Here is a 144,179-nt window from a genome sequence, read left to right as displayed (position 1 = left end):
AAGGGATTTGGCTTGCGATCTAGCATGGAATTTGTCATGCGATCTAGCATGATATCTGGCATGCGATCTAACATCGGATCTGGCATGGAAGCTGGCAATTAGAACTGACATAATATCTAGCATGGTAGGTTACATGGAATCGCTGGCATGAGAGCTCGCATGACAACTTGCAAGGGATCTGGTAAGCTTCCTCCCAATATATCTGGCATAGGAACGGGCAATGGGACGTGGCATGGAATTAGGCATGGGAACAGCCTTGGAATCGCTAGCATGGGAACTGGCAATTGAAGGTAGTATAGGATCTGACGTGGGAGCTGATAAGCGCTCTTCCTTGGGATCACTGGCAAGAGAGACGGAAATGAGAGCTTGCATTGGAGATTGCAAGGAATCTGGCATGGGAACTGTCAAGGGTGTGCTGGCAAGGCATCTGGCAAGGGATTTGGCATGGGACCTCTCATGAGACCTTTTAAGGGATCTGGCATGGAAGCTATCATGCGAACTAGCATGATATCTGGCATAAGATATAGCATGGAATCTGTCATGCGATCTAACATCGGATCAGGCATAAAGGCTGGCAATTAGAACTGACATGAGATCTAGCATGGTAGGTGACATGGAATCGCTGGCATGAGAGCACGCATGACAACTTGCAAAGGAACTGGTAACGTTCCTCCCAATATATGTGGCATAGGATCGGGCAATGGGACGTGGCATTGAATCAGGCATGGGAAATGCCATGGGATCGCTGGCATGGGAACTGGCAATGGGAGGTAGTACAGGATCTGACATGGGAGATGATAAGGGATCTACCTTGAGATCACTGGCAAGAGAGCCGGAAATGAGAGCTTGCATGGGAGATTGCAACGAATCTGGAATGGGAGCTGTCAAGGAATCTGACATGGGAGCTGGCACGGGTGTGCTGGCATTGCATCTGGCAAGGGATTTCGCATGGGAGCTCGCATGAGACATTTTAGGGATATGGCATGGAAGCTGTCATGCTAACCGACATCGGTGACATGGGGGCTAGCATGGGACAATAGCAGTGAGAGCTTGCATGGGAGCTAATATTGGACCTGATATGGGAGTTGGCAAGCAATCTGGAATAGGATCTAACATGGGAGCGCAAGCGAAGAATATGGCAATGGGAGCACGCATGGGAGCAATGGCATGAGATCTGGAATGGAAGCTCGCAATGGGATCTGGCATGGTAGGTGTTATGCTATCTGGCATGGGAACTGGCGTAGGAGCTGGCATGGGGGCTGGTGTGGGACCTGGCAGGGTGGCTGGCATGGGAGCTGGCGTGCGACTTGTGATGGGTGTAGACATGGGGATTGTCATGGGAAATGGCGTGGGAGCTGGCATGGGGGATGGTGTAAGACCTGGCAGGGGGCTGTCATGGCAGCTGGCGTGGAAGTTGGCAGGCAGCCAGGATCGACGCAGGCATGTTAACTAGAACGGCAGCTGGTACGTCAGCTGGCATGTCATCCAACAATCCTGGTGGTTATTTATCTGGCACCGGAGCTGACATAGAGCTCGAATGGGGAATGGCAAGGAAGCTGGCGTGGGGGCTGGCATATCATTTGGAATGGGAGCAGAAAAGGGAAATAGCATGACATCTAAGGCACCCATACACGCACTTATTCTGGCACGAAGCATGGCAAATTGAATATCAACTGGCAAGGGGCATGGCATGAAACTTGGCAGGAGTGCTGCCATGGGGGTTGACATGGGAGCTGGCAGGGAGGCGGGCATGGGAGCTGGAAGTGGGGCTGGCTTGGGATCTCGCATGACTTCCAAGGCACATATACAGGCACTTATTCTGGCACGACGCATGGTAAATTGAATGTCAAGTGGCAGATTGGCTCGCATGGAACGTGGCATGGGGGCTGGTGTGGGACCTGGCAAGAGCGCTAGCATGGGAGCTGACATAATGGGCTGGCGTGGGAGCTGGCATGAGGTCTAGCATGGGAGCTGGCAAGGGGGCTAGCATGAGAGCTGCCACGGAAGATAAGATCGAGTCTGGCATTTTAAATAGAATAGCAGCTAGTATGTCAGCTGGCATGGCATACAGCATGGCTGGTGGTATGTTATCTAGCATGATTCCTAGTGTGGCAGGTGGCATGTCAGCTGGAATGGGAGCTGGCATGAGATCTACCATGGTAAATGTCATTGAATCGCTGGCATGAGAGCTCGCATGACAACTTGCAAGGGATCTGGCATGGATCCATTCTATATATCTGGCATAGGAACGGGTAATGGGACGTGGCATGGAATCAGCCATGGGAACTGCCATGGGATCGCTGGCATGGGATAAGGCATGGGAACCGGCAATGGGAGGTAGTATAGATCTGACGTGGGAGCTGATAAGGAATCTACCTTGGGATCACTGGCAAGAGAGAAGGGAAATGAGCGCTTGTATGGGAGATTGCAACGAATCTGTCATTAGAGCTATCAAGGAATCTGACATGGGAGCTGGCACGGGTGTGCTGGAATGGCGACTGCCAAGGGATTTCACATGGGAGCTAGCATAAGATTTGTAAGGTATCAGGCTTGGAAGCTGTAATACGAACTAACATCGGTGACATGGGGGCTGATATGAAATTTAGCTGTGAGAACCTGCATGGGAGTTAATATTGTATCTGGTATGGGAGCTGGCAAGGAGTCTGGAATGGGATCTAGCGTAAGAGCGCAAGCCAAGGATATGGCAATGGGAGCTAGTAAGGGAGCACTGTCATTGGATCTTGCAAAGAATCTAGCATGGGTGATAGCATGGGAGGTGGCAATGGAATCTGTTATGGCACCTCGGATGGAATGTATCATGGGAGTTCGCATGGGATAGCTGGCATGGCATCTGGCAAGGGACCTGCCTTGCGATCTGGCACGGGATCTGTCATGCGATCTAGCATGATATCTGGCATGCGATCTAACATCGGATCTGGCATGGAATTGGGATATTAGAACTGACATGAGTTCTAGCATGGTATGTGACATGAAATTGCTGGCATGAGAGCTCCCTTGACAACTTGCAAGGGATCTGGTAAGGTTCCTCCTAATATATCTGGCATAGGAACGTGTAATGGGCCGTGACATGGAATCATGCATGGGACCTGCCATGGAATCGCTAGCATGGAAACTGGCAATGTGAGGTAGTATAGGATCTGACGTGGGAGCTGATAAAGGATCTACCTTGGGATCACTGTCAAGAGAGCTGGAAATGAGAGCTTGCATGGGAGATTGCAAGCAATCTGTATTGGGAGTTGTCAATGGTGTGCAGGAGTACCATCTGGCAAAGGATTTCGCATGGGAGCTCGTATGAGACATTTAAGGGATCTGCAATGGAAGCTTTTATGGGAACTAGCATGATATCTGGCGTGCGATTTAGCATGTTATCTGTCATGCGATCTAACATCGGATCTGTCATGAATGCTGGCAATTAGAACTGACATGAGATCTAGCATGGTGGATGACATGGAATCGCTGGCATGAGAGCTCGCATGACAAATTGCAAGGGATCTGGTAAGGTTTCTCCCAATATATCTGGCATAGGAACGGGCATTGTGAATTGGCATGGAATCAGGCATGGGAAATGCCCTGGGATCGCTGCCATGGGAACTGGCAATGGGAGGTAGTATAGGATCTGAATTGGGACCTGATAAGGGTTCTACCTTGGGATCACTGGCAAGAGAGCCGGAAATGAGAGCTTGAATGGAATTTGCAAGGTATCTGGCATGGGAGAAGTCCAGGAATCTGACATGGGAGCTGGCACGGGTGTGATGGCATGGCGCCTGACAAGGGATTTCGCATGGTAGCTCGCATGAGACCTTTTAGGGTAACTGGCTTGGAAATTGTCATGTGAAATAACATTGGTGACGAGTGGGCTAGCATGGGACCTAGCAGTGAAAGCTTGCATGGGAGCTAATTTTGGACCTGTTATGTGAGCTGGCAAGGAATCTGAAATGGAAGCTGGCACGGGTGTGCTGGCATGGCGTCTGGCACGGGATTTCACATGGTATCTCGCATGAGACGTTGTAAGGGATCTGGCATGGAAGTTGTCATTCGAACTAACATCGGTGACATGTGGGCTAACATGAGATCTAGCAGTGAGAGCCTGCATGGGAGTTAATATTGGATCTGGTATGGCAGCTAGCAAGGAATCCGGAATGGGATCTAGCATCAGAGCGCAAGCAAAGGATATGACAATGGAACCTCGCATGGGGGACTGGCATGGGATCTTGCAAGGAAACTTGCATGGGTGCTAGCATGGGAGATGGCAATGGAAGCTGTTATGGCATCTCGGATGGAAGGTATCATGGGATTTCGCATGGGATCGCTGGCATGGCATCTTGCAAGAGAGCTGGCTTGCGATCTGGCATGGGATCTGTCATGCGATCTAGCATGATATATGGCATGCGATCTGACATCGGATCTGGCATGGAAGCTGGCAATTAGAACTAACATGAGTTCTGGCATGGTAGGTGACATGTAATCGCTGGCATGAGAGCTCCCTTCACAACTTGCAATGGATCTGGTAAAGATCCTCCTAATATATCTGGCTTAGGAACGGGCAGTGGGATAAGGCATGGAATGAGGCATGGGAACAGCAATGGAATAGCTGGCATGGGAACTGGCAATGGGAGGTAGTATTGGATCTGACGTGGGATCTGGTAAGGAATCTACATTGGGATCACTGGCAAGAGAGCCGGAAATGCGATCTTGCATTGGAGATTGCAAAGAATCTGGCATGGGAGCTGTCAAGGGTGTGCTGGCATGGCATCTGGCAAAGGATTTCGCAAGAGATCTGGCATGAGACTTTTAAGGGAACTGGCATGGAAGCTGTCATCCGAACTAGAATGATATCTGGCACGCGATTTAGCAAGGGATCTGTCATGCGATCTAACATCGGATCTGGCATGGAAACTGGCAATTAGAACTGACATGAGATCTACCATGGTAGGCGACATGGAATCGCAGGCATGAGAACTCGCATGACAACTTGCAAGGGATCTGGTAAGGTTTCTCCCAATAAATCTGGCATAGGAACGGGCATTGTGACGTGGCATGGAATCAGGCATGGGAACTGCCCTGGGATCGCTGGCATGGGAACTGGCAATGGGAGATAGTATAGGATCTGACGTGGGAGCTGATAAGGGATCTACCTTGGGATCACTGGCAAGAGAGGAAATGAGAGCTTGAATGGAAGATTGCAAGGTATCTGGCATGGGAGCAGTCAAGGAATCTGACATGGGAGCTGGCACGGGTGTGATGGCATGGCGTCTGGCAAGGGATTTCTAATGGTTGCTCGCATGAGACATTTTAGGGTATCTGGCTTGGAAACTGCCATGCGAAATAACATTGGTGACAATTGGGCAAACATGGGACTTAGCAGTGAGAGCTTGCATGGAAGCTAATTTTGGACCTGATATGGGAGCTGGCAAGTTATGTGGAATGTGAAGTAACATAGTAGCGCAAGCGAAGGTAATGGCACTGGGAGGACGCATGGGTGCAATGGCAAGGAGTCTGGAATGGTAGCTGGCAATGGGATCTGGCATGGCAGGTGGTATGTTATCTGGCATGGGAACTGGCGTGGGAGCTGGCAAGGGGGTTGTTGTGGGACCAGGCAGAGTTGCTGGCCTGCGACCTGTGATGGGGGCAGGCATTGGGTCTGTCATGGCAAGTGGCATGGTGTCTGGCGTGAGTGCTGGCATGGGGGCTGGTGTTGGTCCTGGCAGGGGGGCTGGCATGGCAGCTGGCGTGGAAGCTGGCACGGCAGCTAGGATCGACGCAGGCATGTTAACTAGAACGGCAGCTGTTGTGTCAGCTGGCATGTCATCCAGAATTGCTGGTGGTAATTTATCTGGCATGGGAGCCGACATAGGAGCTCGAATGTGGGCTGGCATGGAAGCTGGCGTGGGGGTTTACATATTAGATGGAATGGGAGCTGACATGGGACCTAGCATGACATCTAAGGCACCTATACACGCACTTATCCTAGCACGAAGCACTGCAAATTGATTTTCAAGTGGCAGGGGGCCAGGCATGGGACATAGCAAGTGGGCTTGCATGGGACTTGGCAGGAGTGCTGCCATGGGGGCTGGCAAGGGAGCTGGCAGGGAGGCTGGCGTTGGAGCTGAAAGGGGGGATGGCTTGGGACCACGCATGACATCTAAGGTACTGATACAGGCACTTATCCTGACACGAAACATGGCAAATTGAATGTCAAGTGGCAGATTGGCTGTCATTGGACGTGGCATGGGGGCTGGTTTGGGACCTGGAAGGAGGTCTAGCATTGGAGCTGGAATAGGGGCTGGCGTGGGAGCTGCCATGATAGCTGGAATGAGGGCTAACATGGAAGATGGCATGGGGGCTAGCATGGGAGCAGCCACGGCCTCTAGTTTCGAGGCTGGTATGTTAACTAGAATGGCAGCTAGTATGTCAGCTGGCATCGCATCCAGCATGGCTGGTGGTGTGTTATCTAGCATGATACATTGTGTGGCAGGTGGCATGTCCGCTGGAATGGGAGCTGGCATGAGATCTAGCATGGTAGGTGAAATAGAATCGCTGGCATAAGAGTTCGCATGACAACTTGCAAGAGATCTGGTAAGGTTCCTCCCAATATATCTGGCATAGGACCGGGTAATAGGACGTGCCATGGAATCAGGTATGGTATCTGCCATGGGATCGCTGGCATGGGAACTGGCAATGGGAGGTAGTATAGGATATGATGTGGGAGATGATAAAGGATCTACCTTGGGATCACTGGCACGAGAGCCGGAATTGAGAGCTTGCATGGGAGATTGCAAGGAATCTGGCATTGGTACTGTCAAGGAATCTGAAATGGGAGCTGGATCGGCTGTGCTGGCATGGCGTCTGGCAAGGGATTTCACATGGGATCTCGCATGAGACCTTGTAAGGGATCTGGCATGGAAGTTGTCATGCGAACTAACTTCGGTGACATGGGGGGTAACATGAGATCTAGCAGTGAGAGCCTGCATGTGAGTTAATTTTGGATCTCGTATGGCAGCTAGCAATGAATCCGGAATGGGATCTAGCACCAGAGCGCAAGCGAAATTTATGACAATGCGCCCTCGCATGGGGGCACTGGCATGGGATCTTGCAATGAATATGGCATGGGTGCTAGCATGGGAGGTGGCATTTGAAGCTGTTATGGCATCTCGGATGGAAGGTGTCATGGGATTTCGCATGGGACCTCTGGCATGGCATCTGGCAAGGGAACTGGCTTGCGATCTGGCATGGGATCTGGCAGGGCATCTGTCATGCGATCTAGCATGATATCTGGCGTGCGATCTAACATCGGATCTGGCATGGAAGCTGGCAATTAGAACTGACATGAGTTCTGGCATGGTAGGTGACATGGAATCGCTGGCATGAGAGCTCCCTTGACAACTTGCAAGTGATCTGGTAAGGTTCCTCCTTATATATCTGGCATAGGAACGGGCAATGGGACGTGGCATGGAATCAGGCATGGGAACAGCCATGGAATAGCTGGCATGGGAACTGGAAATTGGAGGTAGTATAGGATCTGACGTGGGAGCAGGTAAAGGATCTACATTGTGATCACTGGCAAGAGAGCCGGAAATGAGAGCTTGCATTGGAGATTGCAAGGAATCTGGCATGGGAGCTGTCAAGGGTGTGCTGGCAAGGCATCTGGCAATGGGTTTCGCATGGGAGCTGGCATGAGACATTTTAAGGGAACTGGCATGGAAGCTGTCATCCGAACTAGAATGATATCTGGCACGCGATCTAGCATGGGATCTGTCATGCGATCTAACATCGGATCTGGCATGGAAGCTGGCAATTAGAACTGACATGAGATCTACCATGGTAGGCAACATGGAATCGCTGGCATGAGAACTCGCATGACAACTTGCAAGGGATCTGGTAAGGTTTCTCCCAATATATCTGGCATAGGAACGGGCATTGCGACGTGGCATGGAATCAGGCATGGGAACTGCTCTGGGATCGCTGGCATGGGAACTGGCAATGGGAGGTAGTATAGGATCTGACGTGGGAGCTGATAAGGGATCTACCTTGGGATCACTGGCAAGAGAGCCGGAAATGAGAGCTTGCATGGAAGATTGCAAGGTATCTGGCATGGGAGCAGTCAAGGAAACTGACATGGCAGCTGGCACGGGTGTGATGGCATGGCGTCTGGCAAGGGATTTCGCATGGTAGCTCGCATGTGACCTTTTAGGGTATCTGGCTTGGAAACTGTCATGCGAAATAACATTGGTGAAAAGTGGGCTAGCATGGGAACTAGCAGTGAGTGCTTGCATGGGAGCTAATTTTGGACCTGATATGGGACCTGGCAAGGAATATGGAATGTGAAGTAACATAGTAGCGCAAGCGAAGGTAATGGCACTGGGAGGATGCATGGGAGCAATGGCAAGCTGTCTGGAATGGTAGCTGGCAATAGGATCTGGCATATCAGGTGGTATGTTATCTGGCATGCGAACTGGCGTGGGAGCTGGCAAGGGGGCTGTTGTGGGAAATGGCTGGGTTGCTGGCCTTCGACCTGTGATGGGGGCAGGCATGGGTTCTGTCATGGGAAGTGACATGGTGTCTGGCGTAGGAGCTGGCATGGGGGCTGGTGTGGGTCCTGGCAGGGGGGCTGGCATGGCAGCTGGCGTGGAAGCTGGCACGTCAGCTAGGATCGACGCAGGCATGTTAACTAGAACGGCAGCTGTTGTGCCAGCTGGCATGTCATCCAGCATTGCTGGTAGTAATTTATCAGGCATGGGAGCTGACACAGAAGCTCGAATGTGGGCTGGCATGGAACCTGGCGTGCGGGCTAGCATATCAGATGGATTGGGAGCTGACATGGGACCTAGCATGACATCTAAGGCACCTATACACTCACTTATCCTGGCACGAACTATGGCAAATTGAATTTCAAGTGGCAGGGGGCCAGGCATGGGACCTAGCGAGTGGGCTTGCATGGAACTTGGCAGGAGTGCTGCCTTGGGGGCTGGCATGGGAGCTCGCAGGGAGGCAGGCATTGGAGCTGAAAGGGGGGATGGCTTGGGACCACGCATGACATCTAAGGTACTGATACAGGCACTAATCCTGACACGAAACATTTCAAATTGAATGTCAAGTGGCAGATTAGCTGTCATTGAACGTGGCATGGGGGCTGTTGTGGGACCTGGCAGGAGGGCTAGCATTGGAGCTGGAATAGGGGCTGGCGTGGGAGCTGCCATTATAGCTGGCATGACGGCTAACATAGAAGGTGGCATGGGGGCTAGCATGGGATCAGCCACGGCATCTAGTTTCGAGGCTGGTATGTTAACAAGAATGGCAGCTAGTATGTCAGCTGGCATGGCATCCAGCATGGCTGGTGGTGTGTTATCTAGCATGACACATTGTGTGGCAGGTGGCATGTCAGCTGGAATGGGAGCTGGCATAAGATCTAGCATGGTAGGTGAAATAGAATCGCTGGCATGAGAGTTCGCATGACAACTTGCAAAGGATCTGGTAAGGTTCCTCCCAATATAACTGGCATAGGAACGGGTATTGGGACGTGGCATGGAATCAGGTATGGTATCTGCCATGGGATCGCTGGTATGGGAACTGGCAATGGGAGGTAGTATAGGATATGACGTGGGAGCTGATAAGGGATCTACCGTGGGATCACTGGCACGAGAGCCGGAAATGAGAGCTTGCATGGGAGATTTCAAGGAATCTGGCATGGGTACTGTCAAGGAATCTGAAATGGGAGCTGGATCGGCTGTGCTGGCATGGCGTCTGGCAAGGGATTTCACATGGGATCTCGCATGAGACCTTGTAAGGGATCTGGCATTGAAGTTGTCATGCGAACTAACATCGGTGACATGGGGGTAACATGAGATCTAGCAGTGAGAGCCTGCATGGGAGTTAATATTGGATCTGGTATGGCATCTAGCAATGAATCCGGAATGGGATCCAGCATCAGAGCGCAAGCGAAGGATATGACAATGGGACCTCGCATTGGGGCACTGGCAAGGGATCTTGCAATGAATCTTGCATGGGTGCTAGCATGGGAGGTGGCAATTGAAGCTGTTATGGCATCTCGGATGGAAGGTATCATGGAATTTCGCATGCGGCCGCTGGCATGGCATCTGTCAAGGGAGCTAGATTGCGATCTGGCAAGGGATCTGTCATGCGATCTAGCATTATGTCTGGCATGCGATCTAACATCGGATCTAGCATGGAAGCTGGCAATTAGAACTGACATGAGTTCTGGCATGGTAGGTGACATGGAGTCGCTGGCATGAGAGCTCCCTTGACAACTTGCAAGGGATCTGGTAAGGTTCCTCCTACTATATCTGGCATTAGAACGGGCAATGGGACGTGGCATTGAATCAGGCATGGGAACAGCCATGGAATAGCTGGCATGGGAACTGACAATGGGAGGTAGTATTGGATCTGACGTGGGAGCTGGTAAAGGATATACCTTGGGATCACTGGCAAGAGAGCCGGAAATGAGAGCTTGCATTGGAGATTGCAAGGAATCTGGCATGGGAGCTGTCAAGGGTGTGCTGGCATGGCATCTGGCAAAGGATTTATCATGGGAGCTGGCATGAGACATTTTAAGGGAACTGGCATGGAAGCTGTCATCCGAAGTAAAATGATATCTGGCACGCGATCTAGCATGGGATCTGTCATGCGATCTAATATCGGATCTGGCATGGAAGCTGGCAATTAGAACTGACATGATATCTACCATGGTAGGTGACGTGGAATCGCTGGCATGAGAACTCGCATGACAAATTGCAAGGGATCTGGTAAGATTTCTCCCAATATATCTGGCATAGGAACGGGCATTGTGACGTGGCATGGAATCAGGCATGGGAACTGCCCTGGGATCGCTGGTATGGGAACTGGCAATGGGAGGTAGTATAGGATCTGACGTGGGAGCTGATAAGGGATCTACCTTGGGATCACTCGCAAGAGAGCCGTAAATGAGAGCTTGCATGGAAGATTGCAAGGTATCTGGCATGGGAGCAGTCAAGGAATCTGACATGGCAGCCGGCACGGGTGTGATGGCATGGCGTCTGGCAAGGGATTTCGCATGGTAGCTCGCATGAGACCTTTTAGGGTATCTGGCTTGGAAACTGTCATGCGAAATAATATTGGTGACAAGTGGGCTAGCATGGGACATAGCAGTGAGAGCTTGCATGGGAGCTAATTTTGGACCTGATATGGGAGCTGGCAAGGAATGTGGAATGTGATGTAACATAGTAGCGCAAGTGAAGGTAATGGCACTGGGAGGACGCATGGAAGCAATGGCAAGGTGTCTGGAATGGTAGCTGGCAATGGGATCTGGCATGGCAGGTGGTATGTTATCTGGCATGGGAACTGGCGTGGGAGCTGCCATGTGGGCTGTTGTGGGACCTGGCAGGGTTGCTGGCCTGCGACCTGTAATGGGGGCAGGCATTGGGTCTGTCATGGCAAGTGGCATGGTGTCTGGCGTGGGTGCTGGCATGGGGGCTGGTGTTGGTCCTGGCAGGGGGGCTGTCATGGCAGCTGGCGTGGAAGCTGGCACGGCAGCTAGGATCGACGCAGGCATGTTAACTAGAACGGCAGCTGTTGTGTCAGCTGGCATGTCATCCACCTTTGCTGGTGGTAATTTATCTGGCATGGGAGCTGACATAGGAGCTCGAATGTGGGCTGGCATGGAAGCTGGCGTGCGGGCTTGCATATCAGATGGAATGGGAGCTGACATGGGACTTGGCATGACATCTAAGGCACCTATACACGCACTTATCCTGGCACGAAGCACGGCAAATTGAATTTCAAGTGGCAGGGGGCCAGGCATGGGACCTAGCAAGTGGGCTTGCATGGAACTTGGCATGAGTGCTGCCATGGGGGCCGGCATGGGAGCTGGCAGGGAGCTTGGCATGGGAGCTGCATGGGGGATGGCTTGGGACCACGCATGACATCTAAGTTACTGATACAGGCACTTATCCTGACACGAAAAATGGCAAATTGAATGTCAAGTGGCAGATTGGCTGTCATTGGACGTGGCACGGGGGCTGGTGTGGGACCTGGCAGGAGGGCTAGCATTGGAGCTGGAATAGGGGCTGGCGTGGGAGCTGCCATGATAGCTGGCATGAGGGCTAACATGGATGGTGGCATGGGGGCTAGCATGGGAGCAGCCACGGCATCTAATTTCGAGGATGGTATGTTAAATAGAATGGCAGCTAGTATGTCAGCTGGCATTGCATCCAGCATGGCTGGTGGTGTGTTTTTTAGCATGATACATTGTGTGGCAGGTGGCATGTCAGCTGGAATGGGAGCTGGCATGAGATCTAGCATGGTAGGTGACATAGAATCGCTGGCATGAGAGTTCGCATGACAACTTGCAAGGGATCTGGTAAGGTTCCTCCCAATATATCTGGCATAGGAACGGGTAATAGGACGTGCAATGGAATCAGGTATGGTATCTGCCATGGGATCGCTGGCATGGGAACTGGCAATGGGAGGTAGTATAGGATATGACGTGGGAGCTGATAAGGAATCTACCTTGGGATCACTGGCACGAGAGCCGGAAATGAGAGCTTGCATGGGAGATTGCAAGGAATCTGGCATGGGTACTGTCAAGGAATCTGAAATGGGAGTTCGCAAGAGTGTGCTGGCATGGCGTCTGGCAAGGGATTTCACATGGCATCTCGCATAAGACCTTGTAAGGGATCTGGCATGGAAGTTGTCATTCGAACTAACATCGGTGACATGGGGGCTAATATGAGATCTAGCAGTGAGAGCCTGCATGGGATTTAACATTGGATCTGGTATGGCAGCTAGCAAGGATTCAGGAATTGGATCTAGCATCAGAGCGCAAGCGAAGGATATGACAATGGGACCTCGCATGGGTGCACTGGCATGGGATCTTGCATGGGTGCTAGCATGGGAGGTGGCAATGGAAGCTGTTATGGCATCTCGGATGGAAGTTGTCATGGAATTTCGCATGGGACCGCTGGCATGGCATCTGGCAAGGTAGCTGGCTTGCGATCTGGCATATAATCTGTCATGCGATCTACCACGATATCTGGCATGCGATCTAACATTGGATCTGGTATGGAAGCTGGCAATTAGAACTGAAATGAGTTCTGGCATGTTAGGTGACATGGAATCGCTGGCATTAGAGCTCCCTTGACAACTTCCAAGGGATCTGGTATGGTTGTTCCTAATATATCTGGCATAGGAACGGGCAATGGGACGTGGCATGGATTCAGGAATGCGAACAGCCATGGAATAGCTGGCATGGGAACTGGCAATTGGAGCTAGTATAGGATCTGACGTGGGAGCAGGTAAGGGATCTACCTTGGGATCACTAGCAAGAGAGCCGGAAAAGAGAGCTTGCATTGGAGATTACAAGGAATCTGGCATGGGAGCTGTCAAGGGTGTGCTGGCATGGCATCTGGCAAAGGATTTATCATGGGAGCTGGCATGAGACCTTTTAAGGGAACTGGCATGGAAGCTGTCATCCGAACTAGAATGATATCTGGCACGCGATCTAGCATGGGATCTGTCATGCGATTTAACATCGGATCTGGCATGGAAGCTGGCAATTAGAACTGACATGAGATCTACCATGGTAGGTGACATGGAATCGCTGGCATGAGAACTCGCATGACAACTTGCAAGGGATCTGGTAAGGTTTCTCCCAATATACCTGGCATAGGAACGGGCATTGAGACGTGGCATGGAATCAGGCATGGGAACTGCCCTGGGATCGCTGGCATGGGAACTGGCAATGGGAGGTAGTATAGGATCTGACGTGGGAGCTGATAAAGGATCTACCTTGGGATCACTGGCACGAGGGCCGGAAATGAGAGCTTGCATGGGAGATTGCAAGGTATCTGGCATGGGAGCAGTCAAGGAATCTGACATGGCAGCCGGCACGGGTGTGATGGCATGGCGTCTGGCAAGGGATTTCGCATGGTAGCTCGCATGAGACCTTTTAGGGTATCTGGCTTGGAAACTGTCATGCGAAATAATATTGGTGACATGTGGGCTAGCATGGGACATAGCAGTGAGTGCTTGCATGGGAGCTAATTTTGGACCTGATATGGGAGCTGGCTAGGAATGTGGAATGTGATGTAACATAGTAGCGCAAGCGAAGGTTATGGCACTGGGAGGACGCATGGGAGCAATGGCAAGGTGTCTGGAATGGTAGCTGGCAATGGAATCTGGCATGGCAGGTGGTATGTTATCTGGCATGGGAACTGGCGTGGGAGCTGGCATGGGGGCTGTTGTGGGACCTGGCAGGGTTGCTGGCCTGCGACCTGTGATGGGGGCAGGCATTGGGTCTGTCATGGCAAGTGGCATGGTGTCTGGCGTGAGTGCTGGCATGGGGGCTGGTGTTGGTCCTGGCAGGGGGGCTGGCATGGCAGCTGGCGTGGAAGCTGGCACGGCAGCTAGGATCGACGCAGGCATATTAACTAGAACGGCAGCTGTTGTGTCAGCTGGCATGTCATCCACTTTTGCTGGTGGTAATTTATCTGGCATGGGAGCTGACATAGGAGCTCGAATGTGGGCTGGCATGGAAACTGGCGTGCGGGCTTGCATATCAGATGGAATGGGAGCTGACTTGGGACCTAGCATGACATCTAAGGCACCTATACACGCACTTATCCTGGCACGAAGCATGGCAAATTGAATTTCAAGTGGCAGGGGGCCAGGCATGGGACCTAGCAAGTGGGCTTACATGGGACTTGGCAGGAGTGCTGCCATGGGGGCCGGCATGGGAGCTGGCAGGGAGGCTGGCATGGGAGATGCATGGGGGGATGGCTTGGGACCACGCATGACATCTAAGGTACTGATACAGGCACTTATCCTGACACGAAACATGGCAAATTGAATGTCAAATGGCAGACTGGCTGTCATTGGACGTGGCACGGGGGCTGGTGTGGGACCTGGCAGGAGGGCTAGCATTGTAGCTGGAATAGGGGCTAGCGTGGGTGCTGCCATGATAGCTGGCATGAGGGCCAACATGGAAGGTGGCATGGGGGCTAGCATGGGAGCAGCCACGGCATCTAATTTCGAGGATGGTATGTTAACTAGAATGGCAGCTAGTATGTCAGATGGCATTGCACCCAGCATGGCTGGTGGTGTGTTATCTAGCATGAGACATTGTGTGGCAGGTGGCATGTCAGCTGGAATGGAAGCTGGCATGAGAACTAGCATGGTATGTGACATAGAATCGCTGGCATGAGAGTTCGCATGACAACTTGCAAGGGATCTGGTAAGGTTCCTCCCAATATATCTGGCATAGGAACGGGTAATAGGACGTGCAATGGAATCAGGTATGGTATCTGCCATGGGATCGCTGGCATGGGAACTGGCAATGGGAGGTAGTATAGGATATGACGTGGAAGCTGATAAGGAATCTACCTTGGGATCACTGGCACGAGAGCCGGAAATGAGAGCTTGCATGGGAGATTTCAAGGAATCTGGCATGGGTACTGTCAAGGAATCTGAAATGGGAGTTCGCAAGGGTGTGCTGGCATGGCGTCTGGCAAGGGATTTCACATGGCATCTCGCATGAGACTTTGTAAGGGATCTGGCATGGAAGTTGTCATTCGAACTAACATCGGTGACATGGGGGCTAATATGAGATCTAGCAGTGAGAGCCTGCATGGGAGTTAATATTGGATCTGGTATGGCAGCTAGCAAGGATTCCGGAATGGGATCTAGCATCAGAGCGCAAGCGAAGGATATGACAATGGGACCTCGCATGGGTGCACTGGCATGGGATCTTGCATGGGTGTTAGCATGGGAGGTGGCAATGGAAGCTGTTATGGCATCTCGGATGGAAGTTGTCATGGGATTTCGCATGGGACCGCTGGCATGGCATCTCGCAAGGTAGCTGGCTTGCGATCTGGCATGGAATCTGTCATGCGATCTACCATGATATCTGGCATGCGATCTAACTTCGGATCTGGCATGGAAGCTGGCAATTAGAACTGACATGAGTTCTGGCATGGTAGGTGACATGGAATCGCTGGCATGAGAGCTCCCTTGACAACTTGCAAGGGATCTGGTATGGTTGTTCCTAATATATCTGGCATAGGACCGGGCAATGGGACGTGGCATGGATTCAGGAATGGGAACTGCCATGGTATATCTGGCATGGGAACTGGCAATTGGAGCTAGTATAGGATCTGACGTGGGAGCAGGTAAAGGATCTACCGTGGGATCTCTGGCAAGAGAGCCGGAAATGAGAGCTTGCATTGGAGATTGCAAGGAATCTGGCATGGGAGCTGTCAAGGGTGTGCTGGCATGGCATCTGGCAAAGGATTTCGCATGGGAGCTGGCATGAGTCCTTTTAAAGGAACTGGCATGGAAGCTGTCATCCGAACTAGAATGATATCTGGCACGCGATCTAGCATGGGATCTGTCATGCGATCTAACATCGGATCTGGCATGGAAGCTGGCAATTAGAACTGACATGAGATCTACCATGGTAGGTGACATGGAATCGCTGGCATGAGAACTCGCATGACAACTTGCAAGGGATCTGGTAAGGTTTCTCCCAATATACCTGGCATAGGAACGGGCATTGAGACGTGGCATGGAATCAGGCATGGGAACTACCCTGGGATCGCTGGCATGGGAACTGGCAATGGGAGGTAGTATAGGATCTGACGTGGGAGCTGATAAGGGATCTACCTTGGGATCACTGGCAGGAGAGCCGCAAATGAGAGCTTGCATGGGAGATTGCAAGGAATCTGGCATTGGTACTGTCAAGGAATCTGAAACGGGAGCTGGCACGGGTGTGCTGTCATGGCGTCTGGAAAGGGATTTCACATGGGATCTCGCATGAGACCTTGTAAGGGATCTGGCATGAAAGTTGTCATGCGAAAAAACATCGGTGACATGGGGGGTAACATGAGATCTAGCAGTGAGAGGCTGCATGTGAGTTAATTTTGGATCTCGTATGGCAGCTAGCAATGAATCCGGAATGGGATCTAGCATCAGAGCGCAAGCGATGGATATGACAATGTGCCCTCGCATGGGGGCACTGGCATGGGATCTTGCAATGAATATTGCATGGGTGCTAGCATGGGAGGTGGCAATTGAAGCTGTTATGGCATCTCCGATGGAAGGTATCATGGGATTTCGCATGGGACCGCTGGCATGGCATCTGGCAAGGGAACTGGCTTGCGATCTGGCATGGGATCTGGCATGGTATCTGTCATGCGATCTAGCATGATATCTGGCATGCGATCTAACATCGGATCTGGCATGGAAGCTGGCAATTAGAAATGACATGAGTTCTGGCATGGTAGGTGACATGGAATCGCTGGCGTGAGAGCTCCCTTGACAACTTGCAAGTGATCTGGTAACGTTCCTCCATATATATCTGGCATAGGAACGGGCAATGGGACGTGGCATGGAATCAGGCATGGGAACAGCCATGGAATAGCTGGCATGTGAACTGGCAATGAGAGGTAGTATTGGATCTGACGTGGGAGCTGGTAAGGGATCTGCCTTGGGATCACTGGCAAGAGAGCCGGAAATGAGAGCTTGCATTGGAGATTGCACGGAATCTGGCATGGGAGCTGTCAAGGGTGTGCTGGCATGGCATCTGGCAAAGGATTTCGCATGGGAGCTGGCATGAGTCCTTTTAAGGGAACTGGCAAGGAAGCTGTCATCCGAACTAGAATGATATCTGGCACGCGATCTAGCATGGGATCTGTCATGCGATCTAACATCGGATCTGGCATGGAAGCTGGCAATTAGAACTGACATGAGATCTACCATGGTAGGTGACATGGAATCGCTGGCATGAGAACTCGCATGACAACTTGCAAGGGATCTGGTAAGGTTTCTCCCAATATACCTGGCGTAGGAACGGACATTGAGACGAGGCATGGAATCAGGCATGGGAACTGCCCTGGGATCGCTGGCATGAGAACTGCCAATGGGAGCTAGTATAGGATCTGACGTGGGAGCTGATAAGGGATCTACCTTGGGATCACTGGCAACAGAGCCGAAAATGAGAGCTTGCATGGAAGATTGCAAGGTATCTGGCATGGGAGCAGTCAAGGAATCTGACATGGCAGCTAGCACGGGTGCGATGGCATGGCGTCTGGCAAGGGATTTCGCATGGTAGCTCGCATGTGACCTTTTAGGGTATCTGGCTTGGAAACTGTCATGCGAAATAACATTGGTGACAAGTGGGCTAGCATGGGACCTAGCAGTGAGAGCTTGCATGGGACCTAATTTTGGACCTGATATGGGACCTGGCAAGGAATATGGAATGTGATGTAACATAATAGCGCAAGCGAAGGTAATGGCACTGGGAGGATGCATGGGAGCAATGGCAAGCTGTCTGGAATGGTAGCTGGCAATAGGATCTGGCATGGCAGGTGGCATGTTATCTGGCATGGGAACTGGCGTGGGAGCTGGCAAGGGGGCTGTTGTGGGACCTGGCTGGGTTCCTGGCCTGCGACCTGTGATGAGGGCAGGCATGGGTTCTGTCATGGGAAGTGGCATGGTGTCTGGCGTAGGAGCTGGCAGGGGGGCTGGTGTGGGTCCTGGCAGGGGGGCTTGCATGGCAGCTGGCGTGGAAGCTGGCACGTCAGCTAGGATCGACGCAGGAATGTTAACTAGAACGGCAGCTGTTGTGCCAGCTGGCATGTCATCCAGCATTGCTGGTAGTACTTTATCTGGCATGGGAGCTGACATAGGAGCTCGAATGTGGGCTGGCATGGAACCTGGCGTGCGGGCTAGCATATCAGATGGAATGGGAGCTGACATGAGACCTAGCATGACATCTAAGGCACCTATACACTCACTTATCCTGGCACGACGCATGGCAAATTGAATTTCAAGTGGCAGGGGGCCAGGCATGGGACCTAGCGTGTGGGCTTGCATGGGACTTGGCAGGAGTGCTGCCTTGGGGGCTGGCATGGGAGCTGGCAGGGAGGCAGGCATGGGAGCTGAAAGGGGGGATGGCTTGGGACCACGCATGACATCTAAGGTACTGATACAGGCACTAATCCTGACACGAAACATGGCAAATTGAATGTCAAGTGGCAGATTAGCTGTCATTGAACGTGGCATGGGGGCTGTTGTGGGACCTGGCAGGAGGGCTAGCATTGGAGTTGGAATAGGGACTGGCGTGGGAGCTGCCATGATAGCTGGCATGAGGGCTAACATAGAAGGTGGCATGGGAGCTAGCATGGGAGCAGCCACGGCATCTAGTTTCGAGGCTGGTATGTTAACAAGAATGGCAGCTAGTATGTCAACTGGCATGGCATCCAGCATGGCTGGTGGTGTGTTGTCTAGAATGACACATAGTGTGGCAGGTGGCATGTCAGCTGGAATGAGATCTAGCATGGTAGGTGACATAGAATCGCTGGACTGAGAGTTCGCAAGACAACTTGCAAGGGATCTGGTAAGGTTCCTCCCAATATAACTGGCATAGGAACGGGTATTGGGACGTGGCATGGAATCAGGTATGGTATTTGCCATGGGATCGCTGGCATGGGAACTGGCAATGGGAGGTAGTATAGGATATGACGTGGGAGCTGATAAGTGATCTACCGTGGGATCACTGGCACGAGAGCCGGAAATGAGAGCTTGCATGGGAGATTGGAAAGAATCTAGCATGTGTACTGTCAAGGAATCTGAAATGGGAGCTGGTACGGCTGTGCTGGCATGGCGTCTGGCAAGGGATTTCACATGGAATCTCGCATGAGACATTGCAAGGGATCTGACATTGAAGTTGTCATGCGAACTAACATCGGTGACATGGGGGCTAACATGAGATCTAGCAGTGAGAGCCTGCATGGGAGTTAATATTGGATCTGGTATGGCAGCTAGCAATGAATCCGGAATAGGATCTATCATCTGAGCGCAAGCGAAGGATATGACAATGGGACCTCGCATTGGGGCAGTGGCATGGGATCTTGCAATGAATCTTGCATGGGTGCTAGCATGGGAGGTGGCAATTGACGCTGTTATGGCATCTCGGATGGAAGGTATCATGGGATTTCGTATGCGACCGCTGGCATGGCATCTGGCAAGGGAGCTGGATTGCGATCTGGCATGGGATCTGTCATGCGATCTAGCATGATATCTGGCATGCGATCTAACGTCGAATCTGGCATGGAAGCTGGCAATTAGAACTGACATGAGTTCTGGCATGGTAGGTGACATGGAGTCGCTGGCATGAGAGCTCCCTTGACAACTTGCAAGGGATCTGGTAAAGTTCCTCCTAATATATCTGGCATAAGAACGGGCAATGGGACGTGGCATTGAATCAGGCATGGGAACAGCCATGGAATAGCTGGCATGGGAACTGACAATGGGAGGTAGTATTGGATCTGACGTGGGAGCTGGTAAAGGATATACCTTGGGATCACTGGCAAGAGAGCCGGAAATGAGAGCTTGCATTGGAGATTGCAAGGAATCTGGCATGGGAGCTGTCAAGAGTGTGCTGGCATGGCATCTGGCAAAGGATATATCATGGGAGCTGGCATGAGACCTTTTAAGGGAACTGGCATGGAAGCTGTCATCCGAACTAGAATGATATCTGGCACGCGATCTAGCATGGGATCTGTCATGCGATCTAACATCGGATCTGGCATGGAAGCTGGCAATTAGAACTGACATGAGATCTACCATGGTAGGTGACATGGAATCGCTGGCATGAGAACTCGCATGACAACTTGCAAGGGATCTGGTAAGGTTTCTCCGAATATATCTGGCATAGGAACGGGCATTGTGACGTGGCATGGAATCAGGAATGGGAACTGCCCTGGGATCGCTGGCATGGGAACTGCCAATGGGAGGTAGTATAGGATCTGACGTGGGAGCTGATAAGGGTTCTACCTTGGGATCACTCGCAAGAGAGCCGGAAGTGAGAGCTTGCATGGAAGATTGCAAGGTATCTGGCATGGGAGCAGTCAAGGAATCTGACATGGCAGCTGGCACGGGTGTGATGGAATGGCGTCTGGCAAGGGATTTCGCATGGTAGCTCGCATGAGACCTTTTAGGGTATCTGGCTTGGAAACTGTCTTGCGAAATAATATTGGTGACAAGTGGGCTAGCATGGGACATAGCAGTGAGAGCTTGCATGGGAGCTAATTTTGGACCTGATATGGGAGCTGGCAAGAAATGTGGAATGTGATGTAACATAGTAGCGCAAGCGAAGGTTATGGCACTGGGAGGGCGCATGGGAGCAATGGCAAGGTGTCTGGAATGGTAGCTGGCAATGGAATCTGGCATGGCAGGTGGTATGTTATCTGGCATGGGAACTGGCGTGGGAGCTGGCATGGGGGCTGTTGTGGGACCTGGCAGGGTTGCTGGCCTGCGACCTGTGATGGGGGCAGGCATTGGGTCTGTCATGGCAAGTGGCATGGTGTCTGGCGTGGGTGCTGGCATGGGGGCTGGTGTTGGTCCTGGCAGGGGGGCTGGCATGGCAGCTGGCGTGGAAGCTGGCTCGGCAGCTAGAATCGACGCAGGCATGTTAACTAGAACGGCAGCTGTTGTGTCAGCTGGCATGTCATCCACCATTGCTGGTGGTAATTTATCTGGCATGGGAGCTGACATAGGAGCTCGAATGTGGGCTGGCATGGAAGCTGGCGTGCGGGCTTGCATATCAGAAGGAATGGGAGCTGACATGGGTCCTAGCATGACATCTAAGGCACCTATACAGGCACTTATCCTGGCACGAAGCATGGCAAATTGAATTTCAAGTGGCAGGGGGCCAGGCATGGGACCTAGCAAGTGGGCTTGCATGGGACTTGGCAGGAGTGCTGCCATGGGGGCCGGCATGGGAGCTGGCAGGGAGGCTGGCATGGGAGCTGCATGGGGGGATGGCTTGGGACCACGCATGACATCTAAGGTACTGATACAGGCACTTATCCTGACACGAAACTTGGCAAATTGAATGTCAAGTGGCAGATTGGCTGTCATTGGACGTGGCACGGGGGCTAGTGTGGGTCCTGGCAGGAGGGCTAGCATTGGAGCTGGAATAGGGGCTGGCATGGGAGCTGCCATGATAGCTGGCATGAGGGCTAACATGGAAGGTGGCATGGGGGCTAGCATGGGAGAAGCCACGGCATCTAATTTCGAGGATAGTATGTTAACTAGAATGGCAGCTAGTATGTCAGCTGGCATTACATCCAGCATGGCTGGTGGTGTGTAATCTAGCATGAGACATTGTGTGGCAGGTGGCATGTCAGCCGGAATGGGAGCTGGCATGAGATCTAGCATGGTAGGTGACATAGAATCGCAGGCATGAGAGTTCGAATGACAACTTGCAAGCGATCTGGTAAGGTTCCTCCCAATATATCTGGCATAGGAACGGGTAATAGGACGTGCAATGGAATCAGGTATGGTATCTGCCATGGGATCGCTGGCATGGGAACTGGCAATGGGAGGTGATATAGGATATGACGTGGGAGCTGATAAAGGATCTACCTTGGGATCACTGGCACGAGAGCCGGCAATGAGAGCTTGCATGGGAGATTGCAAGGAATCTGGCACGGGTACTGTCAAGGAATCTGAAATGGGAGCTGGCACGGGGGTGCTGGCATGGCGTCTGGCAAGGGATTTCACATGGCATCTCGCATGAGACCTTGTAATGGATCTGGCATGGAAGTTGTCATGCGAACTAACATCGGTGACATGGGGGCTAATATGAGATCTAGCAGTGAGAGCCTGCATGGGAGTTAATATTGGATCTGGTATGGCAGCTAGCAAGGATTCCGGAATGGGATCTAGCATCAGAGCGCAAGCGAAGGATATGACAATGGGACCTCGCATGGAGGCACTGGCATGGGATCTTGCATGGGTTCTAGCATGGGAGGTGGCAATGGTAGCTGTTATGGCATCTCGGATGGAAGTTGTCATGGGATTTCGCATGGGACCGATGGCATGGCATCTGGCAAGGTAGCTGGCTTGCGATCTGGCATGGGATCTGTCATGCGATCTACCATGATATCTGGCATTCGATCTAACATCGGATCTGGCATGGAAGCTGGCAATTAGAACTGACATGAGTTCTGGCATGGTAGGTGACATGGAATCGCAGGCATGAGAGCTCCCTTGACTACTTGCAAGGGATCTGGTATGGTTGTACCTAATATATCTGGCATAGGAACGGGCAATGGGACGTGGCATGGATTCAGGAATGGGAACAGCCATGGAATAGCTGGCATGGGAACTGGCAATTGGAGGTAGTATAGGATCTGACGTGGGAGCAGGTAAAGGATCTACCTTGGGATCACTGGCAAGAGATCTGGAAATGAGAGCTTGCATTGGTGATTGCAAGGAATCTGGCATGGGATCTGTCAAGAGTGTGCAGGCAAGGCATCTGGCAATGGGTTTCGCATGGGAGCTGGCATGAGACCTTTTAAAGGAAATGGCATGAAAGCTGTCATCCGAACTAGAATGATATCTGGCACGCGATATAGCATGGCACCTGTCATGCGATCTAACATCGGATCTGGCATGGAAGCTGGCAATTAGAACTGACATGAGATCTACCATGGTAGGTGACATGGAATCGCTGGCATGAGAACTCGCATGACAACTTGCAAGGGATCTGGTAAGGTTTCTCCGAATATATCTGGCATAGGAACGGGCATTGTGACGTGGCATGGAATCAGGCATGGGAACTGCCCTGGGATCGCTGGCATGGGAATTGGTAATTGGAGGTAGTATGTGATCTGACGTGAGTGATGATAAGGGATCTACCTTGGGATCACTGGCACGAGAGCCGGAAATGAGAGCTTGCATGGGAGATTGCAAGGAATCTGGCATGGGTACTGTCAAGGAATCTGAAATGGGAGCTGGCACGGGTGTGATGGAATGGCGTCTGGCAAGGGATTTCACATTGGATCTCGCATGAGACCTTGTAAGGGATCTGGCATTGAAGTTGTAATGCGAACTAACATCGGTGACATGGGGGCTAACATGAGATCTAACAGTGAGAGCCTGCATGGGAGTTAATATTGGATCTGGTATGGCAGCTAGCAAGGAATCCGGAATGGGATCTAGCATCAGAGCGCAAGCGAAGGATATGACAATGGGACCGCGTATGGGGGCACTGGCATGGGATCTTGCAATGAATCTTGCATGGGTACTAGCATCGGAGGTGGCAATGGAAGCTGTTATGGCATCTCGGATGGAATGTATCATGGGATTTCTCATGGGACCGCTGGCATGGCATCTGGGAAGGGAGCTGGCTTGCGATCTGGCATGGGATCTGGCATGGTATCTGTCATGCGATCTAGCATGATATCTGGAATGCGATCTAACATCGGAACTGGCATGGAAGCTGGCAATTAGAACTGACATGAGTTCTGGCATGGTAGGTGACATGGAATCGCTGGCATGAGAGCTCCCTTGACAAGTTGCAAGGGATCTGGTAAGGTTCCTCCTAATATATCTGGCATAGGAACGGGCAGTGGGATGAGGCATGGAATGAGGCATGGGAACAGCAATGGAATAGCTGGCATGGGAACTGGCAATGGGAGGTAGTATTGGATCTGACGTGGGAGCTGGTAAGGGATCTACCTTGGGATCACTGGCAAGAGAGCCGGAAATGAGAGCTTGCATTGGAGATTGCAAGGAATCTGGCATGGGAGCTGTCAAGGGTGTGCTGGCATGGCATCTGGCAAAGGATTTCGCATGGTATCTGGCATGAGACATTTTAAGGGAACTGGCATGGAAGCTGTCATCCGAACTAGAATGATATCTGGCACGCGATCTAGCATGGGATCTGTCATGCGATCTAACATCGGATCTGGCATGGAAGCTGGCAATTAGAACTGACATGAGATGTACCATGGTAGGCGACATGGCATCGCTGGCATGAGAACTCGCATGACAACTTGCAAGGGATCTGGTAAGGTTTATCCCAATATATCTGGCATAGGAACGGGCATTGTGACGTGGCATGGAATCAGGCATGGGAACTGCCGTGTGATCGCTGGCATGGGAACTGGCAATGGGAGGTAGTATATGATCTGACGTGGGAGCTGATAAGGGATCTACCTTGGGATCACTGGCAAGAGAGCCGGAAATGAGAGCTTGCATGGAAGATTGCAAGGTATCTGGCATGGGAGCAGTCAAGGAATCTGACATGGCAGCTGGCACGGGTATGATGGCATGGCGTCTGGCATGGGATTTCGCATGGTAGCTCGCATGAGACCTTTTAGGGTATCTGGCTTGGAAACTGTCATGCGAAATAACATTGGTGACAAGTGGGCTAGCATGGGACCTAGCAGTGAGAGCTTGCATGGAAGCTAATTTTGGACCTGATATGGGAGCTGGCAAGGAATGTGGAATGTGAAGTAACATAGTAGCGCAAGCGAAGGTAATGGCACTGGGAGGACGCATGGGTGCAATGGCAAGGAGTCTGGAATGGTAGCTGGCAATAGGATCTGGCATGGCAGGTGGTATGTTATCTGGCATGGGAACTGGCGTGGGAGCTGGCAAGAGGGCTGTTGTGGGACCTGGCAGGGTTCCTGGCCTGCGACTTGTGATGGGGGCAGGCATGGGGTCTGTCATGGCAAGTGGCATGGTGTCTGGCGTGGGAGCTGGCATGGGAGCTGGTGTGGGTCCTGGCAGGGGGGCTGGCATGGCAGCTGGCGTGGAAGCTGGCACGGCAGCTAGGTTCGACGCAGGCATGTTAACTAGAACGGCAGCTGTTGTGTCAGCTGGCATGACATCCACCATTGCTGGTGGTAATTTATCTGGCATGGGAGCTGACATAGGAGCTCGAATGTGGGCTGGCATGGAAGCTGGTGTGGGGGCTTGGATATCAGATGGAATGGGAGCTGACATGGGACCTAGCATGACATCTAAGGCACCTATACAGGCACTTATCCTGGCACGAAGCATGGCAAATTGAATTTCAAGTGGCAGGGGGCCAGGCATGGGACCTAACAAGTGGGCTTGCATGGGACTTGGCAGGAGTGCTGCCATGGGGGCTGGCAATGGAGCTGGCAGGGTAGCTGGCATGGGAGCTGAAGGGTGGGATGGCTTGGGACCACGCATGACATCTAAGGTACTGATACAGGCACTTATCCTGACACCAAACATGGCAAATTGAATGTCAAGTGGCAGATTGGCTGTCATTGGACGTGGCATGGGGGCTGGTGTGGGACCTGGCAAGAGGGCTAGCATTAGAGCTGGAATAGGGGCTGGCGTGGGAGCTGCCATGATACCTGGCATGAGGGCTAACATGGAAGGGGGCATGGGGGCTAGCATGGGAGCAGCCACGGCATCTAGTTTCGAGGATGGTATGTTAACTAGAATGGCAGCTAGTATGTCAGCTGGCATTGCTTCCAGCATGGCTGGTGGTGTGTTATCTAGCATGATACATTGTGTGGCAGGTGGCATGTCAGCTGGAATGGGAGCTGGCATGAGATCTAGCATGGTAGGTGACATAGAATCGCTGGCATGAGAGTTCGCATGACAACTTGCAAGGGATCTGGTAATGTTCTTCCCAATATATCTGGCATAGGAACGGGTAATGGGACGTGGCATGGAATCAGGTATGGTATCTGCCATGGGATCGCTGGCATGGGAACTGGCAATGGGAGGTAGTATAGGATATGACGTGGGAGCTGATAAGGGATCTACCTTGGGATCACTGGCACGAGAGCCGGAAATGAGAGCTTGCATGGGAGATTGCAAGGAATCTGGCATGGGTACTGTCAAGGAATCTGAAATGGGATCTGGCACGGGTGTGCCGGCATGGCGTCTGGCAAGGGATTTCACATTGGATCTCGCGTGAGACCTTGTAAAGGATCTGGCATGGAAGTTGTCATGCGAACTAACATCGGTGACATGATGGCTAACATGAGATCTAGCAGTGAGAGCCTGCATGGGAGTTAATATTGGATCAGGTATGGCAGCTAGCAAGGAATCCGGAATGGGATCTAGCATCAGAGCGCAAGCGAAGGATATGACAATGGGACCTCGCATGGGAGCACTGGCATGAAATCTTGCAATGAATCTTGCATGGGTGCTAGCATGGGAGGTGGCATTGGAAGCTGTTATGGCATCTCGGATGGAAGGTATCATGGGATTTCGAATGGCACCGCTGGCATAGCATGTGGCAAGGGAGCTGGCTGGCGATGTAACATCGTATCTGGCATGGAAGCTGGCAATTAGAACTGACATGAGTTCTGGCATGGTAGGTGACATGGAATCGCTGGCATGAGAGCTCCCTTGACAACTTGCAAGGAATCTGGTAAGGTTCCGCCTAATATATCTGGCATAGGAACGGGCAATGGGAGGTAGTATAGGATCTGACGTGGGAGCTTGTAAGGGATCTGCCTTGGGATCACTGGCAAGAGAACCGGAAAGGAGAGCTTGCATTGGAGATTGCAAGGAATCTGGCATGGTAGCTGTCAAGGGTGTGCTGGCATAGCATCTGGCAAAGGATTTCGCATGGGAGCTGGCATGAGATCTTTTAAGGGAACTGGCATGGAAGCTGTCATCCGAACTAGAGTGATATCTGGCATGCGATCTAGCATGGGATCTGTAATGCGATCTAACATCGGATCTGGCATGGAAGCTGGCAATTAGAACTGACATGAGATCTACCATGGTAAGTGACATGGAACCGCTGGCATGAGAACTCGCATGACAACTTGCAAGGGATCTGGTAAGGTTCCTCCCAATATATCTGGCATAGGAAGGGGAAATGGGACGTGGCAAGGAATCAGAAATGGGAACTGCCATGGAATCGCTGGCAAGGGAACTGGCAATGGGAGGTAGTATAGGATCTGAAGTGGGACCTGATATGGGATCTACCTTGGGATCACTGGCATGAGAGCCGGAAATGAGAGCTTGCATGGGAGATTGCAAGGAATCTGGCATGGGAGCAGTCAAGGGTGTGCTGGCATGGCATCTATCAAGGTATTTCGCATGGGAATTCGCATGAGATTTTTTAAGAGATCTGGCATAGAAGCTGTCATCCGAACTAGCATGATATCTGGCAAGCGATCTAGCATGGGATCTGTCATGCGATCTAACAACGGATCTGGCATGGAAGCTGGCAATTAGGGCTGACATGAGATCTAGCATGGTAGGTGACATGGAATCGCTGGCATGAGAGCTCGCATGACAACTTGCAAGGGATCTGGCATGGTTCCTCCCAATATATCTGGCATAGGAAAGGGTAATGGGACGTGGCTTGGAATCAGGCATGGGAACTGGCATTGGATCGTTGGCATGGGATAAGGCATGGGAACTGGCAATGGGAGGTGGTATAGAATCTGATAAGCTATCTACTTTGGGATCACTGGCAAGAGAGCCGGAAATGAGAGCTTGCATGGGAGATTGCAAGGAATCTGGCATGGGAGCTGGCAAGGAATCTGACATGGGAGCTGGCACGGGTGTGCTGTCATGGCAGCTGGCAAGGGATTTCGCATGGGAGCTCGCTTGAGACTTTGAAAGTGATCTGGCATGGAAGCTGTCATGCGAACTTACATCGGTGACATGGGGGCTAACATGGGACCTAGCAGTGAGAGCTTGCATGGGAGCTAATATTGGATTTGATATGGGAGCAGGCAAGGAATCTGGAATGGGATCTAACATGGGAGCGCAAGCGAAGGATATGGCATTGGGAGCTCGCATGGGAGTAATGGCATGGGATCTGGAATGGGAGCTGGCAATGCGATCTGGTATGGGAGCTGAGGTGGGTTTTGCAATTGGGACTGACATTGGATCTGCACGCGACTGACATTGCACGCGATCTGGCACGGGAGGTGGAATGCGATCTGGCAAAGGATATGGCACGCGATCTGGCATGGGAGGTGGAATGCTATCTGGCATGATATAATGCTGGCCAGTTGGCATGGGAGAATTTTTGGGAAATAGATGGAATTTTTTTAATGTAATTCGTGGGTGTGGTGTGACAGGTGGCATGGGTGGTATGGAATCTGGTCTGGCTTTCGAGAACCCTGCAACATAAAAATAAACTTGATCGTTAAGCATGTGTCATTGCATTCACTGGCTTTCAGGAATAACATTAATACGGCCACGATTCGTATGCAATTACATAGTTTTACTGTCCATTTGGAAGTCATACAAAATCATTTTATACACATTTTGAACTACTGTAATGACGAATATTCCAAATTAATTGTGCATATTTTTGCATATTTCAGGCGTTGGTGTACACAATAGACTTATGAGCAAACAATATTTTTAGTATTTTGTGGCACAAAGCCCCAAATTCGCATATTTTGTAAAAAAAAATATTCTGAATTGTTTAACACATATTTTCATCTTAACTGTACTCGGTGGCGGGAAATTCCTTGAATATGCAATGTTGGTGTGGAAAAATCAAAACAACCGCACTGCTTTTTTACTGCACAACAAGAAGCATTCCCAAACACCTCTACTTACCTGAATTAATCATCATCAGCAGCTATACAAATAGCCGATTAGGCCATGTGTCCTATTACGATCTCACAATAAAGATGAATTCCCCCCTCCCCCTCTTTTTGGGTCGTCCCAGAGATCTCTTCCCATAGACTTGTAGTGAAGTGTATCTTTCAGGAGTCTGTGGGATCTCATACGTCGCAAATGGCTCTTCCAATTGTTCTGATGTTTCTGAATGAAATGGAATACTGATTCCAGATCAAGCTCTTTCATACTTCGTCGTTGTTTGTGGTTCCATTTTGTACAGCAACCTTTTCATCGCATAAATCTAATTTCGTTATTGTTATTCTGCTTTCATCCACCCGCCTTAATGTTCATGCCTCACTAGCATAACAGTGAACAAGGTTTATTAAAGGCGTGTTATAGGGACTTTCGTAAAATGGAAGTTTTCATTATCCTGTTGATTATTCCCATACTTTTGGAGTATTTTACAAATTTGCTCATATTCAAATGAAATATTAATTTCTAGCCAAGATATGTAAAATCATTAAGTCTTTCTAAAATTTTACCGTCTAAACATTTTACGAGAGATTTGTTGCGACGAAAGTGTCAAAAAATAAGAACAGAAGAATGAACATCCCTTTCCTGTTGCTTAGCAATAAAAATATGATTAATTCACAATATACAGCTCCAAATATTTCTAAGCATGATGTACTTGTTTGGAAACGAATGAATTAAATGAAAATTACAACCACACGTGCTTAATTGTCGCCACATTGAGTGAAATGAAGGGACCGAGTGTGAGATTCAGATATGAGTCATTCCACGTCAAATCGCACAAAATTATACAAATTTTGACCTTCATATTTCTGTTTGCGTTTATATTTTTTTACCACTCTATGGGTATAATAAACCAACAAGTGTATTTTTATTTCCTCCTAAGTCCACATTATTTTAAAATATTGCATGTTAAAATTCGTTAAAAATGTCGCACAATTCAACATTTAAAGCGTCATATATCCGAGGATATTTATGTTAAATTTAAAAAAAAAATGCATTTAAAAGCTTAAAGTACTGTCTTTTGTTAAATATTTACTAACTAATTTTAATATAATTATTACAAATATTTTTTTATGATTCAATTTTTAAAAGTTAGATATCAATGTGAAATAGCCGTATTAAAAATCTAAAAAAAAAAATGCCTACTAGGTGCACTGAAGTATTCTTAATAATTCCAGAAAAAATCACAATGGGATCTCCAATAGTTTAATGGAAATTTAATTACTTACGACGCAATGTGTAGCGGTCGGTGCAGCAGCAGTGGACGGGAAGCGTTGAAGCGCGCTGGGATGTTTATCGGCGCTGGATGATCGACTGAACGTTGCAAGATTACACACAGTACGGATCAAGTCACTCGAGAAAACACTGCTAATTTACTTATTATGATATCCTCAAATATTTGTACATTATGCTTTTTAAACGTTTGTTTTCATTCACACTACACTTTAAATTTTCATTCTCCTACCTTCTTTCTTGAAAGAAAATTGTTTTACTAGGCCTAAATCTTCAGTTTTTGACAACGGAATGAAAGAATGTAATTTTAATGTACCAGTTATTGGTTTAAGATTGTGGTACCTGGCCTGCAAATTTTCAGTGTGGTTTCTGTGCTTATTCAATGGACAAAATATAAATGACACGTTAGAAATGTTTTTTGTGACCAATCAAACATTTTTTTTTTGTTGATGTTGTTTTATAGGATCTTGTATAGACTGCTCTCGTTGCAAGTCTTTTAACAGTTCCTCCAATGCCACCACATGGACATGGAATTAGTGCTGAATGACAAGTGTCATTCAGCACTAATTCCATGATCGTCTTCATGTAAGCAATTATATTTTAAAAATTCTTTTTGTTTTTGTATTGTTAACTTGATCCTTCGGAAAAGTAAATGATTTTTTTCATATCGTTGAATTCTTGCTTTAAGAAGTTGATTGCTTCGGATTGAAAACAATTAAAGGAATCGGTGTCTTGTTTCATGCTTTCTGAGATGACAATATTTTTGTGACGAATTTCTGTATCTTCTTTTAAATATACTACGAAAGGATGTATTGTGTCTTGGCATTTTTTCCAATGCACACCTTGTACTCAATCTTGTATTACAAATGAATAATTTTCAGAAAAGTCTGCAATAGGCCTAACTATGTAATTTTCAGGTTGTACATTTTCTTTGCATTCCGTCAAAAATAAAATATGGCGACTTTTGAAGGGATGACGATGCTTCTTCTACATGAAAAACTTTACTTGCTTGGAAGCCTTTTATTTTTTTTTACTTTTCATGGGGGTATCGTTTTCGTTGTAGTTTTCTTTTCTTGATAGGGGATTCTATTGACATCAAACTCTTGTTTAATTCCTCAATATTGGTGATTTCTAGCGCTGTATCCATAGATCTGCTAGAATAAGAACTGGGATAATCACTCTCTCTACCCGCACTTTTATTTGATTCATGTTTAATAATATCACAAGAACTACCGGCTTCATATATAATTTCATCTGACCTATCTGGAAGTTGATAGATTTTTTACGGAACGAATCACATATTCGCACATTCAAAGACTCCTTTAAATTGAGCTTTATCAATAAATCGCGACTTATGCGTCTTAGTGTTTTCTTTTTAAAAGCGTGATTAGAAAGGTCAAATGGATTTAAACACTTGTTATATATTACGCATTCTTTACCGTCACTGATGTATAGAAGTCACGTTACTCCGTGAAATTCAAACCCTGACTGATTATTTTTCTCTTCTATATTTTGTCTCCTGCCATCTGCTTACTGCCATAAAGTTTACTGCCTTACCCAGCCTTGCTATCTTTAAACACTTCGCTATATTACAGTATAAACATACAGCATTGTGAAGGGCACCCCCTCTTATCTGTTCTGACAATAATAAGATAACTTTAGATATTTACTGTTCCTTAAAGGAGCAGTCCGCGATAAAATTCCATATTTCGATTATATTATAGGATGTTTACCAAAGTAATCCTTGGATTAACGGCGTTTGTCGCATCGCTCTACGCCTTTTAGTTTGCGAAATATTAAAGGTCTTACAGCAGGCTCTGACGTCATAACCACTGATCGCTTCATAAGACTGCGTTGTAGTTCAGTTTGATATACAGCGCAGAACGAGTAAATATATATTCATACGTTACAGTCAGTTATTACACACTTAGGACCTATCACATGCATATACTGTAACAATAATAACAATAATAATAATAATAATAATAATAATAATAATAATAATAATAACTTACCCATTTTGAATTTCGTACTCATAGTGATTAGAACAACTTGGGTCTGGCAAGGGTTCAAACTGAAAAGGTTTAATATGTCGATCCATTATAACCTAATTCAACGCCTTCACTGAGTGAGTGAATGTATGTGAGACGTGAAATATTCGTTATAAATGGACTGTAAATACGTGTTTATCTCACGTCAGCAATAAATTAGTACATGGTTTATATTATTCTATTGCGTCATAGTTGTTGAGTCACACGGTTTAGGCACGAAGCTATGTTTGGGGGAACCTCTAAAACATGTGGATCATCGAATTGCGGCAGTTGATAACCAGAACTACTTCCAAGATATTTTTCTGTATAGTATCTTCTCTCCACGCATTTTTCTTCCAGCTGTATGTTTTGTCTTCCACCCATCGTTTAGTGGCTCTAGAGTACTGGAGTCTGGAGCCAGTTACATCTCTTTTCACGTTGTAATTATGGTCCATTATCGCAATCATAGTTCTTGTTACCATTCCACCATATGGAAAGTGTTTTCTCTTAGGAGTGTAAAGCAATCTCTCGTTATGGTATGATCAAATTTGCTGGTGTGACAAAATTGATTAGTCTGATTTAGGTCTTTTAAAAGGGCAGGGTTACATACAACTTTTTTCAGAGCATTGTAATCGCTGGATCCAGGTTCGATCTATTCCCTCTCACTATTGCATGGGTGAATGTGTGCACATTTTGTATTATGTCTCTGTCTCTCCCCATTAGTGTATATTACAAACATGATTTAATACAGAAATGAATCTGTCTTCTAAGTCGTCAGAATCACCTTCACATGTAGCACAAGACCACATAGGTGATTTATGATGCTCTCTTTCCACATTTGTGCGGCGGCTTTAAGCTTTTTGCTATGTGCCAAATGTCAAATTGATAGCCCATCCATTCATATTTGGTCCTTATCAATTTCCTAATTCCTCTATGGCGGTCCGATAGAAAGAGGGTAATGTTAATTTTTTCTTTTAGGCGATCTAGAACTTTTTCGCATGCTGCTTCGCCTACAATTAGACCTTTTTGCAGAACTACGAAGTCTATAATCTTATCTGAATCGAGGTCCATTACACTGTAAGTCACATATTTTGCACTGTAATTGGTGAGTCAAATTGGCCATCACTGCGATTCGCACGTTTTTATCTTTTAGGGAATTGATAAGTTGTTCATGAATCTGAAAACAAGTACAGCTGACTGTTGGTTCTACGAATTTTGAAATTATTTTATAAAATGTTGTCTTGCCGATGAAACATAGTTGTAAAGTTTTTGAAAATTTTTCAAACAATTTGTATCTTATATCGCACAAGTATAACACAGAACTCACTGCTATGCTTCACGTCTGTTAGGACTTCCACTCCCAATTACGGGCATTCTGGCACACTGAATTAACTTTCAGCAATGATCCTATTGTTTCTACCAAATATTTGTAAAAGAGGAATGACAAATATTACAGAAGAAAAACAAAATTTGTAACGCTGACCAGGAAAAAAAAACTTTTTGACTTCCTATTTACTTTCTGTTTCATGTGCAGCGTCCTCGGAACCTGATGAATTAGAATTTGAAGTTTCTTCTTCTATTTGAAAATATGTCTCTAAGTCAGTTTCTGCTCCCCCACATCTGATTCACTACACACATTTCTTAGCGTCTCGCACCCTATCTCACACTGCACAGCTTTGTTTATATTAGGTTCCTGTGAATTTTCAGCCTCATCAAGAACTACACACGTCAATATTTTCAGCTATAGGTGCATCACTGCAACTTGCTATTGCTTCTTCAACGACCTTCTTTCATTTATAAGCAGAGGAGCGCGTAGATCAGAATTGTCTTGGGGAGATTCTCCTTTCAAAAATAGGAAAGGGACAGAAGTTTTCTCAATTTTCACAGGGGTTCTATTGTCTTTCATTAAACGTCTTTTTAGTAAAGACGATTCTTCAAAATCAGTTTCACGGAAATCACTGGAACACACAACAGTAGTTTTCGATAGTGTAAAACCTTTTCTGTTGATTTTCTTCACCCATATTTTAAATCTTTGCAGTAACTTTTCTCTGTTCGGAAATACATGAAATGATACCCCTTCTTCATGTTCTGTTTTTGTTGTTCCCTCTGAACACGAAAAATTACAACACCACGGCATTTTAAACTGTATTACGATACAATTTCTTCTGTTTAGTCTACTGTAGTTCAATATCGTTCATATAAAAGAAAATACGTCTACATAAAACTACAACATTGGTATGTGCTGGTTTTATGATTAAATGAAAAGCAAAACATGACTTCACACAATCATAATTAAGTCCGAAATTCTGTTCACGTTTACTACGGCGAGAGAAGATTATTTATTTTAATACAAAGCACTGCGCTGCACTCTCCGATGTTCTCGGTCTATTACGCAATCACACCAGATCAGTGGCTGTGACGTCATAAGTTTTTGTGCGGAGTCAGTAAGTCAAGAACCATGCCTCGCATTGACATACGGCAAATTACATTCTACTTAGATTGAAAAACGTGTTTGATTAAAGCCAACTTAATTTTATCGCGGACTGCTCCTTTAAGGTATTGATCATTTGATGAATGAATGCATTTCTTTTGTAGTGTTGCGAGATCAGATATTACATCCAACGGGGGATTTCGTAAAAATTTCCGCCAACAGCCTTCTAGTCTATCTATGGCTGCAAGTAGTACATTAGCTGGGAATCGCGAGCGCGTGCATGCTCGCGAAAATAAATTGTTACAAATGTATGTGTGGAGATCCCACATTTCTAAATGCAGTAGTTTACAGATAATACATCAGGGGAAAAGTCTATAATTTTTTCAGATTTTTAACTTGGCTATTTAATATAGTAATTATGCTTTGAAAAAGAAATGATTAAAAAAATACGCCAAATTTTAAATTTATTAGTGATAGGCCTAAAGTAATAAAAAGTGTTGTATTTAGTCTTTAAAATGCGCCAAACCGCAAATCTCAATTTTTTGTAGACACAGAGTTCCAAGTGAGTTTATGTAACAGTGCGCGCATAATTTGCGTAATTTCAGATAGTCATAACTACACAAATAATTAATAATTGTGAAAATAAAACAATACGGGTCTCTTTATTTGATGTCTGGAATTCATGAAAAAAAATTCGACCATTTCCGAGAAGGTAGTGTTTTATGGCTGTGCGATTTGACGTGGAATGACTCATATATTCAAACAAAATGAAAGTTTTAATTGTTGGTAACTTTAAGGAGTGCACATAATGTAAGTACTATTACTGTAACAGAATTGCTTCACTGTGAACAAGTGATAAGGGAAACAAAGGAAGACACCGAGGGCGATCAATCTGAAAATGGCTCTGAGACATAAAATTCATATTTACTTACGCCTAAAAAGACGAAGTCTCCGAAATACATTTCTTAAAAAGGACCAGCAGCCAATCTTCGTTTTTCCTTCCTCAGCTTCTACTTCTTCTTTTTCTTCTTCTGCTGGTAGGTGTTCCAATGATAGTGCTGGCATGCGAGCTGCCATGAGATTTGGCATGGATGGTATGGCCTTCAGGATGGAGATATTTCGATAGTCATCCGTGGCTTCCTTCATCTCTGCAAGAAGCAAAATAAATGTGATCGTTAAGCATGTGTCAATGTATTCACTGGCTTTCAGTGAATGGCTTATTAATAGGACGAGGATTCATATGCAACTGTATATTTTTGCTGTTCGTTTGGAAGTAATACAAAATCAATTTATACACATTTTGAACGATTGTAATGACGAATATTCCAAATTAATTGTACATATTTTTGCATATTTCAGGCGATCTTGTATATAATACACTAATGAGCATGCAATGTAACGTATTTTTAGATTTTTGTGGCATGAAGCCTCAAATTAGAATATTTTGTAAAAACAACAATATTCTAAATTATTTGTAATCAGTAATCACATAATATTTTTTCTCTTAACTGTACCCGATGACGGGAAATTCCTTGCATATGCAATGTGGGTGTGGAAAAACCGAAACAATCACACTATGCTTTTGTTCCATTTAGTTACTGTACAACAAGAAACATTCCCAAACACCACTACCTACCTGACTTCATCATCATCATCATATTCATCCAAAAATTTAGCCTATTAGGCCATGTGGCCTATTACGATCTCATAATAAACAGGAATTTCCTCTTCAACTCTTTGGGACGTCTCAGAGATCTCTTCCCATGGGACTGATAGTGAAGTATAGCTTTTCGCATTCTGTGGCTCTCATTCATCGCAAATGGCTCATCCAGCTCTGTTATTTCTGTATGAAATGGAATACTGATTCCAGACCGAGTTATTCCATACTTTGTCGTTGCGTTTATGGTTCCATTTTGTACATCAGGCTGTTCTTTGCATAAGCCTAATTTAGTTACTGTTATTCTGCTTTCAGCCACCCGCCTTAATACCCATGCCTCACTGCTATATCAGAGCACAAGGTTTATTAAAGGCGTATTCTAGTGATTTTCTGTGCCATGGAAGGTTTCATTACCCTGTTGATTATTCCCATACTTTTGGAGTATTTTACAAATTTGGTCATATTCAAACCAATATCAAATATTAATTTGTAGCCAAGATATGTAAAATCCTTAAGTCTTTCTAACATTTTGCCTTCTAAACGTATTTTACGTGGAAGAGAATCTTTTTCCCAGAAGGCCATAATTTTGTTGCTTTTCTTCTGTATTTATTTCCATGTTATATTGTTTTGCAATTATATTTAAATTATGCACTGAATACTGTAAATCATTTTCTGTAGGTGCTATTGAAACCAGGTCATCTGCAAATACTGCAAATATCAATGAACCTATTTTTAAATTCCTGTGTATCTGCAACTGATCATGTCGCATTTGTCTCCATTCCTGAATAATTTCATTCTTGTGCATTATAAACAGAAGGTGGGAAAGGCCGCAATCCTGTTTTACTCCTGTGTTAATTTCGTCATATCGCGTGTGTAGGATGTTTGGCTATATCAGTAGCTCGTGGATTTTTGTTCTGTGTCTGTTTTTATTGTCGTGTGTTATAGATGGCTTATGTTCATGTAACTGATTTACATTTTGTTTTAATGTTGATAATATTAGTGATTGAGGAGATCATGAATCATGGCAGGCCTATGTAAATTTCCAATCTGGCATGTGCCTTCGTGACGGAGGGAAAAGCATGAAAAACGATTGACTGAGCACGGGATTTGAACCCGGGGCCTTCCGAATACTAGTTTCAAACACTACCGTTTGAGTCAAGTCGCTCAGTTTTCTTTATTTCTTATCCATTTCTTGTAATTTTATTGTTTGCTAGTTGCAATTATAACAATAAACGTTACACTAACAATTATAACAATAAACGTTACACTAAAGTAGACTACTAAGACATGCTGTGTTGTGCAGTGTTGTTCAGTTGTGCAATTAAAAGTTCTTCGGAGAAAATTTTGTCACTATAACTCTTATAACTCTTTCATTCAATATTCACACGATGCATAATATGCGAAAATTTCGGGGCATTTTACTGGAATGTGACGCTTTTTAGATTTTAATAATGATGAGGGATATCTTGCTCCAAAACATGACGGCCTTTCTTCCTGAAATTGGTAAATTCCCATCTTCTCCTCAAGTCTTAGGCACGTGGCAGAAATGAAATATGACAATAACTTCAAGAATTGGCAACTGAGCTAAGTGTTTATCCCTTGATTGTTCCTTAGGGCCCTTACACACGAGCGACTTTTAGCCGCCAAGGTCGATTGCAAAAAGCAGTGGGTTTGCCGCCGACATGAGCTGTTCTTCGACGGCAGACACAGTTGACATGAGCAACTCTACAGTCGATACGGGCGTTGTGTGTCGTCGGTTCCGGCGGCAGTCGAACTGCAAAAGGTGTGTCATTTTCACTCGCATTATAATAATGCACGCCGAGGAAGAACTACTTTTATTATTTCTTATCCGTCCTAGAAAAATACCTGTTAAACATAGAAAATATAGGATACATCGGATTCTCATTCATTGTGCGCAGTATGGCCAATTTCACTGTATTTTTCACGAGCTTCGTGCCTATGGAGATAATTTTTTTCACTATTTCAGAATGTCAGGGTTATCATTCGATCATCTGTTGGAAAAAGTGACCAGGCGTCAGTCGACTGAGGTGCTCGCCTGTCGATCTGGAGTTGCACTTGGGCCTCGATTCGATTTCCGCTTGGACTGATTACCTGGTTGAATTTTTTCCGAGGTTTTCAACCGTAAGGCGAATGTTAGGTAATCTATGGCGAATCCTTGGTCTCATCTCGTGAAATAATATCTCGCTACCACCAATCCCATCGACGCTAAATTACTTCGTGGTTGATACAGCGTCGTTAAATTACCACATACACTGCAGTCCCAAAAACGGAGTAACTTCTCTTTCTTACACAGATAAGCTTGACAGATCAGAGAAAGAGAGATACTGCTAATTTTGTCAAGAAAATTACAATTACTACACCGAAACATGCCACAAAATAAAAAGAGCGTACATGTCAGCTGCCATAAAGTCTATTCCACTAACTTTTGCCTCTTGTTACAAAATAAATATTTTACCTCTAATTACTGTACAAAGTTTGATCATAATCTGATAGATAGAAGGAAACTTATTAAATTTATCTAATTTCACCCCTATAATGGGGTAGTTTGCTTTACACAAATATAATTAGAGCTTGTATACAAAACAAGTATGTTACCCTTAATTATAGTACAATTTTGATGAAAATCTGTTTCGTATGAGAAAAGGTACTAATTTTATCTAAATTCACCCCTACAATGTGACAGTTTCTTTTACACAAGTATAGTTAGAGTTTGCATATAAAACAAATATACTGCCTATATCTGCTGTGTAAATTTTAACGAAAATATGTTAGATAGAAGAAACGTTATTAATTTCCTCTAAATGCGCCCCTTATAAGGGGTAGTTTCCGTCAAACGTAACAAGAGTTGCTGTACAAAACAAATATACTACCTGTAACTACTGTACAAAGTTTCATGAAAATCTCTTAAATAGGAGAAAAATTAATAATACGAGTAGTTGTTAATTTTTCAATAAATTTAGCCCCTATAAAGGGTAGTTTCCTTTATACAAGCATAATCGGAGTCTGTATACAAAACCAATTGTACAGCCTATAACTACTGTACAACTTTTCATGAAAATCTGTTAGATAGAAGAAAAGTTATTTATTTTTCTCTAAATACACACCCTTAAGGTGTAGTTCCCCTTCTACCAACGTATTCAGTTTGTATATAAAACAAATATACTACTTACTTACTACTTACTGGCTTTTAAGGAACCCGGAGGTTCATTGCCGTCCCCACATAAGCCCGCCATTGGTCCCTATCCTGAGCAAGATTAATCCATTCTCTATCATCATATCCCACCTCCCTCAAATCCATTTTAATATTATCCTCCCATCTACATCTCGGTCTCCCTAAAGGTCTTTTTCCCTCCGGCCTCCCAACTAACACTCTATATGCATTTCTGGATTCACCCATACGTGCTACATGCCCTGCCCATCTCAAACGTCTGGATTTAATGTTCCTAATTATGTCACGTGAAGAATACAATGCGTGCAGTTCTGTGTTGTGTAACTTTCTCCATTCTCCTGTAACTTCATCCTTCTTAGCCCCAAATACTTTCCTAAGCACCTTATTGTCAAACACCCATAACCTATGTTCCTCTCTCGAAGTGAGAGTCCAAGTTTCACAACCATAAACAACAACCGGTTATAAAACTGTTTTATAAATTCTAACTTTCAGATTTTTCGACAGCATACTGGATGACAAGACCTTCTCAACCGAATAATAACAGCCATTTCCCATATTTATTCTGTGTTTAATTTCCTTCCGAGTATAATTTATATTTGTTACTGTCCAGCCAAATGGTTAAATCGCATCCCGGTTTGTAACACTCGTTCCTCCTGTCCCCTCTTAAGGGCTAGTTGCTGAGGTGTTGGGCTCTTCTCCACAAAATATTTGCTGTACGGAATTGGAAGTTTACGTAATATTATACAACTGTTTAAAATAATTTAAAGAAAAGGGCCCCGTTAAACAAGTAGGCCTGTCATATGATTTTCCTAGTTTTGACGACCGTGTGACATAACCAATCGGACGGACAGTAGCATGACAACATGTACGTCACCAAGCTATTAACAATAAAACTTAATCATAAGAGTAGAGTCTGAAAACGAATCAAAAGATGAAGCACATAGTAACGGTTACTTCTAATATAGGTATAACCTCAAAGAAAGATAAATTCAGGGAACTGAAATCAAGTTTAGACTTCTATTAAAGAATGAAATTGATTCGATTCTGGAATGTAGACTATGATTAGATCGTAAAAAAAGTCCGTTAAATAGAAGAAAATGGCACTAATGCAACAAAAAGTATAACATTTCGTAAATATGGCCAGTAAACATTTAAAGACCAAAAAATACAAATAAACGCAAGTAAAAGAAGAGTATATTGGTTTATGTTGACGTGAAACGAGTTTATATTGTATCCTGCATTGTTTGTGATGTCTAAGGAAAAATATGATGTTTCATAACTCCGAGCCCTATTGATCACTCATCAACTCACCACTATTTTCCCACCCCACTTCTGATATTCCCATCACATCCATTCTGATTCCTCTCATTGTTTCCTTCAAGTTTTCCAACTTACCTGGTACAGGCGGAGTCTTCACATGCCAGGTTGAAGTCGATCTTCTTGTCAATCTTCTTGTCCATCTTGTCCATCTTCTTGTCCATCTTCTTTTCTTCTCTCCGTTGGATTTCGTCATGACATGTCCTTCCCCAGTATCCCCCACCCGGACATCCGATTGGGGGGATAGTTTACGTCCGGAATTTTTTACCAGGGAAAGACTCATCATGGCATTTTTATCATATCATAAACTATCTTCTTGGGATATGTATAAATGCGGTAGCCTCCCATTGCTATCCGCACACCACTCTCTCTTTCGCATCTTAAAAGATCCCAGGGGGCCCCAGCGTGAAGGTGAGGAGAGTGGATTTGACTAATTAGGCCCTCCGGACTTCACCGAAATTCTCCACAAGGGTTAAATATCAGTTCCATCAGGGTTTTTGACCCGATCAGAGACCAGGAAATCCCAATTAGCCTTTGCCCCCCTTATTGAGTTTAAAGCGTTATAAATTTCATCCATGCAAAAGAATAACTAAGATACTTATCGAACATAATACCAAGAAAGTTAGTGTTCCAGGATTTAAGATTAAAGTTATGTCATTGAATGTAAAATTAACATTATTACAAGAAATAAATCTTAAATCTCAAATCTCTCTGCAGTGCATATGAAGAGAAGGCATATGTCACTGTTGTTAGGGATTCGTCTGTAGATTAGGGGCGTTAAGCTTGACGGCCCTCTTAGTGCTATTCGACAGGAGTAGGCTACGTGCTGGCACTGGGATTCTCCTTCTCTCTTTCTCATCTTCATCATCACTCATTCCATATACTATACTTACATATACACTCACCCTAGTACAAGACATAACTCTCAACAGATACACATCATGTACAGCGTGACCCGCCGAAGTGGTGTGCAACTAGAAAATGGGACACAGTTCTGCCATCTATCCGCAATATGTGAAACCCGAATCACGTAAAGTGAAGTGGGTAGACATTAAATACATACATACTAAGAAATAAACGTGAAGTTCTGTCTACACTAATAGGTAAGATTACTAGAACGGTCGACCTGCGTGGCGCAAGCGGTATAGGTATAGCGCTGGCCTTCTGTGCCCGAGGTTGCGGGTTTGATCCTGGCCCAGGTCGATGGCATTTAATGTGCTTAAATGCGACAGGCTCATGTCAGTAAATTTACTGGCATGTAAAAGAACTCCTGCGGGGCATAATTCCGGCACACCGGCGATGCTGATATAACCTCTGCAAGTGCGAGCGTCGTTAAATAAAACATAATTTATTTGTTATTAGAACGACACCATTTTTAAGTTCACAAATACTATTAATTAATTTTTAGTTTGCTCATTACCTAGATGCGAAGCAGAAACAAGATGAAGTCAAATGTCTATCAAGATTAAGCAAACTAACACTTCAATATTATTCATTTATGCAGTGATAAGAAAAGTTGTGAAACATACAAAGGAAAAATCGTGAACTGAATACAATTTATTAAATTAATAACTATAGGATTGATATAATTCTGAAAAAAAAGTTTTAATTTTAATTTTCATATTCTTGTGGAGTGGGGGACACACAGGTATGCATGAGATAATTTTTATTGTGCTACTAAAACCCCTTGAGTCTTGGTATTGCCTAAACCCCAAAAGACACAAAACGCTATAAGGAAGAACATACTCTTTTATCGTCGTTGAAATGGACATGTTTTCACACATTTGAACATAGAAGCTATCAAAAAATCTCTACAAACTAATTTCAAGAATTAAGAAGAATTGCCCGTTCAATACGTTATGAACATGCAATAATTTAACGTGTATATTTCTCAAAGCAAAAGCCTTACATTTCTAGAGGTAAATAATCTTAAACCCTCAGGTTCCTGCTACTGCAATGCGGACCAGGAATATTTCTTGAGCAATAGTTCATGCTAATTCAATTGTTTGACGTAATAAAGAAGATGAAAGTCGCAAGGCCTTACTTTGTTGGCGAAACGTTTAGTCCACCATCATTAATTCCATTGTCTGTTATCCTGATGTTCGACAGGGTTAGTTAAAGGGTCCCACTCCATGGGCTGCATGTCACTGTCGGCGTCGATGCCTTCCCACTGCATGGGCTCCTGTTGTTCCTAGAAAATTTCAGAAATGTGGAATAATAAATGTTAAAATTTTAATCGACGATGGTGAAGTTTTAAAGACTATAAACGGCGTAATTTGTCTCACTTTAGAACAAAAGTAAAGTGATGTGTCCCATGATTTAGATTGACGCAATTACATTAGACTAGTCTCACCTAAATGAGAGGATTCTATGGAAGATTTAGAGTTCACTTTGTCTGAAAATGTTCTCTGTCGCAAGCAGATATCTCTGTAAACCTACAATACTGCAAGTAACTTCGATAATAATCGAATCAGTGAATTACTTGAAAATTCCTGGAATTGTTTCGAAAGTTCTGAAAGACTTGTAAAAGCCGCCTAAAATTTTTAATTTAATGTAATACAGCTAGTGACAATCGGCATAGATGGACTAGGAAAGAGACTCGTGTACTGGGATGTGAGTTAGATTACACTCCGTCTGATTGATTATAATTATGTGCATAACCTATATTTTGTTTCCACGCTCTCAGAGGCAGTGCCTAAAATGCAGTACAGACAGTGCAACTTTCTACATTCGAACGTGGAAAGATAAAATGTATCCACTTTTTTTTTTCTTTCCGGCAGCTTGTAAGTCTGTTATTTAACGAGGTCACTCAGCATCGTCTCTTGATCCGTTAGAATTCCTAAGTCGTTCTGGATGGCACGTTCCGTGGAAAATCTCTGCAGGGAGTGGAGCATGACTGTCTATCTCGCAAGAAGAATAGCTTATCTGTTCACATACAACAGTCGCAGGTGCCGAATCTTAGTTTATGATATATAACTACAACGTCTTTGGTTTTATTGCTGTATGACGAACTCATCTTTCCAACGACTTGGGAAGTCGATGTCAGTCATTTGCTTAACGCGAGTCTTTAGTCAAGTGTGAACTTCTATCACATTAGAATTCTTTTGCCATGATTAAATTGACAGTATGTTCACTAAAGTCTAGCAGACACGGGTTCAATCCTCGTCAGGGAGTGGCTCTATTTGTGAATGTCTAATGTAAGTTTAGAATTATTATTATTATTATTATTATTATTATTATTATTATTATTATTATTATTATTATTATTATTATTATTATTATTATTATTATTATTATTGGCGGGCGATGTTATGAAAAGTCATCTTCTTATTTTCACATTAGGACGATACCTATTAATATAGAAATCCTTACTATGTTAATATCAACATAAAAAAGTAATTTCTTATATTACATTTTTTTTACATTTTTTTACCTTTTTAACTAACAGGTCATTTTTATATTTTTTCGGCATTTTTGGTCAATTTTAATACTTTGAAGAACTTTGAGATAATTTGGAATGCATTTTACTTTCTTCTTTACCGATAGGTCTGTTATATCATTTTCTAATCAAATAGATCAGTAGCAATTACCTACTGAATAAGTAAATAACAATGGAGTTTGAGTTTTATAGTTTGGAACAGACTCTAAAGTCCATCCCTCATTCCACTGAAGGCTTCACCTCACACCACGGAAGTAATATCAAATGCTTGATAGCAGCTTAGTTTAAGTGAGGACTTTGATCGCTACTGTTCTTTTGTCGGTACGAGGGTGTCTTTAGAATTTATGTTTGGAACGGGGGACACTTCCACCATGTCCTGAATAAGACGCTGTGTCTTCAACATGGTTCGGAAGGGATGTCTACTGTAGTAGACAGTATTTTTAAAACAAAGATTGCAAGAATGCACGCTGCGCCACAATTTGTTTCGTCATTCATACTCCCTCATCTGGAAGATCTGGTAACAAAAGTGAAGTGCAGAAGGAGGAGGAGACAGAATGAAGTCACTGGCATGGACCACCCCTGATTGAAACACAGTGTAAACCTTCATTAAAATCTATAGTTTTCCCTTGAAACTTTCATTTTGTTGCATGTTCTTTTCCTTTATCTTAGCCAAATTGCAGGAAGTTGCCTCCTCTCTCCGAGATTTTCAGGGCAGTCATTGAAACAAAGTGACTAATTTTTAAGAAGTTGTGGTGTGAGTACGGTGAATAATATTTAAATGTCATTTTCTTTTAATTTCATGTCATTTTTCCATTAGTTGAAGGGCATTTTAATGATCATTTTATGTAAATTTTGAGGTCATCGACATCCGCCCCCTAATTATTATTATTATTATTATCATTATTATTATTATTATTATTATTATTATTATTATTATTATTATTATTACGCCGAGCAAAGTCCTTTCGTTGCTTTGAATGCGGGACTAATGAAAATTTAAAGAAAACAATAATAAAGTAATTCTTAAACAAGTACTTGTGGCTTAAAGAATCCTTCTGCAGTTTTCGCTTTTAAGTGACAGAGCTATTCAGTACGTTCTAGTTTTTTCAAGTGGATTCGAACGATATGAACCGAGCTGATAGTAGATTCAACAATATTTTGACGAGAAAACCTCACAATACAAGTAACCTAAAAAAATAGGATTTAATTCAATTCTAATGCTGTTTGTAGTTCTTTAATCCCCCCAACTTTTAAAGTTCTATCGAGTTTCGTATATGGAAGCTCTAATATATATATATATATATATATATATATATATATATATATATATATATATATATATCGAGTTTCGAGAAATTGTGGTGCCGACCCATCTCTAATAATAATAATAATAATAATAATAATAATAATACTGTAATAAGCCTCACCCTGTATAGGACAGAGAGCTGGACGATGCTGAAGAAATATTTTGATGAGTCAATTACGGTTGAAATGGACTTCTGGAGAAAATCAGCAGGAAACCACTGCTAAAAATACATCAAGAATACTGAGATAAGGAGAAATATGAAAATGAAGAGGATATAATGGTGGAAATTGAAAGAGGACGATTTAAGTGGTAGGTATGGACATTTATGCAGAATGGATGAGACATGTACTCCTAAGATGGTGTATGAATGGAAGTGGGAGGGAAGAAGAAGACAACGACCACAGACTTACTGGAAACAGAATATGCAGCAACCTATGAGGAATATTGAGATCACAGAGGATCATGCTAAAGATAGAGATTGATGGAGGCAGTTAATAAATGGAAAAAAAAAGAGTGAAGCTTGTGTGGCTGTAATGTCATACTGTTCTGGCAGGAGAAGAACCTCTGTAGTGAGGGATATTCTCAATGCTTGCTCACTCGCTCGTTCGTTGGTTCCTTGGTTCGTTCGTTCGTCTGTTTTATTTATTTATTTACTTATTTACTTATTTACTTATTTATTTATTTGTTTATTTATTTATATTTATGTGCTGGTCAACACCCGTTGGCCAATTAAAATACAGTATATAGGTAATAATAATAATAATAATAATAATAATAATAATAATAGACTAATATTGAAATTATAAAAAAACGAGTGTTTTTCAAACCAGAACACTCAAACTACAACTGTGGAACACACGAGAATATTTTCGAAGATCATAAAATTCAGTACTTATATCGAGAAATAATGCAGTTAAATTTACAAACAACCGCATCATCAAAGGGATGCCATTAAATGTTGCTGCACAAACAGTATAGGCTTTCCAATTCTGTTAGGCCAGTGGTCGTCAGCACTCGCTGAAATGGGTAGAGTGCATGGAGGGTAAGGAACTCTGCTCTGTCGTGCACAAGGAATAGGGAGACAGCATACCCGCCAGCAGCGACGATTGCACGCTAGGGCAGTGTCTGTCCGCGGGTAAGAGACGCTAGCCAGAGAGTGCAGTGTTCTGATGATCGCTGTGTTAGGCTATGTACTAGGGCTATAGGTTGACGCGTTAACGTAATTTAATCAAGTAATTGTCTTGGAAGGAGGCAATTCAATTCAGATATTGCAAATCTCATATTATGTGGGATTGGAGCAGTGCCAATCCGATATTGTAAGAAATTAATGCAATCTGACATAACTGGGTTACAGAATCATATTAACAATGTGTGAAAGAACAACCTTCCTGATTCGTTTTCTTTATATCGTCGGTTTAGAAGCAAAACACATTAAACGATGAAAGAGTAATGGAACGGAGAAAAATTCTCTCCAGCGCCGGGATTTGAACCCGGGTTTTCAGCTCTATGTGTATCCGGTGTGGCTTAGTGGATAAAGCATCAGCACGTAGAGCTGAAAACCCAGGTTCAAATCCCGGCGCCGGAGAGAATTTTTCTCCGTTCCATTATTCTTTCATCGTATGATGACGCAGAATATCTGCATGGAAATATCATATGTACTTCGGTACATTGAAATAATATATGATATGCGTAAATCACGAAGTGATTTAAGACGGCGCTTATTCCGTCGGATCCCGGCCAACTAGTCACTCATAAAAAGTGCACCTCAGCACATGTGTGGACTTCGGTCCTATTTTCATAGACCTCTATGACGTAGTGCAGAGGGCGGCCACTAGAGGGAACCCAAGAGTTGGAACTCAATCAGAGACAATTCTGTCCGACGTCGGGGTTGTATCCGGTGTGGCTTAGTGGATAAAGCATCAGCACGTAGAGCTGAAAACCCGGGTTCAAATCCCGGTGCCGGAGAGAATTTTTCTCCGTTCCATTACTCTTTCATCGTATGATGACGCAGAATATCTGCATGGAAATATCATATGTACTTCGGTACATTGAAATAATAAAACACATTAAATAAAAAATATAACTTCTGAGAAAAAGGCGTATATAATGTGCACAATGCAGTCTGTGTGTATAAACTTAGAATTGAACAATCATATACACATAAAGAGAACAACTTACTAAAAATAATACTTTGAAGATTCAGTTTTTCCAAGAACATACAAACGCCGTTTCTCAAAATTAATAAATATTTTTTACTTAAATTGTTTTGCTTGTAATCCGACATTATCAAAGATTTATCCTAAATTACCCTATATTAAAAGAAATACATGAATATTAAAACAAGAGAATAATTTCATCTCAGTTTCACACTTATCGGTATTTGCGTGATGTCGAATTACAAAATACTTTCAATGAATTGAGGCAACATAGCCTTACTGATCCTAAATCTTTAGGTTTAAACCCTGATATAAGTGTTTTAGATTATTGGAAAATGTTTTTTTTTCTCTGCAAAATGCTGCAGACCATCAGGTGTTCCCGAATCTGAAGACTATTTTCTGTCTGCCATCGTCAAATGCATCAGTAGAGAGAGTTTTTAGCCAGCTAAAGCTAATAAAAACTCGTCACAGAAATCAGCTAAAAACAGACACGATGAGTGAAATTATGCTTACCAAAAATGGTGTTCAGGACTGTGTTAAATTTGAACCCTCAAAAACTGTTACAGCAGAACTGGAAATAAGACTGATATAGTTCAATATTAATAGTAAAATAATGTTTTAATAAGCAATTTCTTTTTCCATATCAAAGCTTCTAGTTTTTTCATTATTACCCTAAAATTACCCTAAGAGTAACCTTACCTTAGAATTACTCTATGTAGTACAGAATTACCCTAAAAGTGGCAACACTGCTGTATTTGTAGTATTTAAATCTAATTCCATCTAATAAAATACATATTTCGCATACATGGAACGAATTATACCATTATACAGGGTGGAAGGGAACCTATTGTACTAAATCACAGTGGTAATAGATGAAGTCAATGCGAACCAGTTTTGTCAAATAAGTTTTTGATACGTCCAATAGTTTTGAGAATAAGAAATGTGAGATGTTGCAACGCTCCTTGAGGTCATTGCTACGCAGTATGGGTGGGTGAGTGTAACTGCAGTCATCCACTCCGCAAGACTTGCGAGAGGAGAATGTAAACAAAAACGTCTCATCAAATACATTTCAATAAAATTACTGTAGATGAAAACAAAGTATTTAATCAATTAAGTATGCAAATCGTTTGGTTTTAGCATTCTTTATTACTTAATCACATGGTAACGCAGAATTCCTGCATGGAAATACCATTATGTACTTCAGTACATCATAATAATATGTTATGCGTAAGTAATCACTTAGTGATTCAAGATGGCGTTCATCCCATCGGATTCCAGCCACTTAGTCACTCGTAATGAGTGCACCTCTGTACACAGTGCGTTGGACATTATGTCAATGTCACATATTCTGTGACACAGTACATGAGGGTAGGCCACCAATGGAAAACTGAGAGGTAGAACTTATCTGAGATGGATTCGATCAGGCATCGGAACTATAATCCGGTGTGGCTTAGTAGATAAAGCGTCAGCACGTAGAACTGAAAACGCAGATTCGAGTCCTGGTGCCGGAGAGAATTTTTCTCTGTTCTATCCATCCTTTATCATGTGGTAACGCAGAATTTCTGCACGGAAATATCATACTGTTAGTGACTGGTAAATCCGACCCTAGAACTTGGAGAAGTTAGGGGTGAAAATTGCTCCCCACCCACCACACGCTTCAGTAGCAAGAGTTTGTCAGTCAGTTTATGGTTGACAGGTGGTCACATCCTGCCTGCCTGTGTGTTGTACGTATTGAAAACATTTGGTTTGATGATCTTTCGCTTTCGCGTTCTGTAATATATTACTAGTTCTTTAGTTTTTGTTATAACATTTTAGTTTAGTTAGTGTGTTCTTCTTTATAATTGTTTCAAGTTTTTAGTTATAATAAATGTCGCCTTGGACTTACTCATTCGGTGTTAACATCCGACTCCCTCTGCCTAGTTTGAAAGCGGGAATCTGATTTCAATGCCAAGCCTGATTTGATAATTACTTATGATGACGGGTAATGAACTTCTTCGTTACTTTAGCCCTTTGTCCACTTCTTAACGATTCGAGGGAGTCTCGCTGTCCTTTGGCAGGCCTTCGTACACAACTTCTTTCTTTGTCTTGTTTTATCTCCACCTTAACAAGCCAACGAGATGTAGGGGATGGCATATCTTTCACAATACAGGACCATAGTGGAGACATTACAGGACAAGTGCAAGACCTACCGAGTCCTGTGGCATAGAGATAAATTTCACCCCACGTCAGGAATGGAACCACGGACTGCCTAGTTGTGAAGCACACGCTGTCGTAACTGCGGATCCTACACTTCTTTCCTGTGAAAATTTATTGCTAGCTACTTTCACAACGCGACTTCTTAAAAGTATTATTTTATTCTATTTTTACAGCAAAGTGCTGGCTGGCACTTTCTCTTAATTTGCAGTTAGCTTATCGAAACAATTTTGAAATTACTGAAGAGTGTGATTAACTCGCAATTTATTAAAGGAGTATGTTAATTCATTTACAGCTGTTGAAAGGACTGCGACTGGATAGGCAAAACGTTTTCCCATTACTAATTAAACTACATAATAGCGAACTAGTATTTACTATTTAGATGTAGTTATAGTCATTTTCAGAATACCCTCAGATTGCTTTAATGTGTATTTGCTATTTGATGTATTACATTTAGGACACTGCAGTCCTAAGTTTCCAATAATGTTTTAATTACCATTGGTCACAAATGTTTGATGAAATAGTTAATTTCGGCGAACTAATGCACGTAGTAATTTACCAGAAATCTTCTCAAACTTATTTTCCTTCTGATTTTGTTGTCAGAAATATGCAATGCGAATTCATCCCTTTGTTGCAATATGTCGTTTTGGTTAATGTGTGAATTTCGGCATTTCTCGTGTGATTTATCTAAGTGTATCCAACCGTTCATATAGTGCTGTTTTTTTTTTAAACAGCGCCCTATTTTGTAACAGAAAATAAGCATGTAATATGTAATAGTAAATAATATTTGAACAGGTGAATGTGTTCAGTTTAATGGGATGGCTGTTATCAAATACAGCTAAAAGGGTTTCTGAGGCTAATGTAATTGAAGCAACAGCATTATGATTCACCAGTGAGTAATATGTTTTCCTTATCAATAGTAGCAGTAGCAGGGCAGTCTCTTCTCTACCTTCTACCTAGGTTTTGTCACGTGTTTGTTGACAGCTTGCGGACTGTTAGAAGTGGAGTGGATGAAATTCGTTACAGGGCCGGATTTACCAGTCACCAACAGCACGTACTTCGGTACATCAAAATAATATTCTTTATGACGCTATAACCACTTTAACTTTAAGTTTAGTGCCATGAAACTTAATTTAACATTCACTGTATCTATTTCCATTAAAGATTCCTTTGCATTAGATGTAAACTCAAAATAACATTATTACGAATACACATCCTATAGCTCAACCTTCATTGAAGTTATTATCTTTGAAGGAATTAAAAATAAATTAACGTAGAAAAGAAATTAAGTTTACAGTATTGTTAAATAATGTGTTAAGTGTTACGATAGCACAGTAATTTGATCGAAACGTATGTGATGAGAGGTTTTTGTTTACATTCTCCTCTCGCAAGTCTTGGAGTTACACTCGTCCCCACTGCGGAGCAATGACCTCAAGGAGCGTTACGTTTCGTACTCCCAAAACTGTTGACGTATCAAGAAAATTATCTGTCAAAACTGGTTCGCATGACTTGATTTATTATCTCTGTGAATATTGTAATAGGTTCCCTATGTATCTAGTTCCTTCTCATACATAGCACACAATTATTGTCCTTCTAAGAAGAGCATGTAGAAATTATCGTGAAAAATTAATTTACCAAAATTTTATTTAAAGAGCTACTTTTAGTTACTTCGCCAAATATTTAAGAAGAAAGTACGTACTATTTCACACATTCTTATTTATTTAACCGCAATTTTCTGCCAAAAGCAATGTTTGTAGGAAAGCCTGTAGCATTTCCCACGTATCAGGCCAATTAACTCTGAGCACCGAATAGAGGCATCAGCACTGCTACTATCCGTGTGAAAGTCTCTTGTCCGTACCACGAAACTTTGAGGAAATGCATTAGGTTTCATGAACATCACATTCGTGTATACTTCATAACGTGAAAAACTAGGAAACTTGGGAAGTTTACAGTCGCCAACGGAGCGACTGCCAGCTTCTCCTGTACAGCAACTCAGCGGAGGGCACAGCTGAATGAAATAACGAAATAGGTTTTTGATTCATTCATAAAACATCAGAGTGGACGCAAAACTGAACGGCACGCAGCATGCAGTTTGACAACCGGAACAAATCTGTCACTCGGTAAATAATTTGTACATATTAAAGTAAAAGCTGCTGCCAGGAAGTCAAAAGGAGGATAGCAATGTCCAAGGAAGCTTTTAATAGAAAAAGGAGCATCTTCTGCGGACCTCTGGAAAACGAACTAAGGAAGAGACCAGTGAAGTGCTTTGTGTGGAGTGTAGCATTGTTTGACGGCAGAAACATAGACGTTACGACGAAGTGAAGAGAAGTGAATAGAAGAATTTGAAATGTGGATATGGAAAAGAATGGAAGGTTGAAGTGGCCAGACAGAATAAGAAATGAAGCTGTGTTGGAAAGAGTGGGTGAAGAAAGAATGATGCTGAAACTGATCAGGAAGAGGAAAAGCAATTGGTTGGGTCACTTGCTAAGAAGAAACTGCCTACTGGATGATGCATTGGAATGAATGGTAAACGAGAAAAGAGTTCGGGGCAGAAGAAGATATCAGATGATTAAGATATATGGACATATGTGGAAACAAAGAGAAGGCAGAAAATAGAAAAGGTTAGGGAAAGCTAAGTCTGCAGTGAAAGACCTGTCCTTGGACAGAACACTATGAATGAATGAATGAATGAATGTACAATTTGAATATCGTAATTTTGTGATAGGCTATATTGTTGTAGTCATCTCTTGTCCCCAAGGTATCACATTTGCCATATTCAAAATAGTGTAAAATCTTCAATGCTTTATGTAACGTAACACAATGTAGACCTTACTGATGAGCCCTACACCTCTTAGCTGAGAAAAATAATTATCTCCACCTCGTACAAGTGCACTTATATATTTACTGGATGTACCTGCTCTACAAACCTACATATTTAAATTGATTTTTTTAATTTTTAGTAGGTCATTTTACGACGTTTTATCGACATCTTAGGTTATTTAGCTTCTGAATGAGATGAAAGTGATAATGCTAGTGAAATGAGTCCGGGGTCCAGCACCGATAGTCACCCAGCAAATGGTCATATTGGGTTGAGGGAAAATCCCGGATAAAACCTCAATCAGGTAACTTGCCCCGACCGGGAATCGAACCCGGGCCACCTGGTTTCGCGGCCAGACGCGCTAACCGTTACTCCACAGATGTGGACATATGGTCTTATATCGTTATATGGACACTGACACCGTTTATGAAAGAAATGTCCTGTAAATGATGTTTTTACACGATAGTGTGTTTTTTTCGTCGTTACTGCAAACGGCCGCACTTTCTTTTTATGAGAAGTTTTTCATTATTTCCACCTAATTTTCTTCTAATTTCATTCAAAATTCCTCAAAATTCCCCTTTTAGTCATCCATAATCTCTCCAATAAAACAACACTCTTTCTGAAAATGATTAATGTAACCAAAACAGCTTCCATTTTACCTACACTTTGAAAAGCTAAAAACCCAACAAAACAAATTTACAATTCTTGAACCAGGTGACAACCACGTAGATAAAGTGCAATTGTTTTTTGTAGGATTGATTTTCAAGTACCGAAAGTCAAGAGTTGGTTTGTTTCTTCTCCTCGAATATTGTTACAAGGCATTCATCTCTTACACATCACGTGCCGCTTGAAGGTACCTCTGCCTATCTTCCGATAGGACTGTGTAAGGTAGACAAATATTCTTTTAGATATATCAATTCTGCTTTATAGCACTAATATCATGTTAATTCAATATAGCATATTGCGCATCGGATAGCTCAGTGTAAAACAAAAAGTACATAAGCATATTAAAACATGATATCGTTCATATAAGGAGATTCCCTCAGATATAGAAAAATTGAACCAAGTTCAATTCTCAAAATTTCCCAATTCTATAACTTACAGAAAATCTTATTATAACCAAAATATAAATAGACTAAATTAGGATATTTTTAAACACACTTCCGTACAAATTTTTCTATGTTTTATGAGAGGAATATTGGTAAAGATTTCTTACTGAAATGAAACAAATATACAAAATATTTTAACTATTTATTGCACTATTTTTTTATTTAGGATCTACATGAAAACTCCTCCTTGAGGGACACTAGGACTGAATTTTTGGCCAAAATAGTAAAAATAAACATTTTTGTTTCTTTCCATAAATAATTATCTTATACAATTGTTTATATCCTCTGACTGAATTTTTTGCTGATATGTATAGCCTATCTATTACACTGGTCAACAATGATTTTGTTAAATAAATAATTTCGGTTGTTTCTTATGTATTGCCATCTGCTGATTCCAAAAATGAAGTCAGAAATTTTCCATCACCCACCATTTTTTTTTATTTTGAAAATAAAATTGTTCCTGTTTATTAGCATTTGTGGTATATAACATGCTGATTAGAAGGCGTATTTTACATTTATATTTCATTACATTGTGTCAAAAATTGACTTGTAACGTTTGATATTGTTGCCTGTGAATTCAAGAATAACAACAATAATATTTCCCTCACAACACTGTGATTGTAAGGTAAATTTTCCAGATGAATAGGCGCTTTCTTTAAAGAAATATGAGTAAACTTATTCTGTGCTCTCTTCCATTGTCAATTGAATTGTGATAGAAGTGTATAATACCATACCTAATAGTGCATTGTAAGGAGTAGTGTATAAGAGTATAATGTATAAGAAACATGTCTTGAAAGTGTCTTATTGATAGAAACAACTTCTGTTAAGTCTGTGGTGAGCTCACTTCAAAACCGCAGAGGCAAAATTTTACTCCTCTAGTTAGAAGAGCTTATGACTGTTATTTTAACAACAAAATAGACCAGAACAAGATATGGGCCCTGGAAATCTGTTGTGCTAAATGTGTAACACTATTAACTAGTTGGTTAAAAGGATCCTGTCATATGTCTTTTGCAGTCCCTATGATATGGCGCGAACCTAAGGATCATTTGACAGACTGCTACTTCTGATTGACAAATATATCTGGAATAAGTTTTGAAGTCCAGACACTGTTAAATATCAATCTTTAATTTCTGCAATTCGGCCGGTGCTTCATGAGCCAGGACTTCCCATACCAACTGCACCAGATGATATAACTTTGACTGAAGTAATTCAAAGTGTTCCTGACGTTCAGAATGAATTACAAAATGATTCAGATTTTGTGGAAGATGATACTATAAATGAACCTCACTTTCTAACACAGGAGGATTTAAATGATTTGGTTCGGGATCTTGATTTAAGTAAAAGCAAGGCAGAATTACTCGCCTCATGATTGAAAGGCTGGAAGCTGCTGCAGGTAACACCAAAGTATATTACTTTCGCCAATGCCAAAAGGAATTTGAGCATTTGTTTTCTAAAGAGGAAGACCTAGTTTTCTGCAATGATGTTGAGAATTTGTTCGAGTCACTGGGTGTTGAGCATAAACCTGAGGATTGGCGTTTATTCATAGACTTCTCAAAAACAAGTTTCAAAGGAGCGTTACTACATAATGAAAAAAATGTATATCTATCCATTCTTTTAGGTCATGCAGTTGGTATGAGAGAAAATTATGATAATATGAAGCTCTTACTATCCACTATCAAGTGTGACAATTTTTCTTGGCAGATATGTGGGGATTTGAAAGTAATAGCTATCTCATTTGGGTTACAGCTTGGCTATACTAAATTTTGCTGCTTCTTGTGCAAGTTGGATAGCAATCATAAAAGTAATCATTACATGAAAAAGAACTGGCCAAAGAGAGAGTCAATTTAATCCAGGACAAGTTAATGTTCTTCACCAACCACAACTTGTAAGTTCTAAAAAAAATCTTATTCCCTCCACTGCATATCAAACTAGGCTTGATTAAGAATTTTGTGATAAATTCCCAAGAATCACTGAAGCTGAACTAAAAGAAGGAATATTTGTTGGCCTCAAAAAGGAAACTGATGAAAGATACGCAATTTGAAAACCAGTTAAATATGCAATAAGCAGCTGCATGGTTGTATTTAAAAAATGTTGTCACGAACTTATTAGGAAACTTCAGGTCTGAGAACTATAGAGAACTTGTCAGTGAGATGATTGAGAACTACAAGATCATGCGACGTAATATATCTTAAAAATACACTTTCTGCATCCCATATCGAATTCTTCCCCTGAAAACCTAGGGCTGTGAGCGACGAACACGGGGAGCATTTCCACCAGGACATCATGGAAATGGAAAGGTGCTACCAGGGTAAATGATGTCCAAATATGTTGGCAGACTATTGTTGGATAATGGAGAGAGATTTTCCTCAAGCAAAGTACAGCCGAAAATATGCTTCACATACATTTTAGGTCAATAAATGTAATTTCAGCTAAGATATCGTAATACTATATTGTATAGATACGAAAAATGTTTTTCATGTGATTACTCTAAAACTCTGGGTGATGGAAAAGTTCTGTAAAAAGATTTGAAACCAGCACAAAAAAGTCACTTAGAATCACCCATGTTTCCCATTTAACAGACAAAAGTTTAAATTTTGTTGACCAGTGATCAGGCAGTACATCTCACTTGATATGTGTCAGAGGAAAAATAATTGTTTGTATGCATCTGAAGTCTGACTAGTGTAATATGTATGCAATGGAGGGGAAAAGTAACTGACCACTCTACCCCATTATCTCCTGGTCTAGTTGCCTCAGTGCCTTGAGGTTAAAACCTGTCTTCGAACAGTTGACTAAACAACAACATAATTTGTTTAACATTCTGTCCTATATTTAACCCCCACCTACAAATTTTAAAGCTCTGGCGACCATTTTTAAGATGCTACGCGCAGCTCTCTTAAACCTACCACACCCACTAAAAATAAAGTTTTCTCAAAACTAGGGCTTTGGTCAACATAGAATGGCTATTATTTCAGGAGTTGCATAACTTAATGCGATCATTTATGTTGAAGGTTTCCGTTTGCTCCGATCTACATGAAACTTTGCAAGAATACTCATCTTAGTCTAATACACAACGCTGTGTATGGAATGAGTTTTTTACCGAAAACTTTTCATAACATGAATTTTTAACTTTAAAAAAATTGAAGAAAATTATTAAGCAAAAATTATTATTTGTAAGAAAATGTTTATCTCGTGAACCAATTCTCAGATTTAAAAATCCATATGCAGTTTTCTTTATCATGGAATGTAAGTCCCTCACAGAAAATGTTTAAAAGCAAAAACAATTCTGAAGCCGTCAGCTAGGATTTACGCATAATTTAAAATTACTTACTTATTTACAAATATCTTTTAAGGAACCTGCAGGTTCATTGCCGCCCTCACATAAGCCCGCCATCGGTCTTTATTCTGTGCAAGATTAAGCCAGTCTCTATCTTCATATCCCACCTTCATCAAATCCATTTTTATATTATCCTTCCATCTACGTCTCCGCCTCCCCAAAAGTCTTATTCCCTCTGGCCTCCTAAATAACACTCTATATGCATTTCTGGATTCGCTCACACATGCTAAATGCTCTGCCCATCCCAAACGTCTGGATTTAATATTCCTAAATACGTCAAGTGAAGAATACAATGCGTTCAGTTCTGTGTTGTGTAACTTTCTCCATTTTCCTATAACTTCATTCCTCTTTGCCCCAAATATTTTCCTAAGAACCTTGTTCTCAAACACCCTTAATCTCTATTCCTCTCTCAAAGTGAGAGTCCTAGTTTCACAACCATACAGAACAACCGGTAATATAACTTTTATAAATACTAACTTTCTGATTTTTTGACAGCAGACTAGATGACAAAAGCCTTTCAACCGAATAATAACAGGCATTTCCCATATTTATTGAGCGTTTAATTTCCTCCCGAGTATCATTTATATTTGTTACTGTTGCTCCAAGATATTTGAATTTTTCCACCTCCAATTTTTATATTTCCATTTCGTACATAATCATATGCTTTTTTTTTTTTTCTGGAGTTACTTCCAAACCTGTCTCTTTACTTTCTCAAGTAAAATTTCCGTGTTTTCCCTAATAGTTTCTGGATTTTATCCTAACATATTCACGTCATCCGCATAGACAAGAAGCTGATGTATCCCGTTCAATTCCAAACCCTCTCTGTTATCCTGAACTTTTCTAATGGCATATTCTAAAGCGAAGTTAAAAAGTAAAGGTGACAGTGCTTTAGCCCGCAGTGAATTGAAAAAGCATCGGACAGAAGCTGGCCTATACGGACTCTGCTGTAAGTTTCACTGAGGCACATTTTAATTAATCGAAATAGTTTCTTGGGAATACCAAATTCAATACGAGTATCATATAAAACTTCTCTCTTAACCGAGTCATATTTAATATTAATTTAATATTATTAAAATAAATGAAAATTAATGTCTATGGGTCATATTCATAGACATTCTTAGCGCGGACTTCCGGTGTATGATCAGCGAACTAATGTTTTTCGTATTCATAAACCAGTGTTAGCGATAGGATATGATATGATATGAATCCTGTACAAGTAACCAGTCGATAGCCGGGGCTAGTTTAGCATGTTCATAGCGCGAGCTAGCGAAATGTCTGTGCATAGCACCCTTAGTAACTAATGAATAAAACTTGATGAAATTTGGTACTGTTATTTAAATGTACAGACACAACAAACCCGCCGAATTTGAAATAACTTAATCAAAAACATTAAAAGCTTCAAAACTCAGTCCCAGTGTCTCTCAAACCTCCGTATTACTGCAGAACCTCTGAACAAAAACTCCAGTTTTATTTTGACTGCATGAAATCATGTAAAATAGCGCAAGATTTTAACGTTGAAACTGATAAATAGAAAACAGATTTTTGAATAGATATGTGTCATCCTAATATCGCATTGGCGCACAATTACACAAATAATCGATTCGTGGTGCGAGCAGCTGCAGTGCCGTGATAACTCGAGACTGCAGCACTGCAGCGGAATAAAGCCAGTCCTGTGCAGTCGTCGACCCTTCGCCGCATTACGAAATTGTAAGAAATGTCGACACAAATGTATTTTCCACCCGAAAGTGCACGTCGTTGCACTACCGTCAATGTTAAACAGCATTACACGGGTTTAAATGTAAACTAGTGGCTTGTGCAGCAAATGCTGCTGCAAACTAAGTTCGTGAGACGTTCATATAAATTTTTTTCAGATTTATTTTCAGTGAAGAATACTTGACATTTTGAAAGTTATTTCCTTCCATAATAGTGAAACATTCTCCCTCTGAATGTTTCTTTTTATACCAAATACTTTTTCTTGAACTTATCCGTCTCCAGTTCATGAGTTTCAATGCGAAATCGCAAGTAACAATGTCAGGACGATCAGCGAGTTTTTCATGTGGGAGTAATGAAGTAGCTGTTTCAGGTCATTGTGGATTGTAGGTGAAACTTAAGAAAATGTAAGGTTTGTCATGCTTAGAACAAAAGACTTAGCATCTTGGTATAGCTACTGCATGTTTCGTGAACTACCCTGAAATGTAGAGGGCAGAATCACTTTTTCCCACTAAGAGATCTTGCTGAGGTGATCAAGAGACTATAAAATCTTGTAGGCCTCTTATTTTACCAGTAAGTAATACCTTTTGGTCTTTTCTTAGGAATTATAATTTTTGCGCTTCCTCCAGACAATACTGATCTACCAAATACTGCTGGATTAATTTGTGTAACAATGAATGTTATCCCGTATATTTTCTGTAAGATAGGCTGTTGTGAGGAATCTATTGCTGAGATGCGGAAAATGAGGCGAATGATATGTCAGACTTGTAGAATCTTATATGGGCCCTAAATAAAATTGTCCATCGTAAATCGTTAGCAGTTTCAGTGTTTCATTCGTTGCTGGTTGCGGGAAATAAACTTACTCATCACGGTAGCAAGAAGTGAAATGGCATTCTATTTTCCCTATAACAAAATATGCTTGGCAGCGATCACAAATCTAATCTATTAAACCAAAGAAATATTAAATTAATTTTTATGCAGTTTAAAGATGCAGCTACCAAGGAAAATGAATCAGACATCATAATTATACATATCTATACCACACTGCCATTAAACACTGTATATGAAAAAAACCCACACTACTTGATTAATAACTATAAAAGTATTTCATTTTTAATAACAATATAGTTACCTTACGTAAGTTTTATAGTTTTCAGTAACATATATAGCCGTTACTCTGTAAATTATAAAAATGAAGATCTAATATAAAATATTCTCTCTGCGTCTACTTACTTAAAGCCCCAAAAGGATTCACTTTCATATTATCAGTATATCATTATGTGTTGTATTAACTATAATAATATTTCATTTTAATGGTAATAATGTCATAAAACATTCTTAAGTTTTGTAGTTCTTAATATCCAATACACAGCTGTACTCAGAAAACTACAGACCAGAAAATCAGACCTGTAAATTATTTTTTATAGGTTATCAAAAAATTACACAAATGAAGATAGACATATTGAATTATGATGTGAAATAATCTGAGCCATCTGAACTCTATGTCAGCAATCCTGTAGGTCATGGCCTCCGTGTAATAGTCTATTGTTTATTGTAGTGTGTGTTTTGTTTCATTCTAATATGCAATTAATTAGTTCTCAAAACTGACGAAAGATTGATTTTTGAAAATAGGAAAACGATGTAGGAAAATTGAAATTTCACTGAAAACTAATATTTTTCTGAAAAACTTTGGGTTCCAAGCTTCAAAATGAGGGGTCATTCATTAAAATCCGTTCAGCCGTTTTCCCGTAATTTCCATTACCAGTTCAAATTATATATACAGATATATCATCTCCCTGTGCCTTATTGTTATACTACAATTGAAATTTTCTTCCTACATTCAATTTACCTTCCCAGTCATCATCCTGTAATCCTCTCGCTTCCATTACACCAATAAACACTCTTTAATCAAAGCTTGATTAACTTTGTGGTTCCGATAGCTTAAATAATTTTACTTACAAGTTTTTATTTCCTTCATAACTTATGTTTAATACAAATTTATATTTGAACTAACGTTTTCACTGATGTCATTATTATTAGGTCCTAACAGAGACGTACGCAAAGAGTGGAGAGGGTTCGAACCCCATTTAAACTAAAAAAAAGACATATTTAGGTCTGAGTATTTTTAATCCATAATCGTTTTCCCTCCAATTTTTCACGTCAGAGTAACAAAAACTACATCGACATAAGGTATAGTCCTCCTACCCCTCCTTCAATATAATCCCTGTGCTGATGCTTCGGCACGTTCGAATTATAACAATGCTATCCTTATTATACCGACTAGTACCGACCTTGTAATACAATGAATCTGACACAATATGAAATTTAACTCGTTAAACATACTGAAAAGGTTGTTTTGACAGTTCTGCAGTGCAGACGTTCAATATTGTGCATTGTCGATTTTAAAATCATTTTCAGAGCGGTATTCATCTGTTCCTTAGTTATTATAAAAAGTTCGTTTAACATTTTGTGCATTTGACAGTTCATATCTTTAATACAGTATAAACTTCTTATGTAAGTATAATAATGACACAAGTATATTTATTATACAAAATTAAACAGAAGTTAAAATTTGTTAACAATTGACTATGAAAAAATGACGTTACAGAGATTTTATAAAGATATTCATGAATATGTTCTATTAGAATAGTACAATATTAATAAATAATACCAACATAATAATAATAATAATAATAATAATAATAATAATAATAATAATAATAATAATAATAACAACAAAACACAAAATTTAAAATACCAATGAAGAAAAATAAAAAAGGTAAACTTTCAAATTCTAAATGAGGCAGTACAGTAAGTGAACAGCTTCAAATACTTGGAGTGTAGGCTACTATAAGTAGTAATATGAACTGCTGCCACGAGGTCAAAAGAAGGATAATAATGGCTCAGGAAGCTTTTAATAGAAAAAGGAGCATCTTCTGCAGATCCCTGGAAAAATAACTAAGGAAGAGACTAGTGAAGTGCTTTACATGGAGATGGCATTGTACGAGGCAGAAACATGGACATTACGACGAAGTGAAGAGAAGTGAATAGAACCATTTCAAATGTGGATATGAGAAGAATGGAGCGTGTGAAATGGACAAACAGTATAAGAAATGAAGTTGTGTTGGAAAGAGTGGGTGAAGAATGAATGATACTGAAACTGATCAGGAAGAGAAAAAGGAATTGGTTGGGTCACTGGCTGAGAACAAACTGTCTGCTAAAGGATGTACTGGAAGGAATAGTGAACGGGAGAAGAGTTCGGGGCAGAAGAAGATATCAGATGATAGACGACATTAAGATATGTGGATCATATGTGGAGACTAAGAGTAAGGCAGAAATTAGGAACAATTGGAGAAAGCTGGGTTTGCAGTGAAAGATCTGCCCTTGGACAGAACAATGAATGAATGAATGAATGAGTCATAGTTTGATGATATTGTGGTTCCGATAACTTAAATAATCTTACTTACAAGTTTTTATTTCGTCAATAACTCATGTTTAATACAATGTTATATCATTTGAACTAACGTCTTCACTTATGTCGAGCATCATCAGGTCCTAACACGGCCGTACGTAAGAGGGGGTTATGGGATTTTAACCCCCCCCCCTTGAACTTAAAAAATGGCATATTTAGATTTGAGTATTTTTTGTATCCATAATCGTTTTCTTTTGTCTAATTTTTCACTGCCAGAGTAACAAAATCTACATCGACATAAGACATAGCCCTCCTAACCTTTGTTCAATATAATCCCTGTGCTTGATGCCGCGGCACGTACAAATTATAATAATGCTATCTTTATTATAAAGAGACCTACAGCCTAATAAAATAAAGCCAACACAATATGAAATCTAACTTCTTGTGAAACATATTGAAAAGCTTGTTTTGTCAGTTTTACAGTGCAGATGTTAAATATTGTGCATTGCCGATTTTAAATTAATCTTAAGAGTGGTATTCACCTGTTCGTTAGTTAGAGTTCTGACTTTATTGTGAAACGTTCGTTTAACGTTTTGTGCATTTGACAGTTCATATTTTTAATTTAAACTTTTAATGAAAGTGTAATAATAACACAAGTATTTTTTATTATACAAAATTAAACAGAAGTTGAAATTTGTTAAAAATTAGATAGCTGTGAAAAAATTACGATTCAAAGATTTTATAAGGATATTCAAGAATATGTTCTATTAAAACAGTACAATATTAATAAATAAATACCTTACTTACTTATGGCTTTTAAATAACCCGAAGGTTCATTGCCGCCTTCGCATAAGCCCGCCATCGATCCCTATCCTGAGCAAGATTAATCCAGTCTCTACCATCATATCCCACCTACCTCAAGTTCATCCCGTCTACGTCTCGGCCTCCCCAAAGGTCTTATTCCTTCGGTTTCCCAACTAACACACTATATGCATTTCTGGATTCGGCCATAAGTGCTACATAATAAAAATAAATAATACTGTAACATAATAATAATAATAATAATAATAATAATAATAATAATAATAATACATAACATTTAAAATAACGATAATGTAAATTATAAACAATTTTCATAATGACCGTTATAAACATCTGTTGGTGACAAATCGTTGCCTTGGAATAAGATAGTCACAACTCAAAAATCATCATTTTTTATTTTCCCATAATTTTAATTTTATGTGGAAAACCGTCACAAATTAAATTATTTTACTTTCTGAAAAAATAAAATAATTACACTCTAATAAAATGAAAGCTTTGCCTTTAATTCACCTAAAATGATCTCCCAATTACTGGGGAAAGACCGTCATATTACGAGTATAAAAGGGTTTAATAAAAGAGATTTATTATTATCATAATACTCAGAGATTAAAGTCTAACGTAGCACATAGTATCTTCATTTTCCACATAAAACAGTTTTGTTGTAGGTTAATTTTCGGATTCATATCAGGGTTTATGTAACGCCTAATTTATTTAATGTTTCTCCTGAAAAGAATTTTAATAGTTTGTTACTAGATGTGACTTTAGCCAGTTTGTAAAATATTTTTGGTCTAGGGAAAATATACATCTTTTTATGAATATACAACAATGGCTGACTTAATGGCTTATGCAACGTGAACCGGGTACTAGGAAACTTCCGAAATTAGTAATAAGTATACATATTGTTACTTCAATTTCAATCCCATATCCCAAAGAAAACACAGCCACACCATCAGTTCATTATTAAGCTTGCATATTCTGCCCTCCCAAGCCAAAAGGGCGTATCTCAAGGATTTTCTGAAAATCAGTTTTTGAAATAATTGGATAGTTCTGATGCTAATATATATATATATATATATATATATATATATATATATATATTTCCTAAAGGAAATGGCCGTTTCTTAATAAATTGTGCCTTTAAGATGTGATTTAATGAAAGCCGTATCTCAAAATTAATATGAATTCCTAAGCGAATTTGGCGGAAGTTCATTTTTCTAAGCAAAAAGGCCGTTTCTCAGGCATACGTTCATTTCGCTTAGTATTTCCTATTTACCATTCTAGTCAAATTAGACGTAACTGCATTAGTGACAAATCCTTCGTGTTTTAATCCGTTCTCAGCATGTAATCGCCACTACCCGAATGCTCAGTTCCCATAGTTTAAACATAGTTCTTATAATTAATTCATTGTTGATCATGAAAATTAATATGCAAGGTGTTTTCCGATTAATTTTTCTAGCTTATTATTGAAAACATGTCAATTTTCATTTGCTTCTTAGTTGTTATGTAGCCAAGACGCAGAATATTGATTCTACTCAACCTTATTTTAGAAACACCATTATAATCACCATGTAAGTAAAATAATATATATTTTTATCACTATTGGACCGATAGTTCATATGCACATATGTTCAGAGACAATGAAATGGACAATGAATTTATTCGTAGATACATACATTCATTTAATCCTACCATATTACATTAGTACATTACCGGAGGGAACATGCATCTAATTGTCTTTATTTACCAAGTGATATAAATCTAACTGCCATGCACCATGATTTTATTACTCAGAATGTTAATTAAAAATGTTCATATGAAAAGTACAGAACGGTAGCCAGTGAACTGGACATATCTTTTGATAAACTGTGAAATCTTCAATGCCACACAAAGGAAAATTTGGACACTAATTTTTAAACTTGTAAAATGTGGAAAACATATTGAGAAAGCATCAAAATCTCGGGCCAAATACAGAGAAGATGCTGAAAATATTGAAGAGGTTAACAAACAAATTTATTATGCAGATCTTCAAAAAGTTATCTTGTTGCCAAGACTGGACACATTTAAGGTAGCTATATTCACAAGTGTTTGACTGTCTACATGAGAGCTTCGTTCCTGTTGGGGGAAAAAAATGTGCAAGCCATTTGCAGCTGTCCGGCACGAGGCTCTCTTTAAAAGGAGCAAAGAAGAAATAGTAAGTACTTTCTACAATTTTTTCAAGTACAAGAGAGATTGTTCAAAATTACTCTATGGTTGGACAACTGCACGGTCCAGAACAAAAACTGGACATTCTTTTCATTTTTTATTTACATTGTTAATTCAAATGAAGTAAATACTAATGAAGTTTTGATGAGATATTTTGAACCAGGCCATTCGTTAATGGCTTCTGATCCTTTCATCACAAAGTAGAACAGTCAGTGAAAAGACGTGGATATAAAGTATATGATTTTGCAGACTTTGTAGATGCAGTAAAATCAGTATCTTACCAGACTGAGGTACTGCCAGTGGAGCTTCAGTATTTTTTTCATTTGGTCTGACTACTCATCACAATATAAATTGAACATGATTAGTTTATTGATTACTTTTGTAAGGCTAAAGATACAATCAATATAAATTCCAACTTATCATGTCATACTCAGTCTCTTTCTTTGGAATATCACTTTCTTTATGAATGATGTGTTTCATCCACTTAATACAGTATACTACAAAGGAATTTAAGTGAATATTCCTTCTTAACTCTCTATTATGTTATTAAGATGTAAGACACAAGTACAATATTAAGAAATCAGTGTTAGTACTTCTGTTTTACAGACAATATAGATAACATTAAACAGAAAGAAGCCATATAAAAATAACGACATAAAATTTCACGTTCCGTTTGAAGTTTGTGCACCACTGTTTTCTTAATCCAACAGGTTGCTTCATATACACAACCCTTCCTCTTTCCATACTTAGCGCTTGCTGCCCGTGCACGACATGAAGTTCAGAAAAATGCGCTTGCTTTGACATCACTGGGCTATGCTTTACAGAATTGCCCAGTGTTATTCATATTGTAAATTTGTGTACGTCACACTGTTTAACATGAATATTGGAATAATCTTACTCCCGCCTTTCTGTATTTGTTGTACACACCAGGTCGAATTATGTTTCTAATTGTTTCAATACATACTATGCAAGGTATTAAAATTGGTAAAGTTCCTATGTTTTCTCATCAGAAGGAATTGCTAAATTACTATAATTTGGTTTAAGAGACCATTACTTGCTTTCAGTCCTCTGATGATTCAAGTAGAAAAAGCATAGTTAAGCAGACCGAACAGGCGCTGCTAAGAGCGAACAGCCCGTCTCAATAAAATCGTAATGAAACAGAAATGCTGCGCATTCTCATATGCGCTGACTACTTATCTTTCTCGAAATTCTTTCATGGAGCGAGTCTTGATGGAAGTCCACTGGTAAGTAGGCAACAGTTTCGCACGACTGTCCACAAGTAGCATATTACAGGGGCACTTGTTTACTGCACATGTGCAGTGTGTTGTAAGCGAAACTTGAACAATAAGGGAGCTCCAAATCTTTTTCCATATCTATACAGTACATACTCGTAGATCTGTGATTGATACTTTTGTATGCCATCTGTAACAGTTGGTTTTGCCTAAATCCCAAAAGACACAAAACCTATACGAAAAAACATAGTGTTCTAACTTCGTTAAAATTGCCCATTCAAGACGTTATGAAAATGCAATCATTTAACTAGAACAATGGTGGGCATTCCTGCGGCACTGCCGCAGTGACGTCAGATCTCAGCGAAACATCAAACTTATCCCCTACCTTCCCCTTCCCCCAATCCATGAAAATACTGCGCGTGTACGTGGCGGATTATACTGAACTGCTGTACTTCGGAGCTTCATTAGTGATACAATGTCTTTCGCAGAATCATATGAATGGAGAGGATATCACACTTGCAAGAAAGGCGGTTCTTTCATTTCTCATGTTTAGGATTAGTTACAAATATTCAGGACGCGAACTTAAATATGTACATTCTTAAAATAGATCACCTGTTATACGAGTTCAAAGAACACAGAATCAGTGATTTTCAAAGGATGGAGAAAGATTTCAATATTTTTGCCACTTGTTTTCATGTTTAAATTGAAAATGTTATCCCAGAATTGCAGTTAGAGGTACTGGATTTGCAGAATAATAGCTTCTTGAAAGCAGAATGTGAAGGTCTACTGAAGGCTAAATTTTTTTAAAAGATGTCCAGTACTACATGTCCACTGCTCAGACAGTTTGCTTCAAAAATAATGAGTACCGTCATTTCCCATAACTATGGTCCTAGAACATAACTATTGTCCAAGATACAACTATTCAAACTTTGTACTCCATAACGTAGTACCTCGTTTATCTATATTCTTGTTGTACTGTAGTTTGAATTCAAGTCACTGCAGCTATCTACGAACGGTCTATGTTACTTCTAAATTGATCTTTGAATGGTTGTATCGTGGACCATAGTTGTGTTCCAGGACCATAGTTATGGGAAATGACGGTATGTATTCATCAACCTACCAGTGCGAACAGCTGTTTTCTAAAATGAAATTTATAAAGTCCAGCCACAGATCCCGCTTAAGGGGAGTCTGTACTGCCATCCCATCAATGTAAAGCAGAGTAATAAAAGATAAAGACCGTAATTTTAGCCTGTTACATACAATAATACTTGAAGAATAACTCCTAAAAATTTCAAATGTGTATCTTATGTAAGTCCTGAGAAAAGTGCACCTAAATTAGATGAAATTTACATTGCTGGGATAGGCAGTACAGACTCCCCTTAAGCGATGCTCATCTTCTTGCGCAACTGAAAATAGCATACACAGGTATAAATCCCAATTTCGAAGAAATTACTTTGAAAAATGATTAATTAAATATCAAGTGAATGGACTATTCTAATTACATATGGTAGGTAGGAGTGTAGTGGCGCAACTGTCTGTAAATCCGTCACTGCACTATAAAGTGCAACCCCTCCCACAGTATATAGTTGCCATTTAAATCCTGTCTTGTGGGTTGCGTTCATTTTGCTCACCACTGAATTAGAATAATTCTCAAAACAAAAGCCTTATATTTCTGTAGGTAAATAACCTTAAACCCTCAGTTTCCCGCTAGTGCAATGCGGACCAGAAATACTGCTGGAGTAATAGTTCATGCTAATTAAGTTATGTGACGTAATAAAAAAGATGAAAGCCGCAAGGTCTTACCTTGTTGGCGAAACGATTAGTTCACTAGCATTACTTCCACTGGGTGTCCCATTCCATTGTCTGGTATTCTGTTGTAGCCAGATGTTCGACTGGGTTAGTTGCAGACTCCCACTCCATGGGCTGCATGTCCTCCTTGGCGTCGATGCCTTCCAACTGCATGGGCTCCTGATGTTCCTAGAAAATTTCAGAAATGTGGAATAATGAATTTTAAAGATTTAATCGAGAATTAACTCCATATGTAGATGAAATTATTGGGGATCATCAATGTGGTTTTAGGCGTAATAGATCAATTATTGACCAGATATTTTGTATTCGGCAGATAATAGAGAAAAAATGGGAGTATAAGGGTACAGTGCATCAGTTATTCATAGATTTCAAAAAGGCATATGACTCGGCTAAGAGAGAAGTTTTATATGATATTCTTATTGAATTTGGTATTCCCAAGAAACTAGTTCGATTAATTAAAGTGTGTCTCAGTGAAACAAACAGCAGAGTTCGTATAGGTCAGTTTCTGTCAGATGCGTTTCCAAATCACTGAGGGCTAAAGCAAGGAGATGCACTATCACCTTTACTTTTTGACTTTGCTCTAGAATATGCCATTAGGAAAGTCCAGGATAACAGAGAGGGTTTGGAATTGAATGGGTTACATCAGTTGCTTGTCTATGCGGATGACGTGAATATATTAGGAGAAAATTCACAAACGATTAGGGAAAACATGGGAATTTTACATGAAGCAAGTAAAGAGATAGGTTTGGAAGTAAATCCCGAAAAGACAAAGTATATGATTATGACTCGTGACGAGATTATTATATGAAATGGAAATATAAAAATTGGAAATTTATCTTTTGAAGAGGTGGAGAAGTTCAAATATCTTGGAGCTACAGTAACAAATATAAATGATACTCGGGAGGAAATTAAACACAGAATAAATATGGGAAATGCCTGTTATCATCCAGTCTGCTGTCAAAAAAACTGAAAGTTAGAATTTATAAAACAGTTATATTACCGGTTGTTCTTTATGGTTGTGAAACTTGGATTCTCACTTTGAGAGAGGAACATAGGTTAAGGGTGTTTGAGAATAAGGTTCTTAGGAAAATATTTGGGGCTAAGAGGGATGAAGTTACAGGAGAATGGAGAAAGTTACACAACACAGAACTGCATGCATTGTATTCTTCACCTGACATAATTAGGAACATTAAATCCAGACGTTTGAGATGAGCAGGGCACATAGCACGTATGGGCGAATCCAGAAATGCATATAGAGTGTTAGTTGGGAGGCCGGAGGGAAAAAGACTTTTGGGAGGGCCGAGACATAGATGGGAGAATAATATTAAAATGGATTTGAAGGAGGTAGGATATGATGATAGAGACTGGATTAATCTAGCACAGGATAGGAACCGATGGCGGGTTTATGTGAGGGCGGCAATGAAACTGCGGGTTCCTTGAAAGCCATTTGTAAGTATTATTATTATTATTATTATTATTATTATTACTATTATTATTATTATTATTATTATTATTGTTATTATTATTATATTTTTGTAATTTTTTTTCAATTTATTTGGGATACAATCATGTTACAATAACGATTACAATTATTGGAACCAGGAAACTACAAAAATAGGTGTTAAATACAAAAGACAAAAATTCATTAAAAGAGCTATTACATCGTCGAACAAAAATGTACGTGTCAAATAAAAAAAAAAAAAAAACAGATATATAAATTAAAGAATTTGTCTCTCGTATGAGCAAATGCTCATGGTCGGGAGATCAAAACCGCGCTGTAGATAAGCTGAAAGAAGAAGACAAAATAAACAATTAATATAAGCAATAGGCTAAAGTAGCAGAAATTACAAAAACAAGAGTCAACAATTATGACATAAAGGGATCACAATTGAAAAAATTTATAACCAATATTCACAAGGATATAAGACTAATATAGGAGTATCTTCTGCGGACCTCTGGAGAAAGAACTAAAGAAGACTCTAGTGAAGTGCTTTATGTGGAAAGTAGCATTGTATGGGGTAGAAACATGGACATTACGACGAAGTGAAGAGAAGCATTTTAAATGTGTATATGGATAAGAATGCAACGTGTGAAATGGACAGACAGAATAAGGAACGAAGTTGTGTTAAAAAGAGTGGATGAAGAAAGAATGATACTGAAAATGATCAGAAAGAGGAAAAGGAATTGGCTGGGTCATTGGTTGGGAAGAAACTGCCTACTGAAGGATGTACTAGAAGGAATGGTAAACGGGAGAAGAGTTCAAGACAGAAGAAGATATCAGATGATAGACCACATTAAGATATATGGATCACATGCGGAGACAAAGAGGAAGACAGAAAATAGAAAAGACTGGAGAATGCTGGGTTTGTAGTGAAAGATCTGCCCTTGTGCCGAACACTATAAATGAATGAGACTAATACATAGCAAATAATTATTAAACCCTATATTAATTTCCCTTAATAATTTATTTAATCTTAAGTTTATATTTAATCGTACCCTGTGCATGAGTAGGTAGTTCAGTATCTATTCCGAACCATGCCTGAACAAACTTTATAAAGTAAATTACAATAATAAAGATATGATCATTTGGTCCAGGCTGCATCCGATTTTGCACAAGAAGAAATTCTTCAACATGTTTGTGAATTCAACTTAACTTAATTATATCTACGATAATTTTAGTCCATGAAGCATACATTTGATGTAAGAATAATTCCTTTAACACGTTTCTAAATCAGTCTTGTATGCTATCCATAATAAATCACTCCACACCAATTTCAATAACGTGCATTGTGTAACCTACGAAGTCATTTTTGTGTTGACCGATTTGTGCATCATTATTTACGTTGTAAACAAGAACAAATAAAAATTAACATATAACATAAGTATTATTTTAAGAAACAAAGGGGGCAAATGTTGGTAAATGATGACCACAGAAACGGCATTTCGTGGCACCTTGTTTTCTTAACTACTAGGATAACCTAAAGAATGAAAATGAACAACTTCAGTAGTAGGTCCACAATAAAATGCTAATTGTTACTTAATTTGTATTTCATTTTTTGGTCCAGGGAAAATACTCGTCCTTCACAACCCTCGCAGGAATAGGGTTATTATTTTTATTATTATTATTATTATTATTATTATTATTATTATTATTATTATTATTACAAATTGTTCTGTATGCTTGTGAAACTTGAACTCTCACTTTGAGAGAGGAAGAGAGATTAAGGGTATTTGAGAATAAGGTTCTTAGGAAAATATTTGGGGCTAAAAGGGATGAGGTTACAGGAGAACGGAGAAAGTTACACAAGGCAGAACTGCATGCATATTATTCTTCACCTGACATAATTAGGAACATTAATTCCAGACGTTTGAGATAGGCAGGGCATGTAGCACGTATGGGCGAATCCAGAAATACATATAGAGTGTTAGTTGGGAGACCGGAGGGAAAAAGACCTTTGGGGAGGCCGAGAAATAGATGGCAGGATAATATTAAAATGGATTTGAGGGAGGTGGGATATGAAGATAAACAGTGGATTAATCTAGCACAGGATAGGAACCGATGGTGGGCTTATGTGAGGGCGGCAATGAACCTCCGGGTTCCTTAAAAGCCATTTGTAAGTAAGTATTATTACACATTTTATTGAAGTGGGTGTAGCTGTAGATTGAAACTATTTAATAATTCACATACATTGTCAAAACTTATATTTTCAGTTTAGTTCAAAGTGCACATTCGCTTTACTCAGTAGGCCTACTATGAACTGTCGTAAGATCTTTAATAGAATAAAAAAATAATGCTTATGATGCAAATGTTAATATATTTTAATAGTATTTAAAAATGACGTACGTAATTATATAAAATATAGAACTGAATTGTTCTGTTTGGTGAGGTGAATATGTTCTTTTTTAAAGGCTACAAATTTTTTTGTATAATTATTTGGTTTCAGGGCGGGAAGGTGTAGCCTCATTTCTGCATCTTCATTTAGCCTATTTCGGTAATCTGTTTTCATGGATAAATACGCAGAGAACCCAGATATGGAACTGATAATTATTATATATCTTATTAGATCTTTAATTGTATTAATGATATTAATAATTATTATTAATATTTATTGGAAGTTTCCTAGTACCCGGTACTCGTTACATAAGTTGCTAAGTCGGCCATTGTTGTATAAGTATAAAAAATGCATATTTTCCCTGGACCAAAAATATATTACAAAATGACTAAAATCACATCTAGTAACAAACTATTAATGAATTAAATACTATTATAGTCAAATCATGCCATGGTATGAAAGAAAAATTTCACAACCTCGAGCGGGAATCGAACCTGCGACTTCTTGTTCGATTCCCGCTCGAGGTTGTGAAATTTTTCTTTCATACCATGGCATGATTGTGACTATAATAGTATTTAATTCATTAATATGTCACATCGACGGACGTATATACGTCATCCAAACATCGTAAGATGAAGATTAAATTAGTAACAAACTATTAAAATTCTTTTCAGAAAGGAGCCACTGTGTAAACACAAAAATGATCTATCTAACGAGTACCGGGTACTAGGAAACTACCTATTTATTTTCTATTACAATTATATTATAATAATTTTTATTGGTGATATTACATGTTTTTATTGATTCGTACTTTTGTAAGTTTGTATACATTTCGCAGTATTATCCAAATTTAAAATACTGTTTAAATACTATTTACGATTCACATGTTTCCAAACTTTCACATGTGTAGCATTGTATGATTTATTTTATTACTATTTATTAGTAAGATAGGATGGTCATAAAACAGTGTAATGTATGAAAACCATAAAACGTCATTGTCCTCAGTAATTTTCAAACTGCGTCGTGCATTCGTTAGTGTTTTTAAATATGCCTGTCCAATCGAGTCTTAATTATCAGCCCCATAATATACACATTTATTCCTAGAATAGCCATTGGCGCTACAAAACGTAAATGTTTTATTCCCTACTTACTGTTGTAGTTTTCAAGCAGGAATCTTAATATAACTTAGAAAGCTTACCTCAGTGGAAAGAGCTTCATCCTGATTGTCCCATGAGAATCGAACCGAGCTCCTCAATACACATAAAGCGCTATCTTTTCTTGCTTTAAATGAAATCAAAACTCATAATGGCGGTCCAATATGTCATTTGCATTGTTGAAGAGGGCTTTGTTACGCGTTGAGCGATGAACGCGAATTCCATAGAGAATGAAAAAATGGAACTACCGTCAGGGAATAGAAGCTGTAGGTAAGAAAATTGATGGTACATTACTTGGGTTGAGAACTTTCGACCTGAGTTTAAATGTAGTCAACCGGCCGCAATGGAATTTAAATATTGTCGTTTTCATATTTTATATTTAAACCGTATTTTTAAGTTTTGTAAAGAAACTGATATAACTTACATTTTATGATGCAGTTATGTATTGCACTCATGTTACTTGATTTTTATCATTATAAAATTCACTCTTTGGTCTGGAGATCTTCTTCCTCTTGTTTTATTAATTTTGTAGCAGAAATTCATTCTATACTATGTTGGCTGCGTTTTCATAATAGGAGATGAACTTCAATGTTGCGACTGTGCAGTTAAGGAAATATAGTTCTTACCACGTGTTCAACTGTGTATTTGGTTTTTAAAAAATTACATTTATTTGCATGTGTCCCCATTTTCTCTTGAACAAGTGAAAGTAGACAGATGAAATTTCACCGTTTTTTATCATACTACCACAGTCTGTGATACTACATTATGTCAATAATGTGGTAATGAACTTACTGGTAGAAGACATAGGTTAGAAACATCTGTAGGAGTCAAAACTTTTCCAAATAATAATACAATAGAGATGGGTTAATTCGACATTCGATCATTGAAATAAATGTCTAATTCCTAGTAATTACTTTTAAAACTAATGTTAATCCCTGCGTAACAAATTTTAACGTGTTTGTTTGTTTTTTTTTTTTTTTTTTGCATTGGGCATGTGATAAATGTTTTCTATATAATTTGAACCTCCTGAATACGAATATGACAATAAAAAGCAGTTTTAGGTTACGTTTTTTTTTTTTTTTTTTTTTAGAAATTTTCGAATTTATGTCTATTCAAAATATTGCTTTATATAAAGACCGTAATGTTAAATACTCACTATTCAGAAGATTACAGATTTATTTTTCTGCATTTTCTTTTTTACTGGACATTGGGTACATCACGAGCTAAGGTCCAACAATAGTCTGCTAGCATATTGGTACTCCACTGTTCTTGGTATCTTTTTTAAATATATAAAATTTTTCATTAAATCGCTTACAATGCTTATCACTGAATTTGTCACAATTCTCGGGGAAGAAGTCAAGATGGAGTAAATGAAGTGAATTTTAAGGGATATGTTACAACCCATAGCTTTAAACGCCAACAGTAAATTTTGTACTAGTTCTTCGTAGTACTCACTTCCACGGTGTCCACACCTATGGAGTAACGGTCAGCGCGTCTGGCCGCGAAACCAGGTGGCCCGGGTTCGAATCCCAGTCGGGGCAAGTTACCTGGTTGAGGTTTTTCCGGGGTTTTCCCTCAACTCAATACGAGTAAATGCTGGGTAACTTTCAGTGCTGGACTTCGGACTCATTTCACCGGCATTATCACCTTCATTTCATTCAGACGCTAAATAACCTAGATGTTAATACAGCGTCGTAAAATAACCAAATAAAATAAAAATAAAGTTCCACGGTTACCCAGAAAATTTAATACAGCCTCGTGAATGCGGCTCTCTCTTTTCCTTCCAACAAAGATTCGAAGTGATTGTCCTTCATTATTACTGTAATTTGTGGTCCGTTGAAAACTTTCTCTTTTATTTTTGAGTCACTAAATGCATCAGTTTCATGAGTCGTCCCTTTAACAATATTCTTCATTAACCCTAACTTAATGTGTAAACGGGATGAAATTACTTTACTTTGAGGTGCAATGAGTTGCTGTATAATATTTTTCTTCCCTGGCTCTAGTAATTGTGTTGGCCACACTTTTATTTTATAATGCTCATTTCGAGCATATCCCATTCGGACAGAAAGATTTTGTGTAGCCATAATTGCATTCTAAGAAACAATGCTACAACCTTCAAATCCGCACATTTAAACATTCGTACTTTGAATGTTATCATTAAAGCACTTTTTAAAGCAATACACGTCTTATACAGAATACTAACATCAAGGAAATCTCCTGGTAATCTGAAGTGATTTCATGTGGCGAACCTGAATCTCCCCCTCCAAATGGAAACGAAAAGGGCATTAAAACAATTTCTGCTTCTATAAATGGTTTTTACAGAGTAGTATATTGAAAAATATAAACTACAGTAATGTCATCAAAGCTCGCAGTGATATAAATACACATCTGAAGTAAAATCATGTAAACTCAAGCGAATTCATATCGCGAACCAGTTTCACCTCCTCCAAATAGATTCGTGAAAGGGCAATAAAATAATTTACATTTCTACAAGTGTTTCTAACACATTGTTTTCCACATAATAGGTCATCACAAATAGTTTCACAAGAAATACGGTGATTTTTAAAATAAAATACATAGAAAATTATATTGTTAACCTCGAAAACCCAAACTGATGGAACATTTTTCTTGTTATTTTTTTTAATTCAGGAGGTCGAAATTAGTAACAATTTGTTAGTTTTATGTCTGGCGCAAAATGACTGTTGACCACTGTAATGAACATTGCATTGCAATTATTTTCGAAGCTTACGTTTTCGGAAAATTAAAAAATTTCAACGAAAATATTGTGATTCTGGAATCCTAGAGTATGTTGATGAAATGTCATTATTTTTTTCTTTTAGCTATAAAACGTGAGATCGTAACAGGCCATTTGGCCTAATACTTGAAGGGAAGAAGAAGAAGAAGAAGAAGAAGAAGAAGAAGAAGAAGAAGCTATAAAACGTTGTCCTTCAATAGAGCAATTAATTTTATTTTATAACAAAACAAAATAATGTAATTTTTATGTCTTTATGTTGTACCATCTGAAAGCACCTTCTTGATTCTATTTTTAATTAAACTGGTTAGACTTTTCAGAAATCTCAACTCAACTACAGACAAACAAAATGAATAAATTGCCTTTAGGTATATGTGCACCTTTACATATAAACAATTTTGTTTTGCATAATATTGCCCTATAAAATTTGTAAACAATTGAGTATAGTACCGGAAAGAGAATGAACTGAACAGATCCCTTGAAATTGTTTCTAAAAATTATTTTGTTTTAAAATTTGACTTAAAACTGAAACATATCTCATGCAGTTTTCAAGATAGAGCCACAGTTTTTTTCACTATTTTATAGCTAAAACTATTGTTTAATGCCTGACATAGAGCTATTTTTTATTTTCATTTACATTAATTAAATATTACCATATATGTAACATATGACAGTGTTTTATGTTCCATAATTATGTAAAAAAATTCAAAGATATTAACTATATTATTGTAATTTTATTCATTGTCAGGCACTAAGGAAGCTTCAAAATGATACCAATATCTTCTTGGTATCATCATTAGGGAGCGAATTTTTATGTGCTAAAAAATTTAAATATATTTATTTTTATGTGCTAAAAAGTACGAAAATATTTGCTAAAAATTAAAAAATATTTTTTTTAATATGACAAAAATACCTTACTTAGCTTGGGATAAAAAAATGTTACTAGATACTCACCAACCACACTTGAGTGCTAGTAGTTGGCCGAGAATTGCAGTGAACAACAGAGGTCATCTCCAAATTCTCCATCACAAATGCTTGCCGATTATCTCTGAACAACGACTTATACTGTGAAAACGATCTTTCCACATCACAGGACATCAGACGTGCATATTTAAAGAGAGGAATGTCACAAACACATACACCGTCAGCTTCATCTATAGGCACACCCTCCAATACTTGAGCAACTTTACACATTTTTTTTTATATCTACTGTTTTTCCCAAACACATTCTGGAATTTGTCCCTTAGTACTTGTACTTCTGAACCTGGTAGCGAGTCTAGTTTAATTTTCACGGCACGCACCTCCCTGTTTCAGACAACAGGTTTTTGGATGTTTCGAGTTTTTTTTTTGTGGTGTCACACAAAAAGCTTAGATTTGCTAATAGGAAAGCCAAATCGTTTTCTAAACAACCATCTTTCAGTATATCTTGAAGGATATCGATAGACGAAGCCGATAACAGGGAATCACAACAAGACGTATTGCCGAGCAAGAGGCGAGAGATTTGTCTAAATTAGCCGGCCTGGGTGGCACAAGCACTAGAGGCACGGACTGTTTCTACCGCTTGCTCCGAAGGGCTGTGGGTTCGAGTCCTGTCTCGGGCATGGGTGTTGTGTTTGTATTAATATAAGTAAAACAAAGGAAAACAAATGAAAAACGAAAACAGAAAACAAAAGAGATAACTTTGGTAAACGGCCTCTGGCCGGTCTAAATTTAAAAAAATAATAATATTCATACCCGAGCTCTTATCTGTTGTGTTTCACAAGCAAACCGTTGAATGAAATCATTTTCAGCAAAAATAAACATTCCTAATTATGTGTTGCAAGATCTCTCCTCCTTATCTACGTTAATTTATTCTCTAATAATAACACTGATATGCTGCCTAGCAGTTCTCAGAACTTGAGGCGAAACTAGGACTATTACAAAAATGGATCACGGATACACCACACAGCAGTTAGAAACACAAAGCAACCAAGAATTCTTAAAAAGATAACGTCCTTCTGAATTACATAATTGATTTAGTTTTAAAATGTTTAAAAATTCTTGTAAAAAATTATTTAAGTAAAAAAACTCCAAGATTTATGTGTTTATAATAGATTTCCTGAAAATATGTATTTACATAATTTTTTGTAAAAATATGTGTTTTTATGTGAAATAAAATTAGGGTTTTAAGCTTGAAACTTCATGTTCGGAATGTTTAACTTTGTTAATTGTGTTTTATCACACGCAAAAATAATATTTAATTACATAGGAATCCGCTCCTTAATCATCATATTTGGCTGAGATATCATGTCTCAAAAAATTAAATGTTCTAAAATTACTACTTACAGGAAATGAGCCACAAACTTTCAGAGCATAGAAGCCTCCAGCTTCATATGTCACCCCTTCAGCAGCTTCATGTTGGTCCAGTTTCAGCTTCTTTCTGTCTCTCAGATACCTCCTCCTTGTTTTAACTTCAGATGTTGATGTTTTCTGGCACTTTTGTCCCCTTTTTCCATTGATGCGACTTTGTCCTCATTTTCCATTGATGCGGCTTTTGTCCTCATTTTCCATTGATGCAGCAACTCCTGCGATGGTGCTTGTTTCAGGGTTTACATCCATCCTCCTTAGAATTTCAATTTCTACTTCTGGATCCAAAAATAATATGACACACAACATTACTGACACACACATTTACAGTTTCCTGAGCTGTATAAACTTCCTTGGGACACCTGTTCCATATTGTTCCATTGAACGCCTCGTTCACATTTTGGGTTTTTCTATGTAAGCACCTTGCCAACAACTTTAGGTCGATCAACCTCTCATATACAGATTTAATCGCTCTTACGATATCTATTTTCATGCCAGGTCCTTTGTGTTTGTATGTTTCTCCTTTGACTTTCACTACTTGGTAAGGACACCAACTCCCTTCACCCAATGGACGCTTAGCATGGAGAGGCTGATCATCATCTGCTGCGATATGGAACAAGGAAACCCAGATTGCTCTACAATTATCTTCTACATTGCCAGTATTGGCCCTCAAAGCAATGCCAAAGTAGTTCTGGAGGTTGTCGATAAGTTTGTGCGTTAGCCCCCCCTCTACAACCTAGATTGTTTGATTTTGCTAGTTGGCATAGAGCATTTCTAACACGTTTTAGCAGTATTCCACACATTTCAATTTCATAATAGTCCTTCCATTATATGGATCTAGTTCACACACCTTTTCACTGTCATTGAGTGGTGCACAACCATCTTCACATAGTGAACAGAGTCCAGTTTCCTTTGTGCTACTCATGTCGCAGGTTTCGTGGTATCCAAGTCAATTACCAGAGACACTTTTATTTTCGATCCTACTTTTGAACTGATTAAAATCTGGAAGAGCAGTTCGAAGTGACGGTAGTGTTCTTGTAATGCCCAGAAAAATACCTAAACTCACAGATGATGCAGTCCCTTCAAAACTTCCAAATCAGCCATCATATTTGTTCTCTGAATGTAAACAAAACCATGAAGAACCAGAAGAAAGACGAAAAGAAGCAGAGGCGAGAGATGAAGATGCGTTTAGCAAGTGGTTGGCAAATGACGTGATTTCAGATTTTAACCAGTACAAAAGCAGGATCGAAAATATGAAAATTGATGGGTTCAAAGTAATAGTAAATGATATTGAACGAGTCCACACCTGTGGAGTAACGGTCAGCGCGTCTGGCTGCGAAACCAGGTGGCCCGGGTTCGAATCCCGGTAGGGGCAAGTTACCTGGTTGAGGTTTTTTCCGGGGTTTTCCCTCAACCCAATACGAGCAAATGCTGGGTAACTTTCGGTGCTGGACCCCAGACTCATTTCACTGGCATTATCACCTTCATATCATTCAGACGCTAAATAACCTAGATGTTGATACAGCGTCGTAAAATAACGCAATAAAAAAAATATTGAACGTTGTATTTTTTAAAATTGCCGGTACTTCTGTTGTGCCAAAAATTATCGCGAATTTAAAAGTAATTAACGAACTTAGAAGTAATATTTCAAACAACGACATTTCCATTGCTAGTTCTAAATTTAAATGAGTGCTTGGCAAAGATATGGTAAGTGGTCTAAATTCGACACTCTTTTGAGTCATTTGAAGTCTTACAAAATTTGGAATTTATAACCAAACGAGAAAATTGAACTAGCTTCAAATTTGTAGCGCAACTACTGCGATGAAATTGACGAAAGTCCTGGACTATACAGTAAGGTTAAGTTTTTGAAGGAGCAAGCATAGGCGGAGTTATGGGGGGGAATGGGGAACACTACACCCCAAAAATTGTGTCAACTCCTTTTCCGTTATACAGGATGATTCAAAACCTCTGCGACAAACTATGAGGGGTGATAGATCTAACAATAAGGAACTCTTTTTGTTAAAAAAACTATGTTTTTTGACGCGTCGTTTCGAAGTTACCGTTGAAAATGTTTTTTCGCGGGCGTATGTCAGTGTAGGCGAATGTGTGCATCCCTGTTTGTTTGTTGAGATGTATGTAAGAGACGAAAAGGGCTATTGTTGTTTGTTTACGTTTAATATTCAATACCTTTTCCTTTCAGTTCAGTCTAATCATCAATTGAGAATGGAATGTCTACACTTTTCCCGAGTTAGCCGACATGGTAATGTGTTATGGGGAGGCTCGCAGAAACGGAAGAAGAGCTCTCCACATGTACCAACAACAGTTTCAAAACAGAAATCACCCTCACCACACAATGTTTGCTCTACTTTATCAGCGCCTTCGAGACAATGGGTCTCTTCATCTCCAGCGCATTGGTGGAAGACCACATAGACATCCATTCTAAATTGATGATTACACTGAGCTGAAATGAAAAGGCATTGAACATTAAACGTAAACAAACAACAATAACACTTCTCTTCTCTTACAAACATCTCAACAAACAAGGGTGCACACATTCTCATACATTGACGTACGCCCGCGCAAAAACATTTTCAACGGTAACTTTGAAAAGACATAGGTTATTTAACAAAAAGAGATCTATCACCCCTCAGAGTTTGTCGCTGAGGTTTTGAATCACTCTGTATATTAAAGTTAGAAAATAATGAATTCAAAAGATGTTTTTTTGCTTTCGTTTATGATTAAGTTTCTGTGCTTAATTGACTAATTAATGTCTTCAGATCATATATCTGGACTATAATATATTTTATTTTAAATTTCTGAATGTATAATAATTTCTATACATCATTTGAATGGGAATATTGAGAAACCACACACGTCCATAAAAGTAAAATTTTCAGGAACGACAAAAACCACATAGTACTTTTACCTACTACTTTGACCCCGTAAAAAAAATATGTGGTGAAGTACAGTAAGTTAAAGATTAGAGTAGATTTCATCCCTATGCTACATCTCTTTTCCGAGAAAAAATATATAAATCCATTGGATATGTGTTGTTTCTCAATATTTTGAACATACATTAATTAGCAGAATACAATAAAATATTACATCTTTACTCACAACAAATCGTTACTTTGCAAAATTATCACAGATCATCAATATATCATTTTCATTTGTGTACTATTACTGTAAACTTCAAAACAGAACAAAAAAAATTTTTTTATTCAGAATAAATTGTTATTTGCGATTGCAAATCCTTCACAGATCATCAATATAATAAAATATTCATTCATTCTCATGACTAGACAAACTTTAAGCATCGGAATAGAATGTTAAAATGATATTCTTATTCAGGAAAAATTGTTACTTATTTCGAAACATTCATAGATCATCAATATAACAGAATATTCATTTATTTTTATGTACACTCAGAGTAAACGTGGAATAGAACACTAAAATTAGATTTTTATTCAGAACAAAGGGTAAAAGTAAAAAGTAAACCGTCCACACCTGTGGAGTAAAGGCTAGCGCGTCTGGCCGCGAAACTAGGTTGCACGGGTTCGATTTCCGGTCGGGGCAAGTTACTTGGTTGAGGTTTTTTCCGGGATTTTCCCTCAACCTAATATGAGCAAATGCTGGGTAACTTTCGGTGCTGGACCCCGAACTCATTTCACCGGCATTATCACGTTCATCTCATTCAGACGCTAAATAACCTACTAAAATAATAATAAAAAAAGTAAGTCTGTGGCGCTACAGCACATTAAGGACCAAGACCGACCAGCCAGTTCTGGACTCACGTCCACATGCTGAAGCAGAGGTGAACGATCATCCAACCAGAATGGAGGTATCGAGTGGTATTTTTAAGTAGGTTATTTTACGACGCTTTATCATCATCTTAGGTTATTTAGCGTCTGAATGAGATAAAGGTGATAATGCCAGTGAAATGAGTCCGGAGTCCAGCACCGAATGTTACCCAGCATTTGCTCATATTGGGTTGAGGGAAATCCCCGGAAAAAACCTCAACCAGGTAACTTGTCCCGACCGGGAATCGAACCCGGGCCACCTGGTTTCGCGGCCACACACGCTGTTACCCCACAGGTGTGGACTGGTATCGTGTGGTTAGCATGATGATTCCCCCAGCCGTTATAGCTGGTTTGCGAAACCGTATTTTCGTTACCTATCGCAGCTCCCCAAGTACATCACGATGCTGGGTGCACATCGGTCCCATAGGCCTACACTAGCCGAAATTTCATGAGAAAATTTCTTCCCCCATGAGGAGGAAGCGCGCATTCCTCAGAACAAAGGGTACATATTGCAAATCCTTCACAAATCATCAATATCATATTATTACTCAATCATTTTCATGTGTAATCATAATGTACACTTCCTGCACCCCTTCGTTTTCTGGAATGAATCTGTGGCACTTTTTCAGATGATCCGTCTTTTTTTTTTTTTTTAATTGGCAAACTTCCTTTATATGGTATGAGGAATCAATGAATGTTCTGATAATACAAAAGTTTTTTTTTTATTCAATGTAGTGGCAATGTAGAGTCATTGGCCGTACAATGGCGATAAAAACTAAAAGGAGAGAAAACGAAATAAATTGAACAATGTGCAAGCGAAACTATGAAGGAGAGGATGTCAACACTGCTGCATTCTTTCTCTGGCCTGCCAGTACCTATCCACAAAGCTGACAGATGAAAGTGCTGGACAAGTCTTAATGTGGGTAATACAAAAGTATATTCCATTATTCTTCCATCTATGTGTACTTTTGCTTTTACAACTCCGGGATTTTCACTGGAGTAATGAAACTGATGGAATTCAGTTGAAAATGGTTCTTACTGAGAACGTGGGGTTCCTCTCACTTGAGTTTCCAGAGACAATTTATTCTTGCAATAATGGCGAGGCCACCATTCTTTAAAATCAATATTTCAGTTCTTTCTGGAACTGTAACTTAACGTAATTTTTTGAACTAGATTGTCTTTTTCAGTTTCCATTCCATGACGCCAAAATCACGGTCGGAGGGGAGGAAGGAATGGCCTCTTATGGGGAAGTAATGTGTGATTGTTTCAAACCTCCCCTGTGCTGGGGAAAATTGTATTTAATATACAATGTTACCAAACTATAATAATTATTTTTAATTAATTGATCGTAAATCTTATGCATGTGCTGCCAATCTAAGAATATAAAATATTTAGAAACCTCACAAGTCCTGAACATATGTGGTTTCTCTTCATACTGGAAACTAGCCATACCCATGCGCTCCGCTGCACTTGTTAGAAATATATATAAAGTAATTGCATAATTAAAATTGTATTTAAGTAATTCAAATGCGAACATTTTGGTCCAATGATAATTCCTTTAACATATTTCTTATTTGCAAATAATTAAAATATGATCATTTGGTTCAGAAAACATCCGTTTTTGATGCAACGATAATCCGTTTAACATTTTTTTAAAATTAGTCTTGAATGCATCTTTAATAAATCACTCCAAATTAATAGAGTGGATTGTGTATGAAGATTATTTCTCTGTGCGTAAAGATCTATTTTCATCTTACCTCATTCCTTATATGTAGTACTACATCCATCTAGAGAAACCACAAATTTCAGATAGTGAAGGAATTATCCAAATTAGCTTCTGAGATTACTTCATACAAACAGACAAATTTAATATTCTCTGTATATTAATACTGATAAACGTCAAGGCCGCCTTAAATGGACGGAGTCATTTGTTTTAATTTCATTATAGCCATTGATGTCGTTCCTGCAATAACTCCTTTGTGACATATCGGTTTTCAGATTTTTGCTCTATTAAATAACTTAAATAGTTATACAGCAAATAATACAATCTCCTATAGGCTATATGTAATTATATTTCTTTCTTTGGAAAATGTAAGAATTCACGATCTCCTATGTACCACTGCCATAGAATGAATAAATCTGTTTTTTCTTCCTACTGAAAAAGTTTATATTTAGCATATAGGAATTACGGAACAACGACACTATAATCTGAGGCGGTGTTGAAAATGTGTTGTATTGTTATTTTAAAACTCTTGTATATCCTTAAATGTCAGTCCTATCAAAATTTTGCCTGGAATAAAACTTATCGGAAATAATGTTTAAAGAAACTTTTGTTATGTCACATTTATCACAAAAATCAATAATAAGCGAGATATTTCGGTTTATTTAATTCAGGCCCATTTATAACCCCCCTTTTAAATACAGTATTTTGAATGCCATATAGCATAAAATCTAAGTTACAACGAACTTAATTTATGCTCCAATTTTCATCGAAATCCGTTCAGCCATTATCGCGTGAAAAGGTAACAAACAGACAGATTGACAGACAGACAGACAAACATACAAACAAAAATATCAAAAAAGCGATTTTCGGTTTCAGGATGATTAATTACACATGTTAATACCAATTATTTTTGGAAAATCGAAAATTACCGGAAAAATTTCGCTTACAGATTTATTATTAGTATAGATAAGTTGAGCTGAATTCTGGCAAAGGATATGATGGAAGATGTGTCCAGTGGCGATTCCTCCTTAAAGGATATGAGGATGATCCTACAGTTTAATTTCGTGCCTCTGAGGATAGAAAACATTTTAATTACAGATTTTATTTTTAATGCTTCCCGATGTAATAATTTTCTTCAAACTTTCACTTTCTGTCGTGAGTTGTCGCCATGCACATCTCAGACCTTAGGAAAACTTTCCGAGGAACCATCCAAGTATCTTGCAGCAAACGGTTTTTTCTAGCAGTGAAGTTACGGACAGGGGTGAGTGCGGAGGGTGGGGTATGGCTTGCCTTTAACCGCATTTGAAAAAAAAAGTTATGTTTTATTTAACGACGCTCGCAACTGCAGAGGTTATATCAGCGTCGCCGGATGTGCCGGAATTTTGTCCCGCAGGAGTTCTTTTACATGCCAGTAAATCTACTGACATGAGCCTGTCACATTTAAGCACACTTAAATGCCATCGACCTGGCCCGGGATCGAACCCGCAACCTTGGGCATAGAAGGCCAGCACTATACCAACTTGCCAACCAGGTCGACTACCGCATTTGAGGATATGACCGTATATCCTAATACTACGACCCTTCTTTCTGGGTGGTGGTGAGGAAACCCTGTCAGAGACTACAATACGAATTTCAAGTACCCTTGTAGCCTCTTTAAATGTAGTTCATTGATCATTTTAAAAGAACGCAATAAACGAAATAATAATTTAAAATGATATAAAAATAAAATGAATCAAAACCAAAATTACATAAAAATAAATAAAATAAGCTATAGGCTAAAAAACACAAGAATTAACAGGATTTTCAGACGACAGGACTGCTGAAAGAATATCTGAAGTTGTATTTGATCATTCAGAAGAATTTAACTGTAGCAAGAAATTAGTTGCTCATACTCTATTTTTATTTTTATTATTATTATTATTATTATTATTATTATTATTATTATTATTATTATTATTAGTTTCTGTCTTGGTCATCAGTCGTCAATCTCATATCCTACAAACAAAAAATATCACGAGTCGCCACTGGTAGTGCCTCTCTTCAGAATGATGCGTCCTGGCGTGTAGAATACAAAATGGCATGTAACTCAATTTCGTAAAAAAGGGGACATGTGGGGTTTCGCAATATTCCCATTCATTTGAGGAATGAAAGCACTGTAATGTTTCCTTTGTAACAGCCTGTACTCATGTGTTAGAAGTCTTCAGGTATTCAGGCCGCCACTTGGAGAAATATGAATAACATACTGCACAACATCGCAGAAAAAAGAAAAGTGATTCCGGTATAATGTGTAAACTTAAAGACGAGATTAAATAAAATAGAGTTTACATTTGTTATGATATCTTCAGGAAAGTAAGCTTCATATAAAAAAACTTTGTTAACATTGTTACGTAATTTTATTGATGTATGCATGTATTTCTGTACGACAAACAAAAAGAGGGAGTTTGTTTGAAGTTTTCCCTATTATAATTTGTAGTAGACCTACAGTTCAAGCCCTATACAACTCGGTCCGAAACATTGTGGATTTGGATGTAACTCTGTAAGATACATGCCCCCGAAGATAAATGATGTCCCCCATAACCCTGTTATATGGGGATTCTATGGTTTTGCTTTGCCCCCCTCCCCCTCCAAGAAAACGGTTCTCTCTCCGCCTATGGGAGCAAGTATCACTGTTAACAACAAAAGCGCCGAAATACTCAATTGATATTTTAGTATGAGCATCCCTGAATTATTTTTCAAATCCGCCATCCTATAGACCAACCATGGCGAAAATGTGACTCACGAGCACATTGTGGCTCGCAATGATAGCTGTGTATTTCTCTTGCTTCCTACCCCTCACAACCCCCACCCTCTCACTCACTGGAGTCAAACTCCGTTCCATTTGTATTTGTCTCTGACCTGCGAGTGGCGTATCATCGCAATGTCTCTCTCGAAACCATGTACCTCTACAAAAACGAAAGTTTCAAGTAGGATGGGAGGACGCATTTTTTTTCTGCCAATATCATGAGAATATTAAATATATGAATTGTTCACAAGTATTACGAGGAAAACGGTTGTATAACATAAAACGGCATTACACTACATGTTACTGATGAAACATTAAAAGGTTAAGTTATATTATTATTATTATTATTATTATTATTATTATTATTATTATTATTATTATTATTATTATTATTATTATATCTGCACACTGATCCTTTTTCAGCAGATTTACGAATAATGCGATTAGATTTTCATTTTAAACTCAGAGATTTACAATGTGATGTTAAATGAAAGCTAGATGTAAGAACTTGGCAAATGTTGAACTTTTCAAATCTTTGCCAAAAAATAAATATCCGAAGTTTCTTTCTTTCGCTTGCTCTTTTCAAGCCATGTTCGCTACAACTTACACTAGTGAAAAATTATTTTCAACAATGAAAATAGTAAAAACCATATTTAGATCACGACTGACAAACAAATACCTTCGTGATCAACTACGACTGGCAGTAAGTGACTCAATTCCTGATTCTGAAACTCTATCGCAGAGACATTCTGAAGACAGTTAATTTTAGGTTGTGATAATGTGTCCTATGTTTCCTTGTTCATTTCTTTCTTCGTTACACGTGCTAAACATTAGTTGTAGCCTTCTACTGTATAAAATTATATTTAAGTGCTTGACGTAAGGAAAATGAAAATCCGTTAATAAGTCAAACAGTTGCTTCACTTCCCCTTCGGGTGTCCGCCTCCCTCCATAGGTGCTATGCACGTTGCAGGTTACACAGTGGCTCGGCGCATGATCACATTTTCGCCACGGCTGCTATAGACAATTATGGAGTTCCAATGTGCTCACCATTCCTCATCCTAACTATCTAAGACAGCTATCCCACTCCTTGAGTCCAGAAAGCTCAAATTCCTATTGATTAAAATATCTTTCTGAAAAAGATTTGACATTAGAAGATAATGAGAAAGTTGTTAACTTATTATTGGATGAAATTTATGTTAAACCTGCAATTTCTTACAAGGGTGGCAAAATACAGGATTTCGCAGATAAATTGAACCTGCTACCACAATGCAAGAATTTATGATTACGTCACTCTGCAAACAATAAAGATACATCATAAAGTCTTTTTCCCGTAAAGAATTTGACTTCAGGAAAACTTTACGAGTTCGCAGTATCAATTCTAAATATCCTGAATCAGTGCGGATTTCAAGTTATCACTCTCATTTCAGATAATAGAATCAACTTGAACATGCTAGAGAAATTATGTTATGAAGTGGAGATGATGGTAACTACAGGGGAGATTTAGATGCTGCTGTGGAATGTGGTTGTGAAGATGTTATTTTTGATTGTGAGGATGTTGAGGTAGAGGAAAATAATATGATGGCGCTGATATAGGCCTACTACATTGCAGGTTATGTTGCCAAGTGTGTAAGTGTAGCAGTAAAGTGTGTAGGATGTCGACATGTTTTATACAGTGATCAGACATTAGAATATTCCGGTTATATAGTAGAATTGAATAATATTTAAGAATAATAGATAGAGGAGGACTCTTGTGACGCACACAATTCGTAACAAATGTGACTGTACTTGCATATAAAGTGTTTAATTTCGGACAAATATGAGAGTGACTTAATTAACCCCCTACTGCATGAGTTATTTTCTCAAATAGAGTTCAGCTGTTTTATTGGCGCCATAGACTCAGAGATACCAACTTCTTAAATTTTCTTCGACTCTGTCTTCGTCGGTGCAACAAAATCACGTCTCTTAAAGGCGTCTCTTACAAACATTAATACGTGAAAAATGTGAAAGTGTTGATAAAAGTGATGACTTACAGTGTGTGATTGCGGACATTCCACAAGTATGCTAGTTTCTAGAGCCACAACTATATTGGATGATATTCTAAAATGAAACAAGATAGTATTGCCAGTGCTTCAGGAACAAGAAGAAAATTGCAGACTTTCATAAAAAAAAACAGGTACCGGTAACAGTGTGTATTTAAATGACATCTGATGAATAACTTTACTGCTTCTAATTCTTTAGAGAACTGCGCATTCCTGTCAGTTTTCTGCTTTCTTAACTGTCGTTTTTCTGTACTAACAGTAGTAAGAAACGAGCGTTGAGTGACTTCCGCCGAATTTGGAATAGACATCGACTGACTTGAACTGCCAACATAGAAAACAAAAAATCACTACCTGTTCAAGAGCGCCACACTCAATCTCTTTCACCTTCATCTTGACGATAATAAGCCTAAACTAACCTAACCTAACCTGTCACCAAAATCCTAAGCTAATCTCACCTAACCTAACTTGTCACAGATTCGCCTATACAAAGCATAACAAAAGCCTAAACTGTCCTAATCTAACCTGTTACAGTTTCGTATATGGAAAGCATAATAAAAGCCTAAACTAACCTAACCTAACTTATCACAGATTCGCCTATACAAAGCATAACAAAAGCCTAAACTATCCTAACCTAACCTAACACTAAAATTCCAAACTAACCTAACCTAACCTGTCACTAAAATTCTAAACTAACCTAACACAGATTTACCTATACAAGGCATAATAAAACCCTAAACTACCGTAACCTAACCTGTCACCGATAAGTATGTAAGACATAATAGAAGCCTAAACTAACCTAGCCTGTCATAATACTCCATTTTCTTACCCCTACACACCTCCCTGAGGTATGAAAATGGCCGAATTTCTAAGCCGCTAGAACATTGCAAACTAGCGTGAAATGTTTGTAATGTCTCGTAAGTTATGTTGGTACGACATGTAAGACTCCTGAACATGCATATATCCGCAATAGGAAAAGAAGTCAATCAACACTCGTTTAACAAACGGAGTACGTAGCAATATTACTAGTGGTGGTGGTAGTAGTAGTAGTAGTAGTAGTAGTAGTAGTAGTAGTAGTAGTAGTAGATAAAATAATAATTATGCTGATTACTGTCTTGTTAATATAATTTACTATTAACTAGAGTAAATAACGCCGAGCACCGCTATTATTAAATATGCAGAGCATGCCCCGTTTGTATGACGTCACGATTCTGCTATCCAGGCCTGATAAAGAACTTATAGCGAAGGCTCCCGGCAGAATCCTATGAATGAATGAGTGTATGCCCTCTTGTTCTCTTTTTTATCCACTGTCCACGTAGAACTACGTCTTTCTCCTCAGGAGGTTCCTATGAGTGATAACTCTGGAATTTTTTTTCTTGTTAGGAGGGAGGGAGCGAACATCCCACGCACTACGACCTGAGGTCTATTGTACACCCCATATATGGGATGAGTTGCGTGCCCACCGATCGGTTCCCTACGCGCACTGACCTAACCTCTTGACCCCCTTAACGACCGGTCACTACAGCCAACAAAGTCCATGTACCACTCCCGCTCCAGCAACCCCTCCAAGGCTTCCTTAACGGTCCGAGGCGGAAGTCCTCGACAGAGAAGGTTTGCCCCGGGTTCCGTTGCAGAAGCTATCCATCATCACTTGAATACAATCCACAGAGGCCGGTTGAGAGAGCCAGGAGCTTCGGAGGGCCACTGTAGAGCGATCTGAAAACCAGAAGAAGTAACGGGATGATGAACGAAAGGATGATAGGGGAGGAAAGGAAGTGGCGAAGTTGAGTGGGGTTCCAATTGCCTGATAAAGTTACCTGATATTCAACCATAGGAGTGAGGGAAAAACCACGGAAAAACCTCACCCAGGCAACTCGTCCTGACCAGGAATCGAACCTGTGCCCACTGGGTTTAGAGTTAGACTCGCTAACCCCTCAGCCACAACAGTGGACTAACTCTGGAATTAACTGTCACTGTCCTGGTGGAGTGGAAGAGAAGTCCTGATGGCCTTAACCTTACCAGAATAAATAAATAAGTAGTAATAATAACCCACACTTGTTCTCCTTGTCTCCTTAGCAATTAGAATAATAGTTGGAAAGGCTAGAGAATTGTGTAGATCATTTTTTTTTTTTAATGAGAGATTCTGACCTTAACAAATCAGTACATATACTCTTTAATAAATTTCCTTTTATGTGATAAAGAAAATTTTCTAACTAATTCAGCCATACATAGCACAAATATTCGCAGAAAGAATGATTTTCATACACCATCATCAAATTTATCATGCTATCAAAAGGGAGTGCATTACACGGCGATAAAAATGTTCAATAGTCTTCCTGAAGACATTAAGAATCATAACCAAAACCCTGCATTACTTAATATCTCACACTTTTTATTCTGTAGATGAATTCTTGACATTTCACAGTACTGAGTAAATATTTTAGTACTATTAAATGGTAAACATATTGCATTGTATAATATGTTATTGTTATTAAGGTACCGATGTTAATTGTGTACCGGTATATATTTAATATTTCCGTTTTTATACGTTAAACGTAAGAATTGGATATGTTAGGCTATATTCTATGCTATAAAGCAACTGTAAGAATATTATGGAAAAAATTAATCTATCTGCCTGCCTGCCTGCCTGCCTGCCTGCCTGCCTGCCCATCCATCCGTCTGTCCATCTATCTGTCTTTACCTTGATCGTCTTGTATTTTCTTTGTTTTTGTATTCTTTATTTTCTCCTTGCATATTTAGGAAAAAAATTTACATTTGTTTGTACCAAATTTTCTCTTTAAAGGACAAAACTAAAATTTTTTCAAACATCTATTATCATAATACACTGCTCTCTTAAACTGACTGAGCATATTGGGAATTCAATCAATAGATTTCCCAAAATAGGCTATGAAAAGTTTCATATAAAACAATGGAAGATAAAAAATTAATGTGCATTAAATTGTGAATTATTTGAAAGAAACATCATATATTCTGTGTGACAATGTCATAAACTGTGAAGGAACGAAAGTAACTTACTTGCATATCATATGAAATATACACTGTCTACATATCGAAATAATGGTCTTTATACATTGGGAGGAAAAAACAAAACAAGAAGAATATAAATATTTTCGCTGCCAAACACTTCACCATTTTATTCCATCACATACCTCTTAAGACATTCAACTTCTTATGTAGGGTTCCGAAACAATTAACAAGTAATTATGAAAAATACGTTCGTTTGTATCCTGGCAGTAATATTAATGCAATTCTTACACACCAAAAAATGCTGTAAATTGAGTTTTCAATACATATCATTACAGCTTTAAATAACTATTGAAGTAATGTCTATAAAATACAAACAAGTAGGCTACAGATAAACTAGGTTTGAAGACTATGGCTATAGAAACAATTGAGACAAGATACACACGTACGGAGTGTTGACAAATTTATACAGATGGATCTCTCATATCATATTCAAGAGGTGCAGGAACTGGGTGAATATGCCCTGTCTTTTCATTTTACTATTCTGTAGGAGAATAAGTTATACAATAAATTTTTAAGTTACTGCTATTTACATATTACTTACAAATGGCTTTTAGAGAACCTGGAGGTTCATTGCCACCCTCACATAAGAACGCCATCGATCTCTATCCGAGCAAGATTAATCCAGTCTCTACCATCATATCCCACCTCCCTCAAATCCATTTTAATGTTATCCCCCATCCATGTCTCGGCCTCACCAAAGGTCTTTTTCCCTCTGGCCTACCAGCTAACACTCTATATGCATTTCTGGCTATTTACATATATGTTTGCAAAATCTCTTATACAGATTAAATAAATTCTAATTATCAGATTGAAGGGCAGCCATACAGACTATAACCTTGCAACAGACCACAAAAAAAGCTAAAATACGTGATTATAAAAAAGATGCATTATCTAACTAAACTACAGAAAAAAATAGTTGATTCCTTCCCATGGTTACATAAGGAAAATGAAACAGCAGACTTTTGGCTAAAAAGGGAACAGAAATTTTACAACAATCCAATAACAGACTTCCATTTTATTCTGTAAAACAACTAAGCAGAAGTAAATTCAGATCTGCCCAAAACAATAAAATTCAGATGGAGCAAATGATACAACCTGGAAATTTTGAATGATTAACCCCGAGATAATCCCTCATGGGCCACATAAATCAGGTTGATAACAAGTCATGTCATGCAAATCTAGTCTTTCAGGTGAAGCTCCCTGTAAAGCAGATTTGAATAATTTCAAGGGAAAAATTGTTCCGGGGCCAGGTATCGATCCTGGGACCTCTGGTTGAACGTACCAGCGCTCTACCACTGAGCTACCCGGGAACTCCACCCGACACTGTCTCAACTTTTCCCTTTATATCCACACAACTCGCGTGGGCTGACGAAATGCCAGAGACTCACAACGAGTGCACACAATCTCTGTGTGACTTGGAATTGTGGTTTTCTGTTAACGTACACAGTAACATATATATATTATGCAAATCTAGTCTTTCAGGTGAAGCTCCCTGTAAAGCAGATTTGAATAATTTCAAGGGAAAAATTGTTCCGGGGCCGGGTATCGATCCCGGGACCTCTGGTTGAACGTACCAGCGCTCTACCACTAAGACGGTGTCGGGTGGAGTTCCCGGGTAGCTCAGTGGTAGAGCGCTGGTACGTTCAACCAGAGGTCTCAGGATCGATACCCGACCCCGGAACACTTTTTCTCTTGAAATTATTCAAGTCATGTCATGATTATTTGACAAGCCACCTGCACAGGATAGAAATTTCCCATACATCAGCCCGTGTACGGTATTGTTTGATGCAATTGAAGAAATGAACATCGAACACATCAAGGGATGCAAAACATTGCTACAACAAGATAACATCATACAAAAATATTGGGGTACAAGACAGCGATTGACTTATTGTCAAGTGCCTAGGGCAGTGATCATCAACTCGCGTATGAACAGGCGCGGGCAATGCTTGGCTGACATGTGCTTACTGTACCGGGCAGAGGACCAGTTTGTGATGTTGCGTTGTAGTGAGCAGAGGTGGTTCTTGCCATCCATTCAAACAAAAGATGTGAGGAGTAGAAAACACTTCAAAACGTTGGCCACACTGAAGAAATACAACTTACAGATACATTATACAACTCACAGTAACGAATATGGCAGATATGAAGATGAAGAGCGTGTAGCATTACTTCAACAATTGAAGGAAAATGAGCTGCTATTTAAGATCACAATGTTAGTGAATCAGCTGTGCGACTCGGTTATAAAATTTCACTTGTAATAGTAAAATATTACAAACCTTCTAAAGATTGAAAATTTGAAGAATGTTTAATTACAACTGAAGAACTTCTCACAAGTGTAGGAGTTTGAATCTATCAGCTTGTCTCCTTCCACCATGATGCGTCCCATCCGAGGTCTAGCCGAGGACGTTCAGGTGCAACTAGTAATTATTTGTCAGTCTTTCATTTGTTATTCTTTGACAGTATATGAAAATACTTATGTAAGTGATAATCCCCAACTGGTGATTTTTGTAAGAGGCGTTATTGAAAACCTTCAGATTAAGGAGAGCTCTTACTTATTGTTCTCATAAAGTATACTACTACTGGTTCTGATTTTTCATGTAGAGGTTGTAGAAATTATTTTGGACTTCCTTTATATCCTTGGCAACTTGGCATTGTTCATGGAGAAAAAAGAAAAGCCTGTATCATAAGTGGAAAATGACAAAATGGATTTGTGAATTCGCCTTCTTAATGGAATTATCTGAATGCTTTAAATTGTTTTCGACAAGGTAAGAACAAGATTATTATAGTACAGTTATATGACAGAGTGAAGGCATTTAATATGAAACCACATCTAATTGTGGAATGTTAGCTTAACTAAAAGGATAAGTTACAGCACATTTTTCAAAATTAACAACGATATAGGCATACTAGTTTCTTAAGACTTTGGATTTCAAAGAATATATTCACACATCATGCGATCTGTGCCAGGAATTTGATTCTAGATTTAAGGACCAGGAAAATTTTCAATTTGATTTTCGATTATTATTTGTAATTGAAACTTATTGATTTACTTTACGATAGTGAATTGAAGGGTAAATATAAAAATAAAAGAAGTTATCTGACTTTTATATGAACTAGATTCATTTTCCGGGCTGAGAGGCCGTGGTCTATTAGTTGGTTTTATACCAGACGTTTCGTCTGCAACTGCGGCAGACATCTTCAGTGGAGTGGTATCCGAGGTCGCAAGACTCTTCTCGGCGTACCTGAGGCAACTGATCCTGTGTCTGGTTGTGCGGGCGTATTTATAGTGCGGCTCGCAGGCTGAGGCCTGTTGTCGCTGCGGTCCGCGCCTCCTTGTTCGCTGCTCCCGTTCTGGGTTCCGTCCTTTTGTTGTAGTGGCTTCTTATCTGTTCTGTTTAGGACCGGGTACCAACACTTGTTTAGCTTTACGCCTTCTTCCTTGCGATTAAAGTTGTTGTTATGTTTATGTATTTCGATCGCTTCTCTATGTAGACGGGGGAAGAAGTGCGTCGTCGTGCTCAAGATGTCCGTGTCCTTGAATCTTATGTTGTGATCGCCCTCTTGATAGGCATGTGCTGCCACTGCCGATTTGTCGATCTGTCCTAGGCGGCAATTTCTATTATGTTCTGTCAGTCTCGTCCTGACGCTCCGCTGTGTAGTACCGATGTAGACCTTCCCACATGAACACGGAATCCTGTAAACTCCGGCGGACAGCAGCTTATCTCGTTTGTCCTTGGATGACCTCAGCATGTTCCGGATTTGCTTGGTCGGCAGGAAGGTCGTTTCCACTTCATGACGCCTCAGCACCCTGCTGATCCGGTCCGTCACATTCCTTAAGTAGGGTAGGAAGACCGCGCCCTTCTTAGTCGCTCGTTCCTGTGACCGCATCGACGGTGTTACTCTGGGGCGCATGGCTCTCTTTATCTCCGGCCTTGAGTAGCCATTGGCCATGAGTGCTGTCGATACATGGCTCAGCTCCCGTTGGATGTGTCGTGGCTCGGCTACCCGCCTGGCCCTGTTGATCAGGGTTTTCATCATGGCCCGTTTCTGGCCGGGATGATGATTCGAGGTCTTATGCAGATATCTGTCTGTGTGGGTCGGCTTCCTGTAGACGTCATGACCTAGGGTGCCATCTGTCCTCCTTTCTACCATAACGTCCAGGAAGGGTAACCTGCCGTCCTTTTCCGACCTTCCTGCCGACCAAGCAAATCCGGAACATGCTGAGGTCATCCAAGGACAAACGAGATAAGCTGCTGTCCGCCGGAGTTTACAGGATTCCATGTTCGTGTGGGAAGGTCTACATCGGTACTACACAGCGGAGCGTCAGGACGAGACTGACAGAACATAATAGGAATTGCCGCCTAGGACAGATCGACAAATCGGCAGTGGCAGCACATGCCTATCAAGAGGGCGATCACAACATAAGATTCAAGGACACGGACATCTTGAGCACGACGACGCACTTCTTCCCCCGTCTACATAGAGAAGCGATCGAAATACATAAACATAACAACAACTTTAATCGCAAGGAAGAAGGCGTAAAGCTAAACAAGTGTTGGTACCCGGTCCTAAACAGAACAGATAAGAAGCCACTACAACAAAAGGATGGAACCCAGAACGGGAGCAGCGAACAAAGCGGCGCGGACCGCAGCGACAACAGGCCTCGGCCCGCGAGCCGCACTATAAATACGCCCGCACAACCAGACACAGGATCAGTTGCCTCAGATACGCCGAGAAGAGTCTTGCAACCTCGGATACCACTCCACTGAAGATGTCTGCCGCAGTTGCAGACGAAACGTCTGGTATAAAACCAACTAATAGACCACGGCCTCTCAGCCCGGAAAATGAATCTACATCTATAGACTCCGGCCATGAAAGCCTACACTGCAAGATTTTATATGAACTTTTCATGAGTTAGATTTCCCCGATTGTACAGACATATCTGTGCGAACAGTAATTTTTTCGTATGATGAAGATAAACAAGCCATGTCATGGAAGCCAAGTATCGGATCACAACTTAAAATGTGTTGTCACATTATGCACTATACAAACAATAGTTCCAAACGTTGAGAAATTACTGCGGGAAAAGAGAATTAAACAAATCCTGAAAAATCAGAGCTAATGCCAGTGTTGAGTGAACTAATTTCTACATTAGGCCTACTATTCCTAGGGTTTATATAATATGTTTTGTTCAACATTTTCTTTAACAGAAGCAGTTTATACATTTACAGTAATTGCCATGCATTGCCCGAATAATTAACATGAAATATGTATTACATTTCTGAAAGTAATTATAAATTTATTAACTTCTAACTTTGTTGAAAATAAGCTACAATGTTTTTTTTTTTTTTTTTTTCAAATTGCTTAAGATAGTTTATTTAGTTATTTCTATTCAGCCCGTATCTTTTTTCATCAGAAAACAATCATAAACCTATGCAGTAAATTATTCATATTGTGGTCCCGCTGCTGAACATCTTACCTGCCCTGTTATGACTTTCCCTTGCCCAGCGGGCGAGCAGGCAAGGCTTGATGACGACACAGTGCTCTGAGTTGAGGACCACTGGCCTAGGGACTGGACCAACAACAATATATCACCTGTACAATCTAAGTATAAAAATATGCAACATTCAGAAAGGTAAACATTACACTGCAACCAGACTTGCAATCAAAGTTCATGCTGTAAACATGCCGCGTTCCTATGTGGGCTGTACTTTGTAACTTGGGTGCACAACCCGAGTCTATAGCTTCAATAAAATCGATTAGGCACGTTACCAGGGGCGTATTTAGGCCTAGGCAGACTAGGCAGCTGCCTAGGGTGGCTATTACTGATAATTTTTTTTATATTTTTTTAATTTTATTCATAATTCTTTAAAAGAGTACATGAACTTAAACGCACAATGAAAAAGATATCAGTTACATTGGCAACAATCAGTTAAAATTTAATCAACAGTCTGCCAAGGAAAAAAGACAGTTTTTCAATATTAGTGTCACAATGCAATCATTAGTACTTTTTTCAATGTTATGCCCTCTCACTGTGAGAGTCTCACATAATAACATTAAAGAACTTATGGTATTATATTACGATACATTAGGAAGGCAAATCTCGTTGCTCGCAATATAAGCTTTGTGATGAACTGATGAGAACGCAGCTAACTCTGTCATAAGACTAGCTAGTATCAACACTCAGTAATCCCCATTCAGACTTAAATTCAAAGAAAATACCGCCAGTCATTGTATCAACCTGACGCTTGGGAGTTCAGTTTAATTTGAAACAGTAAAGAGTGCAGTTGTTTTGTACCTAGGTGATTTATATTTTAATTTTCATTATAATGAGTGACAGTCGGGAAAATCTCAGTGGTTCTCATTACCGGAAACACCTCTGATTGAGGTTATGGCTGATATGTAAATCTATAATCAGACAGTAATCTTATTTGACGATATGTATCAGAGGAAGAACTGCGTCTAAAATCTGATTAGTGTAATATGTAGCTAGTCAGCAATATAAGCAATGGAGGGGGAAAGGAATTGGTCACCCTACCCCATTATCTCCTGGCCTAGTTGCCTTATGAGTGATGCCTTGATGGTGTCACTTGTGGGGTCCAGACCTGTCTTCGGACAGTTGACTAAATAACAATACCGGAAACTCGCAAAATACAAGGCAATAAAAAGAGAGGAAATTGTGAGAAAAAGTGCAAAAATATGTGTTATTTAAAAAACAAACATAGCCAGCTTGGTCCAGTTTGAGTCCAGATACATCAGAGTGTAATAATGTGGTGAACAGTAGTTACCGAAAATAGTGCAGCGTGTGGTTTATTTTAGTCAGGCATTTCCGATATTAGAAACATTAATAATGACGCAGAATCAATTATTTCATTTGATCCAAATGACGCACATAGGGCGAAATAAGGGGCAGAAATATTTTTCTCTGCCTAGAGGCGCCAAGTAGCTAGATTCGACCCTGCACGTTAACACACCGGATGGTGCGAGAAACATGATGCATGGCACATGGAGTGTGACACATAACGCCATGTTATTTGTTTTAATGTCATTCAGTGTGGAGTCATCAGATGGAGATCTTCTGCTATTGTCAATAATAAGAGTGCGAAGATAAAGGCGTGGGTTTCGGATTCATTGGTTCAGAACTTTGAAAATCATAGTGCTTGTAGTGTGTTTTATTGGTAGAGTTAGCACAGCATCCAGACAAATTCGCAGAATATTATAGAATGTCCAAAGAATCATTTGAAGATACGACAAACTGTGAATATTCCTAATAGATGGAAAACATGTGTGAGTATTACACAACCATATGGACTTTTCACTCTGATTTCTGTTGAAGACTTGGGTAGAAATAGTGTTGGTGCTAGGGTTGCCAACTATTTTTGAAGAAAATACGGGAGACTAAGTGGTCTACAATATTTGACATAAAAATTTGAAAAATTATTAAATTCAGTTAGCTGCACTAAAAACAATTTTATTCTACATTTTGGCAGTTAGGCTTAAATTAAAGTATTTTGAGATATTTTACCTAGCGTAATAGTTTCAAATGAATTGTAAAAATTTCCTACATGGGTAATTGAAGTTGACTGTGATTTGCAGTTCTGATTTGATTAAAGTGTCGCTCTCCTTTTTTGAACATCTGAGGATTGTGGGACTTCATATGTGAGTATAGGTATATATCAATGTTAACAGTATTAAAAAAAGCTTGTTAAAATTGGCCATAAAGTCATTTAAATACGTGCTCCTGCATATATGACTTACCGGTATATGTCTAAAATGCAGGTAGTAGGCCATTGATGATATAATGAGGAGAGTTTGGCTGGCACCATGGATCGTGTCCCAGCATAGCTCAGTTGGAAAGAGCGCTCAGCACGCAGAGTTGAGAGGTCCTGGGTTCGATTCCCGGTGCTGGAACTAATTTTTCTCAAAATTAATAGGTATCTACATGTTGACTACTAACAAAAAATAGTAGTCTCGATTATTCAATGAGGATGGCGACACCTCATATATGAATGTATGTATATATATATATATATATATATATATATATATATATGTTCACTTACTTTTCATAAAAGAAAACACTCTTTGTATAAGCTTAGCTGCACATTTCAGTGCATCTCTGGAACAACAGAATCCATCATATAAATCACCTTCAACCATATAAAAATTAAATGTTTCAAATAAATTTTTATATTATGCAAAAATAAGGGAGAAAAAGGATCGAAGAGAAGAAAAATACGGAAGTTGGGAGACTGTTAAAAATTGGGGCTAAATACGGGAGAGTTGGCAACACTAGTTGGTGCTATGCTGCCCATTACGAACACAAGATAAACTAAACTTTCTTCTATTTCACTGATGAGACATTTCCCTTGTTGAAGCATATGATGCGGTCATTGCCTAAGATCATATTGACAAAGGAGCGACGAATTGTTAACTATATGCTATCCCGGGCTAGAAAGAATGTAGAATGTGCATTTTGGATGTTATGTTCTAAATTTAAAGTCCTGGACACAGCATTTAACTGTCAATTTGTATCATTATCAAGTGTGCACGTATTCTGCACAACTTTTTGAAAACAAGAGAAAGAAAAATGTGCCAACCTACAGTGGAAAATATTCCAGACTTTGATGCCACAGAAGTTCGAAATGATTTCCACACACCGTATGATGACCAACCTACAGATGAAAGTGTCTATACGAGGGATAGGTCAGTTTCTTATTTTTTTAAGTCTAGCATAGCTCTTCCTTGGCAATTAATTCCCAGTGACTTAATAAAACTTATTATGAAGTGGGACATTTATATTTTAAAACAAATAAATAAATGAATGAATACATGTACGAGAACTAAATAGCTACTTTCCCGGACAATCCTATTTCAGCTTATGTTTTACTTCAGCAGCTATCTCCGCCCAAATTTTATCTGTGAGATTCTTCCTTGAATAATAACTGGATACCTCTCCATCACATTATTTCTGGTAGTCCATCATGATCGGAAAGTGTACACTGACAACTGAACTCTGGGCTGTAGTAGCCAGGTTGCATGAAGTACGACACAAAGAATCAGCATGTTTTATCTTGGTTATGATGCAAGGCACATGCATTATGTTGCTTGTGTCTTGCATTATCTGGCCTGACTAGTAGCACCTAAAGGCGTTCGTTTATTCTCCTTTGATGCATGCTTAATGTTCCATGCATACTGCTTCATGTGTCTGTATCGACTGGTGTGTATCAGTGGCGGCTCCTGCGTATTTCTTAAGAGGAGGAAAGAAGGTAACAAGACGAAATGACACCTTCTTGAATGAAACATGCTACAAATTAGCCAACATGCACACATGTAAGGCCAGGTAGTGTTGGGGTTGGCCTTCCCTTCTGTATAGCAATAATCTGTTCTTGTAAACTGAGTTTTCTAAATTTTCCATAAAATATGTTTTCACTTCCATTCATTGTTGAATAATTGCACAAATTAAAAATTACAAGGATATTCACCTTGCAGCATTTTTCGAGCACACTACAGCATCACACGTGTTGGAAGAGACTAACACTGCACCCACGTGGTCTGTGTTGCCACATGTACATTTTACAAGTTCAGTATCACATGCTTTTGAAGAATATCAGTTCTTGTAAAGTCATACTATCATTATTGTTCAAAGTTGCCGGTGCCCAATTTTTTATGTTAAAAATAATGTAGTTTGGAGTACCTACTTTCAATTTCAAATATATTTGTACAAAACTGACAACTTGGCTGTTGCCCTGTCTAATAAACAATGAATAGAAGTGAATTTCAGGGCCCAAAAAGATCTGCGATACCAACGTAGAACTACTTCCTCTTTGTTTTATATAAACACGACTTTATAAATAAATAAATATGCAGGAGATCTATTTCAAGAAAGATTATTAAGATTTCTAAACAGAATATATCTGACTGCCACTTTACCGGAAGAATGGAAAAATAGTGTAATTATTCCCATATATAAAACAGGAGATAAACAGAATGTTGAAAACTATAGAGGGATTAGTATCCTCAACACATGTTATAAGATATTTAGTAGGATTTTAAATGAAAAATTAAAAAAACATGCTGAAACTTTCCTTCTGGAGTGTCAAAATGGCTTTAGAAAAGGAAGATCATGTGTAGATCCATTATTTAGTATCAAACTATTGTTAGAAAAAAGAAGAGAATTTAATTTAGAAACCCATATAGCTTTTATTGATTTTGTGAAAGCTTTTGATAAAGTCCGAAGAGACCTTTTATTCGACATATTGCAAGATAAAAATATTCCAAATTTGCTATTGCAAAATATAATAGAAATCTACACAGACAGCAAAATAAGTGTCAAAATAAATAACTGTATATCCAAAAGAAAATTAGTTAATAATGGAGTTCGACGAGGTTGTCCACTATCACCAACTTTATTTAATATTTATATAAATGAAATTATTTTAAAATGGAACCAAATCTACACATCAGGAATCAAAATAACCAGTGCTCTAACATTAAATATCTTACTCTATGCCGATGATCAAGTCATAAATTCCAATTCAGAGGATAATTTACAAAGAGGATTGTATACATCTAATAAAATTTTAAAAGATTTTGGGATGGAAATTTCAGCACAAAAATCAAAAGTAATGGCATTTTTAGGGCAAGACCCAGTCAGAAGTAAGATAATACACAATAACCAATGCCTCGAACAAGTGCAAAATTTCAATTATCTGGGTTGTGAAATATCTTATCAAAATGAAAAAGATGTGAACAAGAAAATTACCAAATTTACACAAATTCTAGGAATAATAAACAATGCATTAAAAGCTAAATTAATACAAAAATCTACAAGAATAAAAATATATAATACACTAGCATTACCCACCCTTTTATACGGAAGCGAGATTTGGTCATTAAAGAAAAAAGACATGAACAGAATCAAAGCAATGGAAATGAAATTTTTGAGGAGGACAGCAGGATATACTCTTTTAGACCGAAAAAGGAATGAAGAAATTTTAGAACAATTAGAAGTAGAGTCAGTAGAAGAAAAAATCAGCAGATACAAATTCAATTGGCTAGATCATGTAAGAAGAATGGAAAATTCAAGAATCCCAAAAATTATGATGCAATATAAACCTAGAGGACATCGTCGACCAGGAAGACCTTTAAGAAGACTGCTAGATGGGGCCGAAACAGGTCTACAGAGGCCTAATTCGTGAAGGATGATGATGATGACGACTTTAACTTTCAAATATCCTTGAAAGTTTCAAACCATGAATAGTAGGCTATATAAAGTGCAATGAATAATATTTTTGATTTATAATTTTAGAAAAAAAAGTTTATACAGTGTCTTTCATAGCACTGCATTAAAACTATTTTATTGTGCCTCCTCGTAAATGTGTTACAGTCTGGTTGAATGCAAGATCGTTAGATGGCAGTGGTAGCAAGCTTGCTGCATGACCAGTCGGTTTCTATTTCCCGCCCATGCGCTGATTCAGAGGAGGATCTCCTCCTTCTCCATTCATTTACTCGCTTTAAAACTCTGCTTCTTTCTCTGGCCACTAGTGCGCTGTTGTCTATGTGTGCTAACTGCAGTAAAGGAGGAATGGCTTGGCTTTCCTCCACACAAACAATCTCGCATCTTTCTTACAGTTTTCTAGCAGCACATGAGCGCGCATCGTTTAAAACTCGATCAACTGAGATTTTCTTATAGCTGTGAACTTAAAAATTATCGAATCTTCCTTGAATTTCAAGGCACATATTTCGAACTGCATTAAGTGTGGTTGTGCATATAACCTTTATTTCAGTCTTCATCAACAGTGAACATAGAGTGCATTGAACAAAATACAACACACTTTAATGAATAATAAAAGAAATTCTGTAGAATGCAAAATATCTAAGGCATTCCAACAAAACTTTGAGGAATACCACAAGAAAATGACCGTCATTCTTCCATCTCTGTGAGGGGAGAAAGCAAAACTAAAGAAAACCACAGGAATAACGAAAGCAGATATGTATAAATGCAGTGGTGATATTCTAATTTCCTAACATTTGGTTCTCTCTCCTAATGACTACAAATTTCAAAATGTTATTATAAAAATTGTAAATAAGGTAATAATAAGCAGCTATAAATAAAGGAAAATCGCAATGTATCACTCTAGTACCGGTACAGAATATATATGCAGAGTACTTTATATCATTTACTGTTAAAGTTAGTTTAACATTAAATGTTTAGCACATCACAGCCACTTTCTAGCATGCCATATTGTATTTTTGGTCCAGGGAAAATACATTTCATTTACAATAATACTTGTAAAAAATAGGAACGTTTTGGTAAGAAAGTATTAATATTTTCTCTAAACTAGGGTGACCAGACGCCCCATTTTTAATGGGATTGTCCCTTTTTTCAGCTTCTTGTCCCCTGTCCCGAGAAAAGTATATGTTGTTGTTTTCTAATGCCAGGCGTTTGACAATAAAGTCATTTGACCTCTTGCACTCTAATATTTGAAAATGGCAAGTTGTAGCCGATTTAAGTGAACACTTTATTTTAACGTTTTGGTGGCTACTTCATTCACACACAACCCCCAGTGTCTGGAGGACTACACCTGCTGTTGGTCGACGGGTCCATTGGACCTAGCTGGGAGATCATGTTGATCACCAGCTTTCCCTCCTTAAGCCACTGGAGGACGATTTTAGTGCCATAGCAGGTCAGCACTAGAAACAGAAAAGTAGAAAGAGGAGGAAGGAAAGTGAAATGAACCCCTAGGCCTCGAATGCTCTAATGCCGTCAGGGTCGAAGAAAGTAAGAGTTCAGTCAGAGGACTGGATAGGAAAGGGTAAAGAGGGAATTAGGTATTGAATAGAGGAAAATTATACCAAATTCAGTCATTAACTCATCAAGCTGACCAGTGCTAATTGATGAGTAGTCCCTCCCTTTAGTTCAGCTTGTAAAATTATGCTTTCTAACAGCTGCACCATGGGAAGGTAGGGATGGGACATTAGGTATTTGTCCAGGTTGGTTCCTTAAGGCCTTCAATGGGAAGGATTAATGGCTCTCCCCCCTGTATCCGACATATAGCCTACCCTTTTGCAGCCCCCGAGAAAAGTATGCTCGGTGTGCCAAATGTCTCGTTTTTTTTTAATGGCACCACATTTCCCTAAATTATAATTAAGATATTTATTTTTCTTTTATTCTATTATGAAAGATAAATACATTAACTTAGTTTTACAAACATAATTCAGATTGTAAGTTTTGTGTTAGGAATACCTGGTCCCAATGCATCATCAGAAAGAGCGTTTTCGTTGTTGAATTCAATTTGGTCTTACGAAAGGAATCAGTTTCCAGTTAAAACCATAATCACAAAATGTAATTTCAAAAATGTGTCTTGCATGGACTTTTATAGTTTCTTGAAGGAAAGGCCCCAACACTTCTACAGCAAATTCACTCATCAAAGAAATATGATGCAGATTGTACAGTTGATCTTCATGGAGAATGTTAAAATACTTATTATTTCTCAGTAATATTTGCATTTCCCATGGACATATACTGTATATGTTTAACATAGGTACACATGAGTGAATTGGTGTTAAATTTCTTGAATATCACCACTGGTTAAAAGGTAATATGAGGCAAAAAATTTTGTTACGAAACAATTCAGAATACAGTGACAAGAATATGATTGTAAGGTCCAATTAACCTGAAGTATTTTTAAACAGATAAGTTAACCTATTTAATTCAGACTAGCTGTCACATAAAAAAATGTCAACAATGACTTAAGCCAAGTATCCATACTACTTTATTACATACTCTTCTCACTTTATAGATCTCTTGGGTATGAAACAACAAGTTTTGATGGAGAAATCACTGCAATAAGTGAAAGTCTCAGGAATCTTCTATGCCACATCAATAAATTTAAGAATACAGTTATATTGTCAGACTCCAAAACAGCTATTCTATCAATAGTCTCTAAACACACATTTTCATCTCAAACAGCAGAAATAACTAAAATGCTCTCTCAATTAATATCACTCAATAAAAGAATTGTATTCCAATGGATACCATCCCATTGTGGAATCCTGGGAAATGAGATTGCGGATGCATTAGCAAAGAAGGGCAGCACTGCTACTTACAGACCTGTTATTAAATCTACGTATTACTCTGTGAAAAGATTTATTAAATCTACATATTTAGACTTCAACAAGCAAAATTTGATAAGACAATCTGAAGGGAAAAAATGGAACTCTCTGCATCATAATCCACAGTTAATTCCCGATTTACCACGACACTTATCTGTGGCTGCATTTAGATTGGCAACAGGCCATAATTGTTTGGCCAAACACCTGCATAGAATTGGAATATATCAGTCCCCTAACTGCCCATTGTGCAACTCAAACCAAGAAATGGATTCGGAATACCTCAAAATCTGTGCTTCAGTGGCTGGTCATGATAATATCTTTGAAAAATATTGGAGTGCAAGAGGTCAAATGACTTTATTGTCAAACGCCTGGCATTAGAAAACAACAATTATTATAGCCTAGTTATTGTAAACAGTGTAGTATTTATTACTTTAAAATAAATAAAACTGGACCTTATTGCTCACTGACATTATATAAACACAAGTAGGGTAATAATGAATGTTTAGATAAAATGTTGATTCATGTCAACTTTAATAAATGTCTCGTTTTTTTATTTTGTAAATCTGGTCACCCTACTCTAGACCAAAAATACACTATGGCATTCATAAGAAGTGGCAGAGATGTACTGAAACAACAATATTATAATAATAATACTTTACTGCTATGAGGGCTATTCATTAAGTAACTTCCGTTTTCATATAGCGTGCGTAACAACAGAGACAGTGGTGCCGCTCTTGAGGTGGAGTGTACCTTGAAGCAGTACGCGTCAAGCAGTGGTAGAGTCAAGGTCGTGTCTTTGTTCCTGTTAAAATGTGTGCTGCAATCGCAAGTCCCGCCAGGTGTGAGGTACTTTCTGTAATAAGATTTCTTGTGGCCAAAAACTGTAAACCCAGTGAAATTCATCGCCAATTTTGTGAAGTTTATAGGCCAGACGTAATGAGTGAAGGTGGTGTAAGACAATGGTGCTGTATGTTCAAAAATGGGCGAACCAATGTCCATGATGAAGAGAGAAGTGGTCGACCAAGTATCGTGAATGCAGATCTGATTTGTTTGGTTGACGAAAAGATTAGAGCAAACCGCAGGTTTACCATGTCAGAGCTTACTGAGAATCTTCCACAGATTAGTCGTACTCTTGTGTACAAGGTGATTACCGAAGATTTGGGCTACATGACACTTTCTGCCAGATGGGTGCCTAAACTCCTTTCTGAGTAACAAAAGGCTCAGCAGATGACGGCAGCACTGTTCTTTCTTGAGCGTTACGAAAGAGAAGGTGATGCTTTACTCGATCAGATTGTGACAGGAGATGAGACTTAGGTATGGTATGTGAATGCAGAAACAAAGCTTCAATGAATGCAGTGGGGCCATACTCACTCCTCGAAAAAATTCACAAAGTGTCGTCAAACACTTTCCAGAGGCAACTCATGGCAACTGTCTTCTGGGACAGAAAAGGAATTTTTCTAGTGGATTTCTTGGAGAGGAATGCCACAATTAACGCTGAGTGTTACTATAACACACTAACAAACTTGAAGAGGGCCATTCAAAACAAACATCGTGGCATGTTGAGCTCTGGGGTGATTTTCCTGCATGACAACGCCCGGCTGCATACAGCGTGTCATACTGTGACCAAACTGCAAGAGTTCAAATGGAAAGTATTGGATCACCCTCCCTATAGCCCAGATTTGACGCCTAGTGATTACCATCTCTTCATGCACATGAAAACGTGGCTTGGCTCAAAGCGCTTTGACAATGACGAAGAGTTGAAAACCAGTGTTGTAGGTTGGCCGAATTCTACAATTGCGGAATTTCAAAGCTCGTCAAATGCTACGACAAGTGTCTCAATGTGACTGATAACTGTGTGGAAAAATAAATTAGAGTGTATAATTTCAAATGTATTGTAACCCAAATCTGTTACGTCATTCACAGGTTTGTAAGAAATAAATGGCTACTTTATGAATAGCCCTCGTAGAACAAAGATACATATTGCTTTTTTTATATAAAAACATTCTAACATCCCCAGAAAGAGTAAGTTCCATACTCGTGCTCAGAGGGCATTCCACATAATGTTAAGATAGTTTATTAAATAACAGAGTAAAAAGTGAAAAAAGAAAAAGAAAAAAGAAGAAGAAAAAACATATCACAATAATCGAACTTTAAATTTTCTCTCTAAACAGGAATTTTTAATTGATTTTTTTTTAAAATAAGGAGCATTAGTAAATTGTATATTTGGGAATTTAGCTATTAAGTTATTATGTTATAAAGCCTTGGACCGAAGTTGCTACTATGATTATATACTACAGCTGTGATACATTTAGGTTCTGTCAAGCACAATATAAGTTACAGAGGGTGCCAAAAATATGTATACCGGTACACTCTTTCAATGACTAAAACGTTAAGAATTATTATGATACAGAAAAGTTTCAAAGTTAAAAATAATGTAAACCAATGTAGAAACCAGTCATTTATTGAAAGTGTTCAAATTGTTGGTCATTATGGTCCTCGCACAGCTGATAACGCTGACCAATGGAATCCAAAACATTGCTAATCATTTCGATTGGTATTTGGGCACATTCTATTTCAATGGCTGCTCTCAACTCATCGATTGTAGCTGGTTTTGTGCTATAAACATTATGCTTGACATGTCCCTACAGAAAAAAATCCATCGGAGTCTAATCCGGTAAGCGAGGGGAGTACTCGGTACTACCTCTTCATCCTATCCATCTGTTCTGCAGGTGGCCGTTAAGATAGGCCCTCACGTCGCATGGTAGTGAGGAAATGCTCCATCCTACTGGAAGTACCATTCTTCATTCCTAAACGTCTCTTCAATGCATGGCATGGCGGATTCCTTTAGCAAGTTGAGGTAAATTGCACCAGTCACGATACCACCAAAAAAGAAAGATCCAATTAAACCAAATGCTGACAAACCACACCACGCTGTGGTAAGTTCAAATGGTGTTCCACTGTCACATGAGAATTGTTAGATACCCAGTAGGTGCAATTGTGACGATTAATTGAGCCATTTAATTTAAACGTGGCCTCATCACTCCAAACAATCTTGTATGGAAATTGATTGTCCTACGCACATTTTGCTTGGTAAGTTACCACCCACAAAATTCAATTCTCCGGTCATGATCATCTTCAGAGAGCGTGGACTAATCTAGGAATAAAACTTTTCCATTGAGCACGCTTGAAAACACGATGGACACTCGATTTTGAAAGTTCTGTCTCACAAGCCGCTTGCCGAACAGATTTTCTAGGAGATTGCTGAAACCTTTCGATGACTTCTCTTTCTCTTGTGGGGCTGGTGGATGTTCGTGGTCTTCCGGAATTGTTCTTATGGACATTGTGAACAGTTTCTTCATCTTCAAACTTATCTCGCAAATGAGCAATTGTGAGTCGCGTTGGTGAATCTGCTGAAACTCCATTCTAAACCGTCTTTGCACTTCACTTATGTTCTCAGTCTTCCAGTAGCACTTTAGAATGAATTTTCTTTCCTCAAAGTTTAGTCTGACTTCAGCCATTATTTTAAGCGGTCACACTTAAAAAAATATTAAAAAGTGAGTTACTTATGAGCTATTGAAGAGTGTGTACATTTTTTGGCACCCTCGATATGTTTTCTGATCTTTTGATTTTATATTTATGTGAATATAAATTAAATATATTTCGGTTTTTATGTACGAAATTCAATAATACATTGTTATAAATTTGATGGAAGTCACGTACTTTAAATGCAACAGTTCTGAAGGGTAATCAAGAGTTTATTAAAGCATAATTGTATTATTCTTTTCTGTAGCAGAGTTATTGGCATGAGGGAGGTACTATTAGCACTATATTAACTTCGCACTTTCTTAAACATCAACCATAGTACACCAACTATTTACTTTTCTTACACATACTGCTACCACCACCACTAAAAAATTTTTATCAACACTTCAACCATTAATGCTTTATTAGACTACTCTGATTGCTCTCTGCAATTTTTTTAGTTAGTTATTTAAGGACCCTGTATTAACTACTAGGATATTTGGCATCGATTGTATTGGTAATAGCATAATGGTATTTGGCAAGATGAGGCCGAGGGTTCGCCATAGATTACCTGACATTCGCATTCGCCTTATGGTTGGAGAAAACCTTGGAAAAAACCACCAGTAATGAGTACAAGCTGGAATCGAACCCATGCCCGAGTGCAACTTTGGATCAGCGGGATCCTTGTCCTTGTAAGCTTTTTATTTGTTATACACATTAATGGTAACATTTGCACAATTCACTTTTTTCCTTTAAAAAGCTAACAATTATTGTGTCTACTTACTAATTTCCACGTTTTTCTTCAGTGATATCGTACACCGCAGCATAGAATAATGAATCCACAGAAAACTTGATTTCTTCTTTTCACTTTTCATTGAAAAATATTCCAGCATAAACTTTTCAGAAATATTCTCTACTTTTTTTTTACACCACTCTTCAAACTTCTTATATCCCTCTTCATACCTCTGTCGCGATTTTGTTGGAATTAATAAATCAGTACAGCTGTTAATGCAATACCATTGACACTTATATTTATAAATAGTCATGGTGACAATACCGACAATAATAACATTCTTCAAATGTTTCTTGTACATGGCCCTCTATATGAATCGATCACCTACAAAGCAAATGTATATAGCTGGCCATAAAAATTTTACATTTAGACAATATTCAACTTTACATTAAATTTTTTTTTATCAAAGCGGATAAAACTTTGTACGATACACGTCGTAACTTCATATTACACAGGATGGAAGAACACTGACAATACGATATTATCAAGCATCTTAATATTGCACAAAACATAATGTAATAGTTTTATTTAGATACTAATGTCGTAATTCACTGTGGGCTAAAGCAAGGAGATGCACTATCACCTTTACTTTTTAACTTTGCTCTAGAGCAGCGGTTCCCAAACTTTTTGAGCCACAGAGCGCTTTTTGAAGCAAAATTTTCTCGTGGAGCCCCAATAAATGTTTGGTGTTTAGTTCTGTCTGTATATGTTCTATGAAGCATAATACACATGATATATATATATATATATATATATATATATATATATACGGAAGTATGAATAATAAGGTATATATATATATATATATATATATATATATATATATATATATAAAGGAAACAATAGTAAAAACGAACTGGAGACAATATTATTTAAATCTATAAAATGATAATTATAAGTAGTACTGGTAGTTAAGATATTTAGAAAATGTTACATTTATACCTGAATTAATGTGAAGAATGTGCCTGTTTCTTACGACAGAGTTTGTCAATGTCTGGTGTCACAGAAGTCAGTTGAAAATGCATATCGTCTTATGCATCCAAATAATTTAGCTTTTGAACTTAATATGGAATGATCTTCCCCTAACAGCCCAAAATTCGGGAAGTGGTTTGCTTTTAAATGATGCCTGACAGTGGCCGTCCGAAACCATGTCTATAAGGACCTCATATTCTTGCTGCAGTGAGGGCTGCTGGTTTTGATTTCACTGAAAATGGATCTGGTTGAGTGTTAGAGAAGGCCGTATGGCCTTAACTCTGCCAGGTTAAATAAATCATTATTATTATTATTATTATTATTATTATTATTATTATTATTATTATTACAATCCACTCATATTTGTTTCGAATCGTTTCCTGAGTGTCCCTTGGAAAGTATGAATTCATATTTTGAAGCAAATTATCATGGTGTTCTTTATTATTGCTATGAATGAGTTATTCATTTTATGTTATTTTCTTCCATAAAGTTTGAAGTCAATGAGAAACATGTCATCCTATTCTAGACTCTTTCCATGTAGAACGTTATTTTTTTCTTCAGTGCGGCAATTTTGTCATTAGCATTGAATATAGTCTTCTGTTCCCCTTGTATGGATTGCTGAATTCGTTAATTTTTTAAAAAATGTGTGCCAAGTAACATAATTTGCACAACCATTCCTAATCATTAAAATAATCTGCTAGCAAACTCTTTTGATCATTCAAAAGTGAAGATAACGCTTATCAAGCAACAACCACCACACCTCTGTGTGTAATAAATAACTAATAACAATGACTTGTGTGTACTTCCCATATCTTCATACATAATTTTGAGTAGCCTACACTGCAAAGGTCGTGCCTTAACAAAGTTGATAATTTAGGCGACGTTGTCTAGTACTTGCTTTAATAATGTTGTTTTTTTTTTGTTGCGAGGGCGTGTCGGTGTAGTACACAATGACTACTTGTACAGTTTTTTAAAACTTTCTTGATCCTTGTAACAGTGCCAGCAACAGGACCTACTATGGTCTTTGCTTCATCTGTGCAATTGTCTCATGGTATTGATGAAGGAGGATAGAACAGAAGAAAATTCTCTTAAGCACAAGGACTCGAACCCGGGTTTTCAGCTCTACGTGCTGACACTTTATCCACTAAGCCACACTGGATTCCAGTTCCGATACTAGATCGAATCCCCTCAGTTTAAGTTCTGTCTCTCAGTTTTACCTTTGGTGCCTACCCTCATGTACTGTGTCACAGAATATGTGACAGTGGCATAATATCCAATGCACTATGTACAGAGGTGCACTCATTACGAGTGACTAATTGACCAGGATCCGACATGATCAGTGCCGTCTTGAATCAATAAGTGGTTACTTACGCATATATTATTATGATGTACTACTTCGGTACATCATAATAATACCATGGTGTCGAGTTTTCAATGAAGACATCTATCAGGGAAAAAAATTCAGTACCGCTTGTAGAGGATGGCAATGGCTTGCAAAACAAAATATCTTCATGAAAAGAACCTGAAAATTTGTACCGCCTAATGTCATTAGCACAGCTAATCCGGCAACGTCCGTGGTGTCACCAAGTTGTAGCAAAAATTTCGTTTGACTGACACGGGAAATTATGGTATTTTTAACATCATTTGATAGATCCTGGATCCAAGTAGGCACAGTGTTATTTGATAAGGGTACGCTGGAGATCAAGTTTGTAGTTTTTCGTCCACCATGCACTCCACTACCTTCACTAAGAGTGGTTTTATAAGAATTTCGGCAAGGGTACGAGGTTTAACAGTAAGACCCTGGTCATGACTAACCAAGTACGACGCTTCCAGTGCTTTATAGTTATTTGTCTTTACATGAGATAAAATTTTTGTCTGAACTGCATGGAGTTCGTCCCATTTTCTTTTGAAGCAATCTGCAGTTTTATTTGTGAAGTCAGGATGAGTTTCGAAATGCTGTCTAAGCTTGGCAGGTAACATAGAACTATTCGGCAAAACTTTGTTACATTTCACACACTGTGGACGTCCATCAGTGAATCCCATATCCAAATGTGAATCACAATATTTTAGTTTTTTGCTTCCTTTCGGTACCTATACACTAGGCATCGTAAACTCTGAAGCAGGATCATGTGCAGCATATTCTGAACTCAATCCCAATGAATTCGGACTACCTTCTTCGAAAGTAAGGCTGTTATTATCCCCCTTTGATTGAGCAATGGTTGATGGCTGATGACTCTAGTAGATCTATTATTGCTGTTTCTATCTAGCAAGAAGATATCAAACTACTTTCTGGGAAAGTACTTTTCGCTTGATGGAAGTAGTTTACGTTTTTCGCACTAGAGACTAGATGAAAGCAGAAATTTTTGTCATTTTCATAACTGCCGCGGTCGGATTCCCTGAGACTCACTTGCGGAGCCCCAAGGGCTCCGCGGAGCACACTTTGGGAACTACTGCTCTAGAGTATGCCATTAGGAAAGTCCAGGATAACAGAGAGGGTTTGCAATTGAAAGGGTTACATCAGCTGCTTGTCTATGCGGATGACGTGAATATGTTAGGAGAAAATCCACAAATGATTAGGGAAAACACGGAAATTTTACTGGAAGCAAGTAAAGGATAGGTTTGGAAGCAAATCCCGAAAAGACAAAGTATATGATTATGTCTCGTGACGAGAATATTGTACGAATGGAAATATAAACATTGGAAATTTATCTTTTGAAGAGGTGGAGAAGTTCAAATGTCTTGGAGCAACAGTAACAAATATAAATGATACTCGGAAGGAAATTAAACATAGAATAAATATGGGAAATGCCTGTTTTTATTCAGTTGAGAAGCTTTTATCATCCAGTCTGCTGTCAAAAAATCTGAAAGTTAGAATTTATAAAACAGTTATATTACGGTTGTTCTGTATGGTTGTGAAACTTGGACTCTCACTTTGAGAGAGGAGCATAGGTTAAGGGTGTTTGAGAATAAGGTGCTTAGGAAAATATTTGGGGCTAAGAGGGATGAAGTTACAGGAGAATGGAGAAAGTTACACAACACAGAACTGCACGCATTGTATTCTTCACGTGACATAATTAGGAACATTAAATCCAGACGTTTGAGATGGGCAGGGCATGTAGCACGTATGGGCGAATCCAGAAATGCATATAGATTGTTAGTTGGGAGGCTGGAGAGAAAAAGACCTTTGGGAAGGCCGAGACGTAGATGGAAGGATAATATTAAAATGGATTTGAGGGAGGTGGGATATGATGATAGAGAATGGATTAATCTTGCTCAGGATAGTGACCAATGGCGGGCTTATGTGAGGGCGGTAATGAACCTCTGGGTTCCTTAAAAGCGAGTAAGTAAGTAAGTAATGTAACGTTTTATGGAAATTCCCTAGTACCCGGTACTCGCTGCATAAGCTGTTAAGTCAGCCATTGTTGTATAATCATAAAAGATGTATATTTGCCCTGGACCATATATTACAAACTGACTAGAATCACATCTAGTAACAAACTATTAAAAGCGAGTAAGTAAGTAATGTTGTAACGTTTTATTGGAAATTTCCTAGTATCCGGTACTCGCTGCATAAGCTGTTAAGTCAGCCATTGTTGTATAATCATAAAAGATGTATATTTGCCCTGGACCAAAAATATATTACAAACTGACTAGAATCACATCTAGTAACGAACTATTAAAATTCTTTCCAGAAAGAAGCCACTGTGTTAACATAAAAATGACCTATGTAACGAGTACCCGGTACAAAGAAACTACCACCATATCTAAATACTGGTAGGCCTATATACATGTTTTTACATATTATTTATTTCAAAAGTTTCATTTATTGGAACTGAAGATATAATATATCAGAATACACGATTTGTATTCAAGACTTTGCCGTTTCTATGGAAGGACAAGCCTCGAGAAGGATTAAACACTGTAAGTTCAATTTTTTTTTCCCCCCTCGCTGTTATTTATATTCGCTTTAACATCTTTTGGTCATAAAGCGATAGTTCAATTTTATTTAAATACCAACTTGTATAATGCATGATGCTGTCACATTTTAAACATATTTTAGTGTGAGCACAAAATTTCCATTTCCTATGACAATTTCATAAAGATATTCACGCGAAATTATTTTGCTAAGGAATCCATCCTTCATTATGGAAAAAAAAACTGTGGTAACTCACTTTTAATTGAGTACCTACTTAACCTTACAAAAGGGCTAAAGAGCAAAATTAAAAATAAATAAACAAACAAACAAACAAGGAAACAAGTAAACAAAGAACTACAATTCATGGTGTGTGGATAAGCTTCAGGGCTTCTACTGCGTTGTCTTGGTGTTGGTGGCTGACGTTTCGACTGCTGTGTTGTGGTCATCTTCAGAGCAGTTGTTGGATAAGGAAATAGTCTGCGAGCTCGTATATATATAGTAGTCTCGATGGGGGGAGTACTTGCGGTGATAGGTCGTAGGTTCTCCTTCTCCTTACAACGCGGTAGAAGCCCTGAAGCTTATCCACACACCATGTACACCAGCCGCAGAAGCCTACGCGAACACTTATGTACAATTCATATTTTATTGTAGAATGAAGTTATTTCATATTCTGCATTTCCCTACAAGAGTGCTAAGTGAAATTCGTAACTTAGTAAGTACTGGTATTTGCTATGAGCATCACTTCACTTCACATCTGGTTAACCGACACTGTTACCAACCTAGTTGAGCTGCTGTGTCAAGAAGACTTTAATATAAATTTCTGTTAGTCACGTAGTATACGCAATAATGGCAATTCGACTGGTTACCATTTCATCCTAGTTCTAGTGATAAATCTAAATAAACATTTAGTTATAGAGTGGGAATGTTGATTAAGTAGATCATGTATACTCCAAGGGCCTTCAATAGGTAGTATGTCATGTATTTCTGATAATAATTTTTGACTAGCTGGCTTGGAAAAATGTGCATCCGAAAAAAATATGGTTCAGGGTCCCAATCTCACCACATTCACATAAATTGTTAGCACGTCTTTTAATGCTGAAAAGGTATTGCGGAGTTGCAAAAGTTCCCATAACCAGGTGGCAGTGCATGACGATTGCTTTTCGAGGCAATTTTGAATAGGATGTTGTGAAGTTTTTAATGACTCGAATTTTATCCTCCTCCTCTTTATAATGGATCTCTTCTTGACATCCTTCCATAGGATAAGATAAAAAATGGCGTCCCAAATCTTGTGGAGTAAGCAGAAAATTGGTTGCGGCATTTGGGAATGATGTGGCTAGTTGTGCTAGTTGGTCGACTTTCTCATTGCCTCTAATGCCTTTGTGACCGGGTATCCGAAGAAACTGCAAACTCATTTGTGATTGTCTCATTTTATTAATAAGTGATTTTTTACTTTTTAACTTCGCTCTAGAATATGCCATTAGAAAAGTTCAGGATAACAGGCAGGGTTTGGAATTGAACAGGTTACATCAGCTTCTTGTCTATGCAGATGACGTGAATATGTTTGGAGAAAATACACAAACAGTTAGGGAAAACATGGAAATTTTACTTGAAGCAAGTAAAGCGATCGGTTTGGAAGTAAATCCCGAAAAGACAAAGTATATGATTATGTCTCGTGACCAGAATATTGTACGAAATGGAAATATAAAAATTGGAGATTTATCCTTCGAAGAGGTGGAAAAATTCAAATATCTTGGAGCAACAGTAACAAATATAAATGACACTCAGGAGGAAATTAAACGCAGAATAAATATGGGAAATGCGTGTTATTATTCGGTTGAGAAGCTCTTATCATCCAGTCTGCTGTCCAAAAATCTGAAAGTTAGAATTTATAAAACAGTTATATTACCAGTTGTTCTGTATGATTGTGAAACTTGGACTCTCACTCTGAGAGAGGAACATAGGTTAAGGGTGTTTGAGAATAAGGTGCTTAGGAAAATATTTGGGGCTAAGCGGGATGAAGTTACAGGAGAATGGAGAAAGTTACACAACACAGAACTGCACGCATTGTATTCTTCACCTGACATAATTAGGAACTTAAAATCCAGACGTTTGAGATGGGCAGGGCATGTAGCACGTATGGGCTAATCCAGAAATGCATAGAGAGTGTTAGTTGGGAGGCTGGAGAGAAAAAGACCTTTAGGGAGGCCGAGACGTAGATGGGAGGATAATATTAAAATGGATTTGAGGGAGGTGGGGTATGATGATAGAGACTGGATTAATCTTGCACAGGATAGGGACCGATGGCGGGCTTATGTGAGGGCGGCAATGAACCTTCGGGTTCCTTAAAAGCCATTTTTAAGTTGTTTGTAAGTAAGTGATTTTAAAAAGATGATATATATTTATATTTTGTTTGGTATCTGAGTAAGGTTTAAGTAAAGCTTGTAAAGTGCATTTACTGTCCGTGCATATGATTGATTGCGAATATTTATATTTCTGAATTCCTTCAGAGCAGTATACATAGCCAGGATCTCAGCATTGAAGAGTGATGTGTTATTGTGCAGTCGGATGCCCTTGAGGTAATTGTTACTGGAATTGTAATAGGCTGCTCCAACAAGCTCCTGTTTCTTAGATCCATCCGTGAAGTATATGTGCTTGATTTCGGGACCTGGAGAAAAAGTTTTGAGATATTCCTCCCATTCTTGGGGGATACAATGGGTTGTTTGTGGTGTAAAAGATATGTCAACTATTGAGGTGTCTATTTCTTGCTGGTCTATAAGGTAGCGAAGAAAAATAGGGGTTTTGTAGATGTTTGGTTGTAGTAAGTAAGCTCAAAAAATTTTTAAAAGCAGGATATTTTGAGTGAAACCGTTTGCCAGTTGAGCCTGTGCTATTTCGGATAAAAGCTTGAGTTTGTGGAAGAGCGGGGTAGATGTGTGTGAAAACAGTCTGACATGAATTTAGTTGGCAATTGGAATTCTCGGTATTTTTTGTCAAAGAACGGAAAAGTTTGTTCCATCTGGACATATGACGGGTTGCCATTGATGTTGAAAATATTTTTGAAGAGATGATAAAAAAGTTGTTTCCTCCAGGTAGTAAAATATGTATAAATGTATTGATGTTCGCAGTCTTGCTTCTAATAGTGACAAAGAAGGGTCCAGAATCTGAAAATATATATTGATAAGATAACTGAGGTTTCATTATATCAGACCTATCCTGGTTTTCGTTAGATCTAAGTGATGAAAGGGGCTTGGTACTGGTCAGTGATTGTTGCTCAATCGGAAATGATGTAATGGGCAGAGCTTCCTCCATGATTTCCGGAATGTTTTCCATGTATGAGTAGTAAGAGACCCCCGAAGGGGCTCTAGATTATCGAACAAAGAATAAATAATATGAAAGCGTGAAAAAAAAAGGCTTAATAAAGACACTGAAACACTGTCACTGAATCTAGACACTTCTCTACTACAAACTATTACATAAAAATATAGAACCACTTGCACACGTCTAACTAGTAGCGTATCTCAAGTAGAAGTGATGTATGAGCATCAAATGGCTTCAATGACGTCACAACCCAGTTAACCACGCCAGTTTCCTTACAAATGTGTCAAGTAGCAATGATTTTCATGTGCATTGCCCTCCTTCAACATATTGTAACAGCTGGTCTGCTGTATTTGGTGTTATAGCTTAGCGAGTATAACTAGGTAGTTGCGTATAATACATTGTTTCAAATTCCTGAACCAGTCATTAAGAAGGGAAGGTTGAAAGAGTCTGGCAATGAAAGCAAAAAGTTAGAGGCAGCAGGAAATGAATATATGATTCTAAATAACTTTCATTCATCTACCTGCAAAGAAACCTTATTTATTAGAGGTAAATCTATGCTGTGTAGGCTGTATGTGTATGTTAATTTGAAAATGTACCGGTATATGTTATCGGTAATACTGTTAAAACCCGAAATCCGTCAAAACCAGTTTCATCTAGTAAAAACTAGCTTAATGTGTGCGTGTATCTAATGCCTACTCACTTCACTTCACAGTGGGCCAGAATCGACTCAAAATGGGACAAAATTATTTTATGTCTCTATTGTTTTCTTGGATGCATAAAATCAATAGTTATTCAATAGTTTTCGCTTTTTCTTTTAGTTAAAAGCACTTTCGCAACATAATAGTTTTTTATTCAATATCTGATTCCTCATCATTACATTTTCATTACTGACATTTTCTTCATGAATGGCACTTTCTTCTTCTTCCTCACTAGAGTCTTTCAATAGCTGTAATCCTTCCTTCCACAAGGAAGTTTTGTATTTTTTATGTGACTTTCTTGATATTTGAAATGAGAAGATCGGAAGATATGAGAAGGTTGTTGACTAAATCTGTCATTGTATTTTTACGAGAACTTTTCCTTGTGTGGGGCTCTCGATATATTTAATATCTTTATTGTGAGCCTCCTGAACCTCCTCAGATAACTGTGAAATTGGAAGCAGAGCTGAGTTAATAATCTGAGACCCATGGATGAGAATTTTGTGTACACTAGCTGGGAGGTTAAACTAGGGATACTTCTGAATGAACAATTTTGCATTTTCTAGCGTATATTGATCCAAAGAATCAATTTTAATGTCTCTTCCGTTAGAAATTACTCGAACAACTTCAAAACGTATAATTAAATCTTTATCTATCCCAATGATGAATATGTTAATTCGGGATTTGAGAAGAATCTTGTAGGAGTATTCCCGTTGTTTCAGGTTCCACTCCCTCCTGGTTTAGGTTTGTCCACAAGAAGTCCCACCTCATTTGGAAACCGACTCTGAATTTCTTCCTTTCTCCTTTTCATAAATTCGTCTGGCTGTATGATCTAACAGACTCTGTAACTTCACTTCTTCACTTATTTCTGTCAGAGTAATATCACATGGATAGCAATGCAGCTTTGCTTCTCGAACTTCATTGTACGCTGGATATAAATCTACATTTCTACATTTTTCTTGTAGTCTCAAAGTGTACTGGTACTTAAATAATTTCGTATCCATTATCAGGGCTAAAACGTCATCACCACTATATTTTGCAACATTTTTTGCAGGAACCACTATGCTCGTTATATGCTCGTTGGAATTTTTGCCACATGGGTTGGTGTACTTACAGCATTTTCCATTAGTTTAGCTGCTTCTCTTTACCAGAAGCCTTCATACTTATCTGAGTAGCAAGAACAAGCGCAGCAGGATCAGCAGCTTCTCTGAGATGGTCAGTTTTCCTCCTCTTGGTCTTAGGTGATTCAGAGAACAATTTTCTTGGGTGACGAGAATGACTATACAACTATGAACATCCAGCCACATGTTCAACATGAAATTTATTACATGGGGCAGGTTAAATTCTTGATCCAATGAACTGCCATATTTTTCTTCCTATTTATTTTTCTTTCTGTAGCAATACTGCTACCTTTTATTCAAATTACTGCAGAATGAATTTTTTTTTTTCTTTAGTTCTGAAGAAAAATCTTGTTGACAATTTTCACGTAATCCTGATTAGGAAATAACAAACTCATGAACAGCTGTCTTATCATTATTATTTTGTAGCAAGGCTTCCATGATTTCACGATGTAAAAAACAGCAGTCATCTGGAATAGTAATGAATAATACTGTACGTAGGTATCTGAATTTTCGCACATTAATCAGAAAAGTGCAAGTAGCTGCAGCTGAATACGACTTTTCTGCACTCTATAGGATCTGTTTAAACCATAGACACAAAAGTTTTCGTAACATCGAGTGACACACACTTTATAACCCTCTTTAAATATTGAAAACTAAAATATATTAGCTTAAATTGCATTCCTCCGAGTTATCACAAATATTTACACTCTATATAAACCAATTCAAAATTACATGTATTCCTAATAAAACCTACCCTTTGTTCTAACATTATCAGCCATTGTTATTTCTTTATTCACGAATATGACCATGTAACACACACCACTGTCTCAAACACACGGCCTAGGACTGACTGGTGCGCTATCGCCTGGTTACAATAGCTCTATTTCAAGGCTAGCCACAGCTGTTAAAACATGTTATCGATGATGCATCATGAGTTCAGTGCTCACCAGGATCCCTACTATGAGTATACACTGTCAAAAGTATTGTAAAAAAAAGTTCATTTTTTCAATTTTGTCCCATTTTTTATTCAGTCTGGCCCACTGTGCACTTGCATGATTCAGATTCCGCATATTTCGGATAGATGGCAGGACTATGATCCATTTTTAATTGTACACCACTTCGGCGGACCACGCTGTACATGATGTGTATCATGTGAAGAGTTATGTCGTGTACTAGGGTGAGTGTATGTGTAATGTAGGGAATGAGTGAGGATGATAATGAAGAGGAAGGGAGAAGGGGAAATATGGTGCCGGCACATAGCCTACTCCTGTCGAATAGCAACAAGGGGGCCACCAGGCTTAACGTCCTCATCCAATGGTCTAATCACTATCAACAGTGACATATGCCTTCTCTTCATATCCACTGCAGAGAGTTGGGATTTAACCCAGGCATATTGGTGCAGAATTTAGTGGTTAGAAGTTTTGCACCACCACAAATTTTACATGAAAATCTCTGATCCCACTGGGAATCGAACCCACCGGCTAGTCTGGAGGCAGACGTGCTGCCACAGAGCTAACTTGGCAGACCTGCTTAAACAAATGTACATAGATATAAAGCGAGTTTTCGTAAGGTCTAGAATCAGTGACAGGTTCGGTTTGGTTTGTTTAGGCTAGACCAGGCCTGGGCACTAGTAACTCAATCGAGTCATTGCAGATTTCCCCTTAACTCCCCACTCCACCTTCCCCAGCTGAGACGAGTAGACAGGAAGAAAAGCATTGCTCAGTGACAGATTGTATAAGGCAGGCATCATAGTTTTTACAAACTTTCAGCTCTCACTGGTTACCTGCAATCCATCACTGATGCATAGCACCTACTGTGTGTTTGTTTATAAGGCAGTGTAAGCGAAAAAGGCATGGGTGGGGGTTTCAGAGTTCCGTTTCACTTCCCTGTTGTGCCCAGAGCTGGGCTATATCTTACGAAAATTCGCTTTGCATATACGCTTTTTGTTTATGCCTTTGTTTGCTTAAACTAGTCTTTACTAGGCCTATTTGAAACTGGTTTTGATGGATTTCGGGTTTCGAGATAACATAATGTAAATTAAAGTAACATGCGTACATTCACTGGGATAATGACAAAAGTAAGCACATGTACTGTATGCTGGTTGCAAAATTATTCATATCCTAATGTAAAATATAATGTTGTGTTGGAGATGATGTGAAAAAGTTACAAAGTATTTTCCCAATGAGGATGACATCAAAATCTTTTACAGCATCTGAAGACCTTTAATAATATATGAATGTTTGTAACTACAAAAAGTATAGAATTTTGTCTTTCATTTTTGCATTGTAAAGGAAAATTTAAAATATATAATTCAATCATGACATATAAATGTAATTTAACAACACTGTATTGTACTTAAAGCAAAATATACCGAATTTTTGCTACTAATATTTTATTTGAGAAATCAGACATGCACTGGACATTTTGGGCCCCATTGCGCCTTCATATTACAAGGTAAGTTTCTTAAGAATGTCAAGAATATTGGAAATCATATATACCTGACAGTTTTTTACACTTTTCTCAAAACTAGCAGAAAGGAACATGTGTAGTTTCTCAAATAACTGATTGAATAATTTTAAAGCACCACAGAAAAAAATAAATCACTAAACTGGAGAATTAGGTACCGCAGCTTGCCAACATAAGGGCATGACGTCATTACCAGGAGAAATTTATTTTTTTCTCGTTCGCTCCCTCATTCTCAACATTACTGAGAGATAGCTTTACTATTATAGTCCATGGAGTGCAGTGTCATAGAAAGGACTTTGCCGACAGACCTTCTTCTGCCCCCTACTAGTTGGCTGTCATAAATGTGTTCTTACTGTGACGAAAATTTTGTCTTTGCCTGTTAGTAACCAATCACAACCCTCGTTCAGAAGAATTGACAGGATCCTGACAAATCCACGTGGAGGCAGAGTTGCCAAAGATTTTCTGAATTCCAAGAATCCCGTCAGTTAGCATGAAAGTATAATTGAGAGTGTATTCTGTAGTATTCATTGAGCGATCAGCTCGTGATATTACGTTGTTTTTTTTTCAAATACGTGGTGTCCAGATGAGGATGACGGCCACTAATCCTCTCATTTCGAAGGGCGCCAAGATTGTGGCAACTGTACAATGTTGGGACGATGGACTGGTCAGAGGTGTTTGTGTAGAAAGTCATAAATCTGTAAGTGGGTGTTCAAAGGAGCCACCAAACTGCACTCCATGATATAAAATAGACTTTAGCAACAAGGTTAGATAAGGAGATAAGTACAATAGTGTTAATTGCACACTTTGCCAGTAATAAGGTTGGCTGGGGTTTGACGAGGAGATAATGTATGAATGCCAATTACACACACTGTTGATTTCAACGCTATTCCCTGGACCACATCATATTTCTCATTAATTTCGCCGTGTTAAAGTGTTATGATATCTTCTTTTAGTGTATTAAAAAAGGCGTCATTATACTCCATAGATCTCGCATTTAAAAGTGCAGGGACCTAGTATTAAAGAATATCATCCCCAATTTTACTAGCAACATTTCGATTCTCTTTTGTTTCACATGGCTTAGTATGGCCTGGTCACTAATGACACATGCAGCTCACGACAGAAAGAACTTTACTGTGAGATCAAACTACGCATGCGCGGACTTGGTTAATAAAAACCTAAACTAACCAAACCTAACCTTCGTATATACAAGATGTGTAACTGGAGTACAAAGGGAACTTCATTTGATTAGGAATGTACACGCGAAAATAAATCCAGATAAGGATCACGCTGACACTACAAGAGAAGTCTGTGCATGCGCAGTTTGATCTCAGAGTCAAGTTCTTCCTGTCATGAGCCCCAATGGCGAGCATATTTGGCACTACTGTATGGTATGCATTATCCAGTTGTTCCAAATGAATAAAAGTTTTTTTTTTAAGTTGACTCTTCAAATGCCACAGATAGAATAATACAGAGTGGACCCATCGAACTTTCCTGGTTTCCATTGCTTCTAAAAAAGAAACAGAAAGAACAACAATAATAAACACAATACGCCTTATATCCACCCTACATTTCTAAAAAGCGAAGAATCAAGGAATAGAGACTCAATATGGCATATTTGAAAGTTTGATGGCATCTGCAGCAAGGCAACATGAAGAGAATGAATGCCGATCTTCGGGAAATTTATAGCTAAAAGATGTAGCAATGTTCATCCATAACACAGAGCAAAGTCCAACATGCTATTATAAACAGTTCTTTCTACAGTTTACCGTATACATCGTTCTGAACATCGTACTGTAATGTTCATCCATCACAATGCCTGTTACCATATTAAGAGAGTTCCTTCAATTCTCCTGACCTTGTCAAGCACTGCACTGATTACACTCAATTAAAACTCAAATTTTTCTAGCATCAAGTACGTCCAATTGGCAAGATGTGGATATGAATTTTCAGGCTTTCTTCATTTTCAAAAATAGTGTTTTATGGTGTTACTTAACCTTTTATATATTGGTAGAAAATTAGAACACCTATCTGTAGACTTCTGACACATTACCTGTGCACTCGGCAGATGCCAGAGTGGTGTGGAATTGCCTCGCTATAACTCACTACAAAAATATAAGTTCAAGGAGGCCTACTTAGCACAGCGTAATACACAAACACACTATTGCGTTATCCCATAAATTAAATAAACACAACAAAAGCAGGAAATATACCCTTTTTAGAACCACATGACAAGCAGACGTGTTCTTAACTCAGAGAGAAAAATTAAAGTTTTCTGGAAATGTAGTAGTGTAGCGCAGAGTCTTTCTCTCTATCTTTTAACACCATTTTCTCCATTAACTAATGGTCAGAAAACGCACAGAAAAAGTGTTATGCCCTCTCACTGTGAGAGTGTCACATAATAACATTAAAGAACTTATGGTATTATATTATGATATGTTAGGAAGGCAAATCTCGTTGCTCGCAATCATAAGCTTTGTAATGAAATGATGAGAGCCGCCGCTATGTCATAAGAGTAGCCAGTATCAACACTCAGCAATCCTCATTCAGACTTAAATTCAAAGAAAATACCACCAGTCATTGTATCAGCCGGACGCTTGGGAGTTCAGTTTAATTTGAAACGGTAAAGAGTGCAGTTGTTTTGTACCTAGGAGATTTATATTTTAATATTCATTATAATGAGTGACAGTCGGAAAAATCTCAGTGGTTCTCAATACCGGAAACACCTCTGATTGAGGTTATGGGTGATATGTAAATCTATTACCAGACAGTACATCTCATTTGACGATATGTGTCAGAGGAAGAACTGCATCTAAAATCTCTTTAGTGTAATATGTAGCGAAGGGCTAACAACCCATCACCGTAAAAAACAGCTTGTTACGAATCCCTATTATAGAGTGTTAGTTGGAAGGCCGGAGGGAAAAAGATCTTTAGGGAGGCCGAGACATAGATGGGAGGATAATATTAAAATGGATTTGAGGGAGGTGGGGTATGATGATAGAGACTGGATTAATCTTGCACAGGATAGGGACCGATGGCGGGCTTATGTGAGGGCGGCAATGAACCTTCGGGTTCCTTAAAAGCCATTTGTAAGTAAGTAAGTAAGTAATATGTAGCTAGTTAGCGTTGTATGCAATGGAGGTGGAAAGGAACTGGTCACCCTACCCCATTATCTCCTGGCCTAGTTGCCTTATGAGTGATGCCTTGATGATGTCACTTGTGGGGTCCAGACCTGTCTTTGGACAGTTGACTAAACAACAATACCGGAAACTCGCAAAATACAAGGCAATAAAAAGAGAGGAAATTGTGGGAAAAAGTGCAAAAATGTGTTATTTAAAAAACAAACATAGCCAGCTTGTTCCAGTTCGAGTCCAGATACATCAGAGTGTAATAATGTGATGAACAATAGTTATCGAAAATAGTGCAGTGTGTGGTTTATCTGAGTCAGGCGTTTCTGATATTGGAAACAGTAATAATAATGCGGAATCAATTATTGATCCAAATTACGCATATAGGGCGAAATAAGGGGCAGAAATATTTTTCTCTGCCTAGAGGCGCCAAGTAGCTAGATTCGCCCCTGCATGTTACACACCGGATGATGCAAGAAACATGATGCATGGCACATGGAGCATGACACATAACGCCATGTTATTTGATGTAATGAGTCATTCAGTACGGAGTCATCAGATGGAGATCTTCTGCTATTTTCAATAATAAGAATGCGAAGATGAAAGCATAGGTTTTTTATTCATTTATTCAAAATGTTGAAAATCATGGTTCTTGTAGTGTTTTATTGGTAGAGTTAGCACAGCATCCAGACAAATTCGCAGAATATTATAGAATGTTCGAAGAATCATTTGAAGATATGACAAATTGTGAATATTCCTAATAGATGGAAAACATGTATGAGTATTACACAAGCACATGGACTACTTTTCACTCTGATTTCTGTTGAAGACTTGGGTAGAAATACTGTTGGTGCTAGGGTTGCCAACTATTTTTGAAGAAAATACGGGAGACTAAGTGGTCTACAATATTTCACATAAAAAATTGAAAAAATATTGAATTCAGTTAGCGGTACTAAAAACAATTTTATTCTACATTTTGGCAGTTAGGCTTAAATTAAAGTATTTTGAGATATTTTACCTAGTGTAATACTGTAGTTTCAAACAAATTGTAAAAATTTCCTACATGAGTAGTTGAAGTTGACTGTGATTTGCAGTTCTGATTTGATTAGATGTGTCGCACTCCTGTTTCGAACATCTGAGGATGGCGAGACCTCATATGTGAATATAGGTATATATCAATGTTAACAGTATTAAAAAAAAGCTTGTTAAAATTAACCATAAAGTCATTTAAATATGTGCTCCTGCTTATATGACTTACCGGTATATGTCTAAAATGCAGGTAGAAGGCCATTGATGCTATAATGAGGAGAGCTCGGCTGGCACCGTGGATTGTGTCCTGGCATAGTTGAGCTCGAAAGAGCGCTCAGCACACAGACCAGAGAAGTTCTGGGTTCAATTTCCAGTGCTGGAACGAAATTTTCTCAAATTAATAGGTATCTACATGTTGACTTACTTACTTACTTACTTACAAATGGCTTTTAAGGAACCCGAAGGTTCAGTGCCGCCCTCACATAAGCCCGCCATCGGTCCCTATCCTGTGCAAGATTAATCCAGTCTCTATCATCATATCCCACCTCCCTCAAATCCATTTTAATATTATCCTCCCATCTACGTCTCGGCCTCCCTAAAGGTCTTTTTCCCTCCGGTCTCCCAACTAATACTCTGTATGCATTTCTGGATTTGCCCGTACATGCTACATGCCCTGCCCATCTCAAACGTCTGGATTTAATGTTCCTAATTATGTTAGGTGAAGAATACAATGCGTGCAGTTCTGCGTTGTGTAACTTTCTCCATTCTCCTGTAACTTCATCCCACTTAGCACCAAATATTTTCCTAAGCACCTTATTCTCAAACACCCTTAACCTATGTTCCTCTCTCAGAGTGCGAGTCCAAGTTTCACAACCATACAGAACAACCGGTAATATAACTGTTTTATAAATTCTAACTTTCAGATTTTTTGACAGCAGACTAGATGATGAAAGCTTCTCAACCGAATAATAACACGCATTTCCCATATTTATTCTGCGTTTAATTTCCTCCCGAGTGTCATTTATATTTGTTACTGTTGCTCCAAGATATTTGAATTTTTCCACCCCTTCAAAGGAGAAATCTCCAATTTTTATATTTCCATTTCGTACAATATTCTGGTCACGAAACATAATCATATACTTTGTCTTTTCGGGATTTGCTTCCAAACTGATCGCTTTACTTGCTTCCAGTAAAATTTCCGTGTTTTCCCTAATCGTTTGTGGATTTTCTCCTAACATATTCACGTCATCTGCATAGACAAGAAGCTGGTGTAACCCATTCAATTCCAAACCCTGCCTGTTATCCTACATGTTGACTACTAACAAAAAATAGTAGTCTTGATTATTCAATGAGGATGCGAGACCTTATATACGAATGTATGTATATATCTGTTCACTTACTGTTCATAACAGAAAATACTCTATGTATGAGCTTAGCTGCACATTTCAGTGCATCTCTGGAACAATAGAATCCATCATATAAATCACCTTCAACCATGTACAAATTAAATGTTTCAAATAAATTTTCACATTATGCAAAAATAAAGTAGAAAAAGGCTCGAAGAGAAGAGAAATGTGGAAGTCGGGAGACTTGAAAATTGGATGATGCCGTATGTTCAAAAATTGGCGAACCAATGTCCATGATGAAGAGAGAACCTCGACCGTGTATCGTAAATGCAGATCTGATTTGTTTGTTTGACGAAAAGGTTAGAGCTAACAGCAGGTTTACCATGTCAGAGCTTAGTGAGGATTTTCCACAGATTAGTTGTACTCTTGTGTACAAAGTGATTACCGAAGATTTGGGCTACTTGACACTTTCTGCCAGATGGGTGCCTAAACTCCTTTCTGAGTAACAAAAGGCTCAGCAGATGATGGCAGCACTTTTCTTTCTTGAGCATTACGAAAGAGAAGGTGATGCTTTTCTCGATCAGATTGTGACAGGAGATGAGACTTGGGTGTGATATGTGAATGCAGAAACAAAGCTTCAATCAATACAGTGGGACCATACTCACTCCCCGAAAAAATTCACAAAGTGTCGTCAAACACTTTCCACGAGGAAACTTATGGCAACTGTCTTCTGGGACAGAAAATAAATTTTGCTAGTGGAGTTCTTGGAGAGGAATGCCACAATTAACGCTGAGCATTACTGTAACACACTAACAAACTTGAAAAGGGCCATTCAAAACAAACGTGACATGTTGAGCTCTGGGGTGATTTTCCTGCATCACAACGCCCAGCCGCATATAGCGCGTCGTACTGCAACCAAACTGCAAGAGTTCAACTGGGAAGTATTGGATCACCCTCCCTATAGCCCAGATTTGGCACTTAGCGATTACCATCTCTTCATGCACATGAAGACGTAGCTTGGCTCGAAGTGCTTTGACGATGACGAAGAGTTGAAAACCAGCATCGTAGGTTGGCTTCAGTCGCAGGTGGCCGAATTCTACGACTGCGGAATTTCAAAGCTCGTCAAATGCTACATGTGTTTCAATGTGACTGGAAACTATGTGGAAAAATAAACTAGAGTGTATACTTTCAAATGTATTGTAACCGAATTCTGTAACGTCATTCACAGGTTTGTAAAAAATAAACGGAAGTTACTTTATGAATAGCCCTCGTAAAACAAAGATACATACTGCTTTTTTATATAAAAACATTCTAGCATCCCCAGTAGAGTAAGTTACACACTCGTGCTCAGAGCACATTCCACATAATGTTAAGACATTTTATTAAATAGGTAACAGAGTAAAAAGTAAAAAAAGAAAAAGAAAAAAGAAGAAAAGACACATATCACAATAATTGAACTTTAAATTTTCTCTCTAAACAGCAATTTTTAATTGATTTTTTTTTCAATAAGGAGCATTAGTAAATTGTATACTTAGGAATTTAGCTATTAAGTTATCATGTTATAAAGCCTTAGACCGAAGTTGCTACTGTGATTATATGCTACAGCTGTGATACATTTAGGTTCTGTTAAGCATAATATATGTTTTCTGATCTTTTGGTTTTATATTTATGTCATTGATGTCAAAGCAAGCGCATTTTTCTGACCTTGACGTCGTGGACGGGCATCAAGCGCTAAGTTGGAAAGAGGAAGGGTTGTGTATATGAATAAGCAGCCTGTAGGATTAAGAAAACAGTGGTGTACAAACTTCAAACAGAACGTGACATTTTATGTCGTTATTTTTATATGGCTTCTTTCTGTTTGATATATTATCTATATTGTCTGTAAAACAAAAGTACTAATACCAATTTCTTAATATTGCAGTTGTGTTTTAAATGTTAATAACATAATAAAGAGATAAGAAGGAATATTCACATAAATTCCATAGTAGTACAACTATACTTAGTGTACTAAATGGATGAAACATGTCATTCATAAAGAAAGTGATATCCCAAAAAAAGAGATTGAGTATGACATGATAAGTTGTAATTGATATTGATGATACCTTTAGCCCTATAAAAATAATCAATCAACTAATCAAAAAAATATTACAGTACAAAGCAAAGTTACCTAGGTACTGTATCTGTTTTAAGTGTAACTAATATTCCATAACAAAACTCTTATCGCATTATGCTTTTAAGGTGATGTTGGTGAACAACTTCCTATCATCAGAATATTAAATTATTTTCTCGAAATGTGCTGAAGCTATAGAGCTGACATTTATACAACACATGGGGACGTATCTTTTGCTTATGATGTAACAGTAGTTGCTTTGTTAATTCCTTTCCATGCAAATATTTTCAAAACTTTCAATACACGATCTTCAGTAATACGCATTTATGGTATATTAAATTAACGAAAACATTCTGTAAGGCTACTAAATAAATAGGTCTATATCTGAAAATTTCACTTTTCTATAAAGAAAGTTGAGAAAATACGGTATTTCTTATGAACAAAAAAAAATCAAACTTGTGAAAAATGAACATTAAAATTAAAACTTACATTTTTATAATGCACTTATACTTCCAGACAAATCTAAAAATTAACATGGATACAGTTTTAATAAGTTCTCTTCCCTTTATATATTGAATCAGTGCTGGCCATCCCTGAACATAGCTCGACTACTTCTTTCGTCTGTCTCTTTCCTTTCCATTGTAAAGCGCTCAGGCTCTCCTCAGCTCTAAAGCGCGCGCTTGCTCCTGTGGGCATCAATTGACATCACTGATTTATGTGAATATAAATTAAATATATTTCGGTTTTTATGTACGAAATTCAATAATACATTGTTATGAATTTGATGGAAGTCAAATACTTTAAATCCTGAATACAACAGTTCTGAAGGGTAATCAAGAATTTATTAAGGCATAATTTTATTATTCTTTTCTGTAGCAGTTATTGGCATGAGGGAGGTACTATTAGCACTATATTAACTTCGCACTTTCTTAAACATCAACCATAGTACACCAACTATTTACTTTCCTTACTCATACTGCTACCACCACCACTAAAAAATTTTATTAACACTTCAGCCATTAATGCTTCATTATACTACTCTGATTGCTCTCTGCAATTTTTTTAGTTGGTTATTTAACGACCCTGTATTAACTACTAGGATATTTGGCATTGATTGTATTGGTAATAGCGTGATGGTATTTGGCAAGATGAGGCCGAGGGTTCGCCATAGATTACCTGACATTCGCATTCGCCTTATGGTTGGAGAAAACCTCGGAAAAACTACCATTAATGAGCACAAGCTGGAATCGAACCCATGCCCGAGTGCAACTTTGGATCAGCGGGATCCTTGTCCTTGTAAGCTTTTTATTTGTTATACACATTAATGGTAACATTTTCACAATTCACTTTTTTGCTTTAAAAAGCTAACAATTATTGTGTCTACTTACTGATTGATGTCCACGTTTTTCTTCAGTGATACCATACACCGCAGCATAGAATAATGAATCCACAGAGAACTTGATTTCTTCTTTTCACTTTTCATTGAAAAATATTCCAGCATAAACTTTTCAGAAATATTCTCTACTTTTTTTTTTTACACCACTCTTCAAACTTCTTATATTCTTCTTCATACCTCTGTCGCGATTTTGTTGGAATTAATAAATCAGTACAGCTGTTAATGCAATACCATTGACACTTATATTTATAAATAGTCATGGTGACAATACCGACAATACTAACATTCTTCAAATGTTTCTTGTACATGGCCCTCTATATGAATCAATCACTTACAAAGAAAATGTATATAGCTTCAAATGTTTCCCGTACAAGGCCCTCTATATAAATCGATCACCTACAAAGCAAATGTATATAGCTGGCAATAAGAATTTTACATTTAGACAATATTCAATTTTACATTATTTTTTTATCAAAGCGGATAAAACTTTGTACGATACACATGTCGTAACTTCATATTACAATAGTAGACTGGTTATGAAACTCGGCCTGCAGCCTTGTTTGACAAAATCTCGTATTGTAAAATGAAATGTTATGACATTAGTATCTAAATAACTATTACATTATGTTTTGTGCAATATTAAAATGCTTGATAATATCGTATTGTCAGTGTTCTTCCATCCTGTAAATGCTATTTTTTTTTAATCTAAAACATTTAACAACCAGTTCTACATTGTGGACAAATTAAACAAGCAGTGATCTGACTGAATGACACGACATGTAAAAATGTGATAGCTTTCAATTGCATTATATTAATTTATACTGAATCATTTCATTGCTATATAGCCTACTACATACCATATCTAAATACTGGTAGGCCTATAGGTCTAAGAGGACAGCAACTTCAATACCGCTTCATGGACAGCTGTTGACAGGTCCTTTTAGCCACCTTGTCCTCTCAAGTGGACAGTTCATATCTGGAAATTTAGGTATCATGCTGTAAAAATGAGACAAAATCTTAAAAGGAGTCATGAACAAACAATTAGACTTTCATAAACAAAAATCATAATTCGTGACTGAAAGTGCTAATCTACTTTAAGATATAATTCACATTATTCATGTGGGGTGATCTTGTTACCCATCTTGATAGTCTGTGTCATGAAAATTCCAGGGTATAAAATTCGATCTACAGCTTAATTTTCTTCATTTCTAAGTTAGTCTGCTTCCAAATTATTTTATTTTGTGTTATTTATACCAATTTTTATATTGTTATTTATATTATCATTATATGCTCACTGTACTATAGGTGGTATTCGAATATTTGAATTTCAACAAAGAACTAAAATTTGATTAGTTTTATATTTTTAATTATTTATTTTTATAACTTCAAAACTTTTTTTGGGGGATTTTATTTTATTATAAACAAATGTTTTTGAGATGCTCATGGTTGTATAAGTTATATATTGTTCTAATACAGTGAAGTTACTTGGGGATGCTTGGGTTGTCGTCCAGAACCAGCGTGGCTATCAATGTGTTGATTATCACAGGAAACACATACACATCTCCGGCATTCTGGCCTACAATCCTACTGTTACAAAGTTTAAAAGTTATAGTACTTACCAAGCTCACATTCGTTGTTCAAAATGTCCTCCATTTACTGCAACATACATTTCACATCTTTTTACGAAATTTGCACTCACTCTCGCAAGTTCTTCAGCACTGATAGAATTTATTGCATCTCTGTTCAAGTTCGTTTATGGAGTGTGACTTTCTTGCATTCTGTAGGGCCTTAATTTAAGTAATGTTGTCACTACACAAGCAGAACTTCTACTTATTTCAGTTTCCTGCACTAAACTCTGAGGGATTTTTGAGGGATGTCTTCCAATCCTTCATCAATCTCGTCTAATTTCTCTTTCGACAGAACAGGACATTCTTTTCGGTTTTTCATCGTTTACCGAAGCTGTCCAAATGGATTTCTTATAAAGTCTTCTTATTGTACTGGCAGCTGGAACAGGTTATCTGGAAACTTTTCCCGAAATTTGCATCTTGTTGCCACACAAGATTTTCGTTTCTGTATGCATGTATTGTATAGACTGTAGATAAGTACATTCACATAATGAATAAGTCATACAACAGTAGCCTACACGGTGCACTTTAAACTTAACTTAAACTTTTAAGATTATAACTTTCACAGCCAACTTACTTCTCACAACACAACACAACTAAAGCGAAACTGCAGTGTCGTTCATTGCTTGCGTGCCGAGAATGTGGACGCACTATTCCCGGTGATCATGCCATCTCTTGGCGGGGAACGGCTCCTGCAAAACCTGAGCATCCCCAATTAACCCCACTGTATTTAAATTTAAAGAATTAACTGAAGTGATTTTCAATTTATATTATAGTACTGTGACTTTCATTGGTTGTAAATGTGTTTTCTACCATGTCAAAACTATATAGCATTGAGCAGTTTGTCTTGAAATGGAAGGAAGGGAAATTTAAACTTTCTGTATATGTTGCCTCATAGTGTCGCCGGTAACATATCTAAAGTTCATTAATTTTAGTATACTATATTTTCAACAAAATGGAGCAGAACTTTTGAATCACCCTGTATTTTTAGAAATAGGATGATTATTTCATATTTTTATATTTTTTGTAAGTCAATAATACATCAACTGTTTATATTCCAAATGCTTAACAAATATCGGTACTGTATATGATTTTGATGACGGTAATTTTTTATCACCCCTCCTTTGTAATAGTAAGTTGTGAAAAATTTTGATAGCGGGAGGGTTAAGAACTTGATACGCTTCAGGAACAGTAACACTTATAAACTGTTAGGAAATTGTGACGAGATATTGTGGATAGTGTATGCATCACCAAATCACCATAAAATGCACAGTCATTGTCAGATTTTCTTGGACATAAGTAACTTTTCTATTCTATGTGGTAACCTTTCTTGCTACCTTAGTAGGATCCCCAGATGTCCCAGTTTAGCCAGGATAAACTCGAATTTCTAATATCTGTACCCCTGTCACGAAAGAGTGTGTCCAGGATATCAAATGTCCCAGTTTTCTCTAAAGCATAAGATTAGGCTAACCTGATTTTTTATGGTCCAGCAGGGGACATCGACAATTTTAAAAGAAAACACAAACACTTACCTAGTCACTATCCGTTGAAATGTTGCAGAAGATACATGTAACAGTAGATACAATGACAGAATTTTGCACACTAAATTTGTAGAGTATCTTAACTTTTTGAACTAAATGCATAAACACAAGTAACTCCTATAAATAATTATGGCCACTAAGAATTAAATTTCAGTACTGACGCATGCATGGAAGTCTTTCACAAAATATTGTAAACACTGAACTCTAATACACACAGTTTACAAGTACTTGTCTGAAGAATGTATTTTTTTAAGGATCTGTTTATTCCCATACAGCTTCACACTAAGTTCTTCACATGAGAAATGAAAGTTTGTTTTCACTTGTAACAAAGATGTTTCAATTTTCTTTCTTGATTTTTCATCAGTCCAGATTGAGTTCAATGTGGAGAAAAGTCTTTCAACTGATGAATTACTGACTGAAAGACACATGATTAAGGACACTATTTTGAGAAGATTTTCAAATGTAATGGATTTTTTTTTTGAAATGTTAAAAAACATCATACCACTTTCACCTGTTTGTTTGTCACAAAACTCCTCATTGTTTTACTTACTTAGAAATGGATGCTGCGGCAGTTCTAACGCTTCTGCACAACGTGAATGAAGGCGAAGATGCTGTTCTTCTTAAAGAGTGCAGACTATCTCATATTGTGCTTGCTGGTTCTTCTGTCTCATACTGAGAACCGTTCAGAAATGTGCATGAAACGTAGGAGTTTCAACACGATACTTAAATATTCACGTGCAAAATGTTACTGAAACAAAATCAAAACTTCTGGGGACAAAATTAATTTCCAGGGACAAAAACGGGGACATGTGCACCCAGGGGACAGCAACGCAAAACCGGGGACTGTCCCCGGAAATCGGGGACGTCTGGTCAGCCTACATAAGATAATATTATTTATGTGATAGGCAAAGTAAAGTAAATATAGGTACCTATGTAAAATTTCCCGATTTTATTAGCAAATATTCAACTGGTAGCAATTCTATTCCCTCTGACACTCAATGAGAATATCTTAGTATGAGGATGACGAGCATAAGTCTACATTCTTACTATTTCTGGTACTGGTCATTCTGATTGCTTTTCTAACTGGCATTTGCAGTTGCTGTTCAGATACAATTTGCACATGGGAGTCTTGCTTTAGTTTTATTGAATCTGAATGTTAATCATTATTGGATGAATATTAAAAGTGTAGACCACGTGTAGGATGTGTAGTCTCTTCTTTCAATATAGTTATAGGTTATTCGTTGTCTCGTGAAACCTACCTGCGCATAAGGGAAAGAAGAAAGTGAAATGACAAGGAAAGCTCACTAAATGATAATGGATTTTCACAACGATTTTTCCCCCATATGTTCCATTTGAAATAAGAAATCTCCCTATAAATTTTCTACAGCCAGAGAAGACCTAGTCTTTAAGATATGATTTTTCAAAATAATCGCCTGACACTGATATGTCTATCTCCATTGCCATCATGAAGAAGAAAAAGTTTAAGGCCCCAAATGTTTATGCACTGCCCTCAAAATCGAGGAAGCTTATGAAAACTGACCTCTTCAAGTTATTTGAAGAACTATGCTTTCCATCTGTCAGTGATCATAGCATTCTTTTGGTAGATTCGTGGACCAGTTACTGAGGTAGACAGGCCATGGAAAGAATAACTCCAGAAGGCAAAACGGTGGAAGTGTTAACGATTCCAAAACACACAACTCCGATTGTTCAACCTCTTGACGTTTATGGTTTTAGATCTTGGAAATCACCATTGAGTTTTCTGAACGAAATAACAAACCACTTCCTAACAAATACCGATGCTCTTCAAATTAAATTCAATAAGTGGAACCAGCATCATCAGAGTTTAAATTTATGATGTACATTATGTGGTATTGTGTTCTAATGCCATTTTTTCCATTTCCCCTCTTGTTTCTTTTTTCATATATTTCTGTTTGTTTTCTTTCTTTTACATAGATGGCAGTCCTAGTGGCTTATCATCTTTGCTTTTGATTATATCAATTGGCACTTCGAATGAGGGTAGCAATTTGTGGGTGCTTGTGTAGAGGGGTTAAGTATGAACTTAAAGTGGGATAAGTAAAGATTTGAACCCTCCACGATTACTTCTGTTAAATTATGTTTCCATCCATGATGCAGTTACAGTGCTCCGTATTTTGTGACAAAGGGGTTTTGTTCAGTACCAAACAGGGCTGGGCAGTATTTGAAATACATTTGTATTTTGTAATTTGTAAGGATTTTCGAAAGTATTTCGTATTTTGTATTTAAATACATAAAATTGATGTATTTTGTATTTGAAATACTCAAAATACTTTTTTCTTCTTCTTGTTCTTCAAGTTTTGGATATGGATTTGGAGAATGAACTTTTGTCTTATTTGCCTACCCATTTCAGTTGTGCTAGCCATACACTTAGTTTTCTTGCCACAACTGATTTCCTTAATGCCATAAACAAATCTCCAACAGCATCAAGGATCCATCACTCAACACTTGCTAAATGTTTAGCATTATGGAATGTGTCTAGGAGATTCAAATACTCGAAATTATACAGATGTCTTGAAATATTCATTAAAGTTTTCTTGCCCAACTCGATGGAATTCTCTTTATAACTCAATCTCTCAAATATTGCAATTCAAACATGGTATAACCAGTATATGTGAAAAACTGGGATTGCCAACCTTAAAAAATGTTGAGTTTCAGTACCTTGAAGAATAGTGTGCAGTTCTGAAACCCATTGCCGTAGCCCTTAATTTAATGCAAAATGAGAAGATGTGCTATTACGGCCAACTTTTGCCCACATTAATTTCCCTTAAAAACAGATTACATATTCTGTTACCTAGTAATCTACGCCATCTATTCCAAGTAACTCTAGTCCTAATAAGTTCACTTTCATCGAGATTTAAAGCGATGTTTGATCTGATCCCAGAAGAAAATTGAGCTATTTTGGCAGCTTACTCCACCCATCATTGAAGATGAGATGGCTACCTGACATTGCCTCACGAAATGATAAGAAGAGGACACAGAATATGTATGTGAAATCAGGTGAGCAGTTGTCTGCTACATCTTTGGTCAGTTCAGACGATGAAAACAATTTTTATGTTTTCAACTCAAGTAAAACAGACTTTGAAAAGCAAAAAGAAAAGAACTTGTCTGCTGCTTGTCTTCAATGGCAAAGGGACAACCCTGTGCACTCTAGAGAATTACCCAATAGTGAAACAAGCTTTTATAAAGTATAATACAAGTTTGTGTTTCTCTGAGCCTGTAGAAAGACTGTTCTGTTTTGCAGGATTTATTTATTCATAAGCAAGGGGACCCTTATCTTATGAACATTTGAAGAATGGTTGTTTTGAAAGGGAGCAGTAATTATTCATATGTAGCATAATTTCATTGATGACTGGGAAAAGGAAGAATGTTCAACTACAGTGTTTATATAAAACTTCGAGGTAAAAATACTTTTAATGTTAATATAATATTTTAGATTTTCAGTACAGTAATATTCTTATTTCTTTAGGCCTATATATTGTATAGAGTATTTGAAATACAAATGTATTTTGAGTATTTGAAATTCAAATGTATTTTGGTTAATTTTTTAAAAGTATTTTGTATTTTTATTTCAAATACAATTATTTGAAGTATTTTGTATTTGTATTTGAAATACTTGGATGTCAGTATTTTGCCCAGCCCTGGTACCAAAGGAGAGAAGTTTACATATCTTACAGTTTGACTTAACCCCCTTTACACGAGCACCCGCAAATTATGCATGTTGATTGGCCATTGTCTTGTTGTGTGATTTTTCTACTATGGGTGTCTTTTCAAATTTATCAGTTAAAATCCCTACTCCTGTTTTTCGGACATCATCGATTGGAAATGACTGTCGGGCAGCATTCGACTGGAGTGGTGGTGCATCATGGGAGAGTGATCTGCGATGTGCAGCCAAGCCCACATCGGGATTTGGTGTCTGACAACAGTGGTGGTTGTTTGTCCATCAAGTGAGGGGTCAATCTACGAGATATGTAGCTATACAGCAGCAAGTGATTAGTAACTACACTATAGTTTCGCCTGTGTTACATGGGTTTTCAGTCTGCTGGAGCTGACTTGGTGACTCTTCCTTGGACTCATGGATATTAATTCAGTGGCTGGAGTGATCCACAAGTAATGCTTGACAGTGCAAGTTATAAGTATGACTGTGTTTGATTATATATTGACTTAATTTGTACTAGTTGTCTGAAATTTCTTTACCGCTGTCCAGTGAGTGCACTGTCGTTTGTTGACAACTGTATGTAGGCACTGCAGGGACTGTGCGGAGCAAGAGGGAGGGCATGTACATTCCACATCAAAGCATTATTAGCATGACTGTTGTATGAGCACAAATAACCACATGCTATCCTGCACTTGGTAGGAATATAATAATACCATAAAATTATTATATTGATACCAGCGCCTGAACTGAAATATTACTTACAATATTTCAGTTTATTTCATTTTACAAAATTATATATTCTTATTGTGATATCATTCATGTAATGTGTTCCAATAGCTAATTGTAATTAGCTCTTATCTGTTGTTATACAGGGTGTTTAAAAAATACGGGGCATAATTTCTGGTACGTATTTCCCACATGTAGACAATCAAAATAGTTAATTACAACATGTGTCCGGAAATGCTTTATTTCCGAGTTATGGCTTTCACAACATTGAAATTCACCGGAACGTTTTTCTTTCCGCAGGTCGTTGCCATCAAAGGAGACATTAAGAGGGCACTCTGACAGTTCATTCCGGGGCGAAGGTTACATTCAGTGTTGTGTAGGCGTACTTGGATCGAAGGTTTCCTGATCGATGGATAGGTAGAGGTGGCCCAATTGCTTGGCCTCCACGCTCACCTGATCTGAACCCTCTCGATTTATACTTGTGGGGCCATTTAAAATCATTGGTTTATTCGTCTCCGGTGCCTGATTTGGAATCCCTTCGGAATCGAATTGTGCCATGTTCTGAGGACATACGCAATACTCCTGGAGTTTGGGATCGTGTTTGTAGGTCAATGAGACATCGATGTGAGGTCTGTATTCAAGCAGGAGGTGGACATTTTGAACATCTTCTGTAATGACAACGACCTGCGGAAAGAAAAACGTTCCAGTGAATTTCAGTGTTGTGAAGGCCATAACTCGGAAATGAAGCATTTCCGGACACATGTTGTAATGAACTATTTTGATTGTCTACATGTGGGAAATACATACCTGAAATTATGCCCCGTATTTTTTAAACACCTGTATAGTCCTGTGGCATATTATCTACTGACATATAGTCCTGCATTCAAAGTGAAATAAATCATGTGTTTACAATATTCAAAATGCGTAATGTCGAGTGGTTAACCCATTTATGCCCAAAACATTTTTTTGGTAAAAATTTGACGAAAACTGATTATTTATAAGCTATTATACCAAAATTAATGCCAAATGCTGTCTTAGACTTTTCCAATGCATGGACACTTATTTACAGGTTGGGTTGAAAATACCCAGTGGGCAAATCAGGTGCAGTAATGCCATATAATACTCAAACTATTTATTTTCTGAACCTCATAGCTGTCATTATAGTTCATGCAATATAATGAGTAATGCAATTTTCATGTATGTTATAAAAGAAAAGAGCATGTGACTTATTTCTTAACCACATGGAATTCAGAAAAACACTTTCTTGTAGGGGTATTTCACATGAAGTGTATAGCTTGGTTGTTTCATTGCAACATCCTACACCTCGGTGACGAAGTTGCCATGTCTTTCATATATCCTCTACGATCATCTCTCACAGATTGAGAAATATGTTATTTCATTTGGTCTGTGTACTGTTGGTCCTATTTGAAAGGAACTGTGCCATACTTGTTGTGGTGCTGAAACACCACTTCTCCAAAATATTGGCATGTTGCCCTGGATTACAATTCTATAATTCATTTGAAATGTTGTTGTCCATTACGTCTATTCTCCCAATATTTTGGTTGTAGTTGGAAATAATATTAGGCTGAAGGTATTTCTATCCTTTTTTTCTCTTTCAAGGAAATATTTGCCTTCTGAAAAGATACAACTGCACTTTGATTCGAAAATTTAGAAATCTTCTCACTATTCGTGAGCTGCCACAAGGGACAAAGAGTACTTAACCATATAAATGTTTACAAGTTCAGTGAACCATCAATTTTGAATTAGCTGCAAATACAGTTTGTGATTGGTGCAAATATATCTAGTTTTAGAGAGGCAAGTGTTACAAAAAAGTAAAGAATGCTAATGAACTTGGTTTCACTTCGAATATAGGTGATGCTTCAGGAGAGCATTTGATCCTTCCAATGCAGCTAAAGTTACAATCGGAATAATAGATGTAGGTATTCCAAGCCTCTTAAACACATCTTTCATGAAGAGAGTAGCGATACCTCTTGCTCCAACCAGAAGTCCAATTACTTCAAGCTCTTCTAGCTGGTACTTTTGGAGGTAATATGGAATGGTAGGATTGTAGATATTCTTTTTTTTCCTCATCCACTTCTGCTGGCTGTTCCTCATTTGTTTCGAATCGCACAGTGGGATCAATTATGAATCCAGATCTTGCAGATTCCTTGAAAGCTATTATATATATATATATATATATATATATATATATATATATATATATGCGCCGTGTACTGCCAGTGACGGAGAGACCATGTACTTCTTCAAAGGTGTTGTAATCGGCATCTTTAAGGGCATTGGCTATAATTGATCATACTTGGTGGTGTCTAGCGTTTCGCAGAACTTCGCCTTGCGGACAGGATCCCAGGACATGTGCAAGAGTTTCAACCTCGTTGTGGCAATGCCTACTGTGACCATCGCATTGTCTTTCCATTTGACTGCAGCAATGTTATTTTCTTTGCATATGAGACATTCATAAACTCTGCGAACGATATTCTTCATCTGTTGGATGTCGTCAATGGGAAATTGTGCTTGTTTAGTCAACTGTCTGAAGATAGATCTGAAGCTCACAAGTGATACCAACAAGGCACCACTTATGAGGCAACTAGGCCATAAGATAATGGGATAGAGTGGCTAGTTCCTTTCCACCTCCATTGCATACATCACTGATTAGAAATTATCAGTCTTATTTTCTGTTATAGTACCGATAGCACTGAAGTTGTCATTCCCTAGGGCACAGACGAGTCTATCAGACGTAAAAAAATTGTCGAAGTACCGGTACAAAGAGAAGAGTTGATTGGGAAATTTCTGTTTGTTGGCTCACTAAGTAATAAATGGTAGATTCTTTGAGCTCAAGCTTATTACTGTTAGTATTATCAAACGATATGAATATCAAAAGATATGCAATACCTTGGCTGATGAGCCATAACCCAAATTTTATAGTCAAATTGAATAGGTTTCTCATCTTAGTTACCCCGGATGCCAAGCTCAGCACTTGTATTTAGTTGGTTACAGCATTAATGATCAGAGTTGTCAATGAATCATGGCCAGTATCATCAGCATTATCAGCTGGAGGAAGTAGGTATAATGGAAATATTTTTTCAAGTTACTGTAAACCCTTTCTCTTCTAGAATATACAAAACCTTGTGCATATTTACACTGGCAGGCCAAACAGTAAAGACAATAAATTATATTTTAGATATATGTGAAGAAAGTGAAACACGGCAATGAATGTACCCATTGGGTCGAAAACGACCCACTTCTGTTATCAGTCTCCCTGCATTGTGGAAAACACCATGCAATTATTTCTAACCTAGGTACTTGTAGTCTTAGATGACTGAGCTCAAAATGTGTGTACTAATTTGAACAAAATGTGTCATGGTTTGTTACCAAACTTGCATTATTTGGGTTCATATGTAGCGCTAAATGCAATGTGCAATTATGTCAGCCACAACAATGCTCATCTAAGAAGAAAATAGAGCAGGAAGAAAGAAATGATCTGCAGTAGTGTAAATAACAATTTTATCAATAATAAAAGAAACAAAGACCTTTAATAATAGAAATGAAACTAACATTTATGGGTGGGTCGAAAATGATCCAGTGGGCATAAATGGCTCATTAAGGTGAATGTCGATGAATGCTGATAACGAGAAATTGCATCATAGCTTCTGCCTCTGTTTATTATTGTTTCATAAGAGGAGTTGATATTTTTGTATGAGTCACGAATTGCAGTGTTGCCAATACAATTCTAGTAAATAGTGTTATCTGTTCAGTACTCTCGCTAACGACAATGATCGGTACTGAGAGGGTGCATATTCACTGTACTTGAGCAACAGCTGAATTTAATACTGTCACAACCAACGAGCACAGAATGCATAGAGTAGACATGAACAGCTTGGAGGTGAAGCCGCGTTTGTAGACCGTCGCCATTATGATGCTACCAAAACATTGGGCTCCCGGTTAGCACATGGGCAGTTGATTGTGATGTTGCTTCGTTGTTTTAATTAATAAATGAATAATTTCAATATGCCTACATGTACTGCACAAACAGGTTTTCAAAAAAATTTCCTGGAATAATTTCACAGGTAAATATGCATGTGTGAAATGTACTTATTACCAGTAGATAATGAATGATTTAGCCTAGGTTAGTCAGTTAGATTCGTATTGTTCACGTATTAGTTTGATTAAGGGAAAGGATTAGTGTATTGATATTATTGTAATTAATTTTTATAATCACTAAATCAGATTTACGCTTTGTATACTTAGCATTTACGAGCGAAGCTAACCTAACAACCCAAGTTGGAAGTTTGTGTCGCGTGCTATAGAAAATGGGTGTACTGAGATTTCTCTTCAACCGAAAACACGTATTCG

General features: G+C 39.1%; 1 long non-coding RNA gene across 1 annotated transcript; it reads right to left on the bottom strand.

Moving 5' to 3' along the window:
- Nucleotides 1-35,286: 35,286 nt before the first annotated feature.
- On the bottom strand, nt 35,287-134,408 carry LOC138705814 (uncharacterized). The gene is made up of 7 exons (XR_011333819.1): nt 127,603-134,408; nt 100,057-100,209; nt 97,778-97,870; nt 90,794-90,966; nt 68,819-68,992; nt 43,327-43,473; nt 35,287-36,266 (listed from the first exon to the last, which is right to left on the bottom strand). It is a non-coding gene; the product is annotated as an uncharacterized lncRNA (long non-coding RNA).
- Between the last annotated feature and the right edge of the window lie 9,771 nt (nt 134,409-144,179).

The sequence above is a fragment of the Periplaneta americana genome, chromosome 9 (genome assembly GCF_040183065.1).
Source record: "Periplaneta americana isolate PAMFEO1 chromosome 9, P.americana_PAMFEO1_priV1, whole genome shotgun sequence".
In the NCBI taxonomy this organism is placed as follows: domain Eukaryota; kingdom Metazoa; phylum Arthropoda; class Insecta; order Blattodea; family Blattidae; genus Periplaneta; species Periplaneta americana.
Note: the sequence above shows the minus strand (reverse complement) of the source record. Positions and strands in the feature narration are given on the sequence as shown.